We start from the raw sequence: 144,179 nt of genomic DNA, 5'->3' as shown, positions 1-144,179 counted from the left end.
TCGCCCATGATCTCCACCGCCCACTTTGCAATCCTACCCGAGGCCTCTCAGCACTGGATGATCTCCCCTAGGGGGAAGGATGACACCATAGTCACCGGATGAGACTCGAAGTAGTATCGCAGCTTTCGCCGTGTCAGAATTACCGCGTACAACAGCTTCTGAATTTGCGGGTAGCGGATCTTGGTCTCGGACAGTACCTCACTGATGAAGTAGACCGGCCTCTGGATGGGCAATGCGTGCCCTTCTTCTCGTCTCTCGACCACGATCGCGGCGCTGACCACCTGAGTGGTAGCGGCGACGTAGATCAAGAGGGCTTCTCCGGCAGCGGAGGGCACCAGGATGGGCACGCTTGTAAGGAGCGCCTTCAAGTTCCCGAGGGCTTCCTCGGCCTCGGGGGTCCAAGTGAAGCGCTCGGTCTTCCTTAAGAGGCGATACAGGGACAGGCCTCTTTCGCCGAGGCGCGAGATGAAGCGGCTCAGAGCCGCAAGGCATCCCATGACCCTCTGTACTCCTTTCAAGTCCTGGATAGGCCCCATGTTGGTGATGGCCGCGATTTTCTCTGGGTTGGCTTTGATGCCCCGCTTGGAGACGATGAACCCTAGGAGCATGCCTCGGGGGACTCCGAAGACACACTTCTCGGGATTGAGTTTCACACCTTTTGCTTTGAGACACTTGAATGTCGTTTCATGGTCAGAGAGGAGGTCGGAGGCTTTCCTCGTCTTGACTACGATGTCATCGACGTAAGCCTCGACCGTTCGACCAATGTGCTCCCCGAACACGTGGTTCATGCACCTTTGGTATGTCGCACCCGCATTCCCCAAACCGAATGGCATAGTAATGTAGCAGTACATGCCAAAAGGTGTGATGAAAGAAGTCGCGAGCTGGTCGGACTCCTTCATCCTGATTTGGTGATACCCTGAGTAGGCATCGAGGAACGACAGGGTTTCGCACCCAGCAGTGGAATCCACGATTTGATCAATACGAGGTAGAGGGTAGAGAACCTTCGGACATTCTTTGTTTAGACCAGTGTAGTCTACACACATCCGCCATTTCCCACCTTTCTTTTTCACAAGCATAGGGTTGGCTAGCCATTCGGGATGGAATACCTCTTTGATGAACCCTGCAGCCGTCAGCTTGTGGATCTCCTCGCCTATGGCTCTGCGCTTTTCTTCGTCGAATCGGCGCAGAGGCTGCTTCACGGGTCGGGCTCCAGCTCGGATATCCAGTGAGTGCTCGGCGACATCCCTCGGTATGCCAGGCATGTCCGAGGGACTCCACGCATAAACCTCGGCGTTCGCGCGGAGAAAGTCGACGAGCACTGCTTCGTATTTGGGGTCGAGCTCGGAGCTGATCCAGATCTGCTTGGAGGCGTCATTGCTGGGGTCGAGAGGGACGGACTTAAGCGCCTCTGCTGGTTCGAAGTTGCCAGCGTGGCGCTTCGCATCTGGAACCTCCTTGGGGAGGCACTCCATGTCGGCGATGAGTGCCTCGGATTCGGCGAGGGCCTCGGCATACTCCACGCACTCCACGTCGCATTCGTACGCGTGTCGGTACGTGGGGCCGACGGTGATGACCCCGTTGGGGCCCGGCATCTTGAGCTTGAGGTAGGTGTAGTTGGGGACGGCCATGAACTTGGCATAGCATGGTCTCCCCAGCACTGCGTGGTAGGTTCCTCGGAACCCGACCACCTCGAACGTGAGGGTTTCCTTCCGGAAATTGGAGGGAAACCCGAAGCAGACGGGCAGATCGAGTTGTCCAAGGGGCTGGACGCGCTTCCCAGGAATGATCCCGTGGAAGGGCGCCGCGCCGGCCCGGATCGAGGATAGATCGATCTGCAAGAGCCCGAGGGTGTCGGCGTAGATGATGTTGAGGCTGCTGCCTCCGTCCATGAGGACCTTGGTAAGCCCGACGTTGCCGATGACGGGATCAACAACGAGCGGGTACCTCCCTGGGCTCGGCACGCGGTCGGGGTGGTCGCCTTGGTCGAAGGTGATGGGCTTGTCGGACCAGTCTAGGTAGACTGGCGCCGCCACCTTCACCGAGCAGACCTCCCGGCGCTCTTGCTTGCGGTGCCGAGCCGAGACGTTCGCCGCTTGCCCACCGTAGATCATGAAGCAGTCATGGACCTCGGGGAACTCCTCTGCCTTGCGGGCTTCCTTCTTATCGTTGTCGGGGGCCCTGTCACCTTCCGCCGGTGGCCCGGCCTTGTGGAAGCATGACGCAATCCTCAAGGGTGTGCTTTACAGGACCTTGATGATAGGGGCACGACTCATTGAGCATCTTGTCGAACAAGTTGGCGCCTCCAGGAGGCTTCTGAGGGTTCTTGTGCTCGATGGCGGCGACAAGGTCTGCATCGGCGGCGTCACGTTTCGCTTGCGACTTCTTCTTGCCCTTCTTCCTCGCGCCGCGCTGAGCGGACGCCTCGGGGACATCATCCGGCTGGCGCCCCTGAGGCTGCTTGTCCTTCCGGAAGATGGCCTCGACCGCCTCCTGGCCGGAGGCGAACTTGGTGGTGATGTCTATCAGCTCGCTCGCTCTGGTGGGAGTCTTGCGACCCAGCTTGCTCACCAGGTCGCGGCAAGTGGTGCCGGCGAGGAACGCGCCGATGACATCTAAGTCGGTGTTGTTGGGCAGCTCGGTGCGCTGCTTTGAGAATCGTCGAGTGTAATCCCGCAGGGATTCCCCCGGCTGCTGGCGGCAGCTTCGGAGATCCCAGGAGTTCCCAGGGCGCACGTATGTGCCCTGGAAGTTGCCGGCGAAGGCTTTGACCAGGTCGTCCCAGTTGGAGATCTGTGCAGGAGGCAGATGCTCCAGCCAGGCTCGGGCGGCGTCGGAGAGGAACAGGGGGAGGTTGCGGATGATGAGGTTGTCATCGTCCGTTCCACCTAGCTGGCAGGCCAGCCTATAGTCCGCGAGCCACAGTTCCGGCCTCGTCTCCCCTGAGTACTTGGTGATGGTAGTCGGGGCCTGGAACCGGGTCGGGAACGGTGCTCGTCGCATGGCCCGGCTGAAAGCTTGTGGACCGGGTGGTTCGGGCGAAGGGCTCCGATCCTCCCCGCTGTCGTAGCGTCCCCCACGCCTAGGGTGGTAGCCTCGGCGAACCCTCTTGTCGAGGTGGGCTCGACGGTCGTGGCGATGGTGCTCGTTGCCGAGGCGGCCCGGGGCTGCAGGCGCTGTGTCCCGCGTGCGCCCGGTGTGGACCGAGGCTTCCTGCGTGAATCGGGAAGTCACGACGTGATGATCCGTGGGGTATCCCTGCCTTCGGGAGGCAGAGCTTTTGACCCGTCGGACCGCGGCATCCTCCAGGAGATTCTTGAGCTCTCCCTGGATACGCCGCCCCTCGGTGGTGGATGGTTCCGGCATCGCTCGGAGTAGCATTGCTGCTGCAGCCAGGTTCTGGCCGACCCCACTCGAAGCCGGGGGCAGCCTTGCTAGGGCTAGGCATTCGGTCTATTAGGGTAATTCGGTTCGGTCTATTCGGGTTTGTGAAATTTCGGGTTCTGAAAAATGAGAACCGAAATTTCCAAAAATATTTTAGGAACCAAACCCGAATAGACTCATAATTTTGGTTCGGTCTATTCGGTCCACCGAATAGACCCGAATTGTAGATAGACTAGTATATTTTGTTAAAAATACAATGAATAATTAATTGAAAGTACTATTACTACAACAAGTGACTATAAAAATTAGCATACAAAGATATATATACTATGGTTAAGATGATATCATTATTTCTAGCTAATAAGTTCATAAATCATATAATAATACCATCACATATTAAAAGGTTTTTTATATTTCGAGTTATTAGGTCTATTCGGGTTTTAAAGGTTAGGAACCGAACCCGAACCCATAACCCGAAATATAGCACATATAGGAACCGAACCCGAACCCAAAAACCCGAATAGACCGACAATTCGGTCTATTCGGGTTCGGTTCGGGTTCGGGTTCAGTTTTCGGTTTTAAAATGCCCACCCCTAAGCCTTGCCTTGGCATTGTCGGCGATGCGGTGCTGGACGTCCTGGGCCAGATGACGCGCTTCTCCGGCCGGTGCTCGGCCTGCCCGCTCATGCCCGATGTTCTGCCGGAGCTGCAAAAGTTGTCCTGCTTTCTCGTCGAGCCTGGCCTGCATCTCGTGGATTTGCTCGAGCTGTGTGTCCTGACCCCCCCGCAGGGACTGGGACCACAGCTAGCTCCCGAAGGATGTCAACGTGAGGCGCAGGCCTAGAGGGATCGCCGTCCTCCGGCATACCAAGGTGGTTGCCTTCGTCGAGACCCTCTAGATCGACGTGGAAACATTCGCGACTTGGGCCACAGTCCTCGTCGCCGAGGCTGTGGCTATCATCGGAGCAATCGGAGAGGTAGTAGTCACATGCGGTCATGAAGTCCTGCATGACACTAGGGTTATCGAGCCCAGAGAAATCCCAACCAGAGTCGGGCTCGTCGTCTTCCTCGGAACCCGAGGGTCTGTAGGTCGAGACGGTCGTCAATCGGTCCCAGGTTGACCACATATGGTACCCCGGAAGGTTCAATTATGCCTTTATGAAAGCGTCCACCGAAGCGGGGTTGCTTGGTGGGTCGAAGCTGAATCTAAAAGGCACAGGATGTGAAACAGACGGTACCTCTTGATCAACGGACGATGACGAAGTCACGTCGGGGACGGACTGCACCGTTATCTCAGGTACAAGGCTAACGCTCAGCAAGTCCTTCGCGAGCGTGCTGGCGTCGCCCGTCGTATGCTTGGGGTTGGCGTGTTGCGAGGAAACGACGCTCGTCTTCGTCTCAAACGTGAGGTCAACGCCCGACGTGTCCCCCGCTGGGGTGTCGGCATCATCGACTCGCTCGACAGCCGACGAGGCGTCACCTCCTGCTTGGCCATGATTGCCCCGCCTCCTCCCCCGTCGACGAGGAAGGTGAAGGGACAGACCCGGATGTTGTTTTTTCCGCCACGCGGGGAAGACGTCGTCGATTCCGCCGCTGGCGGGCGAGCTGACGGCCGCCATTGTCGTTGTCGCGCGGCGGAGGAAGGAGTATCATGTCGTAGATGCCGTCGAGGGACATGAACTCGAGACTCCCGAAACGGAGCTTCGTCCCGGGTTGGAGAGGTCGTTGGAGACTCCCCATCTGGAGCTTGACGGGAAGCTGTTCGTCAACACGCAGCAGGCCCCTACCTGGCGCCAACTGTCGGCGTTTCGACCCTGGGGGGTCCCTGGACCGACGAGTAAATTGTCGTTGCGTGTCCCAGCCTAGATGGGTCGGCGTGAGACGGAGACACAAGGGGGGAAAACAGTAAGGGGAAACCCGCGGCCTCGTGTTGTCCTGCGCCCAGGGCGGATGCGCTTGCAGTAGGGGGTTACAAGCGTTCGCGAGGGAGAGAGAGAGGGGGCGTGAGACTACGTGTCAGCCCGTTCTCCCGCGCGGCCACCTTCTTTTTCGTACGAGGGCCCTGGACCTTCCTTTTATAGTCGTAAGGAGAGGGTCCAGGTGTACAACGGGGGGTGTAGCAGTGTGCTGACGTGTCTAGCAGAGAGGAGCCAGAGCCCTATGTACATGCCGACGTGGCTGTCGGAGAGGTGTTGGAGCCCTGTTCATGTGGCGTCGTGGCCGTCAGAGGAGCGCTTGAGCCCTGTAGAAGCACAGTTGTCGGGGCTGTCGGATCCTTGCTGACGTCTCCTTGCTTCCGTAAGGGGCTGAGAACCGCCGTTGTCATGGGGCACGTGGGGTGCCATCATTACTTGTTTCACCGGGGCGAGCCAGATGGGACGCCGGTCTTGTTCCCGTAGCCTGGGCTAGCTAGGGGTAGGGTAATGATGCCCCCCTTGTGGCGTGGTCGGCCCGAGCGAGGTGGTGACTCCTCCGAGGTCGAGGTTGAGTCCGAGCCCAGGGGTCGGGCGAGGCGGAGACCGTTGTCCGAGGTCAAGGTCGAGTCCGAGCCCTGGGGTCGGGCGAGGCGGAGATCGTCTTCCGGAGTCGAGGTTGAGTCCGAGCCCGAGGGTCGGGCGAGGCGGAGACCGTCTTCCGGAGTCGAGGTTGAGTCCGGAGTCGAGGTCGAGTCCGAGCCCTGAGGTCGGGCGAGGCGGAGATTCCTATGGCGCCCGAGGCGGGACTTGGCTGCTGTCAGCCTCACCCTGGCGGGTGACACAGCAGCCGGAGCAGCGCAGGCGGCACTGTTTTCCTGTCAGGTCGGTCAGTGGAGGGGCGAAGTGACTGCGGTCACTTCGGCCTTGTCGACTGGAGAGCACGCGTCAGGATAAGGTGTCAGGCGATCCTTGCATTAAATGCTCCTGCGATCCGGTCGGCTGGCGAGGCAATCTGGCCAAGGTTGATTCTCCGCGAAGCCTGCCCGAACAGGGCCTCGGGCGAGTCGAAGGTGCGTCCGTTGCTTGAGGAGACCCTCGAGCGAGGCGCGAGTCTGCCTTGGTCTACCGTTCCTGCCCGAGGCTAAGCTCGAGCGAGGCGAGATCGTGTCCTTTGAGTGGACGGAGCTTTGACCGGTATTGCGCCCATCAGGCCTTTGCAGCTTTGTGCTGATGGGGGTTACCAGCTGAGATTAGGAGCCTTGGGGGTACCCCTAATTACGGTCCCCGACAAATAGGATCAGAGAATGATGCAGTGGCACAATATGTAACTTCCAAGTTGATTCGATGAGTGTGACGATCCTTAATATATAAGCAATAGTAGAACAATTCTTAACATATACAACGAGTGAAGAATGTGACGATGTAAACTTGTAGTTGTAGACAGCAAGCAGAATCACCCTCCATGACCATTCTGGCCAAATAAATTGTAGTGATACCATGTAGGAAGCTCAGTGGAGAACCAAATATAGGTTGGCAAATGACTACAATATTTCTCATAGACCATTATTGTTTATGTAAGAATTGATAGAAAGAATGATGACGTACTTATCGAAGCATGGCATACAATGCTTAATCACAAGGCTGCTTACATTGTTTTTATATCAGAATAATGTAGCACAACTTCAGTAAAGAATCCAATATTTACATGGTATTACTTAATCACACTTAAATATGTAGAAATTATTTGAGGAAACTAAATTTAGGTAAATATGTAGCACTGAATAAATGGTAACTGGTTAATAGGGCTGAAGTGATAATATTTGCTGCATAAACACAAAGTTCAATTAATGGTGTAGTATGATGGCCAAGAAACAAATCGAGGATAATATCATGAATGTAATAGGGAAAGTTGAGGTTCTGTCGAAGCAAGTCAAAGAAGAGAAGCTATCTTCAAGCACTTTAATGGTTGGTACCTACAAAATCAACCTCGAAAGGCAGTTATCAACTACAGAAATTTAAGATGTCAATTTCATCACAGTAGACCATACCTTTTTTTGTCTTCTCCTCTTTTCTCTTGGAAACCACAACAAATTTAAGGAAAACAAAACAAAACACGTGTGCGCCGGTCGCCATGGCCATGACAACCGAGGGGAGGGCGAGTATTCTGTCTCTGATTCGTCGTCGTCCACCTCTTGCTCATGGTAGCTGATCATGCGGCGCAGGCGAGAGTTCAAGTGTACCGGCAGCGGCAGAGACATGCCTATGGCCAGTAGGGCCTGGGCCCTACTCTTGAGTTGAATAGCATCTAAAGGTTCATATACCGGCCAGTATGGTTAGCTATGACTGCTGTCGAAAGAGCTAGCTTTTGGTATCTACTTTCGTGCCCTTGTTTGCTCGCATGATGTCCATAAGTAGATACAATCTTGATTCTTGCTTGGATAATTTGGGTTTGTTCTTACCTTGCTTGAATTTGGATATTGTTGTGCTTGTTTTGATGAAGGGAGGAGATAAAGAAGATCTACAACTAATCCAACCTAGAAAGAAAGCCTACCAAAAGGAAAAAGATTACCTTGTTCTTAGTCGGCTTCTCTAAAACAAATATAGAGATAGTGATGGCATATATTTGCAATTATTGAATATCTCATTATTTTACCATAAGAACACCAAGTAGGTAAATACCAATACTTTGTAGCTCGTTTTCTTTGATTATCTATGTAATAACATACTTTCATTTAATTTAGGAAGTCTTTTTATTGTTAAAAACAATCCAAACAATGGATGAATTAGTCATTGGGACGGAAATTTATTATATTTAAGTCAATTTGACGTTAAATTACAATTATTGTTGTCAAATAAAGTTTATATGTGCTATTATCTATACATTTGTGTGATTTAAATTTTCTCAGCTGGTATACATCATGTTTAGTTATATCTAGCCTTATACTCAGAGGGATCCTGGCTCCGCCACCGTGTATCGGTCGGCAAGTCGGAGGTGAGGACCGGAACCAGCAGGGAAGGGCGTACTCGATCGTGTCCACGCGACACAGGAGTGAGTGGAGCAGCAGGTGGCCAAGGTTGTCGTCTCGCCGGATGGATTGGGCTTCAGCCTCATCGGCGGCGAAGGAGGAGGATGGAGGTAGGCATGGTCGTACAGAGTCCACGAGAAGGAGACTAGAGCTGACTAGAGTTGGCAAGAAGATTCGCGAGGCCGAAGTATTAAACGCTAGGAAAACCCACGTCTAAATCCTAAGCGTTGAAGACAAATCTAACGGCTACGAATTTTTAGAGCGACCTAGATAGGCTCCGAGTCGCTGTTCCATCCGACTTTAATAATAAAGAAAGTCAAATTTAACAGTAATATTCTTATAGAAACAGCCAAACAGTCCTCGGTCCCCCGTTCCATCCGCGTCCATGTACTGCTGCTAGAACAATCGGAAGCGGCAGCTCGTGTTTGCTACGTCTTGTTGGCTTTCCGGCCGGTCTGGCGGCTGATAGCTTGGTTCGCGTCTTCATCACCTGATGCGTGGACGGTAGGCGATCAAAATAGCAGTGGATGCCAGCACCACACGGATCGGACACGAATTTGAGAAGCTGGACTGTTGTGCAATAACTGGGGCAAGAAGATGTGCAAGTTGTAGGGCGTGTTTGGTGTGGCGCCTAAGCCGCCACACCGCGTCACACTTTTGAGCCACAGGTGTGGCGGCCGATTTGACCGCCACACCTGTGGCTCAAAAGTGTGGCGCGGTGTGGCGGCTTAGGCACCACACCAAACACGCCCATAGTAGATAGATAGTAAAAAGAATATCCATAGCGAGAGACAGGACAGATAAAGTAGGAGATGCCGTGATTTTGACCGGTTGGGCAAACGGCACCAGTTAAATACGTCCATCCTTTTGTTGTCTCTTCGTATATATAATAATAATAGTAGTAAAAATGAATATAATGAATTGATCTATAGAATTTCTTTGTTTTAATACAATACAAACCCAGATGCTCGCAAACACGTACAACTATGAACGTCGCGTCGCCTATTGTAAACATGAATTGGTTCCAGGTAGCTTTTTCACGAAATTACGCTTGTAGAATTTTTTTTCCGATAAGAAGCAGTACTGCTCCAGAGTTTCCATTCCGGCGCTGCCGCTTCTGGATTTCCTGGTTTCCCGTTCTTGATCGTCATGAAAGCTACGTGTTCAGTGCGTAAATTCGTATAGGATTTTGCGCCTAGGCAGGCGAGAACCAGAACCACCAGGCGCGAGGTTCAATAATTTAGACCTTTTACAGCAGTCAGGGTAAGGTAGAGGACACAAAATTATAAATGCCGATGTTTAACATTAAATTTCTCTTATACCCACTACAAACATAAAATACTATTTTTCGTTCATATTTATCATCAATTACATTTTTTCCTAGCTACCTACAACATACTGTTGCGCATGAAAAACGAGTATAGAAGGTTGACTGTCGTACCCAAAATGTGGTGGTTCACTGTTGGAAGGGTTTGCACTATAGCGGGGAGAAACGGTGAACGCAAATCACGTGCACTGTTGCCGTTACAAGCAAGGAGTATAGATGAGCAAACGGGCCGCCCGGCACGGCACGACTCAATTAGGCATGGCACGACCAGGCCCACGGGCCTACCGGGTCGGGCCTGCACAGTCCTATGTGCTTTACAAGAGGCCCAGACACGGCCCTTCGGGCCGATCCAGCCCGAAAGCCCTGGCCCAAAATAGTGTCGGGCCAGCCCGAAGCCCGATAACAGAAAAAATACAATTTGCACAAAAATATACACAAATATTGAGCTGTTATTGCAATGTCGCCTCATTAAAAACCTTTCTAAAACTCACACCTCGGGAGAAACCCTAGAAAGGAAAAAAGAGTACGACCAGCTCAGTTTATAATTCAAATGTTCAAAGTTATTACAATTTACAACCCAAAGTGTCAGGACAGATCAGAAATCAGAAACACTTTACATCCAGCCAAAGTCTCAACTCTCAACCCACAAGATCAAGCCAAAATGTCAGTAGCACTAGCACCTTCATCCAGCCAGAGGTCCTTGAAGGACTCTTGTAATTCATTGTCCACCACAACATGTTGTGCCTGCTGTTGGCCTAGCTCCCAATCTTTGATGCACACCAACATCTCCACTGTCTCTGAGTTCAAGCGCCGTCGTCGATCCTCAAGAATCCTGCCAGACAAACTGAAAGTAGACTCCGAAGAAGTAGTTGAGGCAGGAACAGACATAATGTCTCTAGCCATAATTGAAAGAATTGGATAGGTTAGTTTATGCTCATGCCACCAATTTAAGATATCAAAAATCATCCTCATAGGCAGCCACATTATCACTGTCAAGGTAAACAGTTAGCTCACAAAGACCCACACCAGGTCCACTACTACTTGAAGAACCTGATGCAGTTGAGGATCTAGAAGCACCTTTTCCTCCAAAAATTTTACCACATGCATGTTTTCTCTTACCTGTCATACCTGATTGATGTGTGGTTCTAGATGGCCTAGCAACACCAAACTTAGTTTCATACTTGGCATATAGCTTATACAACTCAGTCTTAACATCAGCAAAATAAGTACTGTAATTATAATTGTTAGATTGAGAAAGCAGTTCAAGAACATTATACAAATCCCTCATTTTAGCTCTAGGGTCTAGAACAAATGCAAAGGAATATAACATTGGTATAGACTTCCAGTACTTCATGAACTTAGCTTTCATTGGAACAAAAACATCACTTATATTAGTATCATGTTCATGTTCATGCAGGTGGCTAGCAAATTCAAGTATGTGATGGATTACCAAAGGACTGGTGGGGTAATAAACACCAGACAAGACAACAGTTGATTCATAAAACAGCTCAAGGAACTCCAAAACCTTTTCAGCTACATACCAATGTTGTTCATTCAGTAGAGGATAGCCATAATGTGTATTAATGAACACAGAAAACACAGACTTATATGGCAAGAGATGTTTTAGCATAAGATATGTTGAGTTCCATCTAACATCCATGTCTAAACCAAAATTTCTAGGTCTACAACCTTTTGCTTTGTAGTAATTACTAAATGAACCAATTCTCTGGTTAGAAGAGTTTAAGAAATTAATAGCAGTCCTAAACACATCTAAATAATCCTTAAGACTTTTCAAGCCACATTTCAATATCAAGTTAATAATGTGACAGGCACAACGCTGATGAAGCACACTATAAGTTTTGTTACTAGTATCTGTTGGATCAACATCAGCACCCAAATAACCAGCAAGCATAGGTGACAATGTGAGCATGGCAGTTGAATTAGAAGAAGCATTATCTAAGGTAACAGAGAACACTTTACCAATCATGCCAAAGTATTGAATCACACAAGCAATGTGTTCAGCAATGTTAACAACATTATGAGACACTTGGATCAATTTAAAGCCTATCACACACTTCTTTAACTCCCAATCAGCATTAACAAAATGAGCAACAACAGTAATGTAGTCTTCCTTGGCATTACCAGACCATATATCAGAAGTCAAGCAAATAAAAGACACAGTAGGAAAAACAACATCTTTTAAGTTCTTTAATTTTTCATTGTATAACTTAACCAAGTCTCTAGCAGTTGTAAACCTAGATACTCTAACATATCTAGGGTTGTGAGCATGCTGAATGTAATCATCCCAAGCATCTGTGTCGGAGAGTAGATCTCCGGCCGGGTGGCGGAGTGCACCCGCCCTAAGTCCTAAGATGAGGAGGGGCTTAGGCGTTTCGCTTGATTGATGGAGAGAAGGAGCAGTGCACAAGAACACATGGGGATTTTAGAGTGGTTTGGGCCGCCGGAGCGTAAATACCCTACTCCACTGTGAGATGTATTGCTTGGGGGCTTGTATGAGCTAGTGAGTCTTAGATTGCGTGTGTATGTAACATCGCATGCCTCCCCTTTTATAGCTGAAGGGGGGCATGCACAAAGGGGACTGGGCCCCGACATGTGGGCCCAGGTACATAAAGAATATAGCGCTTGGAGCTTCTAATGCCTGTTGTCGGGACAATCTTCTCTTCCCTGACGCCAGAGATCTGCGTATCCCTAGCGCACCGAGGAGGCTTCTTGCGGAAGAGAAGATGAGTATAGCGTGCCGCCCAGCACAGGCGTACTGTTCACCAGCAGACCCAGCAGACGGGCTGTCTGCTGGATGACCTTGACGCCGCCTGCCAGCGGATGGGACGAGACTGTAACGCCCCGAATTTTGGAGTTGATTTTTTTTCTTTTCTTCACTCGCCAAATTCGGGCGTTACCCTTTCCTTTTTCCTTTTCCCCTCGCTAAGCCCCGTTCTTTTTCAAAGTTCTAGCGAGATTTAGCTCGAGATCTCATGTAAGTAAACCCTAGAGTTAAACCTTTTGGTTGTTGCATCATGCCGGTCCATGCATATCTTTTGTTTGTGGATTGAATTTGTGAAAACATGCTTTTAGAAAATAGATTAAAATGGGAAAACCCCTTTTTTCCCTTCTCTTTCTCCCCCCTCTCCCTTGGGCCGGTGTTTCCCCTCTTATGGCCCATCTGGCGCGCCCTCCCCTTCTCCCGTGGCCCCCTCGTGCCTCCCCCTCTCCTGGGCCGGCTGGCCGGCTCGCGGCCCAACTCGGCATCTGGCGTGGCCCAGCCAGGCTCCCTCCCCCTGAGAGCACCTAGAGGGGGGGGGTGAATAGGTGATCCTGTGATAACTTAAACTTATAGCCACAAAAACTTGTTAAGTGTTAGCACAATGATTGCCAAGTGGCTAGAAAGGAGTCTCAACAAAACACAATACCACAAGAGATCAATCACAGAGATGACACAGTGGTTTATCCCGTGGTTCGGCCAAGACCAACGCTTGCCTATTCCACGTTGTGGCGTCCCAACGGACGAGGGTTGCAATCAACCCCTCTCAAGCGGTCCAAAGACCCACTTGAATACCACGGTGTTTTGCTTGCTTTTTCTCAATCCCGTTTGCGAGGAATCTCCACAACTTGGAGCCTCTCGCCCTTACAATTGAAGTTCACAAAGAATCACGGAGTAAGGAAGGGAAGCAACACACACAAATCCACAGCAAAAATGCGCACACACACGGCCAAGAATCGAGCTCAAAGACTATCTCAAAGTTCTCACTAGAACGGAGCTCGAATCACTTAGAATGACAAACAATTGCGCAAAGACTGAGTGTGGATGATCAAGAATGCTCTAAGGTTGCTTGGTGTCTCCCTCCATGCGCCTAGGGATCCCTTTTATAGCCCCAAGGCAGCTAGGAGCCGTTGAGAACAAATCTGGAAGGCCATCTTTGCCTTCTGTCGTCGGGCGCACCGGACAGTCCGGTGCACACCGGACACTGTCCGGTGCCCGATTTCCTTCCTTAAACAGCGCAGTCGACCGTTGCAGATGCGGGAGCCGTTGGCGCACCGGACATGTCCGGTGCACACCGGACAGTCCGGTGCCCCCTTCCGACCGTTGGCTCGGCCACGTGTCCCGCGCAGATCGCGCGGCCGACCGTTGGCCCGGCCGACCGTTGGCTCACCGGACAGTCCGGTGCACACCGGACAGTCCGGTGAATTATAGCCGTACGCCGTCGGCAAATTCCCGAGAGCGGCCACTTTGCCCGAGGCAACCTGGTGCACCGGACACTGTCCGGTGCACCACCGGACAGTCCGGTGCTCCAGACCGAACAGCCTTTTGGCTGTACACAGCCAACTTTTCTCTGATTCGATTTCTCCTGTTTCAAGCACTTAGACACAATATATTAGTCTTCAAAACAATGTACTAAGGCTTAGAAACATACCTTTACTCTTGATTTGCAATAGGTCCATCCATGGGTATAGATTCACATTTAAGCACTTGTGTTGGCACTCAATCACCAAAATACTTAGAAATGGCCCAAGGGCACATTTCCCTTTCAATCTCCCCCTTTTTGGTGATTTATGCCAACACAACATAAGGCAACTAGAACAAGTGCAATATCACTTCAAATAAAACTCAAATTTATTTTGATTCAATTTTGGCATATGTGGATCATCCTTTGCCACCACTTGGTTTGTTTTTGCAAATCAAACTCAAATCTCTATCTCTAAGTCAAACACACATGTTGAAGCATAAAGAGAGTCATTCCAAAAGAGATTGATCAAAGATTTCAAAAACTCCCCCTATTTCCCATAATTAACACTTCTCCCCACAAGAAGCCAACTTTTGACAAGAGAGACAATAAGAGACAATAAAAGAGTTTGACAAAACAAAAACTCTATTCTACTATTTTCAAAATCTCTCAAGTGGTAGCTGATCCATTTATCGCTTTGGCCTTTATTTTCTCCCCCTTTGGCATCAAGCACCAAAACGGGATCAATCTTGGCCCTATAACCCCATTGCCTCACCAAAGTCTTCAATTAAGAGCAAATGGCAATAAGATTTCATGAGATGAACTTGGAATAAGTTACCCTCTCATCGGAGTGCAGTGGAAGTCTTTCATGGTCCAAGTCCACCTTTTCCCTTTCAATCCTCCTTCGAGACTAAATCATCAAACTCAAACACATGGTTAGTCTCAAAGGGTCAAGTTGTAACACATCTCCCCCTAAACATGTGCATCACTTTGCAACGGACTTGTGAGGTCCAGGGAGTGTTTGTACAACTTGAGCACCATAATAAGCAACAAAATGCAAAAAGGAACATGATCAAAAGCATAAATACATGTATGCTACAATTCAATCCAGGTTCCGCGAATCTAAGACATTTAGCTCACTACGCAACCTGCAAAAGGTCTTCTCATCTAGAGGCTTAGTGAAGATATCGGCTAGCTGGTTCTCGGTGCTAACATGAAACACTTCGATATCTCCCTTTTGCTGGTGATCTCTCAAAAAGTGATGCCGGATGTCTATGTGCTTTGTGCGGCTGTGCTCAACAGGATTCTCCGCCATGCGGATAGCACTCTCATTATCACATAGGAGTGGGACTTTGCTCAGATTGTAGCCAAAGTCCCGGAGGGTTTGCCTCATCCAAAGCAGTTGCGCGCAACACTGACCTGCGGCAACGTACTCGGCCTCAGCGGTGGATAGGGCAACGGAGGTTTGTTTCTTAGAGTTCCATGACACCAGGGACCTTCCTAAGAATTGGCACGTCCCCGATGTACTCTTCCTATCGACCTTACATCCAGCATAGTCGGAGTCTGAGTATCCAACTAAGTCAAAGGTAGACCCCTTTGGATACCAGAGCCCGAAGCAAGGCGTAGCAACCAAATATCTAAGAATTCGCTTCACCGCCACTAAGTGACACTCCTTAGGATCGGATTGAAATCTAGCACACATGCATACGCTAAGCATAATATCCGGTCTACTAGCACATAAGTAAAGCAAAGAACCTATCATTGACCGGTATGCTTTTTGATCAACGGACTTACCTCCTTTGTTGAGGTCGGTGTGTCCGTCGGTCCCCATCGGAGTCTTTGCGGGCTTGGCGTCCTTCATCCCAAACCACTTTAGCAGATCTTGCGTGTACTTTGTTTGGGAGATGAAGGTGCCGTCCTTGAGTTGCTTCACTTGGAACCCAAGGAAGTAGTTCAACTCGCCCATCATCGACATCTCGAATTTCTGTGTCATCACCCTGCTAAACTCTTCACAAGACTTTTGGTTAGTAGAACCAAATATTATGTCATCGACATAAATTTGGCACACAAACAAGTCACCATCACATGTCTTTGTAAAAAGAGTTGGATCGGCTTTCCTAACCTGGAAAGCATTAACAATTAGAAAGTCTCTAAGGCATTCATACCATGCTCTTGGGCATGTTTAAGTCCATAGAGCGCCTTAGAGAGCTTACACACGTGGTCGGGGTACCGTTCATCCTCGAAGCCAGGGGGTTGCTCCACGTACACCTCCTCCTTGATCGGCCCGTTGAGGAAAGCGCTCTTCACATCCATTTGGTACAACCTGAAAGAATGGTGAGCGACATATGCTAGCAAGATACGAATTGATTCTAGCCTAGCCACAGGAGCAAACGTCTCCTCAAAGTCCAAACCTGCGACTTGGGCATAACCTTTTGCCACAAGTCGAGCCTTGTTCCTTGTCACCACCCCGTGCTCGTCCTGTTTGTTGCGGAACACCCACTTGGTTCCCACAACATTTTGCTTGGGACGAGGCACCCGTGTCCAAACTTCATTGCGCTTGAAGTTGTTGAGTTCCTCCTGCATGGCCAATACCCAATCCGGATCTAGCAAGGCCTCCTCTACCCTGAAAGGCTCAATAGAAGAGACAAAGGAGTAATGCTCACAAAAATTAACTAATCGAGATCGAGTAGTTACTCCCTTGCTAATATCACCCAGAATTTGATCGACGGGATGATCCCTTTGAATCATCGCTCGAACTTGGGTTGGAGGTGCCGGTTGCGCTTCTTCCTCCATCACTTGATCATCTTGTGCTCCCCCTTGATCAAGCGCCTCCACTTGAGGTACCTATTCGTCATCTTCGGTTGGGGGATGCACCATAGTTGAGGAAGAAGGTTGATCTCGTTCATCTTGTTCCTGTGGCCGCACTTCTCCAATCGCCATGGTTCGTATAGCGGCCGTCGGAACATCTTCTTCATCTACATCATCACAATCAACAACTTGCTCTCTTGGAGAGCCATTAGTCTCATCAAATACAACGTCGCTAGAGACTTCAACCAAACCCGATGATTTGTTGAAGACTCTATACGCCTTTGTATTTGAGTCATAACCTAACAAAAACCCTTCTACAGCTTTGGGAGCAAACTTAGAATTTCTACCCTTCTTCACTAGAATGTAGCACTTGCTCCCAAATACACGAAAGTAAGATACATTGGGTTTGTTACTGGTTAGTAGCTCATACGAAGTCTTCTTGAGGAGGCGATGAAGGTAGACCCTGTTGATGGCGTGGCAAGCCGTGTTCACGGCTTCCGACCAGAAACACTCGGGGGTCTTGAATTCTCCAAGCATCGTCCTCGCCATATCGATTAGTGTCCTGTTCTTCCTCTCTACCACACCATTTTGCTGTGGTGTGTAGGGAGCGGAGAACTCGTGCTTGATCCCTTCCTCCTCAAGGAACTCCTCCACTTGAAGGTTCTTGAACTAGGACCCATTGTCGCTCCTTATCTTCTTCACCTTGAGCTCAAACTCATTTTGAGCTCTCCTGAGGAAGCGCTTGAGGGTCCCTTGGGTTTCAGACTTATCCTGTAAAAAGAACACCCAAGTGAAGCGGGAAAAGTCATCAACGATAACTAGACCATACTTACTTCCTCCTATGCTCAGATAGGCAACGGGTCCGAAGAGGTCCATATGTAGCAGCTCCAGGGGTCTTGATGTTGTCATCACATTTTTGGTGTGATGAGAGCCTCCCACCTGTTTCCCTGCTTGACAAGCTGCACAAGGTCTATCTTTTTCGAAATGAACATTGGTTAGACCTATCACGTGTTCTCCCTTTAGAAGCTTGTGGAGGTTCTTCATCCCCACATGCGCTAAGCGGCGATGCCACAGCCAGCCCATGCAAGTCTTAGCCATTAAGCATGCATCTAGACCGGCCTCTTCTTTTGCAAAATCAACTAAATAAAGTTTGCCGTCTAATACACCCTTAAAAGCTAGTGAACCATCACTTCTTCTAAAGACAGACACATCTACATTTGTAAATAGACAGTTATATCCCATATGACATAATTGACTAACAGATAGCAAATTATATCCAAGACTCTCCACTAAAAATACATTAGAGATAGAATGCTCATTAGAAATTGCAATTTTACCTAACCCTTTTACCTTGCCTTGATTCCCATCACCGAATATAATTGAATCTTGGGAATCCTTATTCTTGACGTAGGAGGTGAACATCTTCTTCTCCCCCGTCATATGGTTTGTGCATCCGCTGTCGATAATCCAGCTTGATCCCCCGGATGCATAAACCTGCAAGGCAAATTTAGGCTTGGGACTTAGGTACCCAACTCTTGTTGGGTCCTACAAGGTTAGTCACAATTGTCTTAGGGACCCAAATGCAAGTTTTATCACCCTTGCATTTTGCCCCTAATTTCCTAGCAATCACCTTTCTATCCTTTCTACAAATTGCAAAGGAAGCATTCAAAGCATGATATATTGTAGAAGGCTCATTAACTTTTCTGGGAATATTAACAACATTTCTCCTAGGCATGTTATGAACAACATTTCTCCTACCAACATTTCTATCATGCACATAAGAAGAGCTAGAAGCATACATGGCATGAGAATCAAAGGCATTATATGCATTACAACTCCTATAAGCATTTCTAGGTTGTATTCTATCATAGTACATAAAGGCATGGTTCTTTTGTACACTACTAGCCATAGGGGCCTTCCCTTTCTCCTTGGCGGAGATGGGAGCCTTATGGCTTGTCAAGTTCTTGGCTTCCCTTTTGTAGCCAAGTCCATCCTTAATTGAGGGATGTCTACCAATCGTATAGGCATCCCTTGCAAATTTTAATTTATCAAATTCACTTTTGCTAGTCTTAAGTTGGGCATTAAGACTAGCCACTTCATCATTCAATTTAGAAATTGAAATTAGGTGTTCACTACAAGCATCAACATTAAAATCTTTACACCTAGTGCAAACCATAACATGTTCTACACAAGAGTTAGATTTACTAGCTACTTCTAGTTTAGCATTTAAATCATTATTAACACTTTTTAAAGTAGCAATGGTTTTATGACAAGAAGATAATTCACTAGAAAGCACTTCATTTCTTTTAATTTCTAGAGCAAGAGAATTTTGTGCACTAACAAATTTATCATGCTCCTCATATAAAAGATCCTCTTGTTTTTCTAGTAATCTATTCTTATCATTCAAAGCATCAATCAACTCATTAATTTTATCTATCTTAGATCTATCTAAGCCCTTGAATAAGCAAGAATAGTCTATGTCATCATCATCACTGGACTCATCATCACTAGAAGAAGCATAAGTGGAGTCTCGAGTACTCACCTTCTTCTCCCTTGCCATAAGGCATGTGTGACACTCGTTGGGGAAGAGGGATGACTTGTTGAAGGCAGTGGCGGCGAGTCCTTCATTATCGGAGTCGGAGGAGGAGCAATCCGAATCCCACTCCTTGCCTAGATGTGCTTCGCCTTTTGCCTTCTTGTATGCCTTCTTCTTCTCCCTCTTTCTCCCTTGTTCCTGGTCACTTTCATTATCGGGACAGTTAGCAATAAAATGACCAAGCTTACCGCATTTGAAGCATGAGCGCTTCTCCTTTGTCTTGGTCTTGCTTGGCTGTCCCTTGCGACCTTTAAGCGCTGTCTTGAAGCGCTTAATGATGAGAGCCATCTCCTCATTATTTAGCCCGGCCGCCTCAACTTGCGCCACCTTGCTTGGTAGCGCCTCCTTGCTCCTTGTTGCCTTGAGAGCAATGGGTTGAGGCTCATGGATTGGACCATTCAATGCGTCGTCCACATACCTTGCCTCCTTGATCATCATTCGCCCGCTTACAAATTTTCCAAGAACTTCTTCGGGCGACATCTTGGTGTACCTAGGATTTTCACGAATATTGTTCACCAAATGAGGATCAAGAACTGTAAAGGACCTTAGCATTAGGCGGACGACGTCGTGGTCCGTCCATCGCGTGCTTCCGTAGCTCCTTATTTTGTTGATAAGGGTCTTCAGCCTGTTGTAAGTTTGGGTTGGCTCTTCTCCCCTTATCATTGCGAATCGTCCAAGCTCGCCCTCCACCAACTCCATTTTAGTGAGCATGGTGATGTCGTTCCCCTCGTGAGAGATTTTGAGGGTGTCCCATATCTGCTTGGCGTTGTCCAAGCCGCTCACCTTATTGTATTCTTCCCTGCACAAAGATGCTAATAGAACAGTAGTAGCTTGTGCATTTCTATGGATTTGTTCATTTATAAGCATAGGGCTATCCGAGCTATCAAATTTCATTCCATTCTCTACAATCTCCCATATGCTTGGATGGAGAGAGAATAAGTGACTACGCATTTTGTGACTCCAAAATCCGTAGTCTTCCCCATCGAAGTGTGGAGGTTTGCCAAGAGGAATGGAAAGCAAATGCGAATTCGAACTATGTGGAATACGAGAATAATCAAATGAAAAGTTCGAATTGACCGTCTTCCTGTAGTCGTTGTCGTCGTCCTTTTGGGAAGAGGTAGACTCATCGCTATCGTCGTAGTAGACGATCTCCTTGATGCGCCTTGTCTTCTTCCTCTTTCCGTCTTTGCGCTTGTGGCCCGAGCCTGAGTCATTGGACTTGTCATCCCTTGGCTCGTTGACGAAGGACTCCTTCTCCTTGTCGTTGATCACAATTCCCTTCCCCTTAGGATCCATCTCTTCGGGCGATTAGTCCCTTCTTGAAGAGAACGGCTCCGATACCAATTGAGAGCACCTAGAGGGGGGGGGGGGGGTGAATAGGTGATCCTGTGATAACTTAAACTTATAGCCACAAAAACTTGTTAAGTGTTAGCACAATGATTGCCAAGTGGCTAGAAAGGAGTCTCAACAAAACACAATACCACAAGAGATCAATCACAGAGATGACACAGTGGTTTATCCCGTGGTTCGGCCAAGACCAACGCTTGCCTATTCCACGTTGTGGCGTCCCAACGAACGAGGGTTGCAATCAACCCCTCTCAAGCGGTCCAAAGACCCACTTGAATACCACAGTGTTTTGCTTGCTTTTTCTCAATCCCGTTTGCGAGGAATCTCCACAACTTGGAGCCTCTCGCCCTTACAATTGAAGTTCACAAAGAATCACGGAGTAAGGAAGGGAAGCAACACACACAAATCCACAGCAAAAATGCGCACACACACGGCCAAGAATCGAGCTCAAAGACTATCTCAAAGTTCTCACTAGAACGGAGCTCGAATCACTTAGAATGACAAACAATTGCGCAAAGACTGAGTGTGGATGATCAAGAATGCTCTAAGGTTGCTTGGTGTCTCCCTCCATGCGCCTAGGGATCCCTTTTATAGCCCCAAGGCAGCTAGGAGCCGTTGAGAACAAATCTGGAAGGCCATCTTTGCCTTCTGTCGTCGGGCGCACCGGACAGTCCGGTGCACACCGGACACTGTCCGGTGCCCGATTTCCTTCCTTAAACAGCGCAGTCGACCGTTGCAGATGCGGGAGCCGTTGGCGCACCGGACATGTCCGGTGCACACCGGACAGTCCGGTGCCCCCTTCCGACCGTTGGCTCGGCCACGTGTCCCGCGCAGATCGCGCGGCCGACCGTTGGCTCACCGGACAGTCCGGTGCACACCGGACAGTCCGGTGAATTATAGCCATACGCCGTCGGCAAATTCCCGAGAGCGGCCACTTTGCCCGAGGCAACCTGGTGCACCGGACACTGTCCGGTGCACCACCGGACAGTCCGGTGCTCCAGACCGAACAGCCTTTTGGCTGTACACAGCCAACTTTTCTCTGATTCGATTTCTCCTGTTTCAAGCACTTAGACACAATATATTAGTCTTCAAAACAATGTACTAAGGCTTAGAAACATACCTTTACTCTTGATTTGCAATAGGTCCATCCATGGGTATAGATTCACATTTAAGCACTTGTGTTGGCACTCAATCACCAAAATACTTAGAAATGGCCCAAGGGCACATTTCCCTTTCACCCCCCACCCCGCGCGCGGCCCACAGGCCGGTTGGCTCGCGGCCCAGCCGCCCCAACGGCTTGCCCCGCTTCCGTCGCGCGCGTGCGTGCTGGGCAGTTGCCCAGCCGTTGTCGCCACCGGTGGGGCCCACCTGTAGGTGCCCAAGCCGCCCCTGTTCATCTCCTCCAACCCCCACGACGCCCGCTTTTCTCTCACCTCGCGCAGCTCGCCCGTTCTTGCCTCACGCCCACGCAAAACCGTCGTGCGCCCGACGTCCCGCCGGCCGTTCGGGATTCGCCGAGGTGAGCTCGTCCTCGTCTTCCCCCTTCCCTTCCCCTTTTCCCCCTCCCTTCTTCTCCGTCGTGCGCGGCGTGCCCCAGCCCCAGCGTGGCCTCGATCTCCCCCTGCTTGCGCGGCGTGCCCCATGCCGCGGCGCGGCCGGCGTGCGTGCGCGGCCCTGCGCGGGCGCGCGACCTCGGCTTGGCCTGTGTGCGCGGCGCGGCTCGGCCAGCGCCCGACCATGGCGCGACGCGACCTCGGTGACTCCGACGCGCGTCCGCCTGCTCTCTCTGGCGCGGTCCGCGGCTCGCCCATGGCGGCCCGGGCATCCCGCGCAGCCCCCGGCGCGCGCGGTTGGACAGCCGCGGCTCGGCGCGGCGCACGTCCCGGCCATGGCGCGGCCCTGCGCGTGGCCACGACACGGCGACGCGGCTCGCCCGCGCCCCCTCATCCTGCGCCCAGCTCAGCGCGCCCATCGTGGCGCGGTCCCGGCGCGCCCGCCCGCGACCCCAGCGCGGAGCTCGGCCATGGCGGCCGGAGCTCGGCCATGTCGCCCCACGCCGCCCCCCCGCTCGCGGTCGGCCCCGACGCGGGCGCTCTTCGCGCAGCCGTGGGCCCGGAGCGGCGTGCCCGGCTCGGCCTGCGCGCGCGGTTTCCTCGCGCCCGCGGCGTGCTCGCTCGCGTGCGCAGCAACGGTCCGCGGCCTCGTTCGCTCGCTGGCGCAGCCTGTTCATCCGTGCACGTAGCTCGGCCCCGGCGTGGTTACTCGTAGCGCGCAGCGCGGTTCACGGCCAGAGCCCCCAGCACGGCGTAGCGCGCGGCTAGCAACTTGTTCGCTCGCTCGCCCGTGCAACGCTTAAACGTCACGCTTAGTCATTTACCTTTTGTGTGCAAATTGTCGCGCGACGATGCTCTTCACCATTTAAAAGTGCTAGTACTAATTGAACTGTGTCAAGGAGCGGCAATAACTAGGCGTGGGTTAATTATACATAGATAATAACTATCTTTACACCTATATTAAATATCGGATTGTATAACTACATGAAATAAAGTGGTTAAGTTTATTATTTCACTTAGCATGAACATAGAAAGTTGTCAATTATAGTAAGGGTTATGTTATTCTCACTACTTAAAATGGTCGTAAGCGCTAGCCATACGTCAAGTGTATGACTATTGGATTCATCTCTTTGTATGGTGTACTGTTTACTTTTCTGATTTAAGATGTGAATGTATGATTGTGTTCACATAGAGAACGATCTGGTTGAGGAGCCCGAGGAACTCACAGGAGAAGCCCCTGAGAAGCAGTCGGTTGGTGGAGGTAAGTGTCCCTTGACCTATCTCTGTCCTATACATTCTTTAATTCACCTCCCGCATTACACATTTATACCTAAGGATTGACTAGCTTTTGTTATCCAAGTCCTTGTTTACCTATTTGGGTTGGATTATTATTGTTTAGCTTTATGCTATTGCTCAACTCTAATCAATGAACATGATGAGATTTATCAATGATACACTGTTTTCCCTCCTTTATTATGATGTTATTCTTGTGGCATTCAAGGGGGCTCGAGCAGTTTCTCGAGTGCCTCTCCATAAGGACCTGTTCGTTGGATGACCGCCCGGGAAAACAGTGCAACCATGAGGGTGGAGTGGGACGCCCTTAGCTAAATAATTAGAGGAACTGGGGTGTAGTTTGCTTAGCCGTCGTGCCGTTAATGGGGCTCGGTGTATGCGGCTCGCTTTGCCAAGGTTGATTTGTCCCTTGGAGAGGAGTGCGGTACATTTAGGAAACCTAACGGGCGGCTACAGCCCCGGGGAATCTTTGTAAAGGCTACATAGTGATGCCCTGCTGGGTCACCTTGGTAGTGATCAATGGAGAGTCATGATCTCCGGGCAGAAAGGGAATCATGGCTTGTGGGTAAAGTGCACAACCTCTGTAGAGTGTATGAAAACTGATATATCAGCCGTGCTCACGGTTATGAGCGGCCAAGGGAGCTCCAGTGATTAGTGTTACTTGATCAGAGATGTTCGGATTTGCAGGTGGCAATGAGATTGATGGTTCTTGGTAATGACTCTGGTAATGGTAAATGGTACTCTTTCCGTTTGGAAAGGAGTACGTTTGGGTTAATAACGTGGGCTAAATCTAAAACTTGGCTTTCTCTACTAGTAATAATAATCTGACCAACTAAAAGCAACTGCTTGACTTACCCTCCCACATAAAGCTAGTCCACTACAGCCAAACAGGACACTTGCTGAGTATGTTGATGTGTACTCACCCTCGCTCTACACACCAAACCCCCCCTTCCCCAGGTTGTCTGCATTGCAACCACCGCTCAGGAGAGGATGAAGCCGTGGAAGGAGACTTCCAGGAGTTCCAAGACTACGACGAGTTTTAGGCGTGGGTTAGCGGCAACCCCCAGTCGGCTGCCTGTGAAGGCCGCGTTTATCTACGTTTCTTTTCCGCACTTTGATTATTGTAAAGACTATGTGGATGTCTCAGACATATGATGCAATCGATTACTATTTCCCTTTTTAATACTATTCGAGCACTGTGTGATGATGTCCATGTTATGTAACTGCTGTGTACGTGAATTGCTGATCCTGGCACGTACATGGTTCGCATTCGGTTTGCCTTCTAAAACTGGGTGTGACATAAGTGGTATCAAAGCCGTGCTGACTGTAGGACAGCTAACCTAGAGTAGAATGGTCGCTCTAAGGATTATAGACCTCTGTCCCTGCCTTGACTTTGGTATCCCTTCAAAAGTTGGTCATATCGACCAAACCTATGTTCTACTATATATTATACCTTACTGAATTGTGTTTTATTCTAATCCTTCATTTATTTATGGTTCATTACTTGCTGGTCATATTAGTTATGTTCTCACTCTTATGCTTGCGGTGTCTTTTGTAGATGGCTCGTCTTAGACACACCGCACGGAAGTCTGTCATCCCCTTCTTACCCTCCCGTCTCACAGAGCGTCCTCTTCGTCGTCCAGTGACTGGTCAGTCCAGCCATTTGGAAAGGCTGCACCACCGCCTGCATGAGGAGCAGGAGCATCGATGACAGGAGCAGCAGGGCTCTTCTTTCTCGCTCCAGCAGGAGATAGAGTCTGTGAGGAGCTGCTCCCCCGTGCTTCCCCTAGAGGCGCCCCCTGCACCACCACTGAGCGCCCTAGCCCCTGGAGTAGCTGCTGGAGGAGACCCAGACGACGGAGGTGGCGACAACAGCTCGAGCCACGACACTGACTTTTCTGCTAGCCAGGAGCCAGAAGGATGGGTTGCTCGACCCATCACTCACGACGCTGCTCGTGGGTGTCACTTCCACGATGCGCTCGACACCCTGCTATGTCGGGCACTTGACTAGCATACTTGGTCTATCGAGTATCGCTGTGTGGTCTTCCAGCACAGTCGCGGGGTCTACCTGGACCGCTGGGAGGTGACCTGCTTGGTGCGCTGTCCGGAGAACAGTCTTCGGGGTGCAGAGGTCTGCTCAGAGCACTATTCCATCTCTGAGCGGGACTCAGCTGAGGCAGCCATGCAAGATGCCGCATGGCGTGCGCTTTCGCACTACTGCTCAGTGTTCGGTGGGGTAGCCGACGGTCTCAACCTGAAGTATTACCCCCGCCGTCCATCTGGCAGCACAGGAGGCGTGATTGTTTCACCTGTCGGTGAGGACAATCCTAGGTTGAGCAGCACAGTCAACCTAGCCGCCGTGCTAAACACGGAGCTGGACCATGCGCTAGACGAGCTGAGTAGGGCTCGTGCTGAGATCGCCGAGCTGCGGGCTCAGCGCGCGGAGCGTCGTCACCTGGATGATGGCTCCCCCGCTCCCGTCGGGACTCAGCACCCGTACCGCTCACCTCGGCGTGGACACCAGTCTTATGGCAATCCCGACTGCAAGACCAAGATAGACTTAGGACCATAGATCGTCAGTGTTGAGTTTTGTAATAAATGCTTAATATAGAAGTTTTAGTCTTAGTCTTAGCGTTGGTCTCGCTCTTAGTTAGTCTTAGTTAGACAGGGTAGTTTGCTATATCCTGTGCATTTATGTTTGTCATGATGAACTATGTTTGAGTTGGATCTTTGTAATGACTGTCACCAGAGTGTGGGTATCCCCTGCATTTTGGTTTACCTGTTATGTTAATAGAGTTAGTTATCTAGTTGGGAAGCCTTTTATTCCACTTTCCTCTTTATCTGAGAAGCTGTTTTTGGTCTGTGTTGGAGATCAGTGAAGATGCTCATCTGTCCAGTGTTGTTGAAGAATTCTATACTCTTTTCTTATGCTGCAAGATTTGCAAGATCAGTTCTGATGTGTGATTGCATTCTGCAGATGTCAGAAAACAGGCACAGAGGAGGAAGGCGTGCTCAGCAGGAGAAGGCAGCTCAGCAGGATGAGGTACCCCAGCAACAGCAACTACCGCCCCCGCCCCCGATGTCGATCGAGCAGATGTTCCTGTTGCAGACTCAGGTAGTTCAAGCCATCGGTCAGACTCTGGCCACCATTCAGCAGCACCAGCGACAACAGCCACCACCTCAGCCCCAGATGCCTCAGATGCCCACGGATAAGCGTGCTGAATTCATGAGAGGGCATCCCCCAACGTTTGCTCACTCTTCTGACCCCATGGATGCTGAAGATTGGCTGCGCACAGTGGAGCGAGAGTTGCATACCGCTCAGTGTGATGACAGGGAGAAGGTTCTGTATGGTCCCCGTCTGTTGAGAGGAGCAGCTCAGTCTTGGTGGGAGTCTTATCTCGCCACCCATGCCAACCCCGACACCATCACCTGGGAAGAGTTCAGAGGTAGCTTTCGTCAGTACCATGTTCCTGCAGGTCTGATGACAGTGAAGAAGGAGGAGTTCCTGGCCCTCAAGCAAGGGTCATCGTCTGTCAGTGAGTATCGGGGCAGGTTTCTGCAACTGTCATGCTATGCTCCTAAAGATGTCAACACCGATGACAAGAGACAGTATCATTTCCTGAGAGGCTTGATTGACCCTCTGCAATATCAGCTAATGAATCATACCTTCCCGACATTTCAGCACCTGATTGACAGAGCAATCATGACAGAGAGGAAGCGCAAGGAGATGGAGGATCGCAAGCGCAAGGTCAGTGGACCCCAGCCTGGAAGCAGCAATCGTCCTCGTTTCTCAGGCAATCAACCTCAGCAGTTCAGGCAGAACCAGCATCCACCTCAGCATCAGCAATTCAAAAGGCAATATCCTCAGCACCAGTATCAGAATCGCCAGAACAATCAGTCAGGAGAAGGTCAGTTCTAGAGGCAGAATCAGCAGGCACCTTGTCTTCCTGCCTCAGCAAGCCAGCAGAACAGTCAAGCAGCACCAGCTTAGGTTGGAAACAGAGCATGTTTCCACTGTGGAGAGCAAGGCCATTGGGTGATGCAATGTCCGAAGAAGGCAGCCCAGCAGCAGTCAGGCCCCAATGCCCCAGCAAAGCAGGATGTGCTGCAGCCTGGAGCAGGCAACCGCTCTCAACCACGCTACAACCATGGGAGACTGAACCACTTGGAGGCAGAAGCAGTTCAGGAGACCCTCGGCATGATAGTAGGTATGTTCCCAGTCAACTCCCATATTGCAGAAGTGTTATTCGATACTGGAGCAACGCATTCATTTATTACTGCATCATGGGTAGAAGCACATAACCTTCCAATAACTACCATGTCAACCCCCATTTAAATTGACTCAGCCGGTGGTAGAATTCGAGCCGATAGCATCTGTTTGAATGTAAGTGTGGAAATAAGGGGGATAGTGTTTCCCGCTAACCTCATAGTAATGGGTACTCAGGGAATAGATGTCATCCTAGGGATGAATTGGCTAGATAAGTATCAGACAGTTATCAGTTGTGATAAGAGGACGATCAAGTTGGTGTCCCCACTAGGAGAGGAAGTGGTGACCGAGTTAGTCCCGCCTGAGCCGAAGAAAGGGAGTTGTTACCAGATGGCTGTCGATAGCAGTGAAGCAGACCCAATTGAGGCTATCAAGGTTGTGTCTGAGTTCTCAGATGTGTTTCCAAAGGACTTACCAGGTATGCCACCAGAGCGCAAAGTTGAGTTTGCTATAGAGCTTCTTCCTGGCACCACCCATATCTTTAAGAGAGCTTATAGAATATCTAGACCAGAGTTGGTTGAGCTTAAGAAGCAGATCGATGAGTTGTCAGAGAAAGGTTACATCCGGCCAAGCACCTCGCCTTGGGCCGTCCCTGTCTTGTTCATGGAGAAGAAAGATGGCACCAAAAGAATGTGTATCGATTATCGAGCTCTGAATGAGGTCACCATCAAGAACAAGTACCCCTTGCCCAGAATAGAGGATATGTTTGACCAGTTGAGAGGAGCCAGCGTGTTCTCCAAGATAGATCTGAGGTCAGGTTATCACTAGCTCAGGATCCGACCTTCAGACATTCCGAAGACGGCATTCATTACCAAGTATGGGTTGTATGAGTTCATTGTGATGTCTTTCGGTCTAACAAATGCACCCGCTTTCTTCATGAACTTGATGAACAGTGTATTCATGGATTATCTCGACAAGTTTGTGGTGGTATTCATTGATGATATTCTGGTATATTCTCAAAGCGAAGAAGAGCATGCAGATCATTTGAGGATGGTTTTGCAGAGATTGCGAGAGCACCGACTGTATGCAAAGTTGAGCAAGTGCGAGTTCTGGATTGATGAAGTCCTGTTCTTGGGTCACATAATCAATAAGGAAGGATTGGCTGTGGATCTGAAGAAAGTGGCAGATATTCTGAACTGGAAAGCGCCAATAGATGCCCGAGGAATCAAGAGCTTCTTTGGAATGGCCGGATATTATCGGCGATTCATTGAAGGGTTCTCGAAGATTGCGAAACCGATGACAGCTTTGCTAGGCAACAAAGTTGAGTTCAAGTGGACCCAGAAATATCAAGAGGCCTTCGAAACGCTGAAAGAGAAGTTGACTACAACTCCTGTCTTAGTCTTGCCTGATGTGCACAAGCCTTTCTCAGTGTATTGCGACGCTTGTTACACTAGTTTGGGATGTGTGTTGATGCAAGAGGGAAGTGTTGTAGCTTACTCGTCCCGACAGCTGAAGGTTCATGAGAAGAATTACCCAATCCATGACCTAGAGTTGGCAGCAGTGGTTCACGCACTGAAGACATGGAGGCACTATCTGTATGGTCAGAAATGTGATGTTTACACAGACCACAAGAGTCTGAAGTACATATTCACCCAGTCAGAGCTGAATATGAGGCAACGAAGATGGTTAGAGCTGATCAAAGACTATGAATTGGAGATTCATTACCATCCAGGCAAAGTGAACGTAGTGGTAGATGCTTTGAGCAGGAAGAGTCAAGTCAATCTGATGGTCGCTCGTCTGATGCCTTATGAGTTGGCCAAAGAGTTTGACAGATTGAGTCTCGGATTTCTGAATAATACGCGAGGAGTCACAATTGAGTTGGAACCTACACTGGAGCTGGAAATCAAGGAAGCGCAGAAGAATGATGAGAAGATCAGTGAGATCTGGCGACTGATTCTGGAAGGCAAAAGTAAAGATTTTAGGGAAGATGTAGAAGGTGTGATATGGTTCAAAGACCGCTTGTGTGTTCCCAATGTCCAATCTATTCGGGAGTTGATCCTCAAGGAAGCTCATGAGACAGCCTATTCGATTCACCCTGGAAGTGAGAAGATGTATCAGGATCTGAAGAAGAAATTCTGGTGGTACGGAATGAAGAGGGAAATCACAGAGCATGTGGCTATGTGTGATAGTTGTCGGTGAATCAAGGCAGAGCACCAGAGACCCACTGGATTGTTGCAACCGTTGTAAATTCCTCAGTGGAAGTGGGACGAAATCGGTATGAATTTCATAGTCGGATTGCCTCGCACTCGAGCTGGCTACGATTCCATTTGGGTAGTAGTGGACCGCTTAACCAAGTCAGTCCATTTCATACCTGTCAAGACCAACTACAGCAGTACAGTGTTGGTAGAATTATACATGTCTCGGATCGTTTGTCTTCATGGTGTGCCAAAGAAGATAGTGTCAGACAGAGGAACGCAGTTCACCCCTCATTTCTGGCAGCAGCTGCATGAAGCCTTGGGCACACATCTGAATTTCATTCAGCTTATCATACGCAGACAGATGGTCAGACCGAAAGGACCAATCAAATCCTTGAAGACATGTTGAGAGCCTATGCGTTGCAGGATCAGTCCTGATGGGACAAGAGGTTGCCTTATGCAGAGTTCTCCTATAACAACAGTTACCAGCCCAGCTTGAAGATGTCACCATTTCAGGCGCTCTATGGAAGGAGTTGTAGAACTCCGTTGCAATGGGATCAGCCTGGAGAGAAGCAAGTGTTCGGGCCAGACATTCTACTTGAAGCGGAAGAGAACATCAAGATGGTCCGAGAGAATCTGAAGATAGCGCAATCAAGGCAGCGAAGCTATGCAGACACAAGAAGAAGAGATCTGAGTTTCGAAGTCGGTGACTTCGTCTATTTGAAGGTTTCGCCGATAAGAGGAGTCAGAAGATTTGGAGTCAAAGGCAAGCTAGCACCCCGCTACATTGGTCCGTATCAGATTCTCGCAAGGAGTGGAGAAGTGGCCTATCAGCTCAGTCTGCCAGAAAATTTGTCTGCTGTGCATGATGTCTTTCATGTGTCTCAGTTGAAGAAGTGTCTGCGAGTGCCAGAAGAGCAGTTGCCAGTGGAAGACCTTGAAGTCCAGGAGGACTTGACCTACATTGAGAAGCCAACGCAAATCCTTGAGACTGTAGACAGAGTCACCCGAAGGAAGACCATTAGAATGTGCAAAGTTAGATGGAATCACCACTCTGAGGAAGAAGCAACCTGGGAGCGTAAAGATGACCTGATGGCTAAATACCCTGAGCTCTTTGCTAGCCAACCCTGAATCTCGAGGGCGAGATTCTTTTAAGGGGGATAGGTTTGTAACGCCCCGAATTTTGGAGTTGAATTTTTTCTTTTCTTCACTCGCCAAATTCGGGCGTTACCCTTTCCTTTTTCCTTTTCCCCTCACTAAGCCCTATTCTTTTTCAAAGTTCTAGCGAGATTTAGCTCGAGATCTCATGTAAGTAAACCCTAGAGTTAAACCTTTTGGTTGTTGCATCATGCCGGTCCATGCATATCTTTTGTTTGTGGATTGAATTTGTGAAAACATGCTTTTAGAAAATAGATTAAAATGGGAAAAACCTTTTTTCCCTTCTCTTTCTCCCCCTCTCCCTTGGGCCGGCGTTTCCCCTCTTACGGCCCATCTAGCGTGTCCTCCCCTTCTCCCGCGGCCCCCCCTCGCGCCTCCCCCTTTCCTGGGCCGGCTGGCTGGCTCGTGGCCCTACTCGGCATCTGGCGTGGCCCAGCCGGGCTCCCTTCCCCGCCGCATGCGGCCCACAGGCCGGCTGGCTCACGGCCCAGCCGCCCCAACGGCTTGCCCCGCTTCCGTCGCGCGCGTGTGTGTTGGGCAGTTGCCCAGCCGCCGTCGCCACCGGTGGGGCCCACCTGTAGGTGCCCAAGCCGCACCCTGTTCATCTCCTCCAACCCCCACGACACCCGCTTTTCTCTCACCTCGCGTAGCTCGTCCGTTCTTGCCTCACGCCCACGCAAAACCGCCGTGCGCCCGACGTCCAGCCGGCCGTTCGGGATTCGCTGAGGTGAGCTCGTCCCCGTCTTCCCCCTTCCCTTCCCCTTTTCCCCCTCCCTTCTTCTCCATCACGCGTGGCGTGCCCCAGCCTCGGCGCGGCCTCGATCTCCCCCTGCTCGCGCAGCGTGCCCCATGCCACAGCGCGGCCGGCGTGCGTGCGCGGCCCGGCGCGGGCGCGCGACCTCGGCTTGGCCTACGTGCGCGGCGCGGCTCGGCCAGCGCCCGACCATGGCGCGACGAGACCTCGGTGACTCCGACGCGCGTCTGCCCGCCCTCTCCGGCGCGGTCCACGGCTCGCCCATGGTGGCCCGGGCATCCCGCGCAGCCCCGGCGCGCGCGGTTGGACAGCCGTGGCTCGGCGCGGCGCCCGTCCCGGCCATGGCGCGACCCTGCGCGCGGCCATGGCGCGGCGACACGGCTCGCCCGCGCCCGGCTCGGTCTGGCGCCCGCGCCCCCTCGTCCTGCGCCCAGCTCAGCGCGCCCGTCGTGGCGCGGTCCCAGCGCGCCCGCCCGCGACCTCGGCGTGGAGCTCGACCATGGCGGCTGGAGCTCGACCATGTCACCCCACGCAGCCCACCCTGCTCGTGGTCGGCCCCAACGCGGGTGCTCTTCATGCGGCGTGCGGCCGTGGGCCCAGAGCGGCGTGCCCGGCTAGGCCTGCGCGCGCGGTTTCCTCGCGCCCGCGGCGTGCTCGCTCGTGTGCGCAGCAGCAGTCCGCGGCCTCGTTCGCTCGCTCGCGCAGCCTGTTCGTCCATGCACGCAGCTCGGCCCCGGTGTGGTTACCCGTAGCGCACAGCGCGGTTCACGGCCAGAGCCCCCAGCACGGCATAGCGTGTGGCTAGCAACTCGCTCGTTCGCTCGCTCACCCGTGCAACGCTTAAACGTCACGCTTAGTCATTTACCTTTTGTGTGCAAATTGTCGCGCGACGATGCTCTTCACCATTTAAAAGTGCTAGTACTAATTGAACTGTGTCAAGGAGCGGCAATAACTAGGCGTAGGTTAATTATACTTAGATAATAACTATCTTTACACCTATATTAAATATCGGATTGTATAACTACATGAAATGAAGTGGTTAAGTTCATTATTTCACTTAGCATGAACATAGCAAGTTGTCAATTATAGTAAGGGTTATGTTATTCTCACTACTTAAAATGGTCGTAAGCGCTAGCCATACGTCAAGTGTATGACTATTGGATTCATCTCTTTGTATGGTTGTACTGTTTACTTTTCTGATTTGAGATGTGAATGTATGATTGTGTTCGCATAGAGAACGATCTGGTTGAGGAGCTCGAGGAACTCACAGGAGAAGCCCCTGAGCAGCAGTCGGTTGGTGGAGGCAAGTGTCCCTTGACCTATCTCTGTCCTATACATTCTTTAATTCACCTCCCGCATTACACATTTATACCTAAGGATTGACTAGCTTTTGTTATCCATGTCCTTGTTTACCTATTTGGGTTGGATTATTATTGCTTAGCTTTATGCTATTGCTCAACTCTAATTGTTGGGGCGAAGGCGAAGACACTACCCCTCGCTCGATGCCTTCGCCAGACTCGCTGCATCAACAGAGGCAAAACGACCGGCAGCTCCCACCCTTTGTCCAACACGTTGCAAGACGAAGGCCCACAACGAGGTCGCCCCACCCCGTGTCCTCGTCAAACGCGAAGGCCCACGTGGAATTCAGCCCATTGTAACAGGCCCCGCGCGATCGGTTGTATTACGGGCCCGATTTGCAAATGCTTTTATGTAATGACGGTCTGTAACCCTGCTTTATGGGAATATTCCGGGAATGACCTAGGCGCTTGAGGGCACATGCGTCCTTAATCCGAGACGCTGGGCGCTCAGGCACCTATAAATACCCCCGCACAGTGCCCTTGAGGGGCTAGATTAACAAAGCAATTGCTGCCTCCAGTTAAACTGTGTTCCCATCTCGCTCATCCCCCTGTTGGAATCAACCTGCCCGGGAACGCAAGTTCCAACATTGGCGCCCACCGTTCGTGCTACGAAAAAATCACCCGCGATGGCACCCAAAAGAGCTAACTCGAAGGCAGCCCCATCCGTCGACGAAGCAGCGAAGGCAGCCCTGCTAGCTGAGAAAAAGGGCAAGGCCACCCACCAAGGAGCTGGTGAAGATGAAGCACACAGCAAGAGACAGCGCAACGACCAACACACTCCAGAAGGCACCCTTCGCAACTGCAGCTCCGCAGGCTTCGCACCACCAGAGGGCGAGGGCGCAGCAAAGGACAGCGAGGTCCTCGGCGTCTCCGCAGAAGAGCAGCTACAGCTATGGGCCCTGCGCCTCAGAAACCGCAATCCTCAGAAGCAGAAGGAAATCCTCGAGGCCAAGCGCCAACGCGTCACTGTGCAGGCCAGGCTGCGCCAAATGATACGAGATGAAGAGCAGAGGGCCCAGGAGCTTGAGCAAGAGATTGCGCCCTTGCAGCATGAAGGCCAACATGATCTGCAGCAGCACGGCTCGCCCCTCCAGCAGCGCGCGCCGGTCGAAGACCTATTCGTCCCTCACCGCGGGCCCTTCATCCCGCACGCCGCAACTTTCCAAGGCATCAATTACCTTGACGAGCGAAGCCCCCTGGCGCCGCAGCTGCAAGTGTCACCATGGCCCGCCAATTTCAGGGCAGGGACCTACCCCAAGTACAACGACAGCACTAACCCGGCCCAGTATATCATGAGCTATCAAGTCGCTATTGCATCAGCCGGAGGGGACGACGCCACGATGGCCAAGTCATTCATCATCGCCCTCGAAGGCCCGGCTCTCACTTGGTACACCAGATTGCCCCCGCTGTCCATCGACTCCTGGAGAAGTCTCCGGGACAAATTTCTGCTCAACTTCCAAGGGTACCGCCCAGACACCGATGCCTTGGCCGAACTGTCACTCTGCAAGCAGCTGGAAAGAGAGACTCTACAGGAGTACTACCGTAAGTTCCTGACCCTCAAGTCACAACTGCCTTCGGTCGATGACCAAATAGCCATTCACTATGCCATCAGTGGCCTTCGGGCTGGCGTGCTTTACAGCCATTGCATCAGAGATCCACCCAAGAACCTCCAAGAGTTGTATCAGCTGTTCGAGAAGTACGCCAGATCCGAAGAGCTCCACCAGCGCAAGGTCGAGTCCTAGAGGAAACCCAAAGACCCTCCACAGTCCAGCCACACGTGGACGAGACCTTCGCAGACAGAATCCGGTCGGGACGGCCGCAACCAGCAGCAGGTACACAACATCGCCAACCAGCACCCCGCTGGTGAGGCCCCTCGCCGCCAAGATTATCCCCCCAGGGCCGCGGCGGAGGAACCCATGGTCGAGGCCGAGGACGGGCGCAGCAACCGTGCAGATTTTACTGCTTGTTCCACGGCGAAGACTGCGCGCACCCAATAAGGGACTGCCCAGAGACGAAGGCCACCAAAGACAGGATGTCTCGGGCGCAACCAGCCGACAACCCAAGAGTTGTCGCGCACACATATCAGCAACTCCCACCACCATACAACCACGGCCCCGCTCAGCATCCACCCAACCACGCATACCAACATCATCAGGAGGTACAAATCGTGCCTCCCCCACCCCCACCTCCACACCCGCAACAGCCAAACATCCATCACCCCCATGCACCAAAACAAGAAGACTTCGCTGATCAGCCGTATCGTGGAGTCATTCACATGATCACTGGGGGATCCAGCGCCGACTTTGACACAAAGCAGCAGAAAAGGGACCACTACCGCAGCGTCAACCACGTCGCCGTCACCGGCCCAGTCGTGCAGACGAAGTGGTCCCATGTGCTGTTGACCTTCGACGCCAGAGACGTCGACCTGCGCAGTGCACCCCACATCGACGCCATGGTAATCAACTGCAGCGTGGCAGGCTGGGACCTGCACAAAGTCTTAGTGGACAACGGCAGCCAGGCGGATATCATTTTCCTCCACGCCTTCGACCGCATGGGCATCAGCAACAGCTTGCTCAAGCCTTCGGACAACCTGATGTATGACTTCGGTGGCAAGGGCACCTTTCCTGTTGGCAAAATAGAACTACCCCTCTCCTTCGGTGTAGCACCCAATGCCCGAAGTGAGCAAATTACTTTCGACATTGTCGACATGGTGTACCCGTACAACGCCATCATGGGTCGGGGCTCCATCAACAAGTTTGAAGCAGCCATTCACGGACTTTATCTGTGCATGAAGATCCTAGGTCCACAAGGCGCAATCACAGTCTACAGCAACTAGCAGGACGCGCGCAACATAGAAAGAGACTTCGTTCCAGGGCAAAGGAACGTACACTGCCTCACGGCGCAGCGTGAGGCCCCCGAGGCAACCAGCCCAATCGCCAAAGAACATGAAAAGGCACAGCTGCAGAGCAACGATGGGACCAAGACTGTCCCCCTTGACTAGTCAACGCCTAAGCAAACGGTCATCATAAGCGAAGACCTTACCTCGCATGACGAGGAGAGACTCCTCTCCTGTTTGTCCAAAAATAAGGACGTCTTCGCCTGGTCCGCCCTTGACCTGGTCGGAGTCAGTCGCTCTATCATCGAGCACAGCTTGGGAATTGACCCTTCGGTGAGGCTGAAGAAGCAACAGCTGCGCAAGATATCTGATGAGAAGACAGAAGCCGCCAAGGCCGAGGTACACCGCCTGCTTGAGGCCAAGTTCATCGAGCCAGTCGCCTACCCTACGTGGCTCGCCAACGTAGTCATGGTGCAAAAGAAGAGCGGCAAATGGCGGATGTGCATCTACTTCACCAGCCTCAACAAAGCCTGCCCCAACGATAATTTCCCGCTGCCTCAAATTGACAAGATCGTCGATAGTGCGGTCGGCTGCGAAGTCATGTCACTCCTCGACTGCTTCTCCGGCTACCAACAAATTTATATGAAGGAGGAAGACAAGGTCAGCACCAGCTTCATAACACCCTTCGGCACGTATTGCTTCATCAGAATGCCGGAGGGACTCAAGAACGCTGGGTCCACATTCTCTCGCCTCACCAAAACGGTGCTCGAGAGCCAAGTCGGCAGAAACATATTTACGTATGTGGACGACATCGTCGTTGCCAGCAAAAGCAAAGAAGACCATTTGGCTGACCTCGCAGAAACATTCGTGAACATGCGAGATGCACGACTTCGCTTAAACCCCGAAAAGTGCGTCTTCGGCGTTTGCCAAGGGAAGATACTAGGATACCTGGTGTCGCACCGCGGAATCGAAGCCAACCTGACCAAAATATAGGCCATCATCAACATGACGCCCCCGCAGTCAGCCAGAGACGTCCAACGACTGACCGGCGATTGGCCGCCCTCAACAGATTCATCTCCAAATCCACAGAGCGAAGCCTACCTTTCCTCAAAATGCTAAGCGGCGCAAAAGACTTCGCATGGGGACCAGAGCAAGCGGTGGCCTTCGCTTCACTAAAGTAGCATATGTCAGAACTGGCAATTCTTTCAAGCCCCAACCCCTCGCTGCCCCTGTTGCTCTACGTCACGACTTCGCCGTACGCGGTCAGCGCAGCGCTGGTTCAGGAACAGGACAGAGAGGGCATGACCAGGCAATGTCCAGTTTATTACGTCACCGAAGTACTCACAGCATCCAAATGCAATATGACAGAACTGGAAAAAATCGCCTACGCAGTAGTCATGGCTTCACGCAAATTGCGCCATTATTTTGAAGCGTTTAAGGTGCCGGTCACCTCAGACAGGGGACTCGGCGAATTATTCAGAAATCCGGAGGCATTAGTCCGGATCGCCAAATGGGTAGCCGAGCTTTCCGGCTACCATATCACCTTCGAGCCCCGGACAGCCATCAAGTCACAAGTCCTGGCAGACTTCATCGTCGACTGGACCGGGCCAATAACACAACCGAACATGTCTGCAGAGACGGTGTGGACCATCCATTGCGACGGCGCATGGTGCCATGCGGGGGCAGGCGTTGCTGCAGTCATCACCTCACCCGCAGGGGTCAAGCACAGATATGCTGCACGCCTCAGCTTTGCTTTGAAGTCTGACAGGTGCACCAACAATATAGCAGAGTACGAAGCTGTCATCCTCGGCCTTCGCAAGCTAAGGGCACTTGGCGTTACTACCTGCATAATCAGAACAGACTCCAAGGTAGTTGTCGGCCAAATTGAGAAAGATTACGCAGCGAAGGACCCTGCACTTATGCAGTACCTCGCAGCTATCCGCAGTCTCGAGAGACAATTCAAAAGCTTCACCTGTTCTTGCAAGGATACTACCATCCAGCCGATGTCAATGAGGCCAAGCGCGTCAAACACCGAAGCCAGGACTTCGCTCTCATCGAAGGCTAGCTTTACAAGAAGGGGGTCAGCCAACCCATGCTCAAATGTGTCACCAAGACCGAAGGCATCCAAATCCTGCGTGAGGTCCACAGCGGGACTTGCGGCTCTCACGCAGGGCCCAAGGCCCTAGCTGCCAAGGTGATCCGTCAAGGTTTCTACTAGCCTGCCATGATCTGCGCCGCAAATCGGTCACAAGGTCATGCGAAGCCTGCCAGAAGTTTTCTCCACGCTCGGGAAGCCCTTCGCAATTCACAAAGCCAATCGCACACACGTGGCCTGAGACCACTAGAGGGGGGTGAATAGGTGATCCTGTGAAACTTGAAAACTTAATGCCACAAAAACTTGGTTATGCGTTAGCACAATAATGCCAAGTAGCTAGAGAGGAGTCTTAACAAAACACAATAACCACAAGAGATCAACACAGAGATGGCACAGTGGTTTATCCCGTGGTTCGGCCAAGTACAAAACTTGCCTACTCCACGTTGTGGCGTCCCAACGGACGAGGGTTGCAATCAACCCCTCTCAAGCGGTCCAAAGACCCACTTGAATACCACGGTGTTTTGCTTTGCTTTACTATATCCCGATCGCGAGGAATCTCCACAACTTGGAGCCTCTCGCCCTTACAAAGATGTTCACAAAGAAGCGCGGAGTAAGGGAGGGATAAGCAACTCACACAAGACACAAAGATCACAGCAAATACACACACACAAGACCCAGACTTGAGCTCAAGAGACTATCACGAGTTTCTCACTAGAACGGAGCTCAAATCACTAAGAATGTCGAACAAGTGCGCAAAAACGAAGTGTGAGTGATCAATTATGCTCAAAGAATGCTTGGTTGTCTTCTCCATGCGCCAAGGGGTCCCTTTTATAGCCCCAAGGCAGCTAGGAGCTGTTGAGAGCATTGTAGGAAGGCAATTCTTGCCTTCTGTCGACTGGCGCACCGGACAGTCCGGTGCACCATCGGACACTGTTCGGTGCGGATTTCTTTCCTTATTTGGCGAAGCCGACCGTTGCAGATCCAGAGCCGTTGGCGCACCGGACACTGTCCGGTGCACACCGGACAGTCCGGTGCCCCTTGTGACCGTTGGCTCGGCCACGCGTCACGCGCGGAATCCTCGGCCGACCGTTGCCCTGGCTGACCGTTGGCTCACCGGACAGTCCAGTGCCACACCGGACAGTCCGGTGAATTATAGCCGTACGCCGCTGATGGCTTCCCGAGACCGACGACTTCGCCTGTGAATGGCTCACCGGACAGTCCGGTGCACCACTGGACAGTCCGGTGATTTATACCGTACACCGCCGTCGAAGTCCCGAGAGTAGCAAGTTCGCCAGAGCAAGCCTGGCGCACCAGACACTGTCCGGTGCACCACTGGACACTGTCTGGTGCACCACCGGACAGTCCGGTGCACACAAACTGAGCAGACTTTAGTTGTACAAAGCCATCTCTTTTCCAATTCGATTTTTCCTATTTCCAGCACTTAGACACAATACATTAGTCCATAAAACAATGTACTAAGTCTAGAAACATACCTTTTGACTTGATTTGCACTTTGTCCACCACTTTGCATAGATTAACACAAAAGCACTTGTGTTGGCACTCAATCACCAAAATACTTAGAAATGGCCCAAGGACACATTTCCCTTTCAATCTCCCCCTTTTTGGTGATTTATGCCAACACAACAAAGAGCAACTAAAAGAAGTGCAATATCAATGCAAATTAAAACTCAAAATTGTTTTGATTCAAATTTGCCATATATAGATCACTCTTTGCCACCACTTGGTTTTGTTTTTGCAAATCAACCTCAATCTCCTATCTCTAATTCAAACACAATTGTAGAGACATAAAGAGAGTTGTTCCAAGAGAAATTGATCAAAGATTTCAAAAACTCCCCCTTTTTCCCATAATCGACTATTCTCCCCACAAGAGGCCAACTTTTGACAAAAGAGACAACAAGAGAGTTTTGACAAACCAAGAGCTCTTTTCTACTATTTTCAAAATTTCTCAAGTGGTAGCTGATCCATTTATTGCTTTGGCCTTATTTTCTCCCCCTTTGGCATCAAGCACCAAAACGGGATCAATCTTGGCCCTTAAACCTCATTGCCTCACCAAAATCTTCAAATAAGAATACAAAGGCAATAGGAGTACATGAGATGAACTTGGAATAAGTTACCCTATCATCGGAGTGCAGTGGAAGTCTTTCATGGTCCAAGTCCACCTTTTCCCTTTCAAACCTCCTTTGAGACTAAATTAAGAAAACTCAAGCACATGGTTAGTCTCAAAGGGTCAAGTTGTAGCACATCTCCCCCTAAATATGTGCATCACTTGCAAATGGACTTGTGAGGTCCGGGGAGTACTTGTACAACTTGAGCACCATAAGTAAAAAAAATTGCATAAGGAACATGATCAAAGGCATAAACACATGTATGCTATAAATCAATCCAAGTTCCGCGAATCTAAGACATTTAGCTCACTACGCAGCCTGCAAAAGGTCTTCTCATCTAGAGGCTTGGTAAAGATATCGGCTAGCTGGTTCTCGGTGCTAACATAAAACATTTCGATATCTCCCTTTTGCTGGTGGTCTCTCAAAAAGTGATGCCAGATGTCAATGTGCTTTGTGCGGCTATGCTCAACAGGATTTTCTGCTATGCGGATAGCACTCTCATTGTCACATAGGAGTGGGACTTTGCTCAGAATGTAGCCAAAGTCCCGGAGGGTTTGCCTCATCCAAAGTAGTTGCGCGCAACACTGTCCTGCGACAACATACTCGGCCTCAGTGGTGGATAGGGCAACAGAAGTTTGTTTCTTAGAATTCCATGACACCAGGGACCTTCCTAAGAATTGGCACGTCCCCGATGTACTCTTCCTATCGACCATACATCCAGCATAGTCGGAATCTGAATATCCAATCAAGTCAAAGGTAGACCTCTTTGGATACCAGATCCCGAAGCAAGGCGTAGCGACTAAGTATCTAAGAATTCGCTTCACGGCCACTAAGTGACACTCCCTTGGATCGCATTGAAATCTAGCACACATGCATACGCTAAGCATAATATCCGGTCTACTAGCACATAAATAAAGTAAAGACCCTATCATTGACCGGTATGCCTTTTGATCAACGGACTTACCTCCTTTGTTGAGGTCGGTGTGTCCGCCAGTTCCCATCGGAGTCTTTGCGGGCTTGGCGTCCTTCATCCCAAACCGCTTTAGCAAGTCTTGCGTGTACTTCGTTTGAGAGATGAAGGTGCCATCCTTGAGTTGCTTCACTTGGAACCTAAGGAAGTAGTTCAACTCGCCCATCATCGACATCTCGAATTTCTGCGTCATCACCCTGCTAAACTCCTCACAAGACTTTTGATTAGTAGAACCAAATATTATGTCATCGACATAAATTTGGCAGACAAAAAGATCACCATCGCAAGTCTTAGTGAAAAGAGTTGGATCGGCTTTCCCAACCTTGAAAGCATTGGCAATTAAAAAGTCTCTAAGGCATTCATACCATGCTCTTGGGGCTTGCTTAAGTCCATAGAGCGCCTTAGAGAGCTTACACACGTGGTCGGGGTACCGTTCATCCTCGAAGCCAGGGGGTTGCTCTACGTACACCTCCTCCTTGATTGGCCCGTTGAGGAAGGCGCTCTTCACATCCATTTGGAACAACCTGAAAGAATGGTGAGCGACATATGCTAGTAAAATACGAATTGATTCTAGCCTAGCCACAGGAGCAAAATCTCCTCAAAGTCCAAACCTGCGACTTGGGCATAACCTTTTGCCACAAGTCGAGCCTTGTTCCTCGTCACCACCCCGTGCTCGTCCTGTTTGTTGCGGAACACCCACTTGGTTCCCACAATGTTTTGCTTGGGACGAGGCACCAGTGTCCAAACTTCATTCCTCTTGAAATTATTGAGCTCTTCCTGCATGTCAACACCCAGTCCGGATCTAGCAAGGCCTCTTCTACCCTGAAAGGCTCAATAGAAGAGATAAAAGAGTAATGCTCACAAAAATTCACCAATCTAGAGCGAGTAGTTACTCCCTTGCTAATATCACCCAAAATTTGGTCGACAGGATGATTCCTTTGAATCGTCGCTCGAACTTGGGTTGGAGGTGCCGGTTGTGCTTCTTCCTCCCTCACATGATCATCTTGTGCTCCCCCTTGATCACACGCCTCCTCCTGATGAACCTGTTCATTGTCTTGAGTTGGGGGATGCACCATTGTTGAGGAAGAAGGTTGATCTTGCTCCAATTGTTCCTGTGGTCGCACATCGCCAATCGCCATGGTGCGCATTGCGGCCATTGGAACGTCTTCTTCATCTACATCATCAAGATCAACAACTTGCTCTCTTGGAGAGCCATTAGTCTCATCAAATACAACGTCGCTAGAGACTTCAACCAAACCCGATGATTTGTTGAAGACCCTATACGCCTTTGTATTTGAGTCATAACCTAATAAAAACCCTTCTACAGCTTTGGGAGCAAATTTAGAAGTTCTACCTTTCTTCACAAGAATATAACACTTGCTCCCAAATACACGAAAGTAAGACACATTGGGTTTGTTACCGATTAGAAGCTCATATGAAGTCTTCTTGAGGAGGCGGTGAAGGTAGACCCGGTTGATGGCGTGGCAAGCCGTGTTCACGGCTTCCGACCAAAAGCGCTCGGGGGTCTTGAACTCTCCAAGCATCGTCCTCGCCATATCGATGAGCGTCCTGTTTTTCCTCTCTACCACACCATTTTGCTGTGGTGTGTAGGGAGCAGAGAATTCGTGCTTGATCCCTTCCTCCTCAAGGTACTCCTCCACTTGAAGGTTCTTGAACTCGGACCCGTTGTCGCTCCTTATCTTTTTCACTTTGAGCTCAAACTCATTTTGAGCTCTCCTTAGGAAGCGCTTGAGGGTCCCCTGGGTTTCAGATTTATCCTGCAAAAAGAATACCCAAGTGAAGCGGGAAAAATCATCAACTATAACAAGACCATACTTACTTCCTCCTATACTTAGATAGGCGACGGGTCCGAAGAGGTCCATATGAAGCATCTCCAAAGGTCTTGATGTGGTCATCACATTTTTGGTGTGATGAGAGCTTCCCGCCTGTTTGCCTGCTTGACAAGCTGCACAAGGTCTATCTTTTTCGAAATGCACATTAGTTAGACCTATCACGTGTTCTCCCTTTAGAAGCTTGTGAAGGTTCTTCATCCCCACATGTGCTAAACGGCGATGCCACAGCCAGCCCATGCAAGTCTTAGCAATTAAGCATGCATCTAGACCGGCCTCCTCTTTTGCAAAATCAACTAAATAAAGTTTGCCGTCTAGTACACCCTTAAAAGCTAGTGAACCATCACACCTTCTAAAGACAGACACATCTACATTTGTGAATAAACAATTATATCCCATTTTACAAAGTTGACTAACGAATAACAGATTATATCCAAGCGACTCAACTAAAAACACATTAGAAATAGAGTGCTCGGATGAAATAGCAATCTTCCCTAACCCTTTTACCTTGCCTTGGTTCCATCACCAAATATGATTGAATCTTGGGAATCCTTGTTCTTGACGTAGGAGGTGAACATCTTCTTCTCCCCCGTCATGTGGTTTGTGCATCCGCTGTCGATAATCCAGCTTGAACCCCCGGATGCATAAACCTGCAAGGCAAATTTAGGCTTGGGTCTTAGGTACCCAACTCTTGTTGGGTCCTACAAGGTTAGTAACAATGGTCTTAGGGACCCAAATGCAAGTTTTATCTCCCTTGCATCTTGCCCCTAATTTCCTAGCAATTACCTTCTTATCCTTTCTACAAATGGCAAATGAAGCATTGCAAGCATGATATATTGTCGAAGGTTCATTAATTTTCCTAGGAACATTAACAACATTTCTCCTAGGCATATGAGAATCATTTCTCCTAGACATATCTCTACCATGCATATAGGAAGAACTAGAAGCAAACATGGCATGAGAATCAAAAGCATCATAACTTCTATAGGCATTCCTAGAATGTCTCCTATCATGATACATGAAAGCATGGTTCTTTTTAGCACTACTAGCCATAGGGGCCTTCCCTTTCTCCTTGGCGGAGATGGGAGCCTTATGGCTTGTTAAGTTCTTGGCTTCCCTCTTGAAGCCAAGTCCATCCTTAATTGAGGGGTGTCTACCAATCGTGTAGGCATCCCTTGCAAATTTTAACTTATCAAATTCACTTTTGCTAGTCTTAAGTTGGGCATTAAGACTAGCCACTTCATCATTTAACTTTGCAATAGACACTAGGTGTTCACTACAAGCATCCACATTAAAATCTTTACACCTAGTGCAGATCATAACATGTTCTACACAAGAGTTAGATTTATTTGCTACTTCTAGTTTAGCATTTAAATCATTGTTAACATCCTTTAAACTAGAAATTGTCTCATGGCAAGTAGATAGTTCACAAGAAAGCATTTCATTCCTTTTAACTTCTAAAGCATGAGATTTTTGTGCCTCTACAAATTTATCATGTTCTTCATACAAAAGATCCTCTTGTTTTTCTAAAAGTCTATCCTTTTCATTCAAGGCATCGATCAATTCATTAATCTTATCTATTTTAGTTCTATCCAATCCCTTGAACAAACTAGAGTAATCTATTTCATCATCACTAGACTCATCATCACTAGAAGAAGCATAAGTGGCATTGTTTTGAGTACATACCTTCTTCTCCTTCGCCATGAGGCATGTGTGATGCTTGTTGGGGAAGAGGGATGACTTGTTGAAGGCGGTGGCGGCGAGTCCTTCATTGTCGGAGTCAGAAGAGGAGCAATCCGAATCCCACTCCTTTCCAAGATGTGCCTCGCCCTTGGCCTTCTTGTAATTCTTCTTCTTTTCCCTTTTGTTCCCTTGTTCCTGGTCACTATCATTATCGGGACAGTTAGCGATAAAATGACCAATCTTACCACATTTGAAGCATGAGTGCTTCCCCTTCGTCTTGGTCTTTTTGGGATGCTCCTTGCGTCCCTTTAGCGCCGTCTTGAAGCGCTTAATGATGAGGGCCATCTCTTCATCATTAAGCCCGACCGCTTCTACTTGCGCCACCTTGTTAGGTAGCGTCTCCTTGCTTCTCGTTGCTTTGAGGGCGATGGTTTGAGACTCATGGATTGGGCCATTTAGCGCATCATCCACGTATCTCGCCTCCTTGATCATCATTCGCCCGCTCACGAACTTCCCAAGAACTTCTTCGGGCGACATCTTGGTGTACCTAGGATTTTCATGAATATTGTTCACGAGATGTGGATCAAGTACAGTAAAGGACCTTAGCATTAGGCGAACGACGTCGTGGTCCGTCCAACGCGTGCTTCTGTAGCTCCTTATTTTATTGATGAGGGTCTTGAGCCGGTTGTACGTTTGGGTTGGCTCCTCGCCCCTTATCATCGCGAATCTCCCAAGTTCGCCTTCCACCAACTCCATTTTGGTGAGCATGGTGACGTCGTTCCCCTCATGAGAGATCTTGAGGGTGTCCCAGATCTGCTTGGCATTGTCCAAGCCGCTCACCTTATGGTATTCGTCCCTGCACAATGAAGCTAGAAGAACAGTAGTCGCTTGTGCATTTTTGTGGATTTGCTCGTTAATGAACATGGGACTATCAGTACTATCAAATTTCATTCCACTCTCTACTATCTCCCATATGCTCGGATGGAGAGAGAACAAGTGACTACGCATTTTGTGACTCCAAAATCCGTAGTCCTCTCCATCAAAGTGAGGGGGTTTGCCAAGTGGAATGGAGAGCAAATGAGCATGTGTACTTTGCGGAATACGAGAGTAATCGAAAGAAAAGTTCGAATTGACTGTTTTCCGTTTCTCGTAGTCGTAGTCGTCCTTTTGGGAAGAAGAGGACTCGTCGCTGTCGTCGTAGTAGACGATCTCCTTGATGCGCCTCGTCTTCTTCTTCTTCCCATCTTTTCATTTGTAGCCCGAGCCTGAGTCGGCAGGCTTGTCATCTTTCGGCTCATTGACGAAGGACTCCTTCTCCTTATCATTGATCACGATCCCCTTTCCCTTAGGATCCATCTCTTCGGGCGATTAGTCCTTTCGTGAAGAGAACGACTCTGATACCAATTGAGAGCACCTAGAGGGGGGGGGGGGGTGAATAGGTGATCCTGTGAAACTTGAAAACTTAATGCCACAAAAACTTGGTTAAGCGTTAGCACAATAATGCCAAGTGGCTAGAGAGGAGTCTTAACAAAACACAATAACCACAAGAGATCAACACAGAGATGGCACAGTGGTTTATCCCGTGGTTCGGCCAAGTACAAAACATGCCTACTCCACGTTGTGGCGTCTCAATGGACGAGGGTTGCAATCAACCCCTCTCAAGCGGTCCAAAGACCCACTTGAATACCACGTGTTTTGCTTTGCTTTACTATATCCCGATCGCGAGGAATCTCCACAACTTGGAGCCTCTCGCCCTTACAAAGATGTTCACAAAGAAGAGCAGAGTAAGGGAGGGATAAGCAACTCACACAAGACACAAAGATCACAGCAAATACGCACACACAAGACCCAGACTTGAGCTCAAGAGACTATCACGAGTTTCTCACTAGAACGGAGCTCAAATCACCTAAGAATGTCGAACAAGTGCGCAAGAACGAAGTGTGAGTGATCAACTATGCTCAAAGAATGCTTGGTTGTCTTCTCCATGCGCCAAGGGGTCCCTTTTATAGCCCCAAGGCAGCTAGGAGCCGTTGAGAGCATTGTAGGAAGGCAATTCTTGCCTTCTATCGACTGGCGCACCGGACAGTCCGGTGCACCACCGGACACTGTCCGGTGCGGATTTCTTTCCTTATTTGGCGAAGCCGACCGTTGCAGATCCAGAGCCGTTGGCGCACCGGACACTATCCGGTGCCCCCTTGTGACCGTTGGCTCGGCCACGCGTCACGCGCGGAATCCGCGACCGACCGTTGCCCCGGCTGACCGTTGGCTCACCGGACAGTCCGGTGAATTATAGCCGTACGCCATTGATGGCTTCCCGAGACCGACGACTTCGCCTGTGAACGGCTCACCGGACAGTCCGGTGCACCACCGGACAGTCCGGTGATTTATACCGTACACCGCTGTCGAAGTCCCGAGAGCAGCAAGTTCGCCAGAGCCAGCCTGGCGCACCGGACACTGTCCGGTGCACCACGGGACACTGTCTGGTGCACCACCGGACAGTCCGGTGCACCCAGACTGAGCAGACTTTGGCTGTACAAAGCCATCTCTTTTCCAATTCGATTTTTCCTGTTTCCAGCACTTAGACACAATACATTAGTCCATAAAACAATGTACTAAGTCTACAAACATACCTTTTGACTTGATTTGCACTTTGTCCACCACTTTGCATAGATTAACACAAAAGCACTTGTGTTGGCACTCAATCACCAAAATACTTAGAAATGGCCCAAGGGCACATTTCCCTTTCATGGCCCCTTCAGCGCTGGGGCCTGGACATTGTCGGGCCACTGCCCACGGCCCAAGGGAACCTCAAGTTCACCTTCGTCGCCGTCGAGTATTTTACCAAGTGGATCGAGGCGAGGGCGGTATCCATAATAACATCAAAGACTGCCCAGAAATTCTTCTGTCAAAACATTGTTTGCCGATTCGGAGTCCCGTCCGAGCTCATAGTTGACAATGGCAAGCAATTTGATAGCCAAGACTTCAGGGATTTCTGCTTCTCCATTGGCACCAAGCTCGCCTTCGCTTCAGTCTACCACCCACAATCCAACGGTGTCGTGGAGCGTGCCAACGACAAGATTTTCACGGTGATCAAGAAAATGCTCCTCGACGACAAGAAGGGCAAATGGGTCGACCTACTACCTGAAGCAGTCTGGGCACTGAACACGACCGAGTGTCGGGCGACCGGATTCACTCCTTTTCGCCTGCTATACGGATCGGAGGCCATGACCCCACAGGAAATCAAACATGGGTCCCCGCGGACAACCGCTTCAGCAGTACCCGACGTCGACGAGCCAACTTCCAAAGACCTCATTGACGGAGACCGCGTCTGCAGGCCCTCAACAAATACCAAGCCCAAACGAAGGCCTGGCGTGACCACGCAGTCGTCCCAAGAGAATTCAACGAAGGGGACCTCGTACTCGTCCGCACAACCCGGACAGAGTCACGGGGTAAGCTGGAACCAAAGTGGGAATGACCATTTATCGTCAAGACGAAGTCGTCTCCCAGCGCGTACAGATTAACAACTCAATCTGGCGAAGACCTAGAACATTCCTGGAATATAGATAGTCTTCGCAAGTTTTTTGTTTGAACCCTCAGGGCCATCACGCCCTTGTAATTCACCAAACATTATTATTCCGGTCCGCACTCTTTTCCTGCCAGGGGGGTGAGGTTTTTAATGAGACAGAGCCATGTAATATACAAGCAAAAATCCCTCGCAAAAAACTAAGCCAATGTCGAAAAAGACCGCATCAACGGTCTTCGGCATTCGACTACACCAAAGTCACCGCGAGGGACAGCACTGGCTACCCTCGCGTGCGACACTCCACGCAAAAGTCGCCTACGGGTGCAGCCGGACTAAGCACAATACGTGCGCAAAATCGAAGTCCTCTCCAAAGGACTCTCCACGCAAAAGTCGCCTAAGGGTGCAGCCAGACTCTCCGCGTAAAAGTCGCCTACGGGTGCAGCCGGACTAGCACAATAAGTGCGCAAAATCGAAGTCCTCTCCAAAGGACTCTCCGCGTAAAAGTCGCCTAAGGGTGCAGCCGGACTCTCCGCGCAAAAGTCGCCTACGGGTGCAGCCGGACTAGCACAATAAGTGCGCAAAATCGAAGTCCTCTCCAAAGGACTCTCCGTGCAAAAGTCGCCTAAGGGTGCAGCCGGATTCTCCGTGCAAAAGTCGCCTACGTGTGCAGCCGGACCAGCACAGTAAGTGCCCAAAATTGAAGTCCTCTCCAAAGGACTCTCCGCACAAAAGGCGCCCACGGGTGCAGCTGGACTAGCACAACAAGCACGCAAAATCGAAAGCATTTCCCAAAAGGTTCCCCATGCACAAGTCGTCTACGGGCACGACCGGATCAACGAAGACACACAGCCTCATACAAATCACGGGTACATACATACAGCGAGGGCATCACACATTACATTGGCTCAACCTTAGGGATGATGCCCATCTCCCTGTAGTTGAACAGCATTATCCTCAGCTCCTCACCCTCAAAAAGATTCCGCAACTCCCCCTCACCTACACTCGTCCCAGCCGGCGAGGACAACAATTCTCGTTTGCCAGCCCCGTCCACACGAAGACGACTTCCCTCCACCTCACTAACCCTCCGCTTCGCGACCGCCCTTCGCCGCCTACGCCCAGCACTCGCACTAGGAATAACTTCAGCACCTACCACGCGCGGAGAAGCTTCCACCGCAACCACATCCAGTGCCGCAAAATAATCCAAGTCGTCATCCGAAGACTCCTCCGTCCACACAACCGAACCCCCAGAATCACCAGACTCAAAAAACTTAGACACAGAATCATCCGAAACATCTTCAGCAACCACGATCGAAGCCGCCACAAAATTAGCAGTGTCAGTAGCGGTTGCGTGCGCAGGCCCAAAACCCTGAACCTGCACAGCAACCGAGGTTCAGTAACACGCAGACAAAACTTACACACTCCCCCGCACCTATTTAGCTACTTAGCCACCTGCGAGGGCCCGGCCGCGGCCGTGGGGTCTTCGGCTGGAGGCTCATCTGCCACCTTCAGGGCACCTTCGATCGTCGGCGCAGGGGCCGACAGAGGGTCTTTGCAGCTGGTCATAGCAGGAACGGCCACGGCCGAGGGGCCTTCGCCGGCGTCCAAGGGCAGCACCGGATTGGCCTCCGCAGCCTCGGGTGGCGCGCCGACCAGACTTCCAAAGTCCTCAACATCCTCGGCACGCTCCATCTGCAGCAACAACACATTCACTCAGCAAAACTATACATACCCACACGCAACCAACCACACAAAAATAATAACCTTCACCTGCTCCCTCGCCCGGTCGGATCGCTCCCTGACAGCCTCCCGACCATGTGCCCCCACATCCTATCAAAAAGGGCCCTCGCTGACTGCTTCACAATGGGGTCTTCGGCCTTGAAGATCTCGCGCTCGAAGCTCTCGTTTGCTTGGTCGAAAACCTCATAGTGTCTGTAGCCCTCGTGGGACAACGCATTCATGGCCCCCTCGCAGGTGATGAGGGAGGCAAAGGACATGAAACCTTCCACGATGGTTGGGAGTACCAGCAACTCCTCCTGCAACCATTCGAGGAAGTGAAGGCCCGCCTCCCGGTCGGGCACTTCGAAGTCAGCAGTACGCGCGCCTAGCTCGCGATACGAGCTCACGAACTGTGCGAGCGTCCGCTCAACCTCAGAGCGCGTAGAGGGAGTCAGGACACCAGACGCAACGCGGTCGGTGAAGTCAGCCGCCTGACAAAAACACATGAGACCCAAATCTTCATGAAAACAACAAACACCGAAGTCCAACTCAACTTACTTGACTTAGCTGCTGCGATAGCTGCTGCGACAGCCGCTGCGATGCCTCCCTCAGCCGCTGGGACATGGTGCCCGCCACGTCCTTAGCGGCAGCAGCTGTCAGAATCTCGCCGCTCGCGCAGAAGGCGGCCCACGGGTCCTGCGTGGTCCCCCTCGCCCTTACCTCCGCCGATGGCAAAGCGGTTGCCATCGAAGGCGGGACAACAACCATCTGTCCCTCGCCGGACCCTGCAATGCAACATATCACCGGTCAAAAGACCTCCAAAAAAAGAGAAAAAGAACTTACCAACAAAATAGTCCTCCACGCTGATGTTCGTGCAGAAGTCGGTAACATGTTTCCCCGGCGAGGGTAGCTCCTGTCCCTTCGCAGCTTCGACCGGTGGAGACTTGGTCCCACCAGCGGCTGCAATCTTCGCGCCCGCCGACGACTTGCTGGACCCAGGCACGGCCGGTTTCGCAGCCGGCACCGGCTGGTTGCTGCCGGAGGCAGCAGCCTTTGCGCTCCCCCGCGCTCTCTTCGCCTCACGCCTCGGATCCGCCATCCTGATAACCGCTCGGCGCTTCTGCGCAGCGTCTTGACGGTCCTCGGTCATCACGGCCGACACAACAACAGCAATATTCCGTCCGTAAGGGAAAATCCTCAAGCCACGAGCTATACGAGACGTAGACATGTCTTCGCCTTCCGCCCAGGGGATTGGAATACTCATTGGCCATCGACCCCCAGTAACCTCCAGCATTCACGCCGAGGACTCCCGGAGCTCGGGCAAAGACATCCTTCCCCCGGGGGCCGCGCATGTCCCCATCAACTCCACAGCAAAATTATCAGACACCCCCATTCCTCCCACTATAGTACCTAATTTCCTCTTCTTAGTGGCCGAGGCAGCCTCCTGCAAAGGCCCTTCATCGGTCCCGCCCATCGGTTTCTTCCCGCGGCGGTCGACGACGTCCACACCGGGATAACCACCGTACGGCAAGCGGTTCAGGTCAAAGACCCAGTTCAATCTGTCGTTGGACCCGCGGATGTCCCAGCTCCGCAGACCCTCTGTCTTTGGCACGTAGCGCCCCACGATCCTTGCCGCCCCGTCTTCCGCTTCACGCACGAATGCGGTGGGATCTTGGCCACGCAAATCCAGCGCGAAGGCAGGACTTCGCACCAGCTGCCCGCCACGGGAGGGCATCTCGCGAGGGCATACTTCGCCCAACGCCCAGCCATGCGCCAAGGGCCATACCCCATACCCGGCAAATTTCTCAACTAAATCGCGCCCGCTACTCATGCGGGCAGCGCAACGAAGGGCTCCTTCATCTTCGTTAGGGATGTTCCTAAAACATCCGATTTGTATCACAAATCTAATATTTTAGCATAGATATACATATAATTTAAAGCTAATTTTTGGCAATGCTATGAAGAATATTATGAAGTATTTAAATAAATTTTTGTATACTTTTTTATGTACATTATTTTCTCCCTACAACAAAAAGGTGAAAAAACATCCGAATCCGTATTCGAATAGACATCCGAATTTTATATCAATTATTTAAAAATATCTAGAATGAATTTAATGTTTATTTTTTGTGAAGATTAATAGCCTCAATGCTAAAAACAAGAATATAAATTTACATAGCAAATTCTATATGTTATTTGTTTACAATCGAAGAAAGAAGACCAAAAAATTGACATCCGAATAAATATCCGGATCCATCCCTAATCTTCGTCATCCTCCGCTACCTCAAATTGCGGGTATGCTACATAATGATGGGAGCACATGATGGCCACAGGGAGCCCTGGGTGGTCTTCGACTGCGCTTTCTGAAACGTAAAACCAGAAATCCCACCAGTTACCCCACTTATTGCGGGCACAGGGAACCAACTCCACAACCTCCATCGAAGTCTTACCGGACTTCGGCGTGAATGTGCATGATCTAAACTGTGCAATCTCATCTCCAATTTTCCTCTTTTGCCAATGCAGACAGTAATGTTTTGCGAATACTTCCACTGAGGGCTGGCCGCCATACGAAGTCGTCGCCCAGACGTACTTCGCCAGGGCCACCACGGCATTCGGCGTCAGCTGGTGGACTTGGACCTCGAACTTCCGCAAGACCTCCGCCACGAATCGATGTGTGGGCAGACGAAGGCCAGCAGTGAAAAAAGCCTCAAAAACGACCAACTCGCCTTCTAGCTCGGGGACCTCCTCCGCCCCCGGGACACGCCCCACTCCGCCGCCAAAATATCCAAGCTGCTGCATGTCCTGAACATGGACCGAGGAAATCTGTGACACGCCAAACTCCACTGTATCACCAGGATGCAACTCCTCTGCCGCCACGTTGCTCAAAGTGTCCTCGGACGATGCACCGGCCGGCGGTGTATCAGCAGCAGATGAAGAAGAGGACGACATGGCTACGTACCGGCGGGCGGTCTGCTTCACGCGGGCTAGATCTCCGACGAGCAGGAGCAAGGAGGGCAAGCGAGCAGACGAACAGTTTCAAAAGGAGGCTAGGGTTTCACGGCGCGTAGAAAGAGTACCTGACCCGCGCCGCCCTGCCCCCTTTTTTATACATAGGACGCGACGCTTCAGGAAACCCGCAGTCCAACAGTACTGCGTCCATCAACGGTCACATCAAAAACCCCCGCGGAACCACTTCGAGCGAGGGCAGCGTCTCCACCATCTAGCGACGTCTTCGGCACCAGATGACTCAGTCGAACTGGTCCCTCGAAGGGCAAATGTTGGGGCGAAGGCGAAGACACTACCCCTCGCTCGATGCCTTCGCCAGTCTCGCTGCATCAACGGAGGCAAAACGACCGGCAGCTCCCACCCTTCGTCCAACACGTTGCAAGACGAAAGCCCACGACGAGGTCGCCCCGCCGCGTCCTCGTCAAACGCGAAGGCCCACGTGGAATTTAGCCCATTGTAAGAGGCCCCGTGCGACCGGTTGTATTACCGGCCCGATTTGCAAATGCTTTTATGTAATGACGGTCAGTAACACTGCTTTATGGGAATATTCCGGGAATGACCTAGGCGCTTGAGGGCACATGCGTCCTTAATCCGAGACACTGGGCGCTCAGCACCTATAAATACCCCCGCATAGTGCCCTTGAGGGTCTAGATTAACAGAGCAATTGCTGCCTCCAGTTAAACCGTGTTCCCATCTCGCTCATCCCCCTGTTGGATTCAACCTGCCCAGGAACGCAAGTTCCAACACTAATCAATGAACATGATGAGATTCATCAATGATACGCTGTTTTCCCTCCTTTATTATGATGTTATTCTTGTGGCATTCAAGGGGGCTCGAGCGATTTCTCGAGTGCCTCTCCGTAAGGACCTGTTCATTGGATGACTGCCCGGGAAAACAGTGCAACCATGAGGGTGGAGTGGGACGCCCTTAGCTGAATAATTAGAGGAATTGTGGTGTAGTTTGCTTAGCCGTCGTGCCGTTAATGGGGCTTGGTGTATGCGGCTCGCTCTGCCAAGGTTGATTTGTCCCTTGGGGAGGAGTGCGGTACATTTAGGAAACCTAACGGGCGACTACAGCCCCAGGGAATCTTTGTAAAGGCTACATAGTGATGCCCTGCTGGGTCACCTTGGTAGTGATCAATGGAGAGTCATGATCTCCGGGCAGAAAGGGAATCACGGCTTGTGGGTAAAGTGCACAACCTCTGTAGAGTGTATGAAAACTGATATATCAGCCGTGCTCACAGTTATGAGCGGCCAAGGGAGCTCTAGTGATTAGTGTTACTTGATCAGAGATGTTCGGATTTGCAGGTGGCAATGAGATTGATGGTTCTTGGTAATGACTCTGGTAATGGTAAATGGTACTCTTTCCGTTTGGAAAGGAGTACGTTTGGGTTAATAACGTGGGCTAAATCTAAAACTTTGCTTTCTCTACTAGTAATAATAATCTGACCAACTAAAAGCAACTGCTTGACTTATCCCCCCATATAAAGCTAGTCCACTACAGCCAAACAGGACACTTGCTGAGTATGTTGATGTGTACTCACCCTTGCTCTACACACCAAACCCCCCCTTCCCTAGGTTGTCTGCATTGCAACCACCGCTCAGGAGAGGATGAAGCCGTGTGGAAGGAGACTTCCAGGAGTTCTAAGACTACGATGAGTTTTAGGTGTGGGTTAGCGGCAACCCCCAGTCGGCTGCCTGTGAAGGCCGCGTTTATCTACGTTTCTTTTCCGCACTTTGATTATTGTAAAGATTATGTGGATGTCTCAGACATATGATGTAATTGACTACTATTTCCCTTTTTAATACTATTCGAGCACTGTGTGATGATGTCCATGTTATGTAACTGTTGTGTATGTGAATTGCTGATCCTGGCACGTACATAGTTCGCATTCGGTTTGCCTTCTAAAACCGGGTGTGACAGGGACGCATTTAATGCTGAGAGGGCACGTCGCCCGTCAGCGCAGTGGCAGGCGGCGCGTCTTTTCCTCAATAAATGCAGGGGCTGCACAGCCTTTTGTTAGGGTCGGCCCGGTAGCTTATGTCATGGGCCACAAGCAGCGGGTCTCCACCTGAGCGGGAAGCGGAGGCGAGGCCCGCACACGTGTCAGCGCCGGACCCCTGCACACACCAGGGTCCTTCTTGCTTCGGGACCCTACTGGAGTTCGGACTTACCCGAAGACTCCGGACTCATATATAGGGGTCCGGTGTCCTTTTGTGGGGGTCCGGCCTTACTGGGATGCGGTGTCTCTCCCTGCCACGTGGCGTCCTTTAGCCTGCCCATCTGGCGGGGTCAGGCGTGGTTCTCCGTGCGGCTAGGGGACGTCGCATGGGTGCGATGCCTTCATGCTGTAGGAGAGGGTACCCCTAATTTAGGGTACCGATAGTGGCCCCCGGTCCCGCCTTTAGGGAGGACGCGAGCCTACAGGCAGGACCAGAGTCCGATTGATGGTTAGACCGCTGCTTCCGTGCGCCTGCTGCTACAATTACTATCGGCCCGCCTATGACCACGCCAACTATCGTGCCTATTCCCACGGCTGACTGACCCATGACCGTCATACTTAACGACACTGTTTGGCCATGTGCGGGGCTGCCTCGAGTCGCTGCACTGGTTCTAAAAAACTTAGCTTTTCAGAATCTGTGACAGTCTCGAGAAGTCAAGGCATTAGCGCAGGCGGCAGTGTGGCTTCTTTGCACATGGTAACCGGCGCGCCGGTTACATGACGTGTGGGCCTGGGCCCCTGAGTTGGACCGCCAGTTGTGGCGGAGCTGAGGGGGCGCTTAGTCGTGGGGCGTTTGCATGCTTCTCGTGCGGCGGTTCGCCTCTTTGACCGCTGGTTACGGCGAAGATGAAGGGGCGCTGGATCGTGGGGTGGTTGCATGCCCCTTGCGCGGCAGTTCGCCTTCCTGACCGCTGGTTGCCCCGGAAATAGAGGGGCGCGTAACTGCGGGGCAGTCGCACGCTCCTCCTTTGGGTTGGTTTTTATGACATGCGGGGCCTGGCCCCCATGTCATAAGGTGAGATCCCTGGTGCACGCCGGGGGGAGACTTCACTCGTGACGCTTCAGGGGCGCGAGTGGGGGGATCTGCCTTTAAAAAGGGGCCGATCCCCCAGGCAGTAGACATGCCTCGCTCCTCTTGCGACCACCACGCCCTTCCGCCTTCCGAGCCTCCAGATGGGGTGCGTCGGTGTTCTCTGGAAGGATCCGTGTCAAGGCTATCTCTTCCGGCGACTTCACCATCGGAGAGCGTGCGCTCGTGGTGGTGTGGCCGATCTTGGCTTCTTCCTGCCGCCATTGGAGGAGTGCAACCCCATGGGGGTGGCATCCTTTCGCCACTATTCGGCTTCAAGGATTTTCATCATGCAGCCCGGCTGCAGTCCCCCGCTGGTGGCCACCCAGGAGGATGACCACCAGTCTTGTGGTGGGGAGAAGCAAGTCGGGCTGCGGCCTCTCTCCCACCCTCAGCTTCAAGGATGTTCATCATCCTTGCCGTGGTGGGAGGCAGGTTGAGCCGGGGCCCTACCCTTCGTTTGGGTTGGTGACCCGCTTCTTCCTCCAGCATTCGGAGGCGAAGGGTGTTCACCAATCCGGCGGGGTGGGCGGTCCTTGGCTATACGGGGCCGGCCGACTGCAGGCTGTCAGCTGCAGCGTGTCTGGCCCTTTGGGGCTAGATGGCTCTGGTGCCGCCTCTGACTCTGCCTCCTGCTGTCTGGTCGGGGTGTGGTTGCCCATCCACCGCATGAGCTACAGTCGCGCCGTGCGTGGGTTTGCCACATTCATGGCTCCCTCTGCCGGCCGGACGCGCTGGGGGACCGTACAACACGTCGTACGCTGCGGCAGTGGCGGCGGCATTCTTGGATGGTCTTGTCCTCACTCCTGTTAGTCGAAACAAGGGCAAGGACCCCTTCGTGTGTGCTGAGGCAGCCGCCGCCCACCGGTGCAGAGGTGGTCGCCGTCGCTGGTGAGGCTGCCCCTTGCAAGGGCGGTTGCCTCCTCCGGTGAGGGCATCAGAGCCATCTGCCGCTGAGTCCCCGACTCCTTGGCTTTGGTGGCCTCGTTGTTACCCCCGTAGTAGGATAGGGGCGAGGACCTACCCGTAGCGGCACACATGCTGGGATGATTGCCGCTGCTGGCGAGTCGCCGGTGCAGAGGCGGTCGTCGCCGTCGGTGCTGATGCGGTTACCTCCGCTAGTGAGCCACTCGGGGCTTGTTATCCCGTGGCCCTTGCTAGTGTGGAGGTAGTTCATTCTTGTAGAAATGGAGCTAGGGTCCCGCTTGTAAGGGAGTGTAATGACATCTGCTTGAAAGCAAAATGTAAAAACGTATGTACGCAGGATTTTAGCCTGGGAAGCCCAGTTATGTGCCCGAACCCCCTAGATGGTGGCTTCAAGTACTAAGACACCCGCTGCAGGGCGGTAGAGTATGTAGGCCCACAGTACAGGACCTGGCTGAGCGGCTACATGGTTTCCAGACCCCCAGGAGACGAGTGCCTGTTCTTCAAAGCCGGACCTCTAGGTTGTTGGATGCACAGGACTTTAGTTATAAATACTAGGACACACACTACGGGGTGGTGGAGTGTGCAGGATTTTGGGTACGGAACCAGGCTAACCGGCCACACAGGCTCTGGACCACCCTATGGAGCGGGCGTCCGTTCTTTAGAACTAGCCCCCAGGCATTCCCCTGCTTTTGTAAATAAATAAATATCGTCTTTTGAACTGCATTTAACACTTATCTGTGCAACGCCTATTCTTGTTGTGTGTGATGTTATTGACTCCTCCTTAGTACCTGGCCCCCCGCCTGGGATGCAGGCTTGATGTGTTGAGGTTGGATGCCAGCGTTCCTGAAAAGGCCGTCAACAATCCTCGGGAGGCAGACTCGCTGGGATCTGGATCTGTACACAACTTTTAGCTAGGAAGCATTAGTAGTACACCTCATAGGGTTCTCCGTCTGACATTGGTCGCCCTTTGATACATGCTCAGGACCTGCAGGTTTTAGTCTGGGTGGCCAAGTTGCGTGTCCGGACCCCCTTGGGTCGCGGTTCCAGATACTAGGACACTTGTCGCAAGGTGGTGGAGCGTGCAGGCCCACGGTACAGGACTAGGCTAAGCGGCTGCACGGGCTCCGGACCACCCTAGGAGACTAGTGTTCGTTCTCTAGCTCCGGTCCTGAGGTTGTCGGACCCGCTGGACTTATAACTCTAGATACTAAGTCCCTGTCACGGGGTGGCAGAGCATGCAGGCCCACGATACAGGACCTAGCTGAGCGGCTACACGGGCTCCGGACCACCCTATGGAATGGGGTCCCATTTTCCAGAGCCGGCCCCTAGGCTGTCGGACCTCCCTACTTTCGCATCAGGGGTCCTAAACTGCAAGCCTGGCTGTTCAATTCGGGCGCCGCCATGTCAGACAGATGGAAACCGTACGGGTGGGTTAGCTAAAAAGTATTATCTGAAAAACTGCGAGGTAGGACCTTGGAGCAGCAAGATGGAACTATCACAAGAGTGCAGCTGAGGGGGGTAGTTTCTCTTTATAACTTGTCGTGCATGTGTGCAGACCAATAGTCTGGGTTCATGGGGGCAGACCCCACTGGTTTGTCGTACACGTATGCGTTATCTAGTCACAAGAAAAGGAAACAGACTCGACCCCTTAGTCTTGCTCTATGGATAGAACTTACAGAGATACTTGGTCTCTGGGTAAGGTGCTCCTCCAGTCCTAGCTAGATGGTTCCCCTTGGGTCGGTGCACTCCCGTTACCTTGAAGGGTCCTTCCTAGCTAGGGAGAGTTGCGGAGCCCCTCTTGGTATGGTATCTGCCGTGGGGGCCAGGCCCCGACCCAGGGTTCCCATCTATTTTTGACGCGGGGGCCCTTGTCTCTGGCTGTGATCACTTCTGCTAGGCTGGGGAACATGGGGTCCCCCTGGGGTTCGTCTAGTTGTCTTCACCAGAGTAGGAGCCTCCGGTGAAGATATCCTTTAGGTCCCCCTCGGGCGACTGGTACCCGAGGTCCCGCTCAACCACGTCTACCTCGCCGTCGTCCTCCTTCTCTTTGCCAGGACGACGACGAGGTAGGGAGCCGTCTTTGGAAGACTGCTCGCGCCGCTCGCTGACACGTTTTGCGAGGTCAATGATCTCGCGACACTCTGCTGCACTGTGGCGACCATACGGGTGCACAGGGCATGGACCGCTGCCACTCTTCTGCGGTCGTGGGCGCTTGTTGTGGTCGCCCTGGCCTCTGGTCACTGTTGTGGCCACCAGAGCAGTGGACCGCGGCCTCTGGTAGTCGTGGTCCTTCTTCTTTTTCTTCTTTCCGTCCCGAAGGGTGGCCCCCGAGCCACCTGACTGGGCAGCCCCAGTTTGTGTGGCCGAGTGCCATGCACGGCCCTCGGCGGCTCTGGCGCATTTGTCGGCCAGGGCGAAGAGCATAGGGACACTTTCCACGTCATGTGTGGCCAACTTCTCCAACATTTTCTCATCACGTACTCCCTGTCGGAAAGCCGTGATGATAGAAGCATCAGAAATACAAGGTATCGTACCTCGTACCTTGGTGAAGCGGGAGATGAACTTCCGAAGGGTTTACCCGGGCTCCTGCCTCACTGCATGGAGGTGGGCTTCCACACCGTGCTGCTGGAAAGCACTAGCGAAGTTCGCTATGAACCGCGCACAGAGTTCTTCCCAGGAATAGACTGACCTCGGGGTGAGATTCATGAGCCAGGTCTGGGCAGGTCCAGACAAGGCCACATGAAAGTACGTTGCCATCACGGTGGTGTTTCCACCTACCGCTGTGATGGCGGTAACGTACACCTGCAGGAACTCCAACGGGTTTGATGTTCCGTCGTATTTTTCCGGCAGGTGTGGCCGGAACTTGGGTGGCCAGGATGTCGCGCGGAGGTGATCCGCTAGAGCGGCGTAGCCTACTCCAGCCAAGGGGACACCCGTTTGGGACCGGGTGCCCATTGGCGTTTGTGGCGCAACCGCGACGAAGTCTTGATCAAGGTCGCGCCCATTGATGTTTTGGCGGCGCTCGCGCGCCCTTTCCAAACATACCCGGGCATCCTCTCCCGCACGCCTACGGTTGAGTTCTGCCCAGAGATCATTGGCCTGCGTGCCCCTCACTGAGGGCGAGCGCACCAAGGCTGATGCCTCGTGTTGGCGCCGTGATGACCGCGCCTTCGACCGGGTCGAGGTAGAATGCGCCATACTGAGCAGCCGGTCGACGTCGTCCCGCCACTGCTTCATGGCTCCTAGTGATGCCGTGGAGCTTGGAGGGTGTCACAATAACTCCCTGGCTGCCGACAACGCCCCCGGAGACGCCCTTGATGGAGTTCGGGATGTTTGCACCACCGTGTGTTGCCGTGCGGCGTGCACGACAGGAGTGACTGGTGTCGGGCGACTGGGAGCCTGTGGTGTGGAGGAAGTAGCTTCTCCCTCCACCACAAAATCTACCAATGTCTCGGTGCGGTGCTCTACGATCTGCACCATCATGGTTGGGCAAGAAATCAAGCAAAAACCTAATGCCTAGGCCCCCTACCTGGCGCGCCAAATGTCGGAGAGTAGATCTTCGGCCGGGTGGCGGAGTGCACCCGCCCTAAGTCCTGAGATGAGGAGGGGCCTAGGCGTTTCGCTTGATTGATGGAGAGAAGGAGCAGTGCACAAGAACACACGGGGATTTTAGAGTGGTTCGGGCCGCCGGAGTGTAATACCCTACTCCACTGTGAGATGTATTGCTTGGGGCTTGTATGAGCTAGTGAGTGTTAGATTGCGTGTGTATGTAACGTCGCATGCCTCCCCTTTTATAGCTGAAGGGGGCATGCACAAAGGGGACTAGGCCCCGACATGTGGGCCCAGGTACATAAAGAATATAGCGCTTGGAGCTTCTAATGCCTGTTGTCGGGACAATCTTCTCTTCCCTGACGCTAGAGATCTGCGTATACCAGGTGCACCGAGGAGGCTTCTTGCGAAAGAGAAGATGAGTATAGCGCGTCGCCCAACACAGGCGTACTGTTCACCAGCAGACCCAGCAGGGGGGCTGTCTGCTGGATGACCTTGACGCCGCCTGCCAGCGGATGGGACGGGACACATTTAATGCTGAGAGGGCACGTCGCCCGTCAGCGTAGTGGCAGTGAAGCACCCCAGATCCTCTGGGACTCAAATGTGATACAATTACTAGTCCCAGGAGGCTAGTAAACACATTTATACATCAGATAGTTCCAAATCTGCTTAAACGAGACAAACCTATAAAGGTGGCGATCAACTTTAAGAGTTGGTCCATAACTCGGGACATATCATCAGAGTGGGGCTGAAGCAGCCCGATATACGCAGCGAAGCAAATCAGCGGTCCAACAGCCACATGCAAGGTTGGGAACAGTCGCAACTCTTACCCGATCTCCTTTTCTGAAAAACAACAAATAAGCAAGGGTGAGTACAAACGTACTCAGCAGCCCACCTTCACCCACGGAATGGGAAAATCAGATATAATGCAAAGAATATATGGAGCTCATGATATTTTGCAGAAACAACAATATTTTGTGCAGGGTTGTTTTGTAAAACATTTTGTATTTTTCAAAGCGCATCCTCTCCCAAAGGAGCAGGAAGTTTTTCAATATAGAATAAAATCCCCTGGACTAAACCATCCAGGTATCTCAGTAGTTTCCCACTGGTTTTCATTTTCAAAAACAGCTACTGGACTTCCCGTCCACCATAGCTCACGGCTCAACCGCCGGACCTTTTAAAAACCACTTTTCTCAAACGCACCTCTTTTTTTTTAAAAAACAAAACACTAATTGCCATACCACACCAGACTCGTCCATTCCTGTGGACACAGACTATTCGAATAGGTTTGAACTCTGCGCAGAGGGGTACACTTTACCCACTAGTCCAGCTCTGCGATCTCATGGCCAATGAGACCCGAATCCGAATCTCTTTCTTTCCTCGCATGTCCCTACCTTAACGGTTATACCGGAAGGAGTCAGGCCACCGCCATGCCCAAACCGGACAAAACATTCCTCCTCCTTATCCTCCCGGTGCTCCTCAGCCTTCATAACCCTGGGGTTGGACCGTACGAGTTCAGATTGAGTGACTGCCCACACAGTCTCGAGTGGTTGTACTTATCATGAGTACAGGTAGTGAAGGATGACAAACCGATCCTTATATGAGGGGACAATCCTTCTGCTCACACCTAAACCAGCTGAGCCATCACCTTAGGCCCTCCCCTAAACCAGGGAGTCCCTGATCATCCCTACTCAAAGGTGATAAGGGTGAAAACCCTTCATCATACACATTTTGAAAAGCATTTTCTTTTGAAAACTCACACCTTTTCTCAAATCATTTGTAACAAATATATCCAGGATTGATTGCGGCAAGTAGCTTGGTGGCCATAATAACTTGTCTTAAAATCATACCATGCATAAAATAATAGGCTAAGGGTAGTGGTTGTAAAACATAGGTAATTTATGCATCAAAGGGATCCAGTGAGCTTGCCGTGCTTATCCGGCGAAGGGGAAGGGGAGCTCGCGGAACTGGCTTCTAGCTCCACTGCCTGGCGTAGACTTGCAGATTTGGCCTCCACGATACGACACGAACGCTCCGATAACTATGCAACATGAATAAGCAAACATACAAACCAGCAAGTATATCAACAGATATTTAGTATAGTGGTCAGAATAGCGATATATGGATGGGAAGAGTCTTGAGTAGAATCTGTGTCATGTGGTGTTGAGATACTACTAGTGGTGGAGCGGAGGTGCTTACCAAGAGGGTGGACTGGAGGCGAAGCGACACTATGCGTGTAGCCGGCAGAGCGGGGTAACTGAGTGGGTGGGGTGTTTGCCTTGGTTGAGGGTGTTGAGTGTGTGGAGAGGGAGAGGGTAGCTGGGTGTATTTATAGCTGGGTGTATGTGGTGTAGCACAGTGAAGCTCACTGTTGGTGAGAATAGTGACGAATGAATCGTCTGACTTAGTATGAACAAGAGAGTTATAGGCAGAATATGGGACAAGAATATTTTGGGAGTTTTCTAGAATATGAACCATGTTTGAGGGATGACATGGTTGGATAGGGAATAATTCGATAAGAATTTAGAAACAAGAATTATTGGAATATGAGTTTGGAAGCCTGGTTCGAAGGAATCTCAAAGTTAAGCATGATCAACTTGGAGAAACCTGGGATGGGCGGCCAGACGGGAAGTTCCCTACTGGAAGGAAAATCGCAGTCACCGGAGTTTGTATGACTGGAATATGGGTCTGGCTGGTCTTAAGTGGACTGGACAGCATGATGGATGAGTAGTTGAAATTTGGGGGTGATCGGATGAACGATGAATAGTAATGATGAATAGTAAAGATGTTGAATAGTAACGGTGAATAGTAATGGTGAATAGTAATGGTGAATAGTGATGTGAATAGTTCATATGAACGAACGATGAACGATGAATAGTGGCTATGAGCGAACGATGAATGATGAATAGGAACTATGAACGAACGGACGAACGATCAAATGATCGGACGAACGAACGATCGGAATTTCGGCAGCATAACGGCAGGATAAAGATTATCTGGAAGAACGATAAAATAGGGACTATGAACGAATGATGAACGATGAATAAGAACTATGAACGAACGATGAACGATCGAATAGGAACTATGAACGAACGATGAACGATCGAATAGGAACTATGAACGATTGAATGATCGAACGAACGAATGATCGAAATTTCGGCAGCATAACGGCAGGACAAAGATTATCTGGAAGAACGATGGATAGGGACTATGAACGAATGATGAACGATGAATAGGAACTATGAACGAATGGACGAATGATCGAATGATCGAACGAACGAACGATCGAATGATCGAACGAACGAACGATCGGAATTTCGGCAGCATAACGACAGGATAAAGATTATTTGGACGAACGAATGGACGAACGATCGGACGAACGGACGGACGAACGAACCATGAACGATCGGACGAACGAACGAACAAACTAAGAACAGGGGGACGAACGATCGAAGAACGACCGAACGATCCTTGTGCTAGTGTGTGCTTGTGTGGAACATGGAGTGGGTGTGTGTGTGTGAGGGGGAAGAGAGTTGCCAAGAAATGGCTTGGGGTGGGATGAGAGGAGGCCCTTGCCCCTCTATTTATAGCCATGGTGGGGGGATTAGGGGGAGGGATGAGAGGATTAGTGGGAGGATGAGAGGATTAGTGGGAGATTAGCATGTATTTGTCTTGTATAAGTGAGATTAGCTTGTAGAGCTCACCATATGACACCGGAGGCAGACGTAAACGTATGAGCACGAGGAAAGTTATGAAGAAAATATTTGTGGGGACTTCAAAAATGATTCGGAAGGTATTTCTGAGGAGGAAAATATTTGGAGATATATCCGTGGAATATTTGGGTAGTATTTCTGGAAAGAAATCGAGGGAGGTTACTGGGGAAATATCTGGGCAGTATTTCTGGAAAGAATTTGAGGGGGATCATTTGGGAAATATTTGTAGGATATTTGAGGAGGATTTTGGAGAAAATATAGACCACTATATTTTATTTGTTGATATCAACTCGCAAACAAACATTTTGAAATGAAATTTGAAATTGATTTTGAATTTAGAGCGAGTTTGAGAAAATTTCAAGATTTAAATTTTTGGGATGCTACAGGTAGACGACACGTCTTTTCCTCAATAAATGCAGGGGCTGCACGACCTTTCATCAGGGTCGGCCCGGTAGCTTATGTCATGGGCCACAAGCAGCGGGTCTCCGCCTGAGCGGGAAGCGGAGGCGAGGACCGCACACGTGTCAGCGCCGGACCCCTGCACACACCAGGGTCCTTCTTGCTCCGGGACCCTGCTAGAGTTCGAACTTGAAAGGGAAATAGGGTCAAACCTTTTCCAATATGAATTTTGGTGGTTGAATTGCCCAACACAAATTATTGGACTAACTAGTTTGCTCTAGAAAATATGTTCTACAGGTGCCAAAGGTTCACAACAAACCAATACAAGTCAAAAGGAAGGGTTCAAACAAAGGGAGCAAAAGACAACCGAAGTGTGCCCTGGTTTGGCGTACCGGACTGTCCGGTGCGCCACCGGACAGTGTCCGGTGCGCCAGGAAATCCAACTCCGAACTTGCCACCTTCGGGAATTCTGGGAGCCGCTCCGCTATAATGACTGTCCGGTGTGCCAGCGGAGCAACGGCTACTTCGCGCCAACGGTCGTCTGTAGAGGAATTAAATGCGCTACAGTGCGCGCCTACGCGCGCAAAAGTCAGAGCAGGCGCCAGGAGACGCACCAGCAGTCTACAGGACCTGTCCGGTGCACCACCGGACTGTCCGGTGGCCCCTCAAGTCAGAGCTCCAACGGTCGAACCCTAACGGCCGGGTGACGTGGCTGGCGCACCGGACAGTGTTCGGTGGCGCACCGGACTGTCCGGTGCGCCCGTCGACAGCAGCTTCCACCAACGACTACTTTGGTGGTTGGGGCTATAAATACCCCCAACCACCCACCATTCATTGCATCCAAGTTTTCAGACTTCCTACACCTTACAAGAGCTATAGCATTCAATACAAGACACACCAAAGAGATCAAATCCTCTCCCAAGTCCAAAGATCATTCCAATCAAATAGTGACTAGTGAGAGAGTGACTTGTGTTCATTTGAGATCTTGCGCTTGGATTGCTTTTCTTCTTCATTCTTTCTTATGATCAACTCAATTGTAACCAAGACAAGAGACACCAAATGTGTGGTGGTCCTTGTGGGGACTTAGTGTCCCGTTTGATTGAGAAGAGAAGCTCACTCGGTCTAAGTGACCGTTTGAGAGAGGGAAAGGGTTGAAAGAGACCCGATCTTTGTGACCACCTCAACGGGGAGTAGGTTTGCAAGAACCGAACCTCGGTAAAACAAATCACCGTGTCATCCGCTTTATATTCTTGGTTGATTTGTTTTGTGCCCTCTCTTTCGGACTCATTTACATTTCTAACGCTAACCCTGGCTTGTAGTTGTGCTTAAGTTTATAATTTTCAGATTCCGCCTATTCACCCCCCTCTAGGCGACTTTCAATTGGTATCAAAGCCCGGTGCTTCATTAGAGCCAAACCGCTCGAAGTGATGTCGGGAGATCACGCCAAGAAGGAGATGGTTACCGGCGACAAGCCTGTTACAAGCCACGGGAAGGCTCCATCGGGAGAGTCCCACAATAAGGGGAAGGAGAAGGAATCCCCTTCACACAAGTCGCATCGGAGTGGCAAAAAGAAAAAGAAGATGAGGAAGGTGGTCTACTACGAGACCGACTCTTCATCGCCATCCACCTCCGGCTCCGACGCGTCGTCCGTAACTTCTAAGCGCCATGAGCGCAAGAAGTTTAGTAAGATTCCCCTACACTACCCTCGCATTTCTAAACACACTCCATTACTTTCTGTTCTATTAGGCAAACCACCGGTTTTTGACGGTGAAGATTATAACATGTGGAGTGACAAAATGAGGCATCACCTAACCTCACTCCACACTAGCATTTGGAACGTTGTTGAGTTTGGTGTGCAGGTACCATCCGTAGGGGATGAGGACTATGATTCGGACGAAGTAGCCCAAATTCGGCACTTCAACTCACAAGCCACCACAATACTCCTCGCCTCTCTAAGTCGAGAGGAGTATAACAAGGTGCAAGGATTGAAGAGCGCCAAAGAAATTTGGGACGTACTCAAAACGGCGCACGAAGGAGATGAGGTGACCAAGATCACCAAAAGGGAGACGATCGAGGGGGAGCTCGGTCGATTCATGCTTCACCAAGGGGAGGAGCCACAAGCGATGTACAACCGGCTCAAGACCTTGGTGAACCAAGTGCGCAACCTCGGGAGCACAAAGTGGGATGACCATGAAATGGTCAAGGTTATTCTAAGATCACTAGTTTTTCTTAATCCTACACAAGTACAATTAATTCGTGGTGATCCTAGATACAAACTAATGTCTCCCGAGGAAGTAATAGGTAAATTTGTGAGCTTTGAACTAATGATCAAAGGCTCCAAAAAGATCATCGAGCAAGGCGCATCCTCCTCCGTACCCGAAGCACAACTCGTTGCATTCAAAGCAACGGAGGAGAAGAAAGAAGATTCTACTCCAAGTAGAATCCCCATCGACGCCTCCAAGCTCGACAATGAGGAGATGGCGCTCATCATCAAGAGCTTCCGTCAAATCCTCAAACAAAGGAAGGGGAAAGATTACAAGCCCCGTTCCAAGAAGGTGTGCTACAAGTGTGGTAAGCCCGGTCATTTCATTGCTAAATGTCCATTATCTAGTGATAGTGACAGGGGCAACGACAAGAAGGGAAAGAGAAGAGAAAAGAAAATATACTACAAGAAGAAGGGCGGTGATGCCCATGTTTGCCGGGAGTGGGACTCCGACGAGAGCTCCACCGACTCCTCCTCCGACGAGGACGCTGCCAACATCACCGTCAACGAAGGGCTCCTTTTCCCCAACGTTGGCCACAAGTGTCTCATGGCAAAGGACGGCAAAAGGAAGAAGGTGAAATCAAAATCCTCAACTAAATATGCAACATCTAGCGATGAGGCTAATTCTAGTGATAATGAGGATGACTTGTTTACTCTTTTTGCCAACTTAAACATGCAACAAAAGGAAAAATTAAATGAATTAATTAGCGCTATCCATGATAAGGATGAACTCTTGGATAGCCAAGAGGACTTCCTAATTAAAGAAAACAAAAAGCATGTTAAGGTGACAAATGCTTATGCTCTAGAAGTAGAAAAATGTGAAAAATTAACTAGTGAGCTAAGCACTTGCCATGATATTATTTCCAACCTTAGAAATGAGAATGCCAATTTAATTGCTAAGGTTGGGAAGCTTGATGATTGTGATAATTCAATTGTTAGTCTTAGAAATGATAATGCCAACTTAATTGCTAAGATTGACAAATTGAATGATTCTCTTTCTAGCCTTAAAATTGAAAATGAAAAATTAATTGCTAAGGCTAAGAATTTAGATGTTTGCAACGCTTCTATTTCCAATCTTAGAGATGAGAATGATATATTGCATGCTAAGATTGTTGAATTAAATACTTGCAAACCCTCTACATCTTCCGTTGAGCATGTTACTATTTGCACTAGATGTAGAGATATTAATGTTGATGCTATTCATGATCACCTAGCCTTAATTAAACAACAAAATGATCACATAGCTCAACTTAGTGCCAAAATTAATGAGCATGACTTAGAAAATGAGAAATTTAAATTTGCTAGAAGCATGCTCTATAGTGGGAGACGCCCTAGTATTAAGGATGGCATTGGCTTCCAACAGGGAGACAATGTCAAGCTTAATGCCCGCCTAAAAGATTGTCTAATTTTGTTAAGGGCAAGGCTCCCATGGTTCAAGATAACGAGGGTTACATTTTATACCCTGCCGATTATCCCGAACACAAAATTAGGGGAATTCACTCTAGGAAGTCTCACTCTAGCCCTAATCATGCTTTCATATATAAGAGTGAGGCATCTAGTTCTAGGCAATCAACCCATGCTAAATTGCCTAAGAAGAAAACTCCTAAAGCATCAAATGATCATAATGTTTCATTTAGAACTTTTGATGCTTCTTATGTGCTTACTAACAAATCCGGCAAAGTAGTTGCCAAATATGTTGGGGGCAAACACAAGGGATCAAAGACTTGTGTTTGGGTACCCAAAGTTCTTGTATCTAATGTCAAAGGACCCAAAACTGTTTGGGTACCTAAAACCAAGAACTAAATTTGTTTTGTAGGTTTATGCATCCGGGGGCTCAAGTTGGATCATCGACAGCGGGTGCACAAACCATATGACTGGGGAGAAAAAGATGTTCTCCTCCTACGAGAAAAACCAAGATCCCCAACGAGCTATCACATTCGGGGATGGAAATCAAGGTTTGGTCAAAGGATTGGGTAAAATTGCTATATCACCTGATCATTCTATTTCCAATGTTTTTCTTGTAGATTCTTTAGATTACAACTTGCTTTCTGTTTCACAATTATGTAAAATAGGCTACAACTGTCTTTTTACGGATACAGGTGTTACTGTCTTTAGAAGAAGTGATGATTCAGTAGCTTTTAAGGGAGTATTAGAGTGTCAGCTATACTTAGTTGATTTCAATAGAGCTGAACTCGATACTTGCTTAATCGCTAAGACTAACATGGGTTGGCTCTGGCATCGCCGACTAGCCCATGTTGGAATGAAGAATCTTCACAAGCTTCTAAAGGGAGAGCACATTTTAGGACTAACAAATGTGCATTTTGAGAAAGACAGGATTTGTAGCGCATGCCAAGCAGGGAAGCAAGTTGGTGTTCATCATCCACATAAGAACATCATGTCGACTGACAGGCCACTCGAGCTCCTCCACATGGATTTATTCGGCCCGATGGCTTACATAAGCTTCGGCGGGAGTAAGTACTGTCTAGTTATTGTGGATGATTATTCTCGCTTCACTTGGGTATTCTTCTTACAGGAAAAATCTCAAACCCAAGAGACTTTGAAAGGATTCTTGAGACGGGCTCAAAATGAGTTTGGCTTGAGGATAAAGAAAATAAGAAGCGCCAATGGGACGGAGTTCAAGAACTCACAAATAGAAGGATTTCTTGAGGAGGAAGGCATCAAGCATGAGTTCTCTTCTCCCTACACGCCACAACAAAATGGTGTAGTGGAAAGGAAGAATAGTGAATAGAACTGTATTGGACATGGCAAGGACCATGCTTGATGAATACAAGACTTCGGATCGGTTTTAGGCTGAGGCGGTCAACACCGCTTGCTACGCCATCAACCGGTTATATCTACACCGAATCCTCAAGAAGACATCATACGAACTCCTCACCGGTAAAAAGCCAAATGTTTCATATTTTAGAGTCTTTGGTAGCAAATGCTTTATTCTTGTTAAAAGAGGTAGAAAATCTAAATTTGCTCCTAAGGCTGAAGGCTTTTTACTAGGATATGATTCAAACACAAGGGCATATAGAGTCTTCAACAAGTCCATTGGACTAGCTGAAGTTTCTTGTGACATTGTGTTTGATGAGGCTAACGGCTCTCAAGTAGAGCAAGTTGATCTTGATGAATTAGATGATGAAGAGGCTTCGTGCGTCGCCTTAAGGAACATGTCCATTGGGGATGTGTGTCCTAAGGAATCCGAAGAGCCCATTCAAGCACAAGATCAACCATCCTCCTCCATACAAGCATCTCCACCAACTCAAGATGAGGATGAGGCTCAAGATGATGAAGAAGAAGATCAAGAAGATGAGCCACCTCAAGACGATGGCAATGATCAAGGGGGAGATGCAAATGATCAAGACAAGGAGGATGAACAAAATCCAAGACCGCCACACCCAAGAGTCCACCAAGCAATCCAACGAGATCACCCCGTGAACACCATCCTAGGAGATATTCATGAGGGGTAACTACTCGATCTCGTGTTGCTCATTTTTGTGAACACTACTCGTTTGTTTCCTCTATTGAGCCACACAGGGTAGAGGAAGCACTTCAAGATTCGGATTGGGTGCTGGCGATGCAAGAGGAGCTCAACAATTTCAAGAGGGATGAGGTATGGCATTTAGTTCCATGTCCTAACCAAAATGTTGTAGGAACCAAGTGGGTCTTCCGCAACAAACAAGATGAGCATGGTGTGGTGACAAGGAATAAGGCACGACTTGTGGCCAAAGGGTATTCACAAGTCGAAGGTTTGGATTTTGGTGAAACCTATGCACCCGTAGCTAGGCTTGAGTCAATTCGAATATTACTTGCCTATGCTACTCACCATGACTTTAAGCTCTACCAAAAGGACGTGAAAAGTGCCTTCCTCAATGGACCCATCAAGGAAGAGGTCTATGTTGAGCAACCTCTCGGCTTTGAAGATAGTGAGTATCCTAACCATGTTTACAAACTCTCTAAGGCGCTTTATGGGCTCAAGCAAGCCCCAAGAGCATGGTATGAATGCCTAAGAGATTTTCTTATCACTAATGGCTTCAAAGTCGGAAAGGCCGATCCTACTTTATTCACTAAAACCATTGAGAATGATTTGTTTGTATGCCAAATTTATGTTGATGATATCATATTTTGGTCTACTAAGAAATCTATTTGTGAAGAGTTTAGTAGGATCATGATTCAAAAATTCGAGATGTCTATGATGGGGGAGCTGAAGTATTTCTTAGGATTTCAAGTCAAGCAACTCCAAGAGGGCACCTTCATCAGCCAAACAAAGTACATTCAAGATATACTCACTAAGTTTGGAATGAAGGATGCCAAACCCATGAAGACACCCATGGGAACCAATGGGCATCTCGACCTCGACACGGGAGGTAAATCCGTAGATCAAAAAGTATACCAGTCGATGATAGGTTCTTTACTGTATTTATGTGCATCTCGATCGGACATTATGCTTTCCATATGCATGTGTGCAAGGTTCCAAGCCGACCCTAAGGAAGTTCACCTTAGGGCCGTGAAGCGAATCTTGAGATACTTAGTTCATACACCTAAGTTTGGTCTTTGGCACCCCAAGGGATCCTCATTTGACTTATTAGGATATTCCGATGCTGATTAGGCAGGGTGTAAGATTAATAGGAAGAGCACATCAGGGACTTGTCAGTTTCTGGGAAGATCCCTGGTGTCTTAGGCCTCAAAGAAACAAAACTCAGTAGCTATTTCTACCGCCAAAGCCGAGTACATTGCCGCAGGCCATTGTTGCGCGCAATTGCTTTGGATGAGGCAAACCCTTAGGGACTATGGCTATAAGTTTAGCAAAGTCCCTCTCCTATGTGACAATGAGAGTGCAATCCGCATGGCGGATAATCCCGTTGAACACAGCCGTACTAAGCACATAGCCATTCGGTATCACTTTCTGAGAGATCACCAACAAAAGGGGGATATCGAGATAGCCTACATAAACACCAAGGACCAATTGGCCGATATCTTTACCAAGCCTTTAGGTGAGCAATCCTTTACCAAACTTAGGAATGAGCTAAATATTCTTGATTCCAGGAATTTTGATTGATTCTTTGCACACATAGCTCATTTTTATACCTTTGATCATATCTCTTTTATGTCTATGACTAATGTGTTTTCAAGTATCATCTTATGCTTAGACATAGATATTGAAAGGGAAATGGAGTACTCGGCAAAGAAGGTGCTTCCACTCAACTCCATTGTTATTTGCCGATATTCCGCATTATTCTCCACGGTGGTATAATCTTCACTCATGTCTTTATTTACCAAAGGGGGAGAAAGTTTGATAAAAAGGGCTTATATCTCACTCACAAGTATCCGTTTTTGGCGATTCATGCCAAAGGGGGAGAAAGTATGAGCCCAAAGCAAAAGGACCGCACCACCACCAAATTTAAAAATGAAGTTTTCAATTTGATATCTTATTGTGTTCAAAAAGGGGAGAAAATAGTATCTTCAAAACTTGCAAAACCCTCTTGAACACTAAGAGGAGAATTTTATTTAGGGGGAGTTTGTTTAAGTCAAAGGAAGAGCATTTGGGACAGGGGGAGAAAATTTCAAATCTTGAAAATGCTTTCTTCAATCTTATTCATGTACCTTTAACTATTTGCAAAAGGTTTTTGAAAAGAATTTTACAAAGAATTTGCAAAACAAAACCCATGGTGCAAATGTGGTCCAAAATTTTAAATAAGAAGAAAAACCATCCATGCACATCTGCTGAGATAAGTATATTGGTCTCTACTCCAATCAACCTTTGCACTTACATTATGCAAACTAGTTCAATTCTGCACTTTTATATTTGCTTTGGTTTGTGTTGGCATCAATCACCAAAAAGGGGGAGATTGAAAGGGAAATAGGGTCAAACATTTTCCAATATGAATTTTGGTGGTTGAATTGCCCAACACAAATTATTGGACTAACTAGTTTGCTCTAGAAAATATGTTCTACAGGTGCCAAAGGTTCACAACAAACCAATACAAGTCAAAAGGAAGGGTTCAAACAAAGGGAGCAAAAGACAACCGAAGTGTGCCCTGGTTTGGCGCACCGGACTGTCCGGTGCGCCACCGGACAGTGTCCGGTGCACCAGGAAATCCAACTCCAAACTTGCCACCTTCGGGAATTCTAGGAGCCGCTCCGCTATAATTCACCGGACTGTCCGGTGTTGCACCGGACTGTCCGGTGTGCCAGCGGAGCAACGACTACTTCGCGCCAACGGTCGTCTGTAGAGGAATTAAATGCGCTACAGTGCGCGCCTGCGCGCGCAGAAGTCAGAGCAGGCGCCAGGAGGCGCACCGGACAATCTACAGGACCTGTCCGGTGCACCACCGGACTGTCCGGTGGCCCCTCAAGTCAGAGCTCCAACGGTCGAACCCTAACAGCTGGGTGACGTGGCTGGCACACTGGACAGTGTCCGGTGGCGCACCGGACTGTCCAGTGCGCCCGTCGACAGCAGCTTCCACCAACGGCTACTTTGGTGGTTGGGGCTATAAATACCCCCAACCACCCACCATTCATTGCATCCAAGTTTTCAGACTTCCTACACCTTACAAGAGCTATAGCATTCAATACAAGACACACCAAAGAGATCAAATCCTCTCCCAAGTCCAAAGATCATTCCAATCAAATAGTGACTAGTGAGAGAGTGACTTGTGTTCATTTGAGCTCTTGCGCTTGGATTGCTTTTCTTCTTCATTCTTTCTTGTGATCAACTCAATTGTAACTAAGACAAGAGACACCAATTGTGTGGTGGTCCTTGTGGGGACTTAGTGTCCCGTTTGATTGAAAAGAGAAGCTCACTCGGTCTAAGTGACCGTTTGAGAGAGGGAAAGGGTTGAAAGAGACCCGGTCTTTGTGACCACCTCAACGGGAAGTAGGTTTGCAAGAACCAAACCTCGGTAAAACAAATCACCGTGTCATCCGCTTTATATTCTTGGTTGATTTGTTTTGTGCCCTCTCTTTTAGACTCATTTACATTTCTAACGCTAACCATGGCTTGTAGTTGTGCTTAAGTTTATAATTTTCAGATTCCGCCTATTCACCCCCCTCTAGGCGACTTTCAGGACTTACCCGAAGACTCTGGACTCGTATATAGGGGTCCTGTGTCCTTTTGCGGGGGTCTGGCCTTACTGGGGTGCGGTGTCTCTTCCTGTCACGTGGCGTCCTTTGGTCTACCCATCTGGCGGGGTCAGGCGTGGTTCTCCGCGCGGCTAGGGGGCATCGCATGGGTGCGATGCCTTCATGCTGTAGGAGAGGGTACCCCTGATTTAGGGTACCGACATAACCACTTGAGGATCATATTCCCAGTTTCTAAAAGATCCATCAGGGTTCAAAGCTAGTCTAGTTTGAACCATAGCAGCATGATCAGACTTCTTTTTACTTGATTTTTGGTGCCTAAGCAAATGTCCAGTGCCAACATTAGAATTAGCACTCAACCGAGCTTTGCAAAATTTGCAAATACCTGCAATGCACACCTTCTTACCATTACAGTTTTCTGTGACTTCAGTGAAGTCATCCCAAACAACAGATCGATGTTTACCAGTGCCAGAAGAAGTCAATGAATCAAGTTCATTAGAGCCAGCAGCATCACTTACCAGTCTGGGATTATGAGTGCTATCGACACCGAACAAGGCAGCAGCAGCATCTCTCATGTCGTCGACGTCATCGGGAAACTGCCCTAACTCAACGAGCTCCTCGTTGATGGTTCCAGGGTACCGACCGTTGTTGTCGTCGTCATCCATAACCCACTTCTATCTTGGCACCGTACCTCGACGACACTAGCGGCACTAGCACGACCAAGTAGTCGGCCGGCGACCTACCAAAGTCCACAAGCAAGCAGCGAAGAGGAGATTTGGGTTAGAGAATGCCGACTGGGGAGTGGGGACTGGTGAGGAAGAGTGACATACCTGCCAAGCCGGAGCCCGAAGCTAAAGACGAGGGTCAAGTGCACGACGATGGACGACGCGAGAGGGAGAGCCAGAGAAGAGGAGATTAGGGTTAGGGTTAGGGAGAGGGACTTATCTGCCAAGCCACAGCCCGGAGCCGGAGACTATGATGTGGAACGGCGGGAGGGAGAGCTGGAGTCCAGAAAAGAGGAGATTAGGGTTAGGGATTTCTGATTAGGGTTAGGGATTTCACCGATGGAGAGCCGAAGTCTGGAGAGGGGCGCCGCACGGAAGGGGGCCGGTGACGAAGATCCGGCAGAGACTACGGCGACGGTCGACGGTGAGGCAGTGAATAGCAGGCGGAGCACGGCGTGGAGCGACGGAGAGGCCGAGAGGCGAGAGGGACTGAGAGAGCGGACAACGGATGAGTGGAGAGTGTCGAGTGGAGAGGGAGGCCGGGCTTATGCCCCGCTCCCCGTTACTGGGCCGGTCCTTATTTTCTCCTTCATGCAGCGTTTTTCTCTAAATTATCCTACTATACCTCACTGCAACCATAAAATATCATTTGTAACTCTATTCATCATTTATTACCAAATTTTTCTCAACTAGGGAGGTGTTTGTTTGGAATTATAATATGATCAGATTATATAATCCAACAAAATTTGAACTAACACTTAGTTCTAACGAACACTTGCGTGCACGGATAGCGAGGCAAGGGGGCATCTAGCGGGCTTGCTCCACTTGTATTATTGTGCTTAGATTGTCTCCAACGGATAGTGTAAAATTGGGGCTACTGGATTGTAGATGATATTGTTTTTAGAGTGAATTTTTTTTTAAAAAAAATATGATAGAGGATGAGTCATGAGATATGGAATCTGACGAAGGTAAAAGTAGAGGAGCAACTAGTGTGTGTCGTTGCAGAGCTTAGGGCTTCTTGTAGCCGCTACAGCACCGCATCGGGAGGGGATGCGACAAGCATCTAGTGACCCTACCTATTGTCGTCAGATTGTACGTAAGTGCGGCGAGCAGAGGCGATGCATGTTTGGATCTTTTGTGCGGCGGATGCACCGGTGTGGCTCGGAGCAGAAGCGATGCATCATACTCGGTCGGTTGCACGAGGAGACAGAATTTCAAATATGTTTGACCTAGTGAGATTGAGACGCTGGTATAGCAGCTCGAGGACACGAGGCACTTGTGAAACTGTATGTCGAGCCCGGTATACACCGGATCGGATCGTGCCCGTACTTCTATCGGTCTAGTATTTTCTGGCCAACTACGTATACTATACTCCTCCGCCTTCGGTCCTTTCTCCTCGTCCTCCACTCCTCTCTTCTGAGGTCGACGGCGGCGGATGGATGGGGCACGGGCGCCGCGGCAAACAAGCGTGAGGCAGCCACACAACACTACCAGCTAGTTCATCGCCACCACGCGCCGACTAACTGCCGTGTGGCGCCCACTCGGCACAGGCCGAGCCTCTTCTGACGCCACTGCTTCGATCGACGATCGGCCAGGAAAGCCTCCCGTGCGCTCTACCAATCGGAAATCGCCACATTTGCCATGAGCCTGCCCGCTGCCGCTCCCGGGAATCCGTCCAGGTGCGATGAATCCAGCCTCCCGCGCCCGACCTATATGTAAACCACCCGCCCGCTTCCACCTTACGCCACAGGAAGGGGAAAAAAAACGCAGGTGCCCAAAACACGTTCGCCCCAGAGAATTGAAAACTTACCACTGCGAATTCAATTCGAAAGCCTCAGACCCAGAGAGCTTCCCATGGCATCCGCTACCACCTCCATCTCGTCGCACCCTGCCGCCCTCCGCGACGTCAAAGGTGAGAGAGAGGTTTTCTATATCCTCCATTCTACCATACCGGCTTTTAATTTCTGTATAGGTTTTAATTGCGGAGAAACATTTGCTCGGATCCGACGGTTTAGCCAGTGAAATGCGGCGGCTTCGCGACAGAATTCACCCGCATTCGAAAGCAAGCCACGGCCTTGCAACCGGACCGGCCTAACGCTTCTCTCTCTCCCCTTTTTTTGGCCGCGCAGCTGCGAGGATTGGTGGCGCGCTGAGGCAGGTGGGCGTGGCGGCGCGTGGCCAGCGCGCTCGGGCGGTGCCCCCGCTGCGCGCGGCGGAGCCTGCGAGGCGGCCGGTGGCGGCCTCCGCGGCCGCGGCGCCGCCGGCCGCGCCCGTGGCCGACGAGGCGGCGGTGGACTACGAGGCCCTGGCGCGCGAGCTTGAGGGCGCGTCGCCGCTGGAGATCATGGATCGGGCGCTGGCCATGTTCGGCTCCGAAATCGCCATCGCCTTCAGGTGAGCAGCACGACGTCCTCTCTCTCGTGCCATCCACTCGTGAGTCGTGACGGGTTCGGGTCCTCGCTGCTTCCCCCGCGTGCCCGTTAGCCTGTATCACCGCTGGTGCTTGTGGAGGAATGGGGGTTTTTGGCGCGGCGACCTGCATCCGGTATCCTCGCGGCATCTTCCGAAATCCGAACGTGTGGCCGTAGAGATTCCTAGCATCCTAGACCATCTCGCTGGCCACTGCGGTGTGGGTCCCACATGTGTGCCTCAGAAACGGCATAGGACTATTATTATAGCTAACGCTAGTGTTCGATTGTTTATGGTACTCGATCAGATGCTGTAATCCAATCAGGTTTAATGGATGTTTGGTTTCTAGTGACTAATTTTTAGTCCTTTTATTTTATACCATTTTAGTCTTTAAATTAGAAAAATATGAAAACAAAATTATTTGAACTAAAATAGAATAAAAAGGACTGACTAAAAATTAGTCTTTATAAACTAAACATCTAATTAGCTAGGCTCCCTTTGATGCATATGCTAACGTAGCCAAGCTTGAGGTGTCTAGGTTCATTGAACCTGGTGTACGAGTTTGTGTTTCGACTTTCGACCAGACACCAGAGCATGGCCCCACCACCCACGCGCAACCGAACAACCATGTTCGTTTTGTTTGACTATGGCCGGTTTGGCACGATTCCGGCTTTTTTAAAAATGACTTCGATCTAGCTTTTCTTTAAGAATAGGTCCCGATTCAGTGTTCTTTTAACAAATCGTCTGTCAAAACGTCTACTCTTGTTGTGAGAGAAGAGTGAGAGAAAGAGCCGCTAGGAGACAAATTTTTTTGGCTTCGTTTTCGTCTGCTTTCTATAAAAATGGCTACAGCTTCTTGTTACTCTTTAAAGGAAGCTATTCTTTTTAGACCATTTAGAAGGGCTACTCAAGAGCCGGAGCTAGTTTGGAGCCCTCTCAAACAGGCCCGTCCGAATCCAAACCAAGTTTTTAGTGCAGCTGTAAGAGCAGACGACAAAGCAAAATACGCTGGACTCGTCGTTATTAATCACTGTAGTAGGAGTAGGATGCTACGTATGAATCGGTTTGGATAGGGACAGACTCACTACGATGACATGAGAAGACGGGCAAACTTCTAGCTTAACTGACGTCGTCAACCCCCTCTCGTCTCGTGCGTGCAGCGGCGCGGAGGACGTGGCGCTGATCGAGTACGCGAAGCTGACGGGGCGTCCCTTCCGGGTGTTCAGCCTGGACACGGGGCGGCTCAACCCGGAGACGTACCAGCTCTTCGACAGGGTGGAGAAGCACTACGGCATCCGCATCGAGTACATGTTCCCGGACGCCAGCGAGGTGCAGGAGCTGGTGCGGACCAAGGGCCTCTTCTCCTTCTACGAGGACGGCCACCAGGAGTGCTGCCGCGTGCGCAAGGTGCGGCCCCTGCGCAGGGCGCTCAGGGGGCTCAGGGCGTGGATCACCGGCCAGAGGAAGGACCAGTCCCCCGGCACCAGGGCCAGCATCCCTCTGGTCCAGGTTGACCCTTCCTTCGAAGGCCTGGACGGCGGGGCTGGTAGCTTGGTCAAGTGGAACCCCGTGGCCAACGTCGACGGCAAGGACATCTGGACTTTCCTGCGGACCATGGACGTCCCTGTCAACGCCCTGCATGCTCAGGTAATTTTGAAGCTGCAACACTTCTTCGATTCGTTCTTAGATGTGCTAGCGATTGACGGCAGCCTCTTATATCATCTGTGGCCGTGTCCGTCTTCTCTCGACCAGGGCTACGTGTCCATCGGGTGCGAGCCGTGCACCAGGCCTGTCCTGCCGGGGCAGCACGAGCGGGAAGGCCGGTGGTGGTGGGAGGACGCCAAGGCCAAGGAGTGCGGCCTCCACAAGGGCAACATCGACAAGGACGGCCAGGCGGCGGCGGCGGCGGCGGCCCCCAGGACTGCCAACGGCAACGGCTCGGCGGGCGCCCCGGACATCTTCGAGAGCCCCGCCGTCGTGTCCCTCACCCGCGCCGGGGTCGAGAACCTGCTGCGCCTGGAGAGCCGCGCCGAGCCGTGGCTCGTGGTGCTGTACGCGCCCTGGTGCCCGTTCTGCCAGGCCATGGAGGCCTCCTACGTGGAGCTGGCCGAGAGGCTGGCGGGGTCCGGCGGCGTGAAGGTGGCCCGGTTCCGCGCCGACGGCGAGCAGAAGCCGTTCGCGCAGGCCGAGCTGCAGCTGCAGAGCTTCCCCACCGTGCTCCTGTTCCCCAGCCGCACCGCCCGGCCCATCAAGTACCCGTCGGAGAAGAGGGACGTCGACTCGCTCCTCGCCTTCGTCAACAGCCTCCGGTGAGGCCCGCCAGTGAGCGAGAACCATCGTTCTCTGTCAGTATGTACTGTATTACATGTTGGTATCCATCTAGGTGCGCTGTACGTAGAGAGGGAGGCGGAGGGAACTGGGATGCTAGAAAAAACAGATGCAGGTGTTGCTTGTAACTGCAGAATGATGGTAGGTATGCATGAAGTCTGAGGTCCTGTGTTATTTGGCAGCTGAGGGAGAGATTTGTGCGTGCTTGTAGTTGTAGCTAGTGGCGATGGAGTATTCTAAGGAAAATCAAATAAGAATCGAAGTTTTGAGAGTTCTTGTTTGTTCATGTTGGCTGTCGACTATATAGACAGTAGAAAGCGAAGATTTTTATTTATACCTTGTGCGTCGCTTCATGTTACTAGCACATAGTTTTTAATTGTCAACTATATTGTTATGAATCAATACTGAGAGCACCTATAGGGGTGAATAAGTGATCCTATAAGAATTCAACACTAAATATCCCAACTTGGTTATGAGTGTTTAGAAAGATTGAAACAAAGTTGTTAAAGCAAGAACTCTTCACTTGATTCTTCCTTAAGAGTGAGTATTGAACTTGGAACAATAACACAAGTGAGAACTCGAGAGAGGAAACCAATCACACAAAAGACACTGTGATTTTATCCCATGGTTCGGCCAAATATAACACTTGTCTACTTCGACGTTGTGGCGTCCTAATTGACGAGAGTTGCATTCAACCCCTTTCAAGTGATCCAATGATCCACTTGAATACCACTGTTTCTTCCTTATACTTTTTTCCAGTTTGTGAGGAGTCACCACAAGTTGGAGTTTCTCACCCTTACAAGGTTGATCACAACACAAAGTACAAGAGTAAGGGAGGGAAAGCGACACATGCAATAATCGCAGCAAACACACGCACACAAGTCAAGACGTGAGCACAAACACGGCGCAGGGAGTTTACAACTCAAACGGTGCTCAAATCTCAAACACGATGATCCGATTGCGTGGTTGCGGAGTGTAGGTGTCTTAGGATGTTTGTGAATGCTTGGTACTCTGCTCCATGCGCCTAGGGGTCCCTTTTATAGCCCTAAGGCAACTAGGAGCCGTTGAAGTTCCATTTGGAAGACAATTCTTGTCTTCTGTCGGGTGGCGCACCGTACAGTCCGGTGCAACACCGGACATGAATAGTTCCTGTCCGGTGCCCGGTCTCCTTTCTTATCTGGCGAAGCCGACCGTTGAGCCTTCGGTCCCCTTGGCGCACCGGACACTGCCCGGTGCACACCGGACAGTCCGGTGCGACCAAGTGACCGTTGGCTCGGCCACGTGTCGCCCGTTGATCGCGCTGCCGACCGTTGGCCGCGGACGCCAATGACTCATCGGACAGTCCGATGCACACCGTACAGTCCGTTGAATTATAGCCGCAGCGCCCTCGGTGAATTCCCGAGAGCGAGGAGTTCGTCGCTGGAACAGCCTGGGCACCGGACAGTGTCCGGTGCACCACAGGCTGGAACTGGTTTGACTGAACTCAGTCAAACCTTCTCCACTTTCTTTTGATGTTTTTCCTAGCACTTAGGTAAATATATTAGTATAAAAAACAATTCACTAAGGCTAGAAACATATCTTGATTCTCATTTTGCATCTTCTTTAGCGCATTTGAATCAAAGTAATTTGTGTTGGGCATCTAATCACCAAAACATTTATAGAATTAGCCCAAGGGCACACTTCCCTTTCAAATACGACACAAAGTAGATCAAATATAAAGAAGACATATATTTAACGGGAAAAACCCCTCCAAGGCGAAGGGCGGAAAATCAAACACAAAAAAGACATAGATTTAACGTGTAAAATCCCTTCAAGACGAAGGAAAAAATAACGAGTGTCAGCTAGCAACAATCTCATTATTTCTTGGTGGTTACAAATCACAGGAGACTTACAAATGAGATCAGTATCTACTGCGGATTACAAGTGTATTTATATAAATGAAACCCTAAGCTGAGTAGGGAATGATCTAAACCTTCCGGTGACGAGTCTTTGCTTCGCTCGCCAATTTGACCGTCTTTTTTCAGAATTTAGATCACAAACTTAATATATATATAGCCTTAGCGTTATAATGAAATGTGCTGATACATGTAGCACGCGTACAATAAAATCAAGTCACATATAAGCAACGACAGCATTGGCACGTGGTACATTTGGTTAGCGTACAATAAAACCAAGTACGCGTTTTTCTTAGTTGCTTGTTGTCGTTTGAATGTCGATTGTGGTTAGGGCTGGACAAAATGCTCGCAACTCGTCGGCTCGCTCGGTTCGTGGCCAGCTCGGCTCGGCTCGGATCGCCTCGTTTGAATTTTTTCACGAGCTGAGCTGACATCCTAGCTCGGTTTCTTAACGAGCCAGCTCGGTTTGTTAACGAGTCAGCTCGCGAGCTAAACGAGCTATCACATTTTAGCAGAACAAAACTATATACATATCATATACCTAACAATTGATGAATATGTTATATGTATGTGTGGTGTATATAACCTATAAGTTAAACTAATGATTGATGAATTATGTCTATGTATGAAATTGGTCTATGCAAATATAAGTGTGGGTTAAACTGCTGAACATGTGTGTGAATAGTGAATTGATGAGTGATGAGTGGTGTTAATTTGGTGTTATATTGATGCGGTCTGTGAAACTATGAGTATAATTACTATTTTATGTTGTTAAATTAGCTTAAAATTAACTAGAAATTGATTATTATACGTATATTATTTTTTTCCGCTCTGGCTCGCGAGCTAAACGAGCCAGCTCGAGCTCGTAAACGAGCCGAGCCGAGCTGACCACTAGTACAAAAAGGCTCAAAGCCTGCGGCACCCATATATTTTTACAGACGGATCCGGTTATCCACCGACTGTGCTATTTCTAGTGGCGGTTCCTTAAGAAAACCGCCACTAGAAATCGTATTTCTAGTGGCGGTTCCTTAAGAAAACCGCCAGTAGAAATCCATGATTTGTAGTGGCGGTTTTCTTAAGGAACCGCCAGTAGAAATACGATTTCTAGTGGCGGTTTTCTTAAGGAACCGCCACTAGAAATCATTTTTATCCTTAATTTTTCGAGTTTTTCAAACGACCTCGTATGATAAAACCACTAAAATAAAAGTTGTAGATCTCTAAAAGTTATGAAACTTTGTAGTTGACAACTTTTTTATTTGAACTCATTTCGGTTCTCAAAAATTGAATCTAAGTATGGCAAATTTAAAATTCAAATTTTGCAAACTACCTCGGATGAAAAAAGTGTCAAAATAAAAGTTGTAGAACTTCAAAAGTTATTTATCTTTGTAGTTGACAACTTTTTTATTTGAATTCGTTTAGGGTCTCAAATAAGCAATTTACACTCAAATGGTTGTAATATGTGGAGAAAACAACTACAAACTAGACACAAGTCATGTCATAGACGGAGTGGTAGTGGAGGGTACGCGCGAGGGTGAGGTCTACGGTTCGATTCCTCACAACCGCGTAGCGCGCGAATTTTGCGCGAAAAATGCCGCGACTTGGGGTGGTCCTAATACAAATAAATTTTTTTACTATTTTTAAAATCTGTTTTATGTTTTCTGGAAACGATTTGCACTGGCGGTTTTATTACGTCGACCGCCAGTGAAAATCGATTTTCACTGGCGGTTTTATTACGTCGACCGCCAGTGAAAATCGATTTTCACTGGCGGTCTTCAGTTACCCGCCTGTAAAAATGGTGATTTCTACTGACCTCTAGCACTGGCGGTTACGAAAAACGTCACTGTAAATATGTTTAGGACCGTCAGTATAGAGCTTATCTGTACTAGTGGACTCTGTGGCTCGCTACCTTAACGAGCCGAGCCGAGCCAGCTCGTTAGCTTAACGAGCCAGCTCGAGCTCGAACGAGCCGAGCCGAGCTGGCTCGATATCCAGCCCTAATTGTGGTGGCGTTAAGTAATGGAAGTGTATGTGCGGGCCGTCCCATGACGGGCTTAGGCCGTTCTGGCCCGGCATGACTTATTGACAATGTATACTTTAATCTCCCTTGATTCTCTTCTAACCAGACAAACTATATATGGGGCAAAACTCTTTGGTAGCTTCTAAAGCTCTTTGACTGTCGCAACGTTGCCAGGTTCATGATAGTTCCAAGTAAAGGCAACTCACTATGGCCGACGATGCTTCTCTAGTGAGCCCGTCCCTTTCTTCTTTGGTGGTTTTTGTTCAAATTTGCTGTCCTTTCTACATCCTCCTTAGCCCGGTTGAAATCCCTAGGACTAGGAGAGACATACTTCGGTGGATGAGGTGGCACCTCAAACTTTGAGTTCTAGTGCAGAGCCAACTCCTTTAGGCCTTGTTCGTTTCTGCCGGATTGGTGGGTCGGAACGATTCCTGACCGGATTGCTTCTCTAATTTATATAAACTTTGATTAGCTGGAACGATTCCGGGTCCAATCCGACGGAAACGAACAAGGCATTAGTAGATCCGTGCAACCGTCTTAGTTCTCCACATCAGATAAGCCTTCGACCTATTTTAGTGGACCAGTGGCTATGTCATCCTTCCCTGTAGCCCCTCAACACCAACCTTAGAAGGCATTCTCTTACACGAGCCATCACTTATATATAATGCTCCTATTGGAGCAAAGGCTGTCCCTCCCTGGTCAGACTTCTTTAACATCAATTTAACATGTTTTGTCACAAGAACAAAAAGCAAAGGGTACCTCAACCGATATCAGAATCGAGATCTTCGACCACACTGTTTAAAAGGGGGCTCGTTGTAGCCTCGCGAAGACGCCCTCGTCGTCTTGTAAGTCCCTCCTCGGGGTAGGATCTATACTACATTTAATCAGATTGTACTTAACATCACTGTAATGACCTCGTAAGTGAGAATATTCTGGAGCTATAGCAGGTAACCAGAGGCATAACAGTACTTAGGAGGGATCATCCACCTACTCGGTTACCTATAAATAACTCCACTATATACATGCATGTGACACGCTTAACAATACGCTACAATTCTCTGCTTACTGTTTTCTTGAGCACATGTGTCCCTTCTTTCTCGAGTGATTAGACCCACCTGACCACGTGTAAGTCGGTCCCAACTTACACATTGCAGCCTAGCCTCCACCTCTAGCAAAAATGATTGCTTTGTCTAGGGATGGCAATGGGTACCCAAAAACTGACACCCAATGGATAATAACCCTATTAGGGTATGGGTACAACGAAATTTTATACAAATGGATATTTTATTGAGTCATTTGTTTTAACCATCGTGGTATGGTGGGCATGGTAAATTTTCTTGAGCCCCATACCCGCTACACAATAGAAAACCCACTAACATATGACATGTGCTTTGGATTAAGAAACTCTCTCATATATGGTCTTGTATGGTGTTGTCATTTAATGTTAAATGTTGTTGACATTGTCATAAAATTATGTTGGGTTCGATGAATTTGTCTTGCTAGCATAAAGATAATATGTTATTTTAGCATATTTCACAATATTGATGAGGTATGAGATTTCAACATTCTCCATTTGATACACACTTTTGCAATTTTAATGATCATGTCTACTGTAATATTAGTGGGTATGAGTACATGATGGATACCCGCTACCCATGGTGGGTATAAGTATAGCGTAATTTTGTACCCATGATGTGTAGTGGATATAAGTATGAGACATTTTTTTTCTTTAGTGAGTATAGGTATGACTTTGTATGCCTATTGGATACTTTACTCACTGTCATCCCTAGTTTTGTCCCGCCCATTTGGGAAAGCCAATCTTCTACTCCCTAGTTTTTGTCCCGCCCATTTGGGGAAGCCAATCTTCTACTTTAACGTTTGACCATTGACGTGTGGGGGCCAGATTTGCACGTCATTGGCTCGCTTGCCACACGTCCGGATATGATACAATAGAGGATTTGGCAAGCCCAGTTGGACGTCTAACTTTGCGCCCTCTGCTCTCTCCACCTTACTATGACGTTGGGTGGGGGTTGGCGGAAGTGGGGTGAGACCCTGTGGAAGCGTCATGTAACCCGGAGGCCGGTTGGAGCTACACGATGCCATCGGATTGAGATCGAAAGGCGATAAGTAGTGGCTTGTTGAACGACTAGCTGGGCCAACCCTAAACGTATAGGACCAAATGTTTTAGCAACCAACAGATGGATGTCAATTTACCTCTCTATAGCGACTGTCGGAGAGGAAATCACCGGCCGGGTGGCAGAGTGCACCCGCTCTAAATCCTAAGATGAGGAGGGGCTTAGGGGTTTTGCTTGATCGTTGGAGTGAAGGGGAAGAACTCAAGAACACACAAGGGTTTAGAGTGGTTCGGGCCGCCGGAGCGTAATACCCTACTCCACTGTGAGTTGTATTGCTTGAGAGCTTGTATGAGCTAGCGAGTCTAAGATTGCGTTTGTGTGTAACATCGCATGCCTCCCCTTTTATAACTGAAGGGGGCATGCACAAAGGGACTGGGCCCTGACATGTGGGCCCAGGAACATAAAGAATATAGCACTTGGAGCTATTAATGCATGGTGTCGAGACAATCTTCTCATCCCTGACGCCTGAGATCCGCGTATCCTTGGCGTATAGAGGAAGCTTCTTGTAGGAGGGATGTTGAGTACAGTGTGCTTCCTGGCACAGTCGTACTGTTTGCCAGCAGACTCAGCAGGCGCAACGCCTTCTGGATGACCTTGACACCGCCTGCTAGCGGATGGGACGGGACGCATTAAATGCTGAGAGGGCACGTCGCCCGTCAGCGTGGTGGCAGGCGGCGCGTCCTTTCTTCAATAAATGCAGGGGCTGCACGACCTTACGTCAGGTTCGACCTGATAGCTTATGTCATGGGCCACAAGCGGCGGGTCTCCGCCTGAGCAGGATGTGAAGGGCAAGGCCCAGACACGTGTCAGCACCGGACCCCTGCTCATACCAGGGTTCTCCTCGTTTCGGGACCCTGCTAGGGTTCGGACCTCCCGGGGGCTCCGGACTTATATGTATAGAGGTTCGGAGTCCCTCTGTGGGAGTCCGGACTTACTGAGATGTGTTATCTCTCCTTGCCACGTGGCGCCCTTTGGTCTGCCCATGCGGTGGGGTCAGGCGCCGTTCCCTGTGTGGCTAGGAGACATCGCATGGGTGCGGCGTCTTCATGTTGTAGAAGAGCGTACCCCTGATTTAGGGTACCGACAGTGGCCCCTGGTCCCGCCTCAAGGGAGGATGCGAACCTGTAGGTGGGACCTGTTGCTGCAATTACTGCCGGCCCACCTATGGCCATGCCAACTGTCGCGCCTATTCCACGGCTGACTGGCCCGTGACCATCGTACTTAATGGCACTGTTGGGCCATGCGCGGGGCTGCCTCGAGTCGCTGCACTTGTTCTGAAAAATTACCTTTTTAGACTCCCATGACAGCCTCGAGAAGACGTGGTATTGACGCAAGCGGCGGTGCAGTTTCTTCGCACACGGTAACTGGCACGCTGGTTACATGTCATGTGGGCCTGGGCCCCTGAGAGCACCTAGAGGGGGGGGGGGGGGTGAATAGGTGATCCTGTAAAAACTTAACTCCACAAACTTGATTAAGTGTTAGAGCAATAAAGCCAAGTGGCTAGAGAGGAGTTCTTGCAAAACACAATAACCACAAAGATATCAACACAGATAGGCACAGTGGTTTATCCCGTGGTTCGGCCAAGTTCAACACTTGCCTGCTCCACGTTGTGGTGTCCCAACGGACGAGGGTTGCAATCAACCCCTCTCAAGTGATCCAAAGATCCACTTGAATACCACGGTGTTTCTCTTCCTTTTACTATATCCCGTTCGCGAGGAATCTCCACAACTTGGAGTCTCTCGCCCTTACAAAAGATGATCACAAATGAACACGGAAGTAAGGATGGGATGAGCAACACACGCAAGTCCACAGCAATACGCACACACACGGGCAAGACTTGAGCTCAAATGAATATCACAAAGTTCTCACTAGAACAGAGCTCAAATCACTAAGAATGTCAAACGAGTGCGCAAAGACGAAGTGTGAATGATCAAGAATGCTCAAAGTATGCTTGGTGTCTTCTTCCATGCGCCTAGGGGTCCCTTTTATAGCCCTAAGGCAGCCAGGAGCCGTTGAGAGCATTCCAGGAAGGCAATTCTTGCCTTCTGTCGACTGGTGCACCGGACAGTCCGGTGCAGATTTCTTTCCTATTCTGGCGCAGCCGACCGTTGAAGATTTGGAGCCGTTGGCGCACCGGACAGTCAGGTGCCCCCATCAGACCGTTGGCCCAGCCACGCGTCACGTCCGGATTGCGCAGCCGACCGTTGGCTCGGCCGACCATTGGCTCACCGGACAGTCCGGTGCACCACCGGACAGTCTGGTGAATTTTAGCCGTACGCTGTTGACTTGATTCCCGAGAGCAGTGACTTCGCCGCAGTCGACTCACCGGACAGTCCGGTGCACCACCGGATAGCCCGATGATTTATATCCGTACGCCGCGTCGAGACCCGAGAGCAGGCAGTTCACCGGACGCTAGCCTGGCGCACCGGACACTGTCCGGTGCACCACCGGACAGTCCGGTGCACCCAGAGTGAGCAGAGTCTTGGCTGCTCGAGCCAAGTCTTTTCCAATTGTATTTTCTCTGATTCTAGCACTTAGACAAATATGTTAGTACACAAAAACCAATGTACTAAGTCTAGAATCATACCTTTGTATTGATTTGCACTTTGTCCACCATTTGTCATAGTTTAACACATAACCATTTGTGTTGGACACTTAATCACCAAAATACTTAGAAATGGCCCAAGGGCACATTTCCCTTTCAATCTCCCCCTTTTTGGTGATTTATGCCAACACAACAAAAAGCAACTAAAAGAAGTGCAACATTAATGCAAATGAGAACACAAATTTGTTTTGATTCAAATTTGGCATATTTGGATCATTCTTTGCCACCACTTGGTTTGTTTTTTTGCAAATCAAACTCAATTTCCTATCTCTAAGTCAAATTTACTTGTTGAGGCATAGAGAAAGGTATTCCAAGAGAAATTGATCAAAGATTCCAAAACTCCCCCTTTCTCCCATAATCAAACATTCTCCCCACAAGAGACCAACTTTTGACAAGAAGAGACACTAAGAGAATTTTGCCAAAACAAAAACTCTAACTCTATTATTTTCAAAATTCACAAGTGGTAGCTGACCCATTTCTTGCTTTGGCCTTATTTTCTCCCCCTTTGGCATCAAGCACCAAAATGGGATCAATCTTGGCCCTTAAACCCCATTGCCTCACCAAAATTGTCAATTAAGAGAAAAAAGGCAATACGAGTATGGAGATGAACTTGGAGTACGTTACCCTCTCATCGGAGTGCAGTGGAAGTCTTTCATGGTCCAAGTCCACCTTTCCTTTTCAATCCACCTTTAAGACTAAATCAAGCAAGCTCAAGCACATGGTTAGTCTCAAAGGGTCAAGTTGTAGCACATCTCCCCCTAAATATGTGTATAACTTACAAATGGACTTGTGAGGTCCTAGGAGTGCTTGTACAACTTGAGCACCATAAATAAACAACACAATGCATAGAAGGAACATGATCAAAGCATGAAACACATGTATGCTATAAATCAATCCAAGTTCCGCAAATCTAAGACATTTAGCTCACTACGCAGCCTGCAAAAGGTCTTCTCATCTAAAGGCTTGGTAAAGATATCGACTAGCTGGTTCTCGGTGTTAACATAAAACACTTCAATATCTCCTTTTTGCTGGTGGTCTCTCAAAAAGTGATACCAGATGTCTATGTGCTTTGTGCGGCTGTGTTCAACAGGATTGTCCGCCATGCGGATAGCACTCTCATTGTCACAGAGGAGTGGGACTTTGCTCAGATTGTAGCCAAAGTCCCTGAGGGTTTGCCTCATCCAAAGTAGTTGCGCGCAACACTGTCCTGTGGCAACATACTCGGCCTCAGCGGTGGATAGGGCAACGAAAGTTTGTTTCTTAGAGCTCCACGACACCAGGGACCTTCCTAGGAATTGACACGTCCCTGATGTACTCTTCCTATCGACCTTACATCCAGCATAATCGGAGTCTGAATATCCAATTAAGTCAAAGGGAGACCCCTTTGGATACCAGATCCCGAAGCAAGGCGTAGCGACTAAATATCGAAGAATTCGCTTCACGACCACTAAGTGACACTCCCTTGGATCGGATTGAAATCTAGCACACATGCATATACCGAGCATAATATCCGGTCTACTAGCGCATAAGTAAAGCAAGGAACCTATCATAGATCGGTATGCTTTTTGATCAACGGACTTACCTCCTTTGTTGAGGTCGACGTGTCCGTCGGTTCCCATTGGAGTCTTTGCGGGCTTGGCGTCCTTCATCCCAAACCGCTTGATCAAGTCTTGCGTGTACTTTGTTTGGGAGATGAAAGTTCCGTCCTTGAGTTGCTTCACTTGGAACCCAAGGAAGTAGTTCAACTCGCCCATCATTGACATTTCAAACTTTTGCGTCATTACCCTGCTAAACTCTTCACAAGACTTTTGGTTAGTAGAACCAAATATTATGTCATCGACATAAATTTGGCACACAAATAAGTCACCATCACATGTCTTAGTGAAAAGAGTTGGATCGACTTTCCCAACCTTGAAAGTATTAGCAATTAAGAAATCTCTAAGGCATTCATACCATGCTCTTGGGGCTTGCTTAAGTCCATAGAGCGCCTTAGAGAGCTTACACACATGGTCGGGGTACCGTTCATCCTCGAAGCCAGGGGGTTGCTCCACGTACACCTCCTCCTTGATTGGCCCGTTGAGGAAAGCGCTCTTCACGTCCATTTGGAACAACCTGAAAGAATGGTGAGCGACATAGGCTAACAAAATACGAATCGACTCTAGCCTAGCCACAGGAGCGAAAGTCTCCTCAAAGTCCAAACCTGCGACTTGGGCATAACCTTTTGCCACAAGTCGAGCCTTGTTCCTTGTCACCACACCATGCTCGTCCTGTTTGTTGCGGAACACCCACATGGTTCCCACAACGTTTTGCTTGGGACGTGGCACCAGCGTCCAAACTTCATTTCTCTTGAAATTGTTGAGCTCCTCATGCATGGCCAACACCTAGTCCGGATCTAGCAAGGACTCTTCTACCCTGAAAGGCTCAATAGAAGAGACAAAAGAGTAATGCTCACAAAAATTAACTAATCTCGAGCGAGTAGTTACTCCCTTGCTTATATCACCCAATATCTGATCGACGGGATGATTCCTTTGAATCGTCGCTCGAACTTGAGTCGGAGGGGCTTGAGGTGCTTCTTCCTCCATAACATGATCATCTTGTGCTCCCCCTTGATCACACGCCTCTTCTTGATGAACCTGTTCATCGTCTTGAGTTGGGGGTTGCACCATTGTTGAGGAAGAAGGTTGATCTTGCTCTTGGTGTTCCTGTGGTCACACATCTCCAATCGCCATGGTGCGAATTGCGTCCGTTGGAACATCATATTCATCTACATCATTAGGATCAACTTGCTCTCTGAGAGCCATTAGTCTCATCAAATACAACGTCGCTAGAGACCTCAACCAAACCCGATGATTTGTTGAAGACTCTATACGCCTTTGTATTTGAGTCATAACCTAACAAAAACCCTTCTACAGCTTTGGGAGCAAATTTTGAATTTCTACCTTTCTTCACCAGAATGTAGCATTTACTCCCAAAAACTCGAAAATAAGAAACGTTGGGTTTGTTAACGGTTAGTAGCTCGTAAGACGTCTTCTTGAGGAGGCGATGAAGGTAGACCCGGTTTATGGCGTGGCAAGCCGTGTTCACGACTTCTGACCAAAACCGCTCGGGCGTCTTGAACTCTCCAAGCATCGTCCTCGCCATGTCTATGAGTGTCCTGTTCTTCCTCTCTACCACACCGTTTTGCTGTGGTGTGTAGGGAGCGGAGAACTCGTGCTTGATTCCTTCCTCCTCAAGGTACTCCTCCACTTGAAGGTTCTTGAATTCGGACCCGTTGTCGCTTCTTATCTTCTTCACCTTGAGCTCAAACTCATTTTGAGCTCTCCTTAGGAAGCACTTGAGGGTCCCTTGGGTTTCGGATTTATCCTGCAAAAAGAATACCCAAGTGAAGCGGGAAAAATCATCAACAATTACTAAACCATACTTACTTCCCCCGATGCTAAGGTAGGCGACGGGTCCGAAGAGGTCCATATGCAGTAGCTCTAGGGGTCTTGATGTGGTCATCACGTTCTTGCTGTGATGAGCATTTCCCACATGTTTACCTGCTTGATAAGCTGCACAAGGTCTATCTTTTTCGAAAGTCACATTTGTTAGACCTAACACATGTTCTCCCTTTAGAAGTTTGTGAAGGTTCTTCATCCCTACATGTGCTAAGCGGCGATGCCACAGCCAGCCCATGCTAGTCTTAGCAATTAAGCATGCATCTAGACCGGCCTCCTCTTTTGCAAAATCAACTAAATAAAGTTTGCCGTCTAGTACACCCTTAAAAGCTAATGAACCATCACTCCTTCTAAAGACAGACACATCTACATTTGTGAATAAGCAATTATAACCCATATTACAAAGTTGGCTAACAGCCAACAAGTTATATCCGAGCGATTCTACTAAAAAACACATTAGAAATGATATGCTCGGATGAAATTGCTATTTTTCCTAGTCCTTTAACCTTGCCTTGGTTCCCATCACCGAATATGATTGAATCTTGGGAATCCTTGTTCTTGACGTAGGAGGTAAACATCTTCTTCTCCCCCGTCATGTGGTTTGTGCATCTGCTGTCGATGATCCAGCTTGAGCCCCCGGATGCATAAACCTGCAAGGCAATTTAGGCTTGGGTCTTAGGTACCCAACTCTTGTTGGGTCCTACAAGGTTAGTAACAATGGTCTTAGGGACCCAAATGCAAGCTTAATCTCCCTTGCATTTTGCCCCTAATTTCCTAGCAATTACCTTCTTATCCTTTCTACAAATTGCAAAGGAAGCATTGCAAGCATGATAAATTGTAGAAGGTTCATTAATTTTCCTAGGAACATGAGCAATATTTCTTCTAGGTATATGATGAATGACATATTTCCTAGGCATATCTCTACCATGCACATAGGACGAACTTGAAGCAAACATGGCATTTGAATCATAAGCATTACAACTCCTATCATGATGAACATTTCTAGGATATCTCCTATCATGGTACATGAAAGCATGGTTCTTTTGAGCACTATTAGTCATAGGAGCCTTCCCTTTTTCCTTGGCGGGAATGGGAGCCTTATGACTTGTTAAGTTTTTGGCTTCTCTCTTAAAGTCAAGCCCATCCTTAATTGAGGGGTGTCTACCAACAGTGTAGGCATCCCTTGCAAATTTTAGTTTATCAAATTCATTTTTGCTAGTCTTAAGTTGGGCATTAAGACTAGCCACTTCACCATTTAGTTTTGCAATAGAAGTAAGGTGCTCAACACATGCATCAACATTAAAGTCCTTACACCTATTGCAAACCACTACATGTTCTACACAAGAGCTAGATCTATTTGCTACTTCTAGCTTAGCATTTAAATCATCATTAACACTTTTAAACTAGAAATAGTCTCATGGCAAGTAGATAATTCACAAGAAAGCATTTCATTCCTTTTAACTTCTAAAGCAAGAGATTTTTGGACATCTACAACTTTATCATGCTCTTCATACAAAAGATCCTCTTGCTTTTCTAGCAATCTATTCTTGTCATTCAAAGCATCAATCAATTCATTGATTTTATCAATTTTAGTTCTATCTAAACCTTTGAATAAACTTGCATAGTCTATTTCATCATCGCTAGATTCACCATCACTTGAAGAAGCATATGTAATATCATTCCTAGTGCATACCTTCTTTTCCTTTGCCATGAGGCAGGTGTGATGCTCGTTGGCGAAGAGGGATGATTTGTTGAAGGCCGAGGCGGTAAGTCCTTCGTCGTCGGATGAAGAGCAATCCGAGTCCCACTCTTTGCCAAGGTGTGCCTCGCCCTTCGCTTTCTTGTAAGACTTCTTCTTTTCCCTCTTCTTTTCTTGATCCTAGTCACTATCATTATCAGGACAGTTAGCAATAAAGTGACCAACCTTACCACACTTGAAGCAGGAGCGCTTCCTCTTCGTCTTGCTCTTGTTGGGATGCTCCTTGCGACCTTTGAGTGCAGTCTTGAAGCGCTTGATGATGAGGGCCATTTCGTCTTCATTTAGCCCGACCACCTCAACTTGCGCCACCTTGCTAGGTAGCGCCTCCCTGCTACTTGTTGCTTTTAGAGCAATGGTTTGAGGCTCGTGGATTGGGCCATTTAACGCCTCATCAACATATCTCGCCTCCTTGATCATCATTCGCCCGCTTACGAACTTTCCAAGTATCTCTTCGGGTGTCATCTTGTTGTACCTAGGATTTTCACAAATAGAGTTTACAAGATGCGGATCAAGGATGGTGAAGGACCTTAGCATAAGCCTGACGACGTCGTGGTCCGTCCATCTCGTGCTTCCATAGATCCTTATTTTGTTGACCAGGGTCTTGAGCCTGTTGTAAGTTTGAGTTGGCTCCTCCCCCCTGATCATCGCGAACCTTCCTAGTTCGCCTTCCACCAACTCCATCTTGGTGAGCATGGTGACGTCGTTCCCCTCATGCGAGATCTTGAGGGTGTCCCAAATCTGCTTGGCGTTATCCAAGCCGCTCACCTTATGATATTCTTCCCTGCATAATGATGCTAACAAAACAGTAGTAGCTTGTGCATTTTTGTGAATTTGTTCATTGATAACTATGGGACTATCCGTACTATCAAATTGCATTCCATTGTCTACTATCTCCCATATACTTGGATGGAGAGAGAACAAGTGACTATGCATTTTGTGACTCCAAAAGCCGTAGTCCTCTCCATCAAAGTGAGGAGGTTTACCAAGTGGAATGGAAAGTAGATGAGCATTGGAACTTTGCGGAATACGAGAATAATCGAAAGAAAAGTTTGAGTTAACCGTTTTCTTTTTCTCCTCGTATTTGTCGTCCTTTTGGGAAGAGGAAGACTCGTCGCTGTCGTAGTAGACTATCTTCTTGATCCGCCTCTTCTTCTTCCCGTCCTTCTTCTTTTGACTCGAGCCGGAGTCAGTGGCTTTGTCATCCCTCGGCTCGTTGAAGATGGACTCCTTCTCCTTATCGTTGACCACCATCCCCTTTCCCTTAGGATCCATCTCTTCGGGCGATTAGTCCCTTTCGTGAAGAGAACGACTCCGATACCAATTGAGAGCACCTAGAGGGGGGGTGAATAGGTGATCCTGTAAAAACTTAACTCCACAAACTTTATTAAGTGTTAGAGCAATAAAGCCAAGTGGCTAGAGAGGAGTTCTTGCAAAACACAATAACCACAAAGATATCAACACAGATAGGCACAGTGGTTTATCCCGTGGTTTGGCCAAGTTCAACACTTGCCTACTCCACGTTGTAGCGTCCCAACGGACGAGGGTTGCAATCAACCCCTCTCAAGTGATCCAAAGATCCACTTGAATACCACGGTGTTTCTCTTCCTTTTACTATATCCCGTTCGCGAGGAATCTCCACAACTTGGAGTCCCTCGCCCTTACAAAAGATTATCACAAATGAACACGGAAGTAAGGATGGGATGAGCAACACACGCAAGTCCACAGCAATACGCACACACACGGGCAAGACTTGAGCTCAAATGAATATCACAAAGTTCTCACTAGAACGGAGCTCAAATCACTAAGAATGTCAAACGAGTGCGCAAAGACGAAGTGTGAATGATCAAGAATGCTCAAAGTATGCTTGGCGTCTTCCTCCATGCGCCTAGGGGTCCCTTTTATAGCCCCAAGGCAGCTAGGAGCCGTTGAGACCATTCCAAGAAGGCAATTCTTGCCTTCTGTCGACTGGTGCACCGGACAGTCTGGTGCACCACCAGACACTGTCTGATGCAGATTTCTTTCCTATTCTGGCGCAGCCGACCGTTGATGATTTGGAGCCGTTGGCGCACCGGACAATGTCCGGTGCACACCGGACAGTCCGGTGCCCCCATCAGACCGTTGGCCCGACCACGCGTCACGTGCGGATTGCGCGGCCGACCGTTGGCTCGGCCGGCCATTGGCTCACCGGACAGTCCGGTGCACCACCGGACAGTCCGGTGAATTTTAGCCATACGTTGTTGACTTGATTCCCGAGAACGGCGACTTCGCCGCAGCCGACTCACCGGACAGTCCGGTGATTTATATCCGTACGCCGTCGTCGAGACCCGAGAGCAGTCAGTTCACCAGACGCCAGCCTGGCGCGCCGGACACTGTCCGGTGCACCACCGGACAGTCCGGTGCACCTAGACTGAGTAGAGTCTTGGCTGCTCGAGCCAAGTCTTTTCCAATTGTATTTTCTCTGATTCTAGCACTTAGACAAATATGTTAGTACACAAAAACCAATGTACTAAGTCTAGAATCATACCTTTGTATTGATTTGCAGTTTGTCCACCACTTTTCATAGTTTAACACATAACCATTTGTGTTGGACACTTAATCACCAAAATACTTAGAAATGGCCTAGGGGCACATTTCCCTTTCAGCCCCCGCGTTGGACCGCCAGTTGCGGCGGAGCTGAGGGGCGCACAGCCATAGGACGGTTGTATGCTTCTTGCGCGGCGGTTCACCTCTTTGACCGCTGGGTGCGGCGAAGACGAAGGGTGATAGTCGCCTAGAGGGGGGGGGTGAATAGGGCGAAACTGAAATTCTCAAAAATAATCACAACTACAAGCCGGGTTAGCGTTAGAAATATAATCGAGTCCGCGAGAGGGCGTAAAAACAAATCGCAAGCGAGTAAAGCGGTGAGACACAAGGATTTGTTTTACCGAGGTTCGGTTCTTGCAAACCTACTCCCCGTTGAGGAGGCCACAAAGGCCGGGTCTCTTTCAACCCTTTCCCTTTCTCAAACGGTCCCTCGGACCGAGTGAGCTTTCTCTTATCAATCACTTGGAACACAAAGTTCCTACAAGGACCACCACAAGATTGGTGTCTCTTGCCTCAATTACAAGTGAGTATGATCGCAAGAAAGAATCAAGAAAGAAAGCAAGCGATCCAAGCACAAGAGCTCAAAAGAACACGACAAATCTCTCTCACTAGTCACTAATGCTTTTGTGGAGTTGGGAGAGGATTTGATCTCTTGAGTGTGTCTAGAATTGAATGCCTAGCTCTTGTAAGTGGTTGGAAGTGTGAAAAACTTGGATGCAATGAATGGTGGTTGGTTGGGGATATTTATAGCCCCAACCACCAAACTAGCCGTTTGGTGGGGCTGACTGTCGCATGGTGCACCAGACAGTCCGGTGCGCCAGCCACGTCACCAAAGTCGTTGGGTTCCGACCGTTGGAGCTCTGTCTTCTGGGCCCGCCTGGATGTCCGGTGGCGCACCAGACATGCATTGTAGAGTGTCCGGTGCGCCAGCATGGGCGTGCCTGACTTCTGCGCGCGCTGGCGCGCATTCAATGTGCTACAGGTAGCCGTTGGCGCCGAAGTATCCGTTGCTTCGATGGCACACCGGATAGTCCGGTGTACACCGGACATGTCCGGTGAATTATAGCGGACTAGCCGTTGTGAATTCCCGAAGCTGGCGAGTTCCTGAGGCGCCGTTCCTTGGAGCACCGGACACTGTCCGGTGTACACCGGACAGTCCGGTGAATTATAGCGGAGCGCCTCTGGATTTTCCCGAGGGTGACGAGTTTGACTGGGAGTCCTCTGGTGCACCGGACACTGTCCGGTGGTGCACCGGATACTGTCTGGTGGCACACCGGACAGTCCGGTGTGCCAGACCAGAGGTGCCTTCGGTTGACCCTTTGCTCTTTTGTTGAACCCAATACTTTGTCTTTTTATTGGCTAAGTGTGAACCTTTGGCACCTGTATAACTTATACACTAGAGCAAACTAGTTAGTCCAATTATTTGTGTTGGGCAATTCAACCACCAAAATTATTTAGGAACTAGGTGTAAGCCTAATTCCCTTTCAATCTCCCCCTTTTTGGTGATTGATGCCAACACAAACCAAAGCAAATATGGAAGTACATAATTGAACTAGCTTGCATAATGTAAGTGCAAAGGTTGCTTGGAATTGAGCCAATATAACTACTCATAAGATATGCATGGATTGTTTCTTTGTTTTTAACATTTTGGACCACGCTTGCACCACATGTTTTGTTTTTGCAAATTCTTTTGTAAATCCTTTTCAAAGTTCTTTTGCAAATAGTTAAAGGTAAATGAGTAAGATTTTGCAAAGCATTTTCAAGATTTGAAATTTTCTCCCCCTGTTTCAAATGCTTTTCCTTTGACTAAATAAAACTCCCCCTAAATGAAATTCTCCTCTTAGTGTTCAAGAGGGTTTTGATATATCAATTTGAAATACTACTTTCTCCCCCCTTTTAACATAATAGGATACCAATTTGAAATTTCTAATTTGAAAATCATTTAGGTGGTGGTGCGGTCCTTTTTCTTTTGGGCTCATACTTTCTCCCCCTTTGGCATGAATCGCCAAAAACGGATACTTTGAGTGAGATATAAGCCCTTTAATTACATTCTCCCCCTTTGGTTATAAATAAATGAGTGAAGATTATACCAAATATGGAGTCCTTTTGCTTTGGATTTCCCCCAAAAGATGGAGAGATGCGAGGAGCGACGGCGAAGGAGGAGTTACGGAGTGGAAGCCTTTGTCTTCGTCGAAGACTCCAATTCCCTTTCAGTATACCTATGACTTGGTTTGAAATTCACTTGAAAACACATTAGTCATAGCACATGAAAGAGACACGATCAAAGGTATATAAAAGAGCTATGTGTGCAAATCAACAAAAGAAGTTCCTAGAATCAAGAATATTTAGCTCATGCCTAAGTTTGTTAAAAGTTTGTTCATCAAGTGGCTTGGTAAAGATATCGGCTAATTGATCTTTAGTATTAATGTAAGAAATCTCGATATCTCCCTTTTGTTGGTGATCCCTTAAAAAGTGATACCGAATGGCTATGTGCTTAGTGCGGCTATGCTGAACGGGATTATCCGCCATGCGGATTGCACTCTCATTATCACATAGAAGAGGAACTTTGGTTAATTTGTAACCATAGTCCCTAAGGGTTTGCCTCATCCAAAGTAGTTGCGCGCAACAATGTACTGCGACAATATACTCGGCTTCGGCGGTAGAAAGAGCAACCGAATTTTGCTTCTTTGAAGCCCAAGACACCAAGGATCTTTCCAAGAACTGGCAAGTCCCCGATGTGCTCTTTCTATTGATTTTACACCCCGCCCAATCGGCATCCGAATAACCAATCAAATCAAAAGTGGATCCCCTAGGATACCAAAGCCCAAACTTAGGAGTATAAGCCAAATATCTCAAGATTCGTTTTACGGCCGTAAGGTGAGCTTCCTTAGGGTCGGCTTGGAATCTTGCACACATGCATACGGAAAGCATAATATCCGGTCGAGATGCACATAAATAGAGTAATGAACCTATCATCGACCGGTATATCTTTTGATTGACGGATTTACCTCCTTCGTCGAGGTCGAGATGCCCATTGATTCCCATGGGTGTCTTGATGGGTTTGGCATCCTTCATTCCAAACTTGCTTAGAATATCTTGAGTGTACTTCGTTTGGCTTAGGAAGGTGCCTTCTTGGAGTTGCTTAACTTGAAATCCTAAGAAGTACTTCAACTCCCCCATCATAGACATCTCGAATTTTTGTGTCATGATCCTACTAAATTCTTCACATGTAGACTCGTTAGTGGACCCAAATATAATATCATCAATATAATTTTGGCATACAAACAAGTCATTTTTAAGAGTTTTAGTGAATAGAGTAGGATCGGCCTTTCCAACTTTGAATCCATTAGTGATAAGGAAATCCCTAAGGCATTCATACCATGCTCTTGGGGCTTGCTTGAGCCCATAAAGCGCCTTAGAGAGTTTATAGACATGGTTAGGGTACTCACTATCTTCAAAGCCGGGAGGTTGCTCAACATAGACCTCTTCCTTGATTGGTCCATTGAGGAAGGCACTTTTCACGTCCATTTGATAAAGCTTAAAGCCATGGTAAGTAGCATAGGCCAATAATATGCGAATTGACTCAAGCCTAGCTACGGGTGCATAGGTTTCACCGAAATCCAAACCTTCAACTTGGGAGTATCCCTTGGCTACAAGTCGAGCTTTGTTCCTAGTCACCACACCATGCTCATCTTGCTTGTTGCGGAAGACCCATTTGGTTCCCCCTTGTTAATGTCGCCGAGGATGATGTCGACGGGGTGATCTCGTTGGATTGCTTGGTGGACTCTTGGGTGTGGCGGCCTTTGTTCTTCATCCTCCTTGTCTTGATCATTTGCATCTCCCCCTTGATCATTGTCGTCATCTTGAGGTGGCTCATTTGCTTGATCTTCTACTTCAACAACTTGAGCTTCATCCTCATTTTGAGTTGGTGGAGATGCTTGCGTGGAGGAGGATGGTTGATCTTGTGCATTTGGAGGCTCTTTGGATTCCTTAGGACACACATCCCCAATGGACATGTTCCTTAGCGCGATGCACGGAGCCTGTTCTTCACCTATCTCATCAAGATCAACTTGCTCTACTTGAGAGCCATTAGTCTCATCAAACACAACGTCACAAGAAACTTCAACAAGTCCTGAGGACTTGTTAAAGACTCTATATGCCCTTGTGTGTGAGTCATATCCTAGTAAAAAGCCTTCTACAGTCTTAGGAGCAAATTTAGATTTTCTACCTCTTTAATAAGAATAAAGCATTTGCTACCAAAGACTCTAAAATATGAAATATTGGACTTTTTATCGGTTAGGAGTCCGTATGATGTCTTCTTGAGGATTCGGTGTAGATACAACCGGTTGATGGCGTAGCAAGCGGTGTTGACCGCCTTGGCCCAAAACCGATCCGAAGTCTTGTACTCATCAAGCATGGTTCTTGCCATGTCCAATAGAGTTCTATTCTTCCTCTCTACTACACCATTTTGTTGTGGCGTGTAGGGAGAGGAGAACTCATGCTTGATGCCCTCCTCCTCAAGGAAGCCTTCAATTTGAGAGTTCTTGAACTCCGTCCCGTTGTCGCTTCTTATTTTCTTGATCCTTAAGCCGAACTCATTTTGAGCCCGTCTCAAGAATCCCTTTAAGGTCTCTTGGGTTTGAGATTTTTCCTGCAAAAAGAATACCCAAGTGAAGCGAGAATAATCATCCACTATTACAAGACAATACTTACTCCCGCCGATGCTTATGTAAGCAATCGGGCCGAATAGATCCATGTGGAGTAGCTCAAGCGGCATGTCGGTCGTCATAATGTTCTTGTGTGGATGATGGGCACCAACTTGCTTTCCTGCTTGGCATGCGCTACAAACCCTGTTTTTCTCAAAATGAACATTGGTTAGTCCTAAAATGTGCTCTCCCTTTAAAAGCTTATGAAGATTCTTCATCCCAACATGAGCTAGTCGGCGGTGCTAGAGCCAACCCATGTTAGTCTTAGCAATTAAGCAAGTGTCGAGTTCAGCTCTATCAAAATCTACCAAGTATAGCTGACCCTCTAACACTCCCTTAAATGCTATTGAATCATCACTTCTTCTAAAGACAGTTGTAACCCATTTTGCATAATTGAGATACAGAAAGCAAATTGTAATCTAATGAATCTACAAGAAAAACATTGGAGATAGAATGGTCAGGAGATATAGCAATTTTACCCAATCCTTTGACCAAACCTTGGTTTCCATCCCCGAATGTGATCGCTCTTTGGGGATCTTGGTTTTTCTCATAGGAGGAGAACATCTTCTTCTCCCCTGTCATGTGGTTTGTGCACCCGCTGTCGATGATCCAGCTTGAGCCCCCGGATGCATAAACCTACAAAACAAATTTAGTTCTTGACTTTAGGTACCCAAACGGTTTTGGGTCCTTTGGCATTAGAAACAAGAACTTTGGGTATCCAAACACAAGTCTTGGAGCCCTTGTGTTTGCCCCCAACAAACTTGGCAACTATCTTGCCGGATTTGTTAGTTAAAACATATGATGCATCAAAAGTTTTGAATGAAATGTCATGATCATTTGATGCATTAGGAGTTCTCTTCTTAGGCAACTTAGCATGGGTTGGTTGCCTAGAACTAGATGTCTCACCCTTATACATAAAAGCATGATTTGGGCCAGAGTGAGACTTCCTAGAGTGAATTCTCCTAATCTTGCTCTCGGGATAACCGGCAGGGTACAAAATGTAACCCTCGTTATCCTGAGGCATGGGAGCCTTGCCCTTTACAAAATTAGACAATCTTTTAGGAGGGACACTAAGTTTGACATTGTCTCCCCTTTGGAAGCCAATGCCATCCTTGATGCCAGGGCGTCTCCCATTATAAAGCATACTACGAGCAAATTTAAAATTTTCATTCTCCAAGTTATGCTCGGCAATTTTAGCATCTAATTTTGCAATATGATCATTTTGTTGTTTAATTAAAGACATGTGATCATGAATAGCATTAACATCAACATCTCTACATCTATTACAAATAGATACATGCTCAATAATAGATGTAGAGGGTTTGAAAAAATTTTAATTCTACAACCTTAGCATGTAATATATCATTTTCACTTCTAAGGTTAGAAACAGTAATATTGCAAACATCAAAATCTTTAGCCTTAGCAAGCAATTTCTCATTTTCAATCCTAAGGCTAGCAAGAGAAACATTCAACTCATCAATTCTAGCAAGTAAATCAACATTATCATCTTTAGGATTGGAAGTTGAAACATTACAAACATGAGAATCAACCTTAGCAATTAATTTGGCATTTTCATTTCTAAGGTTGGCAATAGTGTCATGGCACGTGCTTAGCTCACTAGATAATTTCTCACAATTTTCTACCTCTAGAGCATAAGCATTCTTAACCTTAACATGCTTTTTATTTTCCTTGATTAGGAAGTCCTCTTGGGAGTCCAAGAGATCATCCTTTTCATGGATGACACTAATTAGCTCATTTAGTTTTTCCTTTTGTTTCATGTTAAGGTTGGCAAAAAGGGTAAGCAAATTAACTTCCTCATCACTAGCGTTATCATCACTAGAAGATTCATATTTAGTGGAGGATTTTGATTTAACCTTCTTCCTTTTGCCGTCCTTTGCCATGAGGCACTTGTGGCCGACGTTGGGGAAGAGAAGGCCTTTGGTGACGGCGATGTTGGCGGCGTCCTCGTCGTCGGAGGAGTCGCTAGAGCTTTAGTCGGAGTCCCACTCCCGACAAACATGGGCATCACCGCCCTTCTTCTTGTAGTACCTCTTCTTTTCTCTCCTCTTGCCCTTCTTGTCGTTGCCCCTGTCACTGTCACTAGATATTGGACATTTTGCAATAAAATGACCGGGCTTACCACATTTGTAGCACACTTTCTTGGAGCGGGATTTGTAGTCCTTCCCCCTCCTTTGTTTGAGGATTTGACGGAAGCTCTTGATGATGAGCGCCATCTCCTCGTTGTCGAGCTTGGAGGCGTCGATGGGTGTTCGACTTGGAGTAGCCTCCTCCTTCTTTTCTTCCGTTGCCTTGAATGCAACGGGTTGTGCTTCGGGCGTGGAGGAGGTGCCTTGCTCGATGATTTTCTTTGAGCCTTTAATCATTAGCTCAAAGCTCACAAATTTTCCTATGACTTCCTCAGGAGACATTAGCTTGTATCTAGGATCACCTCGAATTAATTGAACTTGTGTAGGGTTAAGAAATACGAGGGATCTAAGAATAACCTTGACCATCTCATGGTCATCCCATTTTTCGCTCCCGAGGTTGCGCACTTGGTTCACCAAGGTCTTCAAGCGGTTGTACATGGCTTGTGGATCCTCCCCTTGGTGAAGCATGAAGCGACCGAGCTCCCCCTCGATCGTTTCCCGCTTGGTGATCTTTGTCACCTCGTCTCCTTCGTGCGCGGTCTTGAGTATGTCCCAAATTTCCTTCGCACTTTTTAACCCTTGCACCTTATTATACTCCTCTCGACTTAGAGAGGCGAGGAGTATAGTAGTGGCTTGGGAGTTAAAGTGGTGAATTTGGGCCGCCTCGTCCGAGTCGTAGTCTTCATCCCCTACGGATGGTACCTGTACACCAAACTCAACAACATTCCATATGCTTGTGTGGAGTGAGGTTAGATGATGCCTCATTTTGTCACTCCACATATTATAATCTTCACCGTCAAAAACCGGTGGTTTGCCTAATGGAACGGAGAGTAAAGGAGTACGTTTTGAAACATGGGGATAGCGTAGAGGAATCTTACTATACTTCTTGCGCTCTTGGCGCTTAGAAGTAACGGACGGTGCATCGGAGTCGGAGGTCGATGGTGATGAAGAGTCGGTCTCGTAGTAGACCACTTTCCTCATCCTCTTGTGTTTGTCGCCTCTCCGATCCGACTTGTGGGAAGAGGATTTCTTCTCCTTCCTCTTCCCTTTGTTGGAGGAGTTTTTCTTCTCCTTCCTCTTGTTGCGGGACTCTTCCGATGAAGTCGACTCGTGGCTTGTAGCGGGCTTGTCGCCGGTCTCCATCTCCCTCTTGGCGAGTTCTCCCGACATCACTTCGAGCGGTTAGGCTCTAATGAAGCATCGGGCTCTGATACCAATTGATAGTCGCCTAGAGGGAGGGGGGGTGAATAGGGCGAAACTGAAATTCTCAAAAATAATCACAACTACAAGCCGGGTTAGCGTTAGAAATATAATCGAGTCCGTGAGAGGGCGTAAAAACAAATCGCAAGCGAGTAAAGCGGTGAGACACAAGGATTTGTTTTACCGAGGTTTGGTTCTTGCAAACCTACTCCCTGTTGAGGAGGCCACAAAGGCCGGGTCTCTTTCAACCCTTTCCCTCTCTCAAACAGTCCCTCGGACCGAGTGAGCTTTCTCTTCTCAATCACTTGGAACACAAAGTTCCTACAAGGACCACCACAAGATTGGTGTCTCTTGCCTCAATTACAAGTGAGTATGATCGCAAGAAAGAATCAAGAAAGAAAGCAAGCGATCCAAGCACAAGAGCTCAAAAGAACACGACAAATCTCTCTCACTAGTCACTAATGCTTTTGTGGAGTTGGGAGAGGATTTGATCTCTTGAGTGTGTCTAGAATTGAATGCCTAGCTCTTGTAAGTGGTTGGAAGTGTGAAAAACTTGGATGCAATGAATGGTGGGTGGTTGGGGGTATTTATAGCCTCAACCACCAAACTAGCCGTTTGGTGGGGCTGACTGTCGCATGGTGCATCGGACAGTCCGGTGCGCCAGCCACGTCACCAAAGTCGTTGGGTTCCGACCGTTGGAGCTCTGTCTTCTGGGCCCGCCTGGATGTCCGGTGGCGCACCGGACATGCACTGTAGAGTGTCCGGTTCGCCAGCATGGGCGTGCCTGACTTCTGCGCGCGCTGGCGCGCATTCAATGCGCTGCAGGTAGCCGTTGGCGCCGAAGTATCCATTGCTTCGATGGCACAACGGACAGTCCGGTGTACACCGGACATGTCCGGTGAATTATAGCGGACTAGCCGTTGTGAATTCCCGAAGCTGGCGAGTTCCTGAGGCGCCGTTCCTTGGAGCACCGGACACTGTCCGGTGTACACCGGACAGTCCGGTGAATTATAGCGGAGCGCCTCTGGATTTTCCCGAGGGTGACGAGTTTGACTGGGAGTCCTCTGGTGCACCGGACACTGTCTGGTGGTGCACCGGACACTGTCTGGTGGCCCACCGGACAGTCCGGTGCGCCAGACCAGAGGTGCCTTCGGTTGACCCTTTGCTCTTTTGTTGAACCCAATACTTTGTCTTTTTATTGGCTAAGTGTGAACCTTTGGCACCTGTATAACTTATACACTAGAGCAAACTAGTTAGTCCAATTATTTGTGTTGGGCAATTCAACCACCAAAATTATTTAGGAACTAGGTGTAAGCCTAATTCCCTTTCAAAGGGGCGCCTAACCGTGGGGTAGTTGCATGCCCCTTGCGCCACGGTTCGCCTTCCTGACCGCTGGTTGCCCCGAAAATGGAGGAGCACGTAACCGCATGGCAGTTGCACACTCCTTCTTAGGGTTGGTCTGTATGACATGTGGGCCTGGCCCCGTGTCATAAGGTGGGACCCTTGGTGTACGCTGGGAGAGACTTCACCCGTGACGCTTCAGGGGCGCGAGTGGGGGATCTGCCTTTAAAAAGGGGTCGATCCCCCGGGCAGTAGACATGCCTCGCTCCTCTTGCGACCACCGCGCTCTTTCGCCTTCCGGGCCTCCAGATGGGGTGCGTCGGTGTTCTCTAGAGGGATCCGCGTCAAGGTCGTCTCTTTCGGTGACTTCACCGACGGAGAGCGTGCACTCGTGGTGGTGTCGCCGATCTTGTCTTCTTCCTGCTGCCGTTGGAGGGGTGCAACCCCATGGGGGTTGGCATCCTTCCACCACCATTTGGCTTTAAGGATTTTCATCACGCAGCCCGACTGCAGTCCCCCGCCGGTGGTCATCCAGAAGGATGACTACCAGCCTTGTGGTAGGGAGAAGCAAGTCGGGCTGTGGCCTCCCTCCTGCCCTCAGCTTCAAGGATGTTCATCATCCGCGCTGGGGAGGAGGGCGAGCCGAGTGGGAGCTTCGCCTTCCGTGTGGGCTGGAGGTCCGCTTCTTCCTCCAGCATTCGGGGGAGAAGGGCGTTCGCCGGCCTTGCGGAGGAGGCGAACTCTAGGTATGTGGGGCCGACCGTTTGTGGCGCCGTCAGCTGTCGCGTGTCTGGCTCCCCGGCCTGGGCTGCTCTGGTGCCGCCTCCGACGCTGCCTCTTGTCGCTGGGGCAGAGCGTGGCTGCCCGTCCGCCGCACGGGCGATGGTCGCGTCGTGCGCGGGTTGGCCACATCCACGGCTTCTCCTGTGCCACCAGTCGCACCGGGAGGTCATACAAGACGTCGTACGCCGTGCGAGTGGAGGCGGCGTTCTTGGATGGTCTTGTCCTCACTCCCGTAGTGAGGACGGGAGCGAAGACCTCTTCGCACGCGCTGGTGCAGCCGCTGCCCATCGGTGCAGAGGTGGTCGCTGCCACTGGTGGGGCTGATGTGGCCACTTCCGCTGGTGAGGCTGCCCATTGCAGAGGTGGTTGCCTCCGCTGGCGAGACCGTCAGTGCCACCTGCCGCCGGACCCCGGCTCTTTGGTTTTAATGGCCTTGCTGTTACCCCCCATAGGAGGACGGGGGCGAGGACCTATTCGCAGTAGCGCTCACCCGGAGGTGATCGCTGCTGCTGGCGAGCCGCTCGGGCAGAGGTCGTTGTCGCTGCTGGTGCAGAGGTGGTCGCCGTCGTTGGTGGGGCTGTTCGGCGTCAGCTTCCAACGCGACTCTTGTTGGTGCAACGTAGTTCATTCCTGCAGAAATGGAGCTAGGGTCCCGCTTGTAAGGGATTGTAATGTCATTTGCTTAAGAGCAAAATGTAATAACATATGTACGCAGGATTTTAGCCTAGGAAGCCCAGTTGTGTGTCCGAACCCCCTAGATGGTGGCTTCAAGTACTAAGACACCTGCCGCAGGGTGGTGGAGTATGCAGACATTAACGTTGATGCTATCCATGATCACCTAGCTTTAATTAAGAAACAAAATGATCACATAGCTCAACTTAATGCTAAGATTAATGAGCATGACTTAGAAAATGAAAAATTTAAATTTGCTAGAAGCATGCTCTATAGTGGGAGACGTCCTGGCATCAAGGATGGCATTGGCTTCCAAAAGGGAGACAATGTCAAACTTAATGCCCCTCATAAAAGATTGTCTAACTTTGTTAAGGGCAAGGCTCCCATGCCTCAGGATAACGAGGGTTACATTTTGTACCCTGTCGGTTATCCCGAGCACAAAATTAGGAGAATTCACTCTAGGAAGTCTCACTCTGGCCCTAATTATGCTTTTATGTATAAGGGTGAGACATCTAGTTCTAGGCAATCAACCCGTGCAAAATTGCCTAAGAAGAAAACTCATATTGCATCAAATGATTCTAACATTTCATTTAAAACTTTTGATGCAGCTTATGTTTTAACTAACAAATCCGACAAAGTAGTTGCCAAGTATGTTGGGGGCAAGCACAAGGAGTCAAAGACTTGTGTTTGGGTACCCAAAGTTCTTATATCTAATGTCAAAGGACCCAAAACCGTTTGGGTACCTAAAATCAAGAACTAAATTTGTTTTGTAGGTTTATGCATCGGGGGGCTCAAGTTGGATCATCGATAGCGGGTGCACAAACCACATAACAGGGGAGAAGAAGATGTTCTCCTCCTATGAGAAAAACCAAGATCCCCAACGAGCTATCACATTCGGGGATGGGAATCAAGGTTTGGTCAAAGGATTGGGTAAAATAGCTATATCACCTGACCATTCCATTTCCAATGTTTTTCTTGTAGATTCTTTAGATTACAACTTGCTTTCAGTTTTGCAATTATGTAAAATGGGTTACAACTGTCTTTTTACAAATACAGGTGTTACTATCTTTAGAAGAAGTAATGATTCAATAGCATTTAAGGGAATGTTAGAGGGTCAGCTATACTTAGTAGATTTTGATAGAGCTGAACTCGACACTTGCTTAATTGCTAAGACTAACATGGGCTGGCTCTGGCATCGCCGACTAGCACATGTTGGAATGAAGAATCTTCACAAGCTTCTAAAGGGAGAACGCATTTTGGGACTAACAAATGTTCATTTTGAGAAAGACATGATTTATAGCGCATGTCGGGCAGGGAAGCAAGTTGGTGTTCATCATCCACACAAGAACATCATGACGACTGACAGGCCACTCGAGCTCCTACACATGGACCTATTCGGCCCGATAGCTGATATAAGCATCGACGGGAGTAAGTACTGTCTAGTTATTGTGGATGATTATTCTCGCTTCACTTGGGTGTTCTTTTTGCAAGAAAAATCTTATACCAAAGAAACCCTAAAGGGATTCTTGAGATGGGCTCAAAACGAGTTCGGCTTAAGGATCAAGAAAATTAGAAGCGACAACGGGACAGAGTTCAAGAACTCTCAAATCAAAAGCTTCCTTGAGGAGGAGGGCATCAAGCATGAGTTCTCTTCTCCCTACACGCCACAACAAAATGGTGTAGTGGAGAGGAAGAATAGAACTCTATTGGACATGGCAAGGACCATGCTTGATGAGTACAAGACTTCGGATCGGTTTTGGGCCAAGGCGGTCAACACCGGTTGCTACACCATCAACCGGTTGTATCTACACCGAATCCTCAAGAAGACATCATATGAACTCCTAACCGGTAAAAAGCCCAATGTTTCATATTTTAGAGTCTTTGGTAGCAAATGCTTTATTCTTGTTAAAAGAGGTAGAAAATCTAAATTTGCTCCTAAGGCTGTAGAAGGCTTTTTACTAGGATATGATTCAAACACAATGGCATATAGAGTCTTTAACAAGTCCTCTGGACAAGTTGAAGTTTCTTGTGACATTGTGTTTGATGAGACTAACGGCTCTCAAGTAGAGCAAGTTGATCTTGATGAGATAGGTGATGAAGAGGCTCCATGCATCGCGCTAAGGAACATGTCCATTGGGGATGTGTGTCCTAAGGAATCCAAAGAGTCTCCAAATGCACAAGATCAACCATCTTCCTCCATGCAAGCATCCCCACCAACTCAAAATGAGGATGAGGCTCAAAATGATGAAGGAGAAGATCAAGAGGATGAGCCACCTCAAGAGGAGAGCAATGATCAAGGGGGAGATGCCCATGATCAAGATGAGGAAGATGAACAAGTTCCAAGACCGCCACACCCAAGAGTCCACCAAGCAATCCAACGAGATCACCCCGTGAACACCATCCTCGGCGATATTAAAAATGGGGTAACTACTAGATCTCGTGTTGCTCATTTTTGTGAACATCACTCTTTTGTTTTCTCTATTGAGCCACATAGGATAGAGGAAGCACTTCAAGATTCGGATTGGGTAGTGGCGATGCAAGAGGAGCTCAACAACTTCACTAGGAATGAGGTATGGCATTTGGTTCCACGTCGTAACCAAAATGTTGTAGGAACCAAGTGGGTCTTCCGCAACAAACAAGATGAGCATGGTGTGGTGACAAGGAACAAAGCCTGACTTGTGGCTAAAGGATATTCACAAGTCGAAAGTTTGGATTTCGGTGAAACCTATGCACCCGTAGCTAGGCTAGAATCAATTTGTATTTTACTTGTCTATGCTACTTACCATGGCTTCAAGCTTTATCAAATGGACTTGAAAAGTGCCTTCCTCAATGGACCAATCAAGAAAGAGGTCTATGTTGAGCAACCTCCCGGCTTTGAAGATAGTGAGAGCACCTAGAGGGGAGGTGAATAGGTGATCCTGTGAAACTTAAACTTATAGCCACAAAAACTTATTAAGTGTTAGCACAATAATCACCAAGTGGCTAGAGAGAAGGTCTTGCACAATACGATAATCACAAAGAATTCAACACAGAGAAGACACAGTGATTTATCCCGTGGTTCGGCCAAGTACAAGACTTGCCTACTCCACGTTGTGGCGTCCCAACGGACGAGAGTTGCACTCAACTCCTCTCAAGTGATCCAATGATCAACTTGAATACCACAGTGTTATGCTTTTCTTTTCTTATCCCGTTCGCGAGGAATCTCCACAACTTGGAGCCTCTCGCCCTTACACTTTTGATGTTCACAAAGAATCACGGAGTAAGGAAGGGAAGCAACACACACAAATCCACAGCAAAATGCGCACACACACGGCCAAGAATCGAGCTCAAAAGACTATCTCAAAGTTCTCACTAGAACGGAGCTCGAATCACTGAGAATGACAAACGAATGCGCAAAGACTGAGTGTGGATGATCAAGAATGCTCTAAGGTTGCTTGGTGTACTCCTCCATGCGCCTAGGGGTCCCTTTTATAGCCCCAAGGCAGCTAGGAGCCGTTGAGAACAAATCTGGAAGGCCATCCTTGCCTTCTGTCGTCGGGCGCACCGGACAGTCCGGTGCACACCGGACACTGTCCGGTGCCCGATTTCCTTCCTTAAATAGCGAAGCCGACCGTTGGCAGACTTGGAGCCGTTGGCGCACTGGACATGTCCGGTGCACACCGGACAGTCCGGTGCCCCCTTCCGACCGTTGGCTCGGCCACGTGTCCCACGCAGATCGCGCGGCCGACCGTTGGCCCGGCCGACCGTTGGCTCACCGGACAGTCCGGTGCACACCGGACAGTCCGGTGAATTTTAGCCGTACGCCGTCGGTGAATTCCCGAGAGCGGCCACTTCGCGCCGAGTTAGCCTGGCGCACCGGACACTGTCCGGTGCACCACCGGACAGTCCGGTGTGCCAGACCGAGCTGAGTCTTGGCTGAACACAGCCAAGCCTTTTCCACCTCTTTTCTTTTCTTCTTCTTTCTGTTTCTAACACTTAGACAAGTAGATTAGTACACAAAACCAATGTACTAAGGCTTAGAAACATACCTTTACTCTTGATTTGCACTTTGTCCATCCATAAGCATAAATTCACTTTTAAGCACTTGTGTTGACACTCAATCACCAAAATACTTAGAAATGGCCCAAGGGCACATTTCCCTTTCAATCTCCCCCTTTTTGGTGATTTATGCCAACACAACATAAAGCAACTAGAACAAGTGCAATATCACCTCAAATAAAACTCAAATTTATTTTGATTCAATTTTGGCATATATGGATCATCCTTTGCCACCACTTGGTTTGTTTTTGCAAATAAAACTCAAATCTCTATCTCTAAGTCAAACACACATGTTGAAGCATAAAGAGAGTCATTCCAGAAGAGATTGATCAAAGATTTCAAAAACTCCCCCTATTTCCCATACTCAACACTTCTCCCCACAAGAAGCCAACTTTTGACAAGAGAGACAATAAAAGAGTTTTGTCAAAGCAAAAATCTCTATTCTACTATTTTCAAAATCTCTCAAGTGGTAGCTGATCCATTTATCGCTTTGGCCTTTATTTTCTCCCCCTTTGGCATCAAGCACCAAAACGGGATTAATCTTGGCCCTTTAACCCCATTGCCTCACCAAATTCTTCAATTAAGAGCAAAATAGGCAATAAGAGTTTAAAGATGAACTTGGAAAAGTTACTCTTTTCATCGGAGTGCAGTGGAAGTCTTGCATGGTCCAAGTCCACCTTTTCCCTTTCAATCCTCCTTGGAGACTAAAACAACCAAACTCAAGCATATGGTTAGTCTCAAAGGGTCAAGTTGTAGCACAACTCCCCCTAAATATGTGCATCACTTACACAAGGACCTGTGAGGTCCGGGGAATGTTTGTACAACTTGAGCACCACAATAAGCAACAAAATGCAAAAAGGAACATGATCAAAAGCATAAATACATGTATGCTACAATTTAATCCAAGTTCCGCGAATCTAAGACATTTAGCTCACTACGCAACCTGCAAAAGGTCTTCTCATCTAGAGGCTTGGTAAAGATATCGGCTAGCTGGTTCTCGGTGCTAACATGAAACACTTCGATATCTCCCTTTTGCTGGTGGTCTCTCAAAAAGTGATGTCGGATGTCTATGTGCTTTGTGCGGCTGTGCTCAACAGGATTTTCCGCCATGCGGATAGCACTCTCATTATCACATAGGAGTGGGACTTTGCTCAGATTGTAGCCAAAGTCCCGGAGGGTTTGCCTCATCCAAAGCAGTTGCGCGCAACACTGTCCTGCGGCAACGTACTCGGCCTCAGCGGTGGATAGGGCAACGGAGGTTTGTTTCTTAGAGTTCCATGACACCAGGGACCTTCCTAAGAATTGGCACGTCCCCGATGTACTCTTCCTATCGACCTTACATCCAGCATAGTCGGAGTCTGAGTATCCAATCAAGTCAAAGGTAGACCCCTTTGGATACCAGAGCCCGAAGCAAGGCGTAGCAACCAAATATCTAAGAATTCGCTTCACCGCCACTAAGTGACACTCCTTAGGATCGGATTGAAATCTAGCACACATGCATACGCTAAGCATAATATCTGGTCTACTAGCACATAAATAAAGTAAAGACCCTATCATTGACCGGTATGCCTTTTGATCAACGGACTTACCTCCTTTGTTGAGGTCGGTGTGTCCGTCGGTCCCCATCGGAGTCTTTGCGGGCTTGGCGTCCTTCATCCCAAACCGCTTTAGCAGATCTTGCGTGTACTTCGTTTGGGAGATGAAGGTGTCGTCCTTGAGTTGCTTCACTTGGAACCAAAGGAAGTAGTTCAACTCGCCCATCATCGACATCTCGAATTTCTGCGTCATTACCCTGCTAAACTCTTCACAAGACTTTTGGTTAGTAGAACCAAATATTATGTCATCGACATAAATTTGGCACACAAACAAATCACCATCACATGTCTTAGTAAAAAGAGTTGGATCGGCTTTCCCAACCTTGAAAGCATTAACAATTAGAAAGTCTCTAAGGCATTCATACCATGCTCTTGGGGCTTGCTTAAGTCCATAGAGCGCCTTAGAGAGCTTACACACGTGGTCGGGGTACCGTTCATCCTCGAAGCCAGGGGGTTGCTCCACGTACACCTCCTCCTTGATTGGCCCGTTGAGGAAAGCGCTCTTCACATCCATTTGAAACAACCTGAAAGAATGGTGAGCGGCATATGCTAGCAAGATACGAATTGATTCTAGCCTAGCCACAGGAGCAAACGTCTCCTCAAAGTCCAAACCTGCGACTTGGGCATAACCTTTTGCCACAAGTCGAGCCTTGTTCCTCGTCACCACCCCGTGCTCGTCCTGTTTGTTGTGGAACACCCACTTGGTTCCCACAACATTTTGCTTGGGACGAGGCACCAGTGTCCAAACTTCATTGCGCTTGAAGTTGTTGAGTTCCTCCTGCATGGCCAACACCTAGTCTGGATCTAGCAAGGCCTCCTCTACCCTGAAAGGCTCAATAGAAGAGACAAAGGAGTAATGCTCACAAAAATTAACTAATCGAGATCGAGTAGTTACTCCCTTGCTAATATCACCCAAAATTTGGTCGACGGGATGATCCCTTTGAATCACCGCTCGAACTTGGATTGGAGGTGCCGGTTGCGCTTCTTCCTCCATCACGTGATCATCTTGTGCTCCCCCTCGATCACACGCCTCCTTTTGATGAACCTGTTCATCGTCTTGAGGTGGGGGAAGCACCGTTGTTGAGGAAGAAGGTTGATCTCGTTCATCTTGTTCCTGTGGCCGCACTTCTCCAATCGCCATGGTTCGTATAGCGGCCGTCGGAACATCTTCTTCATCTACATCATCACAATCAACAACTTGCTCTCTTGGAGAGCCATTAGTCTCATCAAATACAACGTCGCTAGAGACTTCAACCAAACCCGATGATTTGTTGAAGACTCTATACGCCTTTGTATTTGAGTCATAACCTAACAAAAACCCTTCTACAGCTTTGGGAGCAAACTTAGAATTTCTACCCTTCTTTACTAGAATGTAGCACTTGCTCCCAAATACACGAAAGTAAGATACATTGGGTTTGTTACCGGTTAGTAGCTCATACGAAGTCTTCTTGAGGAGGCGATGAAGGTAGACCCTGTTGATGGCGTGGCAAGCCGTGTTCACGGCTTCCGACCAGAAACACTCGGGGGTCTTGAATTCCTCTCTACCACACCATTTTGCTGTGGTGTGTAGGGAGCGGAGAACTCGTGCTTGATCCCTTCCTCCTCAAGGAACTCCTCCACTTGAAGGTTCTTGAACTCGGATCCGTTATCGCTCCTTATCTTCTTCACCTTGAGCTCAAACTCATTTTGAGCTCTCCTGAGGAAGCGCTTGAGGGTCCCTTGGGTTTCAGACTTATCCTGCAAAAAGAACACCCAAGTGAAGCGGGAAAAGTCATCAACAATAACTAGACCATACTTACTTCCTCCTATGCTCAGATAGGCGACGGGTCCGAAGAGGTCCATGTGCAGCAGCTCCAGAGGTTTTGACGTGGTCATCACATTCTTGCTGTGATGCGCTCCTCCCACTTGTTTACCTGCTTGACAAGCTGCACAAGGTCTATCTTTTTCGAATTGCACGTTAGACAAACCTACCACGTGTTCTCCCTTTAGAAGCTTGTGAAGGTTCTTCATCCCTACATGTGCTAAGCGGCGATGCCACAGCCAGCCCATGCTAGTCTTAGCTATTAAGCATGCATCTAGACCGGCCTCTTCTTTTGCAAAATTAACTAAATAAAGTTTGCCGTCTAATACACCCTTAAAAGCTAGTGAACCATCACTTCTTCTAAAGACAGACACATCTACATTTGTAAAAAGACAATTATATCCCATATTGCATAGTTGACTAACGGATAGCAAATTGTAACCAAGAGACTCAACTAAAAACACATTAGAGATGGAGTGCTCATTAGAAATTGCAATTTTACCTAACCCTTTTACCTTGCCTTGATTCCCATCACCGAATATAATTGAATCTTGGGAATCCTTATTCTTGACGTAGGAGGTGAACATCTTCTTCTCCCCCGTCATATGGTTTGTGCATCCGCTGTCAATAATCCAGCTTGAACCCCCGGATGCATAAACCTGCAAGGCAAATTTAGGCTTGGGACTTAGGTACCCAACTCTTGTTGGGTCCTACAAGGTTAGTCACAATTGTCTTAGGGACCCAAATGCAAGTCTCACCCTTGCATTTTGCCTCTAATTTCCTAGCAATCACCTTTCTATCCTTTCTACAAATTGCAAAGGAAGCATTCAAAGCATGATATATTGTAGAAGGTTCATTAACTTTCCTAGGAAAATTAGCAATATTTCTTCTAGGCATATTATGAACAACATTTCTCCTACCAACATTTCTATCATGCATATAGGAAGAACTAGAAGCAAACCTGGCATGAGAATCAAAACCATCATTATAACTCCTATAAACATTCCTAGATTGTCTCCTATCATGGTACATAAAAGCATGGTTCTTTTGCACACTACTAGCCATAGGGGCCTTTCCTTTCTCCTTGGCGGAGATGGGGGCCTTATGGCTTGTCAAGTTCTTGGCTTCCCTCTTGTAGCCAAGTCCATCCTTAATTGAGGGGTGTCTACCGATCGTGTAGGCATCCCTTGCAAATTTTAGCTTGTCAAATTCATTCTTGCTAGTATTAAGTTGGGCATTAAGACTAGCTAATTCCTCATTTAATTTAGAAATTGAAACTAAATGATCACCACAAGCATCAATGTCAAAATCTTTACATCTATTACAAGTTTCAATAATTTCTACACAAGAATTAGATTTACTCGCTACTTCTAGTTTAGCATTTAAATCATCATTAAAACTTTTTAACTTAGCAATAGTTTCATGACAAGAAGATAATTCACTAGAGAGCATTTCATTCCTCTTAATTTCTAGAGCAAGAGATTTCTGAGCTTCTACAAATTTATCATGTTCTTCATACAACAAATCCTCTTGCTTTTCTAACAGTATATTCCTATCATTCAAGGCATCAATTAATTCATTAATTTTGTCTACCTTAGTTCTATCTAATCCCTTGAATAAGCATGAGTAATCTATCTCATCATCATCACTAGACTCATCCTCACTTGAAGAAGCATAAGTACTAGTATTAGGAGTGCTTACTTTCTTCTCCCTTGCCATGAGGCAAGTGTGACGCTCGTTGGGGAAGAGGGATGACTTGTTGAAGGCAGTGGCGGCGAGTCCCTCATTGTCGGAGTCGGACGAGGAGCAGTCCGAATCCCACTCCTTGCCAAGATGAGCCTCGCCCTTTGCCTTCTTATAGTTCTTCTTTTTCTCCCTCTTGTTCCCTTGATCCTGATCACTATCATTGTCGGGACAGTTAGCAATAAAATGACCAAGCTTACCGCATTTGAAGCATGAGCGCTTCCCCTTGGCTTTGGTCTTGCTTGGCTGTCCCTTGCGACCTTTAAGCACCGTCTTGAATCTTTTGATGATGAGAGCCATCTCTTCATCATTGAGTCCGGCCGCCTCAAACTGTGCCACCTTGCTAGGTAGCGCCTCCTTGCTTCGTGTTGCTTTGAGAGCAAGGGGTTGCGGCTCGTTGATCAGACCATTCAAGGCCTCGTCCACGTACCTCGCCTCCTTGATCATCATTCGCCCGCTAACAAATTTCCCAAGAACTTCTTCGGGCGACATCTTGGTGTACCTGGGATTTTCACGAATATTGTTTACCAAATGAGGATCAAGAACGGTAAATGACCTTAGCATTAGGCGGACGACGTCGTGGTCCGTCCATCGCGTGCTCCCGTAGCTCCTTATTTTGTTGATAAGGGTCTTGAGCCGATTGTATGTTTGAGTTAGCTCCTCGCCCCTTATCATTGCGAACCGTCCAAGCTCACCCTCCACCAACTCCATCTTGGTGAGCAAGGTGACATCATTCCCCTCATGAGAGATCTTGAGGGTGTCCCAGATCTGCTTGGCATTGTCCAAGCCGCTCACCTTATGGTACTCATCCCTGCACAAAGAGGCTAGCAACACAGTAGTAGCTTGTGCATTTTTATGAATCTGTTCATTAATAAACATGGGACTATCCGTACTATCAAAGTGCATTCCACTTTCTACAATCTCCCATATGCTAGGATGGAGAGAGAACAAGTGAGTACGCATTTTGTGGCTCCAAAATCCGTAGTCCTCTCCATCAAAGTGAGGGGGCTTGCCAAGTGGAATGGGGAGCAATTGAGCATTTGAACTATGCGGGATGCGTGAATAATCGAAAGAAAAGTTTGAGTTAACCGTCTTTCGTCTATCGTGGATGTCATCGTCCTTTTGGGAGGAGGAAGATTCGTCGCTGTCGTAGTAGACAATTTCCTTTATGCGCCTTGTCTTCTTCTTCCTCCCGTCTTTTCTTTTGTGGCCCGAGCCTGAGTCGGTGGGCTTGTCATCATTGAGCTCGTTGACGAAGGTCTCCTTCTCCTTGTCGTTGATCACCATCCCCTTGCCCTTAGGATCCATCTCTTCGGGCGGTTAGTCCCTTTCTTGAAGAGAACGGCTCTGATACCAATTGAGAGCACCTAGAGGGGGGTGAATAGGTGATCCTGTGAAACTTAAACTTATAGCCACAAAAACTTATTAAGTGTTAGCACAATAATCACCAAGTGGCTAGAGAGAAGGTCTTGCACAATACGATAATCACAAAGAATTCAACACAGAGAAGACACAGTGATTTATCCCGTGGTTCGGCCAAGTACAAGACTTGCCTACTCCACGTTGTGGCGTCCCAACGGACGAGAGTTGCACTCAACTCCTCTCAAGTGATCCAATGATCAACTTGAATACCACAGTGTTATGCTTTTCTTTTCTTATCCCGTTCGCGAGGAATCTCCACAACTTGGAGCCTCTCGCCCTTACACTTTTGATGTTCACAAAGAATCACGGAGTAAGGAAGGGAAGCAACACACACAAATCCACAGCAAAATGCGCACACACACGGCCAAGAATCGAGCTCAAAAGACTATCTCAAAGTTCTCACTAGAACGGAGCTCAAATCACTGAGAATGACAAACGAATGCGCAAAGACTGAGTGTGGATGATCAAGAATGCTCTAAGGTTGCTTGGTGTACTCCTCCATGCGCCTAGGGGTCCCTTTTATAGCCCCAAGGCAGCTAGGAGCCGTTGAGAACAAATCTGGAAGGCCATCCTTGCCTTCTGTCGTCGGGCGCACCGGACAGTCCGGTGCACACCGGACACTGTCCGGTGCCCGATTTCCTTCCTTAAATAGCGAAGCCGACCGTTGGCAGACTTGGAGCCGTTGGCGCACCGGACATGTCCGGTGCACACCGGACAGTCCGGTGCCCCCTTCCGACCGTTGGCTCGGCCACGTGTCCCGCGCAGATCGCGCGGCCGACCGTTGGCTCACCGGACAGTCCGGTGCACACCGGACAGTCCGGTGAATTTTAGCCGTACGCCGTCGGCGAATTCCCGAGAGCGGCCACTTCGCGCCGAGTTAGCCTGGCGCACCGGACACTGTCCGGTGCACCACCGGACAGTCCGGTGTGCCAGACCGAGCTGAGTCTTGGCTGAACACAGCCAAGCCTTTTCCACCTCTTTTCTTTTCTTCTTCTTTCTGTTTCTAACACTTAGACAAGTAGATTAGTACACAAAACCAATGTACTAAGGCTTAGAAACATACCTTTACTCTTGATTTGCACTTTGTCCATCCATAAGCATAAATTCACTTTTAAGCACTTGTGTTGACACTCAATCACCAAAATACTTAGAAATGGCCCAAGGGCACATTTCCCTTTCAGATAGTGAGTACCCTAACTATGCCTACAAACTCTCTAAGGCGCTTTATGGGCTTAAGCAAGCCACAAGAGCATGGTATGAATGCCTAAGAGATTTTCTTATCACTAATGGCTTCAAAGTCGGAAAGGCCGATCCTACTTTATTTACTAAAACTCTTGACAATGATTTGTTTGTATGCCAAATTTATGTTGATGGTATTATATTTGGGTCTACTAACGAATCTACATGTGAGGAATTTAGTAGGATCATGACACAGAAATTCGAGATGTCAATGATGGGGGAGTTGAAGTACTTCTTGGGATTTCAAGTGAAGCAACTCCAAGAGGGCACCTTCATTAGCTAAACGAAGTATATTCAAGACATTCTACACAAGTTTGGAATGAAGGATGCCAAACCCATCAAGACACCCATGGGAACCAATGGGCATCTCGACCTCGACACGGGAGGTAAATCCGTAGATCAAAAGGTATACCGGTCGATGATAGGTTCTCTACTCTATTTATGTACATCTCGACCGGATATTATGCTTTTCTGTATGCATGTGTGCAAGATTCCAAGCCGACCCTAAGGAAGCTCACCTTACGGCCATAAAACGAATCTTGAGATATTTAGTTTATACTACTAAGTTTAGGCTTTGGTACCCTCGGGGATCCACATTTGATTTAATTGGTTATTCGGATGCCGATTGGGCGGGGTGTAAAATTAATAGAAAAAGCATATCGGGGACTTGCCAGTTCTTGGGAAGATCTCTGGTGTCTTGGGCTTCAAAGAAGCAAAATTCTGTAGCTCTTTCTACCGCCGAAGCCGAGTATATTACCGCAGGCCATTGTTGCGCGCAATTGCTTTGGATGAGGCAAACCCTTAGGGACTATGGTTAGAAATTAACCAAAGTTCCTCTTCTATGTGATAATGAGAGTGCAATCCGCATGGCGGATAATCCCGTTGAGCATAGCCGCACTAAACACATAGCCATTCGGTATCATTTTCTAAGGTATCACCAACAAAAGGGGATATCAAGATTGCATATATTAACACCAAAGAACAATTAGCCGATATCTTTACCAAGCCACTAGATGAACAAACCTTTAATAAACTTAGGCATGAGCTAAATATTCTTGTCGGCGTTTTGAGACCCGGGGGGTCCCTGGACCGACGAGTAAATTGTCGCCGCGTGCCCTAGCCCAGATGGGTCGGCGCGAGACGGAGCGCGAAGGGGGGAGGAAGCCGGAGGGAGACGGGCGTGAGAGGTGGAATCCCGCGGCCTTCGTGTTTGTCCCGCGCCCAAGTCAGGTGCGCTTGCAGTAGGGGGTTACAAGCGTCCACGCGGGAGGGAGCGAGCGGCCTCACGCGAGCGCCGTCCCGTCCTTCCCCGCATGGCCAACCCTCTGTAAGAGGGCCCTAGTCCTTCCTTTTATAGGCGTAAGGAGAGGATCCAGGTGTACAATGGGGGGTGTAGCAGTGTGCTAACGTGTCTAGCGGAGGAGAGCTAGCGCCCTAAGTACATGCCATCGTGGCAGCCGGAGAGGTTTTGGCACCCGGTTCGTGTGGTGTCGTGGCCGTCGGAGGAGCGCTGGAGCCTGGCGGAAGGATAGCTGTCGGGGCTGTCGAGTCCTTGCTGACGTCCTCTTGCTTCCGTAAGAGGGCTGAGAGCCGCCGTCGTCATAGAGCGTGCAGGGCGCCATCATTACTTGTCTGGCGGAGTGAGCCAGATGGGACGCCGGTCTTGTTTCCCGTAGCCTGAGTCAGCTTGGGGCAGGGTAATGATGGCGCCTCCTGTTGACGTGGTCGGTCCGTGCCCTAGGTTGGGCGAGGTGGAGGCTCCTCCGAGGTCGAGGTCGAGTCTGTCTTCCAAGGTCGAGGTCGAGTCCGAGCCCCCGGGTCGGACGAGGCGGAGACCGTCGGCTGATGCCAGGGCTGAGTCGGAGCCCTAGGGTCGGACGAAGCGGAGTTCGTCGTCCTTCGGGGCTGAGCCCGAGTCTGAGCCCTGGGGTCGGGCGGAGCGGAGTTCGTCGTCTTCCGAGGCTGAGCCCAAGTCCGAGCCCTGGGGTCGGGCGGAGCGGAGTTCGCCGTCTTCCGGGGCCGAGCCCGAGTCCGAGCCCTGGGGTCGGGCGGAGTGGAGTTCGCCATCTTCCGGGGCTGAGGCCGAGTCCGAGCCCTGGGGTCGGGCGAAGCGGAGTCCGTCGTCTTCCGGGGCCGAGCCCAAGTTCGAGCCCTAGTGTCGGGCGGAGCGGAGTTCGCCGTCTTCCGGGGCTGAGCCCGAATCCGAGCCCTAGGGTCGGGCGGAGCGGAGTTCGCCGTCTTCCGGGGCTGAGCCCGAGTTCGAGCCTTGGGGTCGGGCGAAGCGGAGTCCGTCGTCTTCCGGGGCCGAGCCCGAGTCCGAGCCCTGGTGTCGGGCGGAGCGGAGTTCGCCGTCTTCCGGGGCTGAGCCCGAATCCGAGCCCTAGGGTCGGGCGAAGCGGAGTTTCCTATGGCGCCTGAGGTCGGACTTGGCTGCTGCCAGCCTCACTCTGTCGAGTGGCACAGCAGTCGGAGCGGCGCAGGCGGCGCTGTCCTCTTGTCAGACCGGTCAGTGGAGCGGCGAAGTGACTGCGGTCACTTCGGCTCTGTCGACTAGAGGGCGTGCGTCAGGATAAAGGTGTCAGGCCACCTTTGCATTAAATGCCCCTGCGATTTGGTCGGTTGGCGTGGCGAGTTGGCCAAGGTTGCTTCTCGGTGAAGACTGGGTCTCGGGCGAGCCGAGGGTATGCTCGTTGCTGGAGGGGGTCTTCGGGCGAGACATAGATCCTCCGGGGTCGGCTGCCCTTGCCCGAGGCTGGGCTCGGGCGAGGCGTGATCGCGTCCCTCGAATGGACCGACCTTTGACTTAATCGCACCCATCAGGCCTTTGCAGCTTTGTGCTGATGGGGGTTACCAGCTGAAATTTAGGAGTCTTGAGGGTACCCCTAATTATGGTCCCCGACAGTAGCCCCCGAGCCTCGAAGGGAGTGTTAATACTCGCTTGGAGGCTTTTGTCGCACTTTTTTGCAAGGGGACCAACCTTTCTCGGTTGCGTTTTGTTCCGGTGGGTGCATGCGAGCGCACCCGCCGGGTGTAGCCCCCGAGGCCTCGGAGGAGTGGTTTGACTCCTTCGAGGTCTTAATGCATTTCGCAACACTTCGGCTGGTCTGGTTGTTCCCTTATTCGAGCTGGCCGTAGCCCGGGTGCACGGTCGGGTCCCAAGTTCTCGGGCTGGTATGTTGACACTGTCAACGGTTTGGCCGGAGCCGGGTTTGCGAGAGCAGCCCCCGAGCCTCTGCACAGGGTGAGAGGACGGTCAAGGACAGACTCGACTTTTTTACATACGCCCCTGCGTCACCTTTCCGCAAGGAGGAGGGGGGAAAGCGCCATGTTGCCCTCGGAGGGCGCCGAACATGGTGTTTCCGGTGAGCTGCTGACGGGTGATCCGAGTGGACGCCCGTGCCCCATTTGTTAGGGGTCGGCTAGAGGCCCGGAGGCACGCTCCAAAAGTACCTGCGGGTGATCTGCCAGACCCGGTCCCCTTTCGACGGTGTCCGAGGGCTCAATGCCTCCCTCTGATGGGATTCCGTTACAAGATCGTTCCCGCTGGTCTCAGAAATGTCCTAGGGTACCTCGGGAGCGTAGCCCGAGCCTTGGTTATGTATCGAACGTACCCACGGTCATACCTCGCTCTGTGTCTGAGGCGACTGTGAACCCTTCGAGGGCCAGCCTACGAACCCCTGATCAGTAGTGGGCACGGAGCCCGAGTGGCCTGAGGCGGCCGTTGAACCCTTCCGAGGGGCCGGCCTTCGAACCTCTGACCAGTAGTGGGCGCGGAACCCAAGCGCTCTGAGGCGGCCGTTGAACCCCTCCGAGGGGCCAGCCTTTGAACCTCTGATCAGTAGGGAGGCTCGGGGCCTGTTTCCTTCACGGAGAAGGATCCTTTTCGGGGTATCCCCCTTTCCCGGTCCCTGTTGTAAGAGAGAGAAAGAGGAAAAGGAAAAGGATACAAAATCGAATGACGTGGCGTACCTTTTTTGACGCGGTCATTATGGCGAAGGCGAAGCGTCGCTTGCTTCTCCTGCCTAAGGCGCCGCCTGTTCCGCCGCGGAGTTAATGCGACGAGGCGAGTGGTTCGCGAGGCGGCCGTTGCGCGTGCGTGAGCCGTTCGAGGAACGGTCGTTTCGCTTTGAGTCTTTGAACCCCGCGGCGGGTTCGGGCGACGCGTTGAACGGGTCTTGCCTTGGTCTTTATATACTCGGGGGAGGGTCTGGTGACGGTTCTTTGCTCTGCTTCTTGCCTCCTTCTTAGGTTTTCGCAACCTGAGAGATTTAGCCAGAGAAAAGGAAACTGCCCACTCAGTCCTTTCCGCCGCCACCCCTTCTGCTCGGTGATGGCCGACCGGGTGACCATTATTTCGCCGCGCGACTCATGGCCTTTCTCCACAGTCACGGCGGATGACCTGGAGGACCTCGTTGCTGAGGGTTTACTTCGCCCTCTCTCTGATGAGAGGCAGCCAGAGTGGATTCCCCCCCCCCGAACGGAGCCGCCCTGTCCTCGCCGTCGGGGTACGTCGTGAGCTTCGTCTCCTTCCACGAGCGGTGATTCGGTGTGCCGGCAAGCCGCTTCATGCGGGCGATCCTGCATAACTACGGGGTGGAGTTGCACAACCTCAGCCCCAACTCCATCTCGCAAGCCGCCATCTTTGTAGCGGTGTGCGAAGGATACTTGGGGATCGACCCCCACTGGGACTTGTGGACTCATTTCTTCTCCGCGGAGCTTTTTGCTTCACCAACGGGGGAGAGAAGGGTCCGCGCGGCAGTGCGGGCCGGCGGCTGCATCCTCCAGCTGAGGCAGTTGCGGGCGTCGCAGTATATTCCCGCCGTCCTTGCGTCCTCGAATAAAGGGTGGCAGCGCCGGTGGTTCTATCTTCGGAATGACGACGAGAGGCTCCCATCGTTTTCTCAGCGAGTGGTCACCGTCGCCGTCGATGCTTGGCGCTACGGGACCCCGCACGACAGACAGAAGAATCTCGAGCCCCTTCTCAAGGCCCTGGAGGCGTTGCGGAAAGGAGGGCTCACCGCTGCGGGAGTGATTGCCGCCATTCATCGCCGGAGGGTGCTTCCCTTGGCGGAGCGGCGGTTGCCGCTTTGGGAGATGACGACAGAGGCTGACTTGGAGGGCTCACGGATGTCCTCGGATCCCCTTCCCATCGACGTTCTCCACGGGCGGGTGGTCGTCGCGTTGGGAAAACCGGACGCCAGTGCCTTCTCCCAGCCCTTGATGCGCCCCGACCGCGGGTGTGTGTCCCTGGTGAGTGTCCGCTCCTTCTTTCTCCTTGCTTCGGATTGCCCTTGGTCCTTACGGTCGAGACTTTTCATTTGTCTTCTGGAGGTAGGGTGTCACAAGCCTTCCCGGCCACGGGTCCCGGAGGACGCGGTGGACCGAGCAGCGCGGCGGGTTGCCGCGGAGGAGAAGAAGAAGAAAAAGGACGCGAAGAAGGCTCGGGCCCGCGAGCGGACGCGGGCCCGAGACGCCTTGGAAAAGCTCCATCGTCGGCAGGAGAGGGATGGACTCCCGAGGGAGCCGTCGCCGAAAACGCCTGACGACGACGATGATGATGAAGACGATGACGAGGATGACGACATGGCTGCCCGCCTTGGCCTCAGCCCGGGTTTGAGGCTAGGCCAGGAGTCGTCAAGCCAGCCCCCGAGCGGGTTGGCGCCGTCAGTTCCCGGGGACGAGACGCCGAGGTCCCGGCCCGAAGAGCGGGGGCAGACCGAGGGGGTACTCGACCCCTCGGCTGGGGAAGTTGAGGTGACCACGGGGAGTCAGGCCGAGGCGCCTGTTCCCCGAGAGCCGTCGCCCATGCCGGCAGCGCAGGAGAGCGACCCTCAGGTCGCCGTGGCAGCGCCTGGGCAGTCCGTCTCCCGGGCGTCCAAGGTGCCCAAGGCGAGGATGGTACCGAAGCTGGCGGCGAGGCGGACCTCGGCGGTACCTTCGGGGGTCGAGATCCGAGAGACCTCTCCTCAGGCACGGTTGATCATGGCCCGGAGCGGGTAAGTACCTTAGAACGTCTTCGTCCTGGCTCCTCATTTGTATGTCTCGGCCGCGACTTTCCTTTCCTCCTCAGCAAGCGAAGCCATGGCCTGACCGATCTGGCTCCCCGGAAAGTCCTTAAGACGGTGTCGGCTTCCGCAGCCGGTGCCGCGCCGGGCCTCGCCGTTCAGCTGACCTTCTCGCAAGGCGCCCCACAGCGGGGGGCTCAGGCGGCACCAGTCGCTGTGGAGCGAGTTCCCGAGGCCGGCTCTTCTGTCGAGGTGGTCGTCGCGCTGGGGGTGGCGGCTGGCGCGGACGTGGCCTCGGGCCCACCAGACATGCCGCCGGCGCTGGCGCCAGCTGCTACCGAAGCCACTGCCGTCCCGGTCAGGGAGCGACCTGTCGCCGCCGACGCTGAGATGGCCGAGGCGTCGGCGCTTGGTGCCTCGGAGGAGGGGGGCGTGGAAACGCGACCCGTCCCGCCGAGCGGCAGCCTTGTCCCTGCGCGGCGGAGCTCCGAGGGGCGGCGCCAGTTGCTCCGGTTCCGGACCCGTGAGGCTTCGGATCCCTTCTTCGTTCTTGACGATGAGCGGGAGGAGCAGTCTTGGGACGAGCTCCGCGAGTGTGCCGAAGCAACGGTGGGGTCGCTTCGGTCATCCTTGGAGGTCTTTTGCAGGGACGTCCCCAAGATCCTCCAGGTAATGATTCCAGGCATACCTTTTTTGTGATCAATGCGTCCTTTGTGACGCCTCGCTTCCTTCCCTCAGGATCTGACGGATCTGAGCGCCGCCAAGTCGTCGTTCATCCGCCATGAGGTCGATGGCTGGGGCTCGCTGCGATCCCTGAGGACCTCGCTCGTCGGGGCTACCGCGCGCCTCTCCCAGCAGGGCGCCGAGGTGGCGGACCTTTGGTTGCTCTGCGCCGATCTAAGAGCAGAGGCAGCAGCGGCACGCGCAGAGGTGCAGCGACGGCAGTCGGAGTTCGACCAGGTCGTCGATGAGCGAGATCAATCTCAGGGCCGGGCTACCGAGGCCGAAAGCCGGGCCGGAGCCCTCGCAGCAGACCTAGCCATAGCCCAAGCCGCAGCCTCGGAGCGGCGTGCCCGAGCCGTAGGTATGTCCTAGCTGTTTTCGGTTTTTGTTTCAGCTTGTTTCCTCCACTTGTGTTTGAGGCCTTGTGCTCTGGCTGTTCGCAGAGCTCGAGTCTGCCCTTGATGAGTCCACCAGGGCGCTTGCCCAGGCGGCCGAGCAGAGGGAGGCCGACCACGCGGCTATGTCCGAGGCCATCTCGGACTTCTGCCGGGTCTTTGGCTTCGGCGACGTCCCCTCAGGGAGCTCCCCTCAAAGTCACCTGCAGGCCTTGGGTGACCACGTGCGCGGCAGACTCCGCGAGGCGCTACACCACGACGTCAGGCGGGCCTTCGCCGTGCTCGCTTCCCACTACGTCGTGGATCTGGAGCGGGTCAGCGAGGGGTATTGCCTCCCTGACGAAGATGAAGCCGCCCTGGCTGAAGTCCAGAGGCTCGACGCGGCCGCCGCGGGCCCGAGCGCAGTGCTGGCGACCACCTTCGAGGCAGAGATCCTCCCGCCTGCGCCGTCGTCCGAAGCTGGGGTGGACTTTGCCGAAGGCGGGGACGAAGCCGAAGGCGTGGCTCCTTCCCCGGGCGACGCCTAACTCTGCCGGAGCAGTTTCCTTTGAATGCACATGTGTCTTTTGCGGCCGCTGAGGCCCGAACAATTTATTATCGTAGTATAAAGTCGTGCCCCTTTTCCTTTCATTTTGCGTGTCCGGCCCCGTTCGTCAGTAGCAGGGTGGCTTGCCCACGTAGGAGTCATTTTTCGTGGTAGGTGACGAGTGAGGTATCCGTAACCCAGAGGCGCAGGAGTCTCTCGGCTCAGTCAGCCTTGCCACTTACATGCACCCGCGTTCGCTTCTTGGGGTCCTGCTACCGACATAGCCGGAGGAACGCGGAAGCCTTTTTGATTGAAAATTTTGACGCAGAGGGGGTTCTCCCCTTTTAGCCCCCGAGGGAGGGTCGGGCTTTGCCGAGGCAAGGCTGACCCTTCCTTGATGACCAAACTTTGTGTGGGAATGAGGTATATGAACAACTTGAAAGCATCTTAAGGGTAGAAGCGACGTAGCTGTTGGATGTTCCAAGCGTTGTTGTAGACCTCGCCTTGACTGTTGGCCAGCTTGTACGTTCCGGGCTTCAGAACTTTTGCGATGACGAACGGCCCTTCCCAGGGAGGCGTGAGGTTATGCCTCCCTCGGGCGTCTTGTCGCAGCCGAAGCACCAGGTCGCCCACCTAGAGGTCTCGGGACCGAACCCCTCGGGCGTGGGAGCGTCGCAGGGACTGCTGGTACCACGCCGAGTGTAGTAAGGCCATATCCCGAGCCTCTTCTAGCTGGTCCAGTGAGTCTTCTCGATTAGCTTGATTGCTTTGGTCGGCGTAGGCCCTCGTCCTCGGGGAACCGTATTCTAAGTCTGTGGGCAAGATGGCCTCGGCCCCATAGACTAGGAAGAACGGTGTGAAGCTCGTGGCTCGGCTCGGCATTGTCCTCAGGCTCTAGACCACCGAGGGGAGTTCCTTCATCCACCGCTTGCCGAACTTGTTGAGGTCGTTGTAGATCCGAGGCATGAGTCCTTGCAGAATCATGCCGTTGGCACGTTCTACCTGCCCATTCGTCAGGGCGTGGGCCACGGCGGCCCAGTCCACCCGGATGTGGTGATCCTCGCAGAAGTCCAGGAACTTTCTGCCGGTGAACTGGGTGCCGTTGTCGGTGATGATGGGGTTCGGGACCCCAAAGCGATGGATGATGTTGGTGAAGAACGCCACCGCCTGTTCGGACCTGATGCTGTTTAGGGGTCGGACCTCGATCCATTTGGAGAATTTGTCGATGGCGACCAGCAGGTGCGTGTAGCCCCCGGGTGCCTTCTACAAGGGGCCGACTAGGTCCAGACCCCACACAGCAAACGACCAGGTGATGTGTATGGTCTGTAGGGCCTGAGCAGGCAGGTGGGTCTGCTTTGCGTAGAACTGACACCCTTCGCAGGTGCGGACAATTCTAGTGGCGTCGGCCACCGCCGTCGGCCAGTAGAAACCTTGTCGGAAGGCGTTTCCAACAAGGGTTCGAGGTGCTGCGTGATGGCCGCAAGCCCCCGAGTGTATCTCTTGTAGGAGCTCCTGACCTTCGGCGATGGAAATGCATCGCTGGAGGATGCCCGAGGGGCTGCGGTGGTAGAGCTCCTTCCCGTCTCCCAGCAAGATGAACGACTTGGCGCGTCGCGCCAACCGCCGAGCTTCGGCTCGGTCGAGGGGTAGCTCTCCTCGGTGGAGATATTGCAGGTACGGGGTCTGTCAGTTTCGATTAGGCGTGACCCCGCTTCGCTCCTCCTCGACGCGCAGTGCCTCACCCTCGGGGGCCGAGGGTACCTCGGGCCGAGCCGAGGGTGCCTCGGACTGTGCCGAGGGTACCTCGGACTGAGCCGATGGTGCCTCGGGCTGGGCCGAGGCCTTCTCGGGCTCGGGCGTGTCGTCGGTCTTGACGGAGGGTTGATGCAGGTCTCGGGAGAAGACGTCCGGGGGAACCGTTGTTCGCCCCGAGGCTATTTTAGCTCGCTCGTCCGCAGTCTTGTTGTAGCGTCGGGCGATGTGGTTGAGCTCGAGCCCGTAGAACTTGTCTTCCAGGCGCCGAACCTCATCGCAGTATGCTTCCATCTTCGGGTCGCGGCAGTGGGAGTTCTTCATGACTTGGTCGATGACGAGCCGCGAGTCACCACGAGCGTCGAGGCGTCGGATCCCTAGCTCGATGGTGATGCGCAAACCGTTGACCAGAGCCTCGTACTCAGCCACATTGTTGGACGCGGGGAAGTGGAGGCGTAGCACGTAGCGTAGGTGCTTCCCGAGGGGCGAGATGAAGAGCAGGCCTGCGCCTGCTCCTGTCTTCATCAACGACCCGTCGAAGAACATGGTCCAGAGTTCCGGTTGGATCAGAGCTGTTGGGAGCTGGGTGTCGACCCATTCAGCCACGAAGTCCGCCAACACCTGGGACTTGATGGCCTTCCGAGGGGCGAACGAGATCGTCTCGCCCATGATTTCCACCGCCCACTTTGCAATTCTACCCGAGGCCTCGTGACACTGGATGATCTCCCCCAGGGGGAAGGATGACACCACAGTTACCGGATGAGACTCGAAGTAGTGTCGCAACTTCCGCCGCGTCAGGATCACTGCGTACAGCAGCTTCTGAATTTGTGGGTAGCGGATCTTGGTCTCGGACAGTACCTCGCTGATGAAGTAGACTGGCCACTGGACGGGCAATGCATGCCCCTCTTCTCGTCTCTCAACCACAATCGCGGCGCTAACCACCTGAGTGGTCGCGGCGACGTAGATCAAGAGGGCTTCTCCGGCAGCGGGGGGCACCAAGATGGGCGCGTTCGTAAGGAGCGCCTTTAGGTTCCCGAGGGCTTCCTTGGCCTCAGGGGTCCAAGTGAAGCACTCGGCCTTCCTTAAGAGGCGGTACAGAGGCAGACCTCTTTCGCCGAGGCGCGAGATGAAGCGGCTCAGAGCCGCAAGGCATCCCATGACTTTTTGTACGCCTTTCAAGTCCTTGATGGGCCCCATGCTGGTGATGGCTGCGATCTTCTCCGGGTTGGCCTCGATGCCCCGCTCGGAGACGATGAACCCCAAGAGCATGCCTCAGGGAACCCTGAAGACACACTTTTCGGGATTGAGCTTCACGCCTTTCGCCTTGAGACATCGGAATGTCACTTCAAGGTCAGAAAGGAGGTCGGAGGCTTTCCTCGTCTTGACTATGATGTCATCGACGTAGGCCTCGACCGTTCGGCCAATGTGTTCGCCGAACACATGGTTCATGCACCGTTGGTACATTGCACCCGCATTCCTCAAGCCAAACGACATGGTAACATAGTAGTACATGCCGAAGGGTGTGATGAAAGAGGTCGCGAGCTGGTCAGACTCTTTCATCCTGATCTGGTGATACCCTGAGTAGGCATCGAGGAAGGACAGGGTTTCGCACCCAGCAGTGGAATCCACGATTTGATCGATGTGAGGCAGAGGGTAGGGAACTTTCGGACATGCTTTGTTTAGACCAGTGTAGTCTACACACATCCGCCATTTCCCTCCTTTCTTTCTCACAAGCACAGGGTTGGCAAGCCATTCGGGATGGAATACCTCTTTGATGAACCCTGCCGCCATTAGCTTGTGGATCTCCTCGCCTATGGCTCTGCGCTTTTCTTCGTCAAATCGGCGCAGAGGCTGCTTCACGGGTCGGGCTCCAGCTCGGATATCCAGCGAGTGCTCGGCGACATCCCTCGGTATGCCAGGCATGTCCGAGGGACTCCACGCGAAAACGTCGGCGTTTGCGCGGAGAAAGTCGACGAGCACTGCTTCCTATTTGGGATCGAGCTCGGAGCCGATCCGGATTTGCTTGGAGGCATCGCTGCTGGGGTCGAGAGGGACGGATTTAACCGTCTCTGCTGGCTCGAAGTTGCCGGCGTGGCGCTTCACGTCTGGCGCCTCCTTAGAGAGGCTCTCCAGGTCGACGATGAGGGCCTTAGATTCGGCGAGGGCCTCGGCGTACTCCACGCACTCCACGTCGCATTCGTACGCGTGTTGGTACGTGGGGCCGACGATGATGACCCCGTTGGGGCCCGGTATCTTGAGCTTGAGGTAGGTGTAGTTGGGGACAACCATGAACTTTGCGTAGCATGGCCTCCCCAGCACTGCGTGGTAGGTTCCTCGGAACCCGACCACCTCAAACGTGAGGGTCTCCCTTCGGAAGTTGGAGGGCGTCCCAAAGGAGACGGGTAGATCGAGTTGTCCGAGGGGCTGGACGCGTTTCCCGGGGATGATCTCGTGGAAAGGCACAACGCCTGCCCGGACTGAGGACAGATCGACCCACAGGAGCCCGAGGGTCTCGGCGTAGATGATGTTGAGGCTGCTGCCTCCGTCCATGAGGACCTTGGTGAGCCTGATGTCGCCGATGACGGGGTCGACAACGAGCGGGTATTTCCCCAGGCTCGGCACGCGGTCGGGGTGGTCGTCTCGGTCGAAGGTGATGGGCTTGTCGGACCAGTCTAGGTAGACTGGCGCCGCCACCTTTACCGAACAGACCTCTCGACGCTCTTGCTTGCGGTGCCGAGCCGAGGCATTCGCCACTTGCCCACCATAGATCATGAATCAGTCACGGACCTCGGGGAACCCTCCTGCTTGGTGATCTTCCTTCTTGTCGTCGTCGCGAGCCCTGCCACCCTCCGCGGGTGGTCTGGCCTTATGAAAGTGGTGCCGAAGCATGGCACACTCCTCAAGGGTGTGCTTGACGGGCCCCTGATGATAGGGGCATGGCTCCTTGAGCATCTTGTCGAAGAGGTTGGCACCTCCAGGAGGTTTCCGAGGGTTCTTGTACTCGGCGGCGACGACAAGGTCCGTGTCGGCGGCGTCGCGCTTCGCTTGCGACTTCTTCTTGCCTTTCTTTTTAGCGCCGCGCTGAGTTGATGCCTCGGGGACATCTTCCGGTGTGCGGCTCTAGGGCTGCTTGTCCTTCCGGAAGATGGCCTCAACCGCCTCTTGGCCAGAGGCGAGCTTGGTGGCGATGTCCATCAGCTCGCTCGCCCTGGTGGGGGTCTTGCGACCCAGCTTGCTCACCAGGTCGCGGCAGGTGGTGCCAGCGAGGAACGCGCCGATGACATCTGAATCGGTGATGTTGGGCAGCTCGGTGCGCTGCTTCGAGAATCATCGGATGTAATCCCGGAGAGACTCTCTCGGCTGCTGTCGGCAGCTTCGAAGATCCCAGGAGTTTCCAGGGTGCACGTATGTGCCCTGGAAGTTGCCGGCGAAGGCTTGGACCAGGTCGTCCCAGTTGGAGATCTGCCCCGGAGGCAGGTGTTCCAGCCAGGCGCGAGCGGTATCGGAGAGGAACAGGGGGAGGTTGCGGATGATGAGGTTGTCATTGTCCGTTCCACCCAGTTGGCAGGCCAGCTGGTAGTCCGTGAGCCACAGTTCCGGTCTCGTCTCCCCCGAGTACTTTGTGATAGTAGTCGGGGTTCAGAACCGGGTCGGGAACGGCGCCCGTCGTATGGCGCGGCTAAAAGCCTGTGGATCGGGTGGTTCGGGCGAGGGACTCCGATCCTCCCCGCTGTCGTAGTGTCCCCCACGCCTGGGGTGGTAGCCTCGGCGCACCCTCTTATCGAGGTGGGCCTGACGGTTGCGGTGGTGGTGCTCGTTGCCGAGGCGACCCGGGGCCGCAGGCGCTGTGTTGCGCGTGCGCCCGGTGTGGATCGAGGCTTCCCGCATGAATAGGGAAGTCGCGGCGCGATGTTCCGAGGGGTACCCCTGCCTTCGGGAGGCGGAGCTTTCGGCCCGTCGGACCGCGACGTCCTCCAGGAGATTCTTGAGCTCTCCCTGAATTCGCCGCCCCTCGGTGGTTGATGGCTCCGGCATCGCGCGGAGAAGCATTGCCGCTGCAGCCAGGTTCTGGCCGACTCCACTGGAAGCCGGTGGCGGCCTTACCTTGACATCGTCGGCGATGCGATGCTGGATACCCTGGGGTAGGTGACGCACTTCTCCGGCTGGAGGTTGGTCCGCCCATTCCCGCCCGATGTCCCGGCGGATCGGCTCAAGTGTTCCTGCCCCCTCGTCGAGCCTGGCCTGCATCTCGCGGATTTGCTCGAGCTGTGGGTCATGACCCCCCGCCGGGACGGGGACCACAGCTAGCTCCCGTAAGATGTCAACGCGAGGCACAGGCCTAGGGAGATCACCGTTCTCCGGCATACCAAGATGGTTGCCTTCGGAGGGACCCCCTAGATCGACGTGGAAACATTCACGACATGGGTCGCAGTCCTCGTCGCCGAGGCTGCGGCTACCGTCAGAACAGTCGGAAAGGCAGTAGTCGCACGCGGTCATAAAGTCCCGCATGGCACTGGGGTTACCAAGTCCGGAGAAATCCCAACAGAAGCCGGGCTCGTCATCTTCCTGAGACCCCTAGGGCCCGTAGGTCGAGACGTCCGTCAGCCGGTCCCAGGGCGACCGCATACGATACCCCAGAGGGTTTGGACTCACCTCTACGAGAGAGCCCACCAAAGCGAAGTCGCTTGGTGGGTCGAGGCTGAATCCAAAAGGCGTGAGATGGGAACCGGTTGGTACCTCTTGGTCGACGGGTGGTGATGAAGTCACGTCAGGGGCTGACTGCACCGTCATCTCAGGTACGAGGGTGACGCCAAGCAAGTCCTTCGCGAGCGTGCTGGCGTCGTCCGTTGGCTTGGGGTTGGCGTGTTGCGGGGAGACGGCGCTCGTCTTCATCTCAGACACGAGGTCGATGCCCGACGTGCCCCCCATTGGGGCGCCGGCGCCGTCGACTCGCTCGACAGCCGACGAGGTGCCGCCTTCTGCTTGGCCTTGGTTGCCCCGCCTCCTCCTCCGTCGGCGGGGGAGGGGACGGGGCGAGCTCGAATGTTGTTCTTCCACCACGCGGGGAAGACGTCGTCGATTCCGCCACCGGCGGGCGGGCTGTCGGCCGCCATTGTCGCTGTCGCGCGGCGGGGGAATGAGTATCATGTCGTAGCTGCCGTCGAGGGACATGAACTCAAGACTCCCGAAACGGAGCACCATCCCGGGCCGGAAAGGTTGCTGGAGACTGCCCATCTGGAGCTTGACGGGAAGCTGTTCGTCAACACGCAGCAGGCCCCTACCTGGCGCGCCAACTGTCGGCGTTTCGAGACCCGGGGGGTCCCTGGACCGACGAGTAAATTGTCGTCGCGTGCCCCAGTCCAGATGGGTCGGCGCGAGACGGAGCGCGAAGGGGAGAGAAAGCCGGAGGGAGAAGGACATGAGAGGTGGAATCCTGCGGCCTTCATGTTTGTCCCGCGCCCAGGTCGGGTGCGCTTGCAGTAGGGAGTTACAAGCGTCCACGCGGGAGGGAGCGAGCGGCCTCACGCGAGCGTCGTCCCGTCCTTCCCTGCGTGGCCAACCCTCTGTAAGAGGGCCCTGGTCCTTCCTTTTATAGGCGTAAGGAGAGGATCCAGGTGTACAATGGGGGGTGTAGCAGTGTGCTAACGTGTCTAGCGGAGGAGAGCTAGCGCCCTAAGTACATGCCATCGTGGCAGTCGGAGAGGTTTTGGCACCCGGTTCGTGTGGTGTCGTGGCCGTCGGAGGAGCGCTGGAGCCTGGCGGAAGGACAGCTGTCGGGGTTGTCGAGTCCTTGCTGACGTCCTCTTGCTTCCGTAAGGGGCCTGAGAGCCGCCGTCGTCATAGAGCGTGCGGGGCGCCATCATTACTTGTCTGGCGGAGCGAGCCAGATGGGACGCCGGTCTTGTTTCCCATAGCCTGAGTCAGCTTGGGGCAGGGTAATGATGGCGCCTGAAAGGGAAATGTGCCCTTGGGCCATTTCTAAGTATTTTGGTGATTGAGTGCCAACACAAGTGCTTAAATGTGAATCTATGCTAATGGATGGACAAAGTGCAAATCAAGAGTAAAGGTATGTTTCTAAGCCTTAGTACATTGGTTTTGTGTACTAATCTACTTGTCTAAGTGTTAGAAACAGAAAGAAGAAGAAAAGAAAAGAGGTGAAAAAGGCTTGGCTGTGTACAGCCAAGACTCAGCTCAGTCTGGCACACCGGACTGTCCGGTGCGCCAGGCTAACTCGGCGCGAAGTGGCCGCTCTCGGGAATTCGCCGACGGCGTACGGCTAAAATTCACCGGACTGTCCGGTGTGCACTGGACTGTCCGGTGAGCCAACGGTCGGCCGGGCCAACGGTCGGCAGCGCGATCTGCGCGGGACACGTGGCCGAGCCAACGGCTAGAAGGGGGCACCGGACTGTCCGGTGTGCACCGGACATGTCCGGTGCGCCAACGGCTCCAAGTCTGCCAACGGTCGGCTTCGCTATTTAAGGAAGGAAATCGGGCACCGGACAGTGTCCGGTGTGCACCGGACTGTCCGGTGCGCCCGACGACAGAAGGCAAGGATGGCCTTCCAGATTTGTTCTCAACGGCTCCTAGCTGCCTTGGGGCTATAAAAGGGACCCCTAGGCGCATGGAGGAGGACACCAAGCAACCTTAGAGCATTCTTGATCATCCACACTCAGTCTTTGCGCATTCGTTTGTCATTCTCAGTGATTCGAGCTCCGTTCTAGTGAGAACTTTGAGATAGTCTTTTGAGCTCGATTCTTGGCCGTGTGTGTGCGCATTTTGCTGTGGATTTGTATGTGTTGCTTCCCTTCCTTACTCCGTGATTCTTTGTGAACATCAAAAGTGTAAGGGCGAGAGGCTCCAAGTTGTGGAGATTCCTCGCGAACGGGATAAGAAAAGAAAAGCATAACACTGTGGTATTCAAGTTGATCATTGGATCACTTGAGAGGAGTTGAGTGCAACTCTCGTCCGTTGGGACGCCACAACGTGGAGTAGGCAAGTTTTGTACTTGGCCGAACCACGGGATAAATCACTGTGTCTTCTCTGTGTTGAATTCTTTGTGATTATCGTATTGTGCAAGACCTTCTCTCTAGCCACTTGGTGATTATTGTGCTAACACTTAATAAGTTTTTGTGGCTATAAGTTTAAGTTTCACAGGATCACCTATTCACCCCCCCCTCTAGGTGCTCTCAATTGGTATCAGAGCCGTTCTCTTCACAAAGGGACTAACCGCCCGAAGAGATGGATCCTAAAGGGAAGGGAATCGTGATCAACGACAAGGAGAAGGAGTCCTTCGTCAACGAGCCAAGGGATGACAAGTCCAACGACTCGGGCTCGGGCCACAGACGCAAAGATGGGAAGAAGAAGAAGACAAGACGCATCAAGGAGATCGTCTACTACGACAGCGATGAGTCTACTTCCTCCCAAAAGGACGACGACCACAACGAATACGAGAGAAAGAAACCGGTCAATTCGAACTTTTCTTTTGATTACTCTCGTATTCCTCAAAGTACTAATGCTCATTTATTATCTATTCCACTTGGTAAACCTCCTCATTTTGATGGAGAGGACTACGGATTTTGGAGTCACAAAATGCGTAGTCACTTGTTCTCTCTCCATCCTAGCATATGGGAGATTGTAGAAAGTGGAATGCACTTTGATAGTACGGATAGTCCCATGTTTATTAATGAACAGATTCATAAAAATGCACAAGCTACTACTGTGTTGCTAGCCTCTTTGTGCAGGGACGAGTACCATAAGGTGAGCGGCTTGGACAATGCCAAGCAGATCTGGGACACCCTCAAGATCTCTCATGAGGGGAATGATGTCACCTTGCTCACCAAGATGGAGTTGGTGGAGGGCGAGCTTGGACGGTTCGCAATGATAAGGGGCGAGGAGCCAACTCAAACATACAACCGGCTCAAGACCCTTATCAACAAAATAAGGAGCTACGGGAGCACGCGATGGACGGACCACGACGTCATCCGCCTAATGCTAAGGTCATTTACCATTCTTGATCCTCATTTAGTGAACAATATTCGTGAAAATCCCAGGTACACCAAGATGTCGCCCGAAGAAGTTCTTGGGAAATTTGTTAGCGGGCGAATGATGATCAAGGAGGCGAGGTACGTGGACGATGCCTTGAATGGTCCGAACAACGAGCTGCAACCCCTTGCTCTCAAAGCAACACGAAGCAAGGAGGCGCTACCTAGCAAGGTGGCACAGTTTGAGGCGGCCGGACTTAATGATGAAGAGATGGCTCTCATCATCAAAAGATTCAAGACGGTGCTTAAAGGTCGCAAGGGACAGCCAAGCAAGACCAAAGCCAAGGGGAAGCGCTCATGCTTCAAATGCGGTAAGCTTGGTCATTTTATTGCTAACTGTCCCGACAATGATAGTGATCAGGATCAAGGGAACAAGAGGGAGAAAAGGAAGAATTATAAGAAGGCAAAGGGCGAGGCTCATCTTGGCAAGGAGTGGGATTCAGACTGCTCCTCGTCCGACTCCGACAATGAGGGACTCGCCGCCACTGCCTTCAACAAGTCATCCCTCTTCCCCAACGAGCGTCACACTTGCCTCATGGCGAGGGAGAAGAAAGTAAGCACTCCTAATACTAGTACTTATGCTTCTTCAAGTGAGGATGAGTCTAGTGATGATGATGAGATAGATTACTCATGCTTATTCAAGGGATTAGATAGAACTAAGGTAGACAAAATTAATGAATTAATTGATGCCTTGAATGATAGGAATATTGAGAGCACCTAGAGCGGGGGGGGGGTGAATAGGTGATCCTGTAAAACTTAAGCTTATAGCCACAAAAACTTGTTAAGTGTTAGCACAATAAATGCCAAGTGGCTAGAAAGGAGTCTCAACAAAACACAATACCACAAGAGATCAATCACAGAGATGACACAGTGGTTTATCCCGTGGTTCGGCCAAGACCAACGCTTGCCTACTCCACGTTGTGGCGTCCCAACGGACGAGGGTTGCAATCAACCCCTCTCAAGCGGTCCAAAGACCCACTTGAATACCACGGTGTTTTGCTTGCTTTTTCTCAATCCCGTTTGCGAGGAATCTCCACAACTTGGAGCCTCTCGCCCTTACAATTGAAGTTCACAAAGAACACAGAGCAAAGGGGGAATGAGCAACGCACACAAGACTTCAAAAGATCAGAGCAACAACACGCACACAAGTCGCAACAAGAGCTCGCAACACAACTCAAAGAGTTCGCAACTCAACAAGAGCTCTAGATGCTATCACAATGAAACGAATGCGTGAGATCGATGTCTTGGTGCTTAGGAATGTTTGGTGTTCTCCTCCATGCACCTAGGGGTCCCTTTTATAGCCCCAAGGCAGCTAGGAGCCGTTGAGAACAAATCCAGAAGGCCATCCTTGCCTTCTGTCGTCGGGCGCACCGGACAGTCCGGTGCACACCGGACACTGTCCGGTGCCCGATTTCCTTCCTTAAACAGCGCAGTCGACCGTTGCAGATCTGGGAGCCGTTGGCGCACCGGACATGTCCGGTGCACACCGGACAGTCCGGTGCCCCCTTCCGACCGTTGGCTCGGCCACGTGTCCCGCGCAGATCGCGCGGCCGACCATTGGCCCGGCCGACCGTTGGCTCACCGGACAGTCCGGTGCACACCGGACAGTCCGGTGAATTTTAGCCGTACGCCGTCAGCAAATTCCCGAGAGCGGCCTCTTCGGCCGAGGCAGCCTGGCGCACCGGACACTGTCCGGTGCACCACCGGACAGTCCGGTGCCCCAGACCGAAACAGCCTCTTGGCTGTACACAGCCAACTCTCTTCTTTTCTTCTTCTTCCTGTTTCTAATACTTAGACAAGTATATTAGTACACAAAACCAATGTACTAAGACTTAGAAACATACCTTTGCTCTAGATTTGCACTTTGTTCATCCATGGGCATGAATCACATTTAAGCACTTGTGTTGACACTCAATCACCAAAATACTTAGAAATGGCCCAAGGGCACATTTCCCTTTCAATCTCCCCCTTTTTGGTGATTTATGCCAACACAACATAAAGCAACTAGAACAAGTGCAAAATTACTTCAAATAAAACTCAAATTGATTTTGATTCAATTTTGGCATATATGGATCATCCTTTGCCACCACTTGGTTTGTTTTTGCAAATCAAACTCAAATCTCTATCTCTAAGTCAAACACACATGTTGAAGCATAAAGAGAGTCATTCCAAAAGAGATTGATCAAAGATTTCAAAAACTCCCCCTATTTCCCATAATCAACACTTCTCCCCACAAGAAGCCAACTTTTGACAAGAGAGACAATAAGAGACAATAAAAGAGTTTAACAAAACAAAAACTCTATTCTACTATTTTCAAAATCTCTCAAGTGGTAGCTGATCCATTTATCGCTTTAGCCTTTATTTTCTCCCCCTTTGGCATCAAGCACCAAAACGGGATCAATCTTGGCCTTTTTAACCCCATTGCCTCACCAAAATCTTCAATAAGAATACAAAGGCAATAAGAGTCTAAAGATGAACTTGGAATAAGTTACCCTCTCATCGGAGTGCAGTGGAAGTCTTGCATGGTCCAAGTTCACCGTTCCCCTTTCAATCCTCCTTCGAGACTAAATCATCAACTCAAGCACATGGTTAGTCTCAAAGGGTCAAGTTGTAACACATCTCCCCCTACACATGTGCATCACTTTGCAACGGACTTGTGAGGTCCAGGGAGTGTTTGTACAACTTGAGCACCATAATAAGCAACAAAATGCAGAAAGGAACATGATCAAAAGCATAAATATAAGTATGCTACAATTCAATCCAAGTTCCGCGAATCTAAGACATTTAGCTCACTACGCAACCTGCAAAAGGTCTTCTCATCTAGAGGCTTGGTAAAGATATCGGCTAGCTGGTTCTCGGTGCTAACATGAAACACTTCGATATCTCCCTTTTGCTGGTGGTCTCTCAAAAAGTGATGCCGGATGTCTATGTGCTTTGTGCGGCTGTGCTCAACAGGATTCTCCGCCATGCGGATAGCACTCTCATTGTCACATAGGAGTGGGACTTTGCTCAGATTGTAGCCAAAGTCCCGGAGGGTTTGCCTCATCCAAAGTAGTTGCGCGCAACACTGTCCTGCGGCAACATACTCGGCCTCAGCGGTGGATAGGGCAACGGAAGTTTGTTTCTTAGAGTTCCACGACACCAGGGACCTTCCTAAGAATTGGCACGTCCCTGATGTACTCTTCCTATCGACCTTACATCCAGCATAGTCGGAATCTGAGTATCCAACTAAGTCAAAAGTAGACCCCTTTGGATACCAGAGCCCGAAGCAAGGCGTAGCAACCAAATATCTCAGAATTCGCTTCACCGCCACTAAGTGACACTCCTTAGGATCGGATTGAAATCTAGCACACATGCATACGCTAAGCATAATATCCGGTCTACTAGCACATAAGTAAAGCAAAGAACCTATCATTGACCGGTATGCTTTTTGATCAACGGACTTACCTCCTTTGTTGAGGTCGGTGTGTCCGTCGGTCCCCATCGGAGTCTTTGCGGGCTTGGCGTCCTTCATCCCAAACCGCTTTAGCAGATCTTGCGTGTACTTTGTTTGGGAGATGAAGGTGCCGTCCTTGAGTTGCTTCACTTGGAACCCAAGGAAGTAGTTCAACTCGCCCATCATCGACATCTCGAACTTCTGCGTCATCACCCTGCTAAACTCTTCACAAGACTTTTGGTTAGTAGAACCAAATATTATGTCATCGACATAAATTTGGCACACAAACAAATCACCATCACATGTCTTAGTGAACAGAGTTGGATCGGCTTTCCCAACCTTGAAAGCATTAGCAAGTAGAAAGTCTCTAAGGCATTCATACCATGCTCTTGGGGCTTGCTTAAGTCCATAGAGCGCCTTAGAGAGCTTACACACATGGTCGGGGTACCGTTCATCCTCGAAGCCAGGGGGTTGCTCCACGTACACCTCCTCCTTGATTGGCCCGTTGAGGAAAGCGCTCTTCACATCCATTTGGTACAACCTGAAAGAATGGTGAGCGGCATATGCTAGCAAGATACGAATTGATTCTAGCCTAGCCACAGGAGCAAACGTCTCCTCAAAGTCCAAACCTGCGACTTGGGCATAACCTTTTGCCACAAGTCGAGCCTTGTTCCTCGTCACCACCCCGTGCTCGTCCTGTTTGTTGCGGAACACCCACTTTGTTCCCACAACATTTTGCTTCGGACGAGGCACCAGTGTCCAAACTTCATTGCGCTTGAAGTTGTTGAGCTCCTCCTGCATGGCCAACACCCAGTCCGGATCTAGCAAGGCCTCCTCTACCCTGAAAGGCTCAATAGAAGAGACAAAGGAGTAATGCTCACAAAAATTAACTAATCGAGATCGAGTAGTTACTCCCTTGCTAATGTCACCCATAATTTGGTCGACGGGATGATCCCTTTGAATCATCGCTCGAACTTGGGTTGTAGGTGCCGGTTGCGCTTCTTCCTCCATCACATGATCATCTTGTGCTCCCCCTTGATCACACGTCTCCTTTTGATGAACCTGTTCATCGTCTTGAGTTGGGGGATGCACCGTTGTTGAGGAAGAAGGTTGATCTCGTTCATCTTGTTCCTATGGCCGCACTTCTCCAATCGCCATGGTTCTTATAGCGGCTGTCGGAACATCTTCTTCATCTACATCATCACAATCAACAACTTGCTCTCTTGGAGAGCCATTAGTCTCATCAAATACAACGTCACTAGAGACTTCAACCAAACCCGATGATTTGTTGAAGACTCTATACGCCTTTGTATTTGAGTCATAACCTAACAAAAACCCTTCTACAGCTTTGGGAGCAAACTTAGAATTTCTACCCTTTTTCACTAGAATGTAGCACTTGCTCCCAAATACACGAAAGTAAGATACATTGGGTTTGTTACCGGTTAGTAGCTCATACGAAGTTTTCCTGAGGAGGCGATGAAGGTAGACCCTGTTGATGGCGTGGCAAGCCGTGTTCACGGCTTCCGACCAGAAACACTCGGAGGTCTTGAATTCTCCAAGCATTGTCCTCGCCATATCGATTAGCGTCCTGTTCTTCCTCTCTACCACACCATTTTGCTGTGGTGTGTAGGGAGCGGAGAACTCGTGCTTGATCCCTTCCTCCTCAAGGAACTCCTCCACTTGAAGGTTCTTGAACTCGGATTCATTGTCGCTCCTTATCTTCTTCACCTTGAGCTCAAATTCATTTTGAGCTCTCCTGAGGAAGCGCTTGAGGGTCCCTTGGGTTTCAGACTTATCCTGCAAAAAGAACACCCAAGTGAAGCGGGAAAAGTCATCAACAATAACTAAACCATACTTACTCCCTCCTATGCTCAGATAGGCGACAGGTCCGAAGAGGTCCATATGCAGCAGCTCCAGGGGTCTTGAAGTGGTCATCACATTCTTGCTGTGATGTGCTCCTCCCACTTGTTTACCTGCTTGACAAGCTGCACAAGGTCTATCTTTTTCGAAATGCACGTTAGTTAAACCTATCACATGTTCTCCCTTTAGAAGCTTGTAAAGGTTCTTCATCCCCACATGTGCTAAGCGGCGATGCCACAGCCAGCCCATGCTAGTCTTAGCTATTAAGCATGCATCTAGACTGGCCTCTTCTTTTGCAAAATCAACTAAATAAAGTTTGCCGTCTAATACACCCTTAAAAGCTAGTGAACCATCACTTCTTCTAAAGACAGATACATCTACATTTGTAAATAGACAGTTATATCCCATATGACATAATTGACTAACAGATAGCAAATTATATCCAAGACTCTCCACTAGAAACACATTTGAGATAGAATGCTCATTGGAGATTGCAATTTTACCTAGCCCTTTTACCTTGCCTTGATTCCCGTCACCGAATATAATTGAATCTTGGGAATCCTTATTCTTGACGTAGGAGGTGAACATCTTCTTCTCCCCCGTCATATGGTTTGTGCATCCACTGTCGATAATCCAGCTTGAACCCCCGGATGCATAAACCTGCAAGGCAAATTTAGGCTTGGGACTTAGGTACCCAACTCTTGTTGGGTCCTACAAGGTTAGTGCAAATATCCTTAGGGACCCAAATGCAAGTTTTGTCTCCCTTGCATTTTGCCCCTAACTTCCTAGCAACTATCTTCCTATCCTTTCTACTAATAGCAAAGGAAGCATTTAGGGCATGATAAATTGTAGAAGGCTCATTAACTTTCCTAGGAATATTAACAACATTCCTTCTACCACCATTTTTATCATGCACATATGAAGAACTAGAAGCAAACATAGCATGAGAAAAATCATCGTAAGCATTATAACTCCTATAAGCATTTCTAGTTTGTCTCCTATCATGATACAAAAAGGCATGATTCTTTTTAGCACTAGTAGCCATAGGGGCCTTCCCTTTCTCCTTGGTGGAGATGGGAGCCTTATGGCTTGTCAAGTTCTTGGCTTCCCTTTTGTAGCCAAGTCCATCCTTAATTGAGGGATGTCTACCAATCGTATAGGCATCCCTTGCAAATTTTAATTTATCAAATTCGCTTTTGCTAGTCTTAAGTTGGGCATTAAGACTAGCCAATTCCTCAGTTAGTTTGGAAATTGAAACTAAATGATCACTACAGGCATCAACATCGAAATCTTTACACCTAGTGCAAATCTTAACATGTTCTACACAAGATGTTGATTTACTAGATTTTTCTAGTTTAGCATTTAAATCATCATTTATGCTCTTTAAACTAGCAATTGAATCATGACATGTAGACAACTCACAAGAAAGCATTTCATTTTTCTTAATCTCTAATGCAAGTGATTTTTGTGCTTCTACAAACTTGTCATGTTCTTCATACAACAAATCCTCTTGCTTTTCTAAAAGTACATTCTTATCATTCAAGGCATCAATCAATTCATTGATTTTGTCTATCTTAGATCTATCTAAGCCCTTGAATAAGCATGAATAGTCTATGTCATCATCATCACTAGACTCATTATCACTAGAAGAAGCATAAGTGGAGTCTCGAGTACTCACCTTCTTCTCTCTTGCCATAAGGCATGTGTGACGCTCGTTGGGGAAGAGGGATGACTTGTTGAAGGCGGTGGCGGCGAGTCCTTCATTGTCGGAGTCGGAGGAGCAATCCGAATCCCACTCCTTTCCGATGTGTGCCTCGCCCTTGGCCTTCTTGTAATTCTTCTTCTTTTCCCTCTTGTTCCCCTGTTCCTGGTCACTATCGTTATCGGGGCAGTTAGCGATAAAATGACCAATCTTACCGCACTTGAAGCATGAGCGCTTCCCCTTTGTCTTGGTCTTGCTTGGCTGCCCCTTGTGACCTTTTAGCACCGTCTTGAAACGTTTGATGATGAGAGCCATCTCTTCATCATTAAGTCCGGCCGCCTCAATTTGTGCCACCTTGCTAGGTAGCGCCTCCTTGCTTCTTGTTGCCTTGAGAGCAAGGGGTTGATGCTCGTTGATCGGTCCATTCAAGGCGTCGTCCACGTATCTTGCCTCCTTGATCATCATCCGCCCGCTTACGAATTTTCCTAGGACTTCTTCGGGCGACATTTTGGTGTACCTGGGATTCTCACGAATATTATTCACCAAATGAGGATCAAGAATGGTAAAGGACCTTAGTAGTAGTCGGACGACGTCATGGTCCGTCCATCGCGTGCTTCCATAACTCCTTATTTTGTTGATAAGGGTCTTGAGCCGGTTGTATGTTTGGGTTGGCTCCTCGCCCCTTATCATTGCAAACCTTCCAAGCTCGCCCTCCACCAATTCCATTTTAGTGAGCATGGTGATGTCGTTCCCCTCGTGAGAAATCTTGAGGGTGTCCCATATCTGCTTGGCATTGTCCAAGCCGCTCACCTTATTGTACTCGTCCCTGCACAAAGAGGCTAGCAACACAGTAGTAGCTTGTGCATTTTTATGAATTTGTTCATTAATAAACATAGGGCTATCCGAGCTATCAAATTTCATTCCATTCTCTACAATCTCCCATATGCTTGGATGGAGAGAGAATAAATGACTACGCATTTTGTGACTCCAAAATCCGTAGTCCTCCTCATCAAAGTGTGGAGGTTTGCCAAGAGGAATGGAAAGCAAATGCGAATTCGAACTATGTGGAATACGAGAATAATCAAATGAAAAGTTCGAATTGACCGTCTTCCTGTAGTCGTTGTCGTCGTCCTTTTGAGAAGAAGAGGATTCGTCGCTGTCGTAGTAGACGATCTCCTTGATGCGCCT

General features: G+C 50.1%; 1 protein-coding gene across 1 annotated transcript; it reads left to right on the top strand.

The window, feature by feature from the left end:
- The first annotated feature begins 76,436 nt into the window (after positions 1–76,436).
- On the top strand, positions 76,437–79,699 carry LOC103647705 (uncharacterized). The gene is made up of 4 exons (NM_001112335.2): positions 76,437–76,607; positions 76,825–77,089; positions 78,265–78,751; positions 78,857–79,699. The coding sequence occupies exons 1-4, from the start codon at positions 76,550–76,552 to the stop codon at positions 79,415–79,417; spliced, it is 1,371 nt and encodes a 456-aa protein (NP_001105805.2). The 5' UTR covers positions 76,437–76,549; the 3' UTR covers positions 79,418–79,699.
- The last annotated feature ends 64,480 nt before the right edge of the window (positions 79,700–144,179 follow it).

This window comes from Zea mays, chromosome 2 (assembly GCF_902167145.1).
Source record: "Zea mays cultivar B73 chromosome 2, Zm-B73-REFERENCE-NAM-5.0, whole genome shotgun sequence".
NCBI lineage: Eukaryota > Viridiplantae > Streptophyta > Magnoliopsida > Poales > Poaceae > Zea > Zea mays.
The sequence above is the reverse complement of the archived record's forward strand: the minus strand, read 5'-3'. Positions and strand labels throughout refer to the sequence as shown.

What these genes read in the sequence shown, in the direction of transcription:
- LOC103647705 (NM_001112335.2), top strand. Translation starts at nt 76,550, where the DNA reads ATGGCATCCGCTACCACCTCCATCTCGTCGCACCCTGCCGCCCTCCGC. An exon ending in GAAATCGCCATCGCCTTCAG is followed by an intron (nt 77,090 to 78,264) that starts GTGAGCAGCACG and finishes TCGTGCGTGCAG; the next exon opens with CGGCGCGGAGGACGTGGCGC. An exon ending in TCAACGCCCTGCATGCTCAG is followed by an intron (nt 78,752 to 78,856) that starts GTAATTTTGAAG and finishes TCTCTCGACCAG; the next exon opens with GGCTACGTGTCCATCGGGTG.